Source organism: Salvelinus namaycush, chromosome 10, assembly GCF_016432855.1.
Source record: "Salvelinus namaycush isolate Seneca chromosome 10, SaNama_1.0, whole genome shotgun sequence".
Classification (NCBI taxonomy): Eukaryota; Metazoa; Chordata; class Actinopteri; order Salmoniformes; family Salmonidae; genus Salvelinus; species Salvelinus namaycush.
The window spans coordinates 16,602,185-16,746,363 of NC_052316.1; the positions used below are offsets into that span (position 1 = coordinate 16,602,185).

At 42.7% G+C, this 144,179-nt stretch overlaps 5 protein-coding genes and 1 long non-coding RNA gene across 8 annotated transcripts; 4 read left to right on the forward strand and 2 right to left on the reverse strand.

The window, feature by feature from the left end:
* Positions 1-22,297: 22,297 nt before the first annotated feature.
* On the reverse strand, positions 22,298-49,463 carry LOC120054766. Its single transcript, XR_005477636.1, has 4 exons — positions 49,375-49,463; positions 49,159-49,261; positions 48,938-49,043; positions 22,298-22,420 (listed from the first exon to the last, which is right to left on the reverse strand). It is a non-coding gene; the product is annotated as an uncharacterized LOC120054766 (long non-coding RNA).
* LOC120054765 (complement factor D-like) lies at positions 31,339-36,756 on the forward strand. The gene is made up of 4 exons (XM_039002350.1): positions 31,339-31,489; positions 31,681-31,822; positions 32,248-32,514; positions 36,604-36,756. The coding sequence occupies exons 1-4, from the start codon at positions 31,398-31,400 to the stop codon at positions 36,754-36,756; spliced, it is 654 nt and encodes a 217-aa protein (XP_038858278.1). The 5' UTR covers positions 31,339-31,397.
* LOC120054764 (complement factor D-like) lies at positions 44,106-48,720 on the forward strand. Its single transcript, XM_039002348.1, has 5 exons — positions 44,106-44,188; positions 44,460-44,622; positions 46,830-46,962; positions 47,952-48,206; positions 48,391-48,720. The coding sequence occupies exons 1-5, from the start codon at positions 44,137-44,139 to the stop codon at positions 48,544-48,546; spliced, it is 759 nt and encodes a 252-aa protein (XP_038858276.1). The 5' UTR covers positions 44,106-44,136; the 3' UTR covers positions 48,547-48,720.
* Positions 49,464-50,349: 886 nt separating the features above from the next.
* Positions 50,350-54,695, forward strand: LOC120054767 (spindlin-Z-like). Of its 3 annotated transcripts, none has more exons than XM_039002351.1 (5): positions 50,350-50,431; positions 51,134-51,175; positions 51,320-51,573; positions 51,766-51,999; positions 52,332-54,695. In XM_039002351.1, exons 2-5 carry the CDS (start codon positions 51,156-51,158, stop codon positions 52,535-52,537), a joined length of 714 nt encoding a protein of 237 aa, XP_038858279.1. In that variant the 5' UTR covers positions 50,350-50,431; positions 51,134-51,155; the 3' UTR covers positions 52,538-54,695. The 3 variants fall into 3 exon arrangements, with proteins under 3 accessions (XP_038858279.1, XP_038858280.1, XP_038858281.1); XM_039002352.1 differs by having other exon boundaries at positions 50,354-50,431; positions 51,099-51,175; XM_039002353.1 differs by having other exon boundaries at positions 50,355-50,431; positions 51,137-51,175.
* Positions 54,696-55,707: 1,012 nt separating this feature from the next.
* LOC120054457 (MICOS complex subunit MIC13-like) lies at positions 55,708-61,948 on the reverse strand. Its single transcript, XM_039001872.1, has 4 exons — positions 61,791-61,948; positions 56,677-56,833; positions 56,507-56,558; positions 55,708-56,418 (listed from the first exon to the last, which is right to left on the reverse strand). Exons 1-4 carry the CDS (start codon positions 61,817-61,819, stop codon positions 56,321-56,323), a joined length of 336 nt encoding a protein of 111 aa, XP_038857800.1. The 5' UTR covers positions 61,820-61,948; the 3' UTR covers positions 55,708-56,320.
* Positions 61,949-79,229: 17,281 nt separating this feature from the next.
* On the forward strand, positions 79,230-82,386 carry LOC120055190 (hydroxysteroid 11-beta-dehydrogenase 1-like protein). The gene is made up of 6 exons (XM_039003111.1): positions 79,230-79,245; positions 79,557-79,687; positions 80,432-80,635; positions 80,846-80,939; positions 81,369-81,534; positions 81,702-82,386. The coding sequence occupies exons 1-6, from the start codon at positions 79,230-79,232 to the stop codon at positions 81,877-81,879; spliced, it is 789 nt and encodes a 262-aa protein (XP_038859039.1). The 3' UTR covers positions 81,880-82,386.
* Positions 82,387-144,179: the final 61,793 nt, after the last annotated feature.

Genomic DNA, 144,179 nt, shown 5'->3' on the forward strand with positions numbered 1-144,179 from the left:
GAGCGGTCAGCAATGACAGTATCTACCAGAACACCCGTTTCAACTCTCAGTCAGCTATTAAGCAGACAATATTGGTCTGTCAATTGAATACTGTCATCATAACAACATAAGCGAGTGCCTTGATTCATGTTCAGCCTGGTGAACTTCAATAAAATGCACATAAATGACACAATTTTCAAGGAGTCACTTATAGTAACACATCTCCATCAGAGTTACATAATCTGCATTATCATCATAACAACATGAACATTCAATGCTGTAGTGGACCTCCCCTGACTTGTAAAATACTTGTGCTGATGAGCTCTTCAATGGGCTATCATGGGTCTTTAATCACAATGAAGGCCTGGTAGCATGGGAGGCCATTGAATCTTTTCACCCTGCAGATTGGAAAGATGGGGATGAATGGCCTCTATTGGGGGGAGAAAGGCTAACCTTTCAGACTGTCAATGTGACATTTCTTTGAAGGGAAACATGTCTAGTCAAAATAGCTTTATGTCGCTCCGCCATTCGATCTAAAGGCCTGCCAAACAATTGGATGTTGGTGTGAGGGTCTAAGGAGACTTTGAGTGTGTGAGCTCTTTTGTTTCCAATACCCTTACAGTTTTACATCTTTTGAGTTGAAGACTTGGCTAAAGGTTTCCTGTGTCTTAGTGGGGGACGTTTCGGCGGCGACACATATTGAATCTTTAAAGTGCCACATGCCAAATCTGTAGGTTCTTCCCAGCAAACCAAAATTGGTTTTGTTAAAGTTCCCAGAACATTTGTTAGGTTGCAACAAATATTCTCATAACACATAAACTGTCCAGTCGAGGTGAAGATTATGAAATGTTTGTATAAAACATTTGCCTGATGTTGCAAGAACAAATTCTGTCTGTTCTGTAAAAGTTTCCAGAATGTTTCATCAGGTTGTGGGAACAGTCTAGTGAGAAAATTGTGTGAACGTCACAAAAGATATGTTCCCGAAATACAAAATCTGTCTAGTTGTGCGGAAGATTCTACAATGTTTATTTTAGGGTGCAAAAAACATTCCACTGATGTTACAACAATGTCCTCAGAACACATTTCGTCTGTTCTTGAACTGACTCCAGAATGTTTAATTAGGTTGTGGTAATACTGTAGATATGTTCCCAAAACACAACAACTGTCTAGTTGTGCTGACATTCAGATAATATCTGTATTAGGCTGCACAACACGTTCCTTTGATGTTGCAGGAATGTTGACAGAACAACCTTTCTGAGTTCTTTATAAATCTTGAAGAAATAACGATATCCTCTCTTTTAGTAGAGTATACCTGAGCCTCAATTCCACCGTTGTTTTTCAAAAGATGGTATGGGGAGGGTTTTCTCTGGTCGCCGGGAGGCGGGGCAGGAGGGTCTGGGGGGTGACTGACAAGCAACCTTAGTTGCTAGTGGGGTGGAAGGGATGGGAAACATGGTTTCTGGAAGTGGGCGGTGGGGGAATGGGATGGGAGGTTGGGGGTGGAGGCCCACTTTCTTTTTTGTTTTCTTTTCCTGTTTATACTGAATTTATTATTACTTAAACTCTGTATGTATTTCTTACTTTTCTTTTTCTTTTGAGTAGCAGCCCACAGGTACATTTGATATAAACTGAATATATAATTGAAATGGATATTCTACCTGTAACCCCTCCCCAACAAAAACATGCAATCATCAGCTCTGCAGACAGCTCATTAAACCTGTGCACCACCAGGGGACAGCTGCAGCGTCCCCCCCCCCCCCCCCCCCCCCCCCAATCAAATATGGTCAATTAGGACAAAGAACAATTTCTGAGCTATTAAAATGTTCCCATCCTTTTCATAGAGGCAGGTGGCCTAGTCGTTAAAGCATTGGGCCAGTAACTGAAATGTTGCTAATTTGAATCCCTGAGCCGACAAGATTAAAAATCTGTCCTTCTCTTGCACAAGGCAGTTAACCCACATAAAACAACGGTGCCCAATGTGTCAGCCCCCAACACCTTTCTGATTCAGAGAGATTGGGTTAAAAGCGGAAGTCAAGTTTTGGTTGGACCTTATGAGCAATTGACGATAAAAATAAATTGTATACTTTTAATTTAATCCTTTAATATGCTGCATACTTGCAACATTGTATTGGATTATTTTCTTTCTTTATCACGTGTTGAACGTCTTATGAAATGTGATTTTAGTTGGATAGAGCTTCCTTGAAATAACTTGTACTCTTGTGTATTCATATGCTTCTAAAGTACATTTTACATTTACATTAGTCATTTAGCAGACACTCTTATCCAGAACGACTTACAGTAAGTAGTGAGTGCATACATTTTCATACTTTTTCGTACTGAGTCAGAACAGACTCAGAACCTTAAAACTAAATAAGAAAACAATTGTACCTTTTCTCAATTTCAAAATCACATTTCATAAGACGTTCATGATAAAGAAAGAAAATTCTAAAATACAGTGTATGAAGAGGATGGGATTTTTTAAATAATTTGTTCTGTGTCCTTATTGACCATATATAAAAACATTTTAAAAAATAACCACAAGGTCACAGCTATCCCCTGGTTGCGCAGAGGCTTAGTGATCTGAATGCAGATCTGAAAATTGCAGGTTCAACCCCACATATTCTTTAACCATATTTATTTAGGGAGGGAAAAACTATGAAATTGAGGCTCAGATATACTCTACTAAATCCAGTCGAATGCAGAATTTAGACTGTGTAAAATAAAACATTGTGTGAAAATTGACCGTTTAAAAAAAATGCACCCGATAGAATTCCTAACTTGAGACGCTTGATATGGTCCCCCATGGCTTATTTTTCATGATCTGAAAAGCAAACGTGATCCTAGATCAGCACTCATACCCTTGGATACCTTGTAAATATGTGACTCATTTCAGGAAGCTAGGCGTATGTTGCATGTCACTACTTCACAGAAGAGGCATTTTAATGTATTTTTTTTATTATTAAAATGAGTTTTTTTAGCAGAAATTCCTTCTGGAACATGTGAACTTTGATGTACCTTAATAACAAACTTGTATGTCATCTGTAAATATGAATAATATTTTTAAATTACTAGCCTAGCTGGTTTAGCCATGGAAAAATACAGGAACCTTCCCGCTAGCCACGATTGGCTGAGATAACGAATACAACAGGTGTAGACCTTACCGTGAAATGCTTACTTTCAAGCCCTTAACCAACAATGCAGTTTTAAGAAAAAGAAGAGTTTAGAAAATATTTACTAAATAAACAAAAGTTTTTTTTTTTAAGTAACACAATAACAATAACGAGGCTATAGACAGGGGGTACCGGTACCAAGTCAATATGTGGGGATACTGGTTAGTTGAAGTAATTGCGGTAATAAGTACATGTCATGTAGGTAGGGGTAAAATTACAATGCATAGATAATAAACAGCAAGTAGCAGCAGCATAAAAAAAGGTGGGGGTCAAAGCAAATAGTCTGGGTAGCCATTTGATTAACTATTCAGCGTCTTATGGCTTGGGGGTAGAAGCTGTTAAGGAGCCTTTTGGACCTAGACTTGGCACTCCGGGACCGTATGCCGTGCGGTAGCAAAGAGAACAGTCTATGACTAGGATGGCTGGAGTCTTTGACCATTTCTAGGGCCTTCCTCTGACACTGCCTGGTATAGAGGTCCTGGATGGCAGGAAGCTTGTCCGTACTCACTACCCTCTGTAGTGCCTTGTGGTCGGATGCCGAGCAGTTGCCATACCAGGCAGTGATGCAATCAGTCAGGATGCTCTCGATGGTGCAGCTGTATAACTTTTTTAGGACCTAAGGACCCATGCCAAATATTTTCAGTCTCCCGAGGGGGAATATGCGTTGTCTTGCCCTCTTCACGACTGTCTTGGTGTGTTTTGACCATGATAGTTTGTTAGTGATGTGGACACCAAGGAACTTGAAGCTCTCGACCTGCTCCACTACAGCCCTGTCGATGTGAATGGGGCGTGCTCGTGTTGAGGATCAGCGTGGCAGATGTGTTGTTGCCTACCCTTTCCCACATGGGGGCGGCCCTTCAACAAGTCAAGGATCCAGTTGCAGAGGGAGGTGTTTAGTCCCAGCATCCTTAGCTTAGCGATGAGCTTTGAGGGCTCTAGGGTGTTGAATGCTGAGCTGTAGTCAATGAACAGCATTCTCACGTAAGTGTTCCTTTTGTCCAGGTGGCAAAGGGCAGTGTGGAGTGCAATAGAGATTGCATCATCTGTGGATCTGTTGGTGCGGTATGTGAATTGGAGTGGGTCTAGGGTTTCTGAGATGATGGTGTTGATGTGAGCCATGAACAGCCTTTCAAAGCACTTCATGGCTACAGATGTGAGTGTACGGGTCAGTAGTCATTTAGGTAGGTTACCTTGGCGTTCTTGGGCACAGGAACTATGGTGGTCTGCTTGAAACATGTAGGTATTACAGACTCGGTCAGGGACAGCTTGAAAATGTCAGTGAAAACACTTGGCAGTTGGTCAGCACATGCTTGCTGTACACGTCCTGGTAATCCGTCTGTCCCTGCGGCCTTGTGAATGTTGACCTGTTTAAAGGTCTTACTCACATCAGCTATGGAGAGTGTGATCACACACTCGTCCGGAACAGCTGGGGCTCTCATGCATGCTTCAGTTTTGCTTGCCTCGAAGCGCACATAGAAGTCATTTAGCTCGTCTGGTAGGCTCGTGTCACTGGGCAGCTAAGGGCTGTGCTTCCCTTTGTAGTCCGTAATAAGTTTGCAAGCCCTGCAACATCCGACAAGCGTCAGAGCCGGTGTAGTAGGATTCAATCCTAGTCCTATATTGACGCTTTGCCTGTTTGATGGTTCGTCAGAAGGCATAGTGAGATTTTTTATAAGCGTCCGGGTTAGTGTCCTGCTCCTTGAAAGCGGCTGCTCTACCCTTTGTAGATGTTGCCTGTAATCCATGGATTCTGGTTGGGGTATGTACGTACAGTCACTGTGGGGACAACATCATCAACGCACTTATTGATGAAGCCGGTGATTGATGTGGTATACTCCTCAATGCCATCGGATGAATTCCGGAACATATTCCAGTATGTGCTAGAAAAACAGTCCTGTAGCTTATCATCTGTGTCATATGACAACTTCCTTATTGAGCGAATCACTGGTACTTCCTGCTTTAGTTTGTGCTTGTAAGCAGGAATCAGGAGGATAAAATGATGGTCAGATCTGCCAAATAAAGAGCGAGAGAGAGCTTTGTATGCGTCTCTGTGTGTGGAGTAAAGATGATGTAGAGTTTTTTTCCCTCTGGTTGCACATCTGACATGCTGGTAAAAATGAGGTAAAACGGATGTAAGTTTTCCTGCATTAAAGACATGTCTATGTCCTGGGAAATGTTCTTGTTACTTACAACGTCACGCTAATCACATCAGCGCACGTTAGCTCAACCATCCCGCAGGGGGAAACACCGATCCTGTAGAGGTTAAAGTCCCCAGCCACTAGGAGCACCACCTCTGGATGAGCATTTTCTTGTTTGCTTATGACCTTATACAGCTCATTCGTTGTGGTCTCATTGCCATCATCGATTTGTGGTGGTAAATAGACAGCTACGAAAAATATAGATGAAAACTCCCTTGGTAAATAGTGTGGTCTACAGCTAATCATGCGGTACACTACCTAGACACAAACCAACACCCCTCGTCTTATCAGAGGTAGCTGTTCTGTCTTGCCGATGCACGGAAAACCCAATCAACTGTATATTATCCATGATGTCGTTCAGCCACGACTCTGTGAAACATATGATATTACAGTTTTTAATGTCCCATTGGTAGGATAGTCTCGAACGGAGCTCATCCAGTTTATTCTCCAATGATTGCACGTTGGCCAATAGGACAGATGGTATAAGTGGGTTACCAATTCGCCAACTAAATCTCACAAGGCACCTGGATCTGCGTCCCCTGTATCGGCGTCTCCTCTTAATGCGTATGACAGGGATTTGGGCCTTGTCCGGGAGAAGCAGTATATCCTTTGCCTCCGGCTTGTTAAAGAAAAAATCTTTGTCCAGTTCGAGGTGAGTAATCACTGTTCTGATATCCAGAAGCTCTTTCGGTCATAAGACACGGTGGCAGAAACATTATGTACAAAATAAGTTATAAACAACGTGAAAAAACACATAAAATAGCACAATTGGTTAGGAGCCCGTAAAAACGTCAGCCATCCCCTTTGGCGCCATTCTCTCTATGCAGCATATAAAGAGGATGGGTGAAGTGATGGTTAATAACCCAGTTACCAGTATGTCCCTGGGTTAGTTATGTCGAAGAAGGCTAAAAAAGAAGCGTGGAATTCCTGATTGACCATACTTCCATGGCTATATATTGAAGAAAATAGAATGTACGAGAGCTTCCCTGGTGGCACAGACGATAAAATACCTGTCTCAAGGTACCAAACATTGCAGGTTCAAACTCCACATGTGCACATTGTCAATATATGAAGTGTAAAAAATATGGTTGTGTTTGTATGATTTAATGTTGTTCAAATGTCCTATGAAATAAAGAATGTTCAGATACTCAACATGTGTTTGTAAGATTAAATGCTGTTCAAATGATCTATGACTGAAATTAAAATCCTATGTGTCTCTACATCACCTACATTACAGTCCTCAAATGAGATGTGCCATTAAATCTGGAGAGAAACATAAAGGGGAGGTATTTAAATGTTGTGGTAATATTAGGAAAAACTTAAATATAAGATGTCCTTGAAATGTTCTGAGGATGTCCAAGACAAGGTATTTTGTGTGAACATCAATGGAATATTATTGTCACATTCCTGACCTGTTTTCCTTTTTCTTGTATTTATTTAGTTGGTCTGGGCGTGAGTTGGGTGGGTTTGTCTATGTTTGATTTTCTATGTTGGGATGTTTGTGTTCGGCCGGGTATGATTCTCAATCAGAGACAGCTGTCAATCGTTGTCCCTGATTGAGAATCATACTTAGGCAGCCTGGGTTTCACGTGTGTTTGGTGGGTGTTTGTTTCCGTGTCTGTGTTTGTCGCACCACACGGTACTGTATCGGTTTATGCACTTCGTTTATTTGTTTTGTAATTCAGTATTCAGTTTCGTTTTAATAAATCATTATGAACACTAACCACTCTGCGTATTGGTCCGATCCGTCTCGCCTCTCCTCGTCCGAGGAGGAGGAAGAATATGAGGATAGCCGTAACAGAAACACCCACCACCAATGGACCAAGCGGAGTGGAGAAGGGCGGCAACAGCAGCGGAAAAAAACCCAGGACTCCTGGACTTGGGAAGAGATTCTGGACGGCAAAGGACCCTGGGCTCAGCCAGGGGAATATCGACGTCCCAAGGCGGAGTTGGAGGCAGCGAAGGCAGAGAGGCGCTGGTATGAGGAGGCAGCGCGGCGACGCGGTTGGGAGCCCGAGAGTCAGACCCAAAAATTTATTGGGGGGGGGGGTACACGCGGAGTGTGGCAAAGCCGGGTAGGATACCTGAGCCAACTCCCCGTGCTTACCGTGGAGTGAGAGGGCGTCGTACTGGTCAGACACCGTGTTATGCGGTAAAGCGCACGGTGTCCCCAGTACGCATGCTTAGCCCAGTGCGGGCTATTCCACCTCGCCGCACTGGTAGGGCTAGGTTGGGCATCGAGCCGGGTGCCATGAAGCCGGCCCAACATATCTGGCCTCCAGTACGTCTCCTCGGGCCGGCGTACATGGCACCAGCCTTACAGATGGTGTCCCCGGTTCGCCAGCATAGCCCAGTGCGGGCTATTCCACCTCGCCGCACTGGCAGGGCTACGGGGAACATTCAACCTGGCAGGGTTGGGGAGGCTCGGTGCTCAAGAGCGCGTGTCCTCCTTCACGGTCCGGTATACCCGGTGCCACCTCCACGTACCAGTCCTCCGGTGGCAGCCCCCCGCACCAGGCTGTCTCTCCGGGTTCTCTCTCCAGCTGCTCCCACCTGTCCAGCGCTGTCAGAGCCTTCCTCCTCTCCAGCGCAGCCTGAGTTTGAACTGCCTGCCTTCCCAGCGCTGTCTGAACTGCCTGCCTTCCCAGCGCTGTCTGAACTGCCTGCCTTCCCAGCGCTGTCTGAACTGCCTGCCTTCCCAGCGCTGTCTGAACTGCCTGCCTTCCCAGCGCTGTCTGAACTGCCTGCCTTCCCAGCGCTGTCTGAACTGTCTGCCTGCCCAGCGCTGTCCGTCTGTTCCGAGCCGTCAGAGCTGCCCGTCTGTACTGAGCCTTCAGAGCCGTCCAGCCAGGACCAGCCAGAGCCGTCCAGCCAGGACCAGCCTGAGCCGTCCAGCCAGGACCAGCCAGAGCCGTCCAGCCAGGACCAGCCAGAGCCGTCCAGCCAGGAGCCGCCAGAGCCGGCCAGCCAGGAGCCGCCAGAGCCGGCCAGCCAGGAGCCGCCAGAGCCGGCCAGCCAGGAGCCGCCAGAGCCGGCCAGCCAGGATCCGCCAGAGCCGGCCAGCCAGGATCCGCCAGAGCCGGCCAGCCAGGATCCGCCAGAGCCGGCCAGCCAGGATCCGCCCCTCAGTCGGGTGCTGTCCCTCAGTCGGGTGCTGTCCCTCAGTCGGGTGCTGTCCCTCAGTCGGGTGCTGTCCCTCATTCCGGAGCTGCCCCTCAGTCCGGTGCTGCCCTTTGGTATAGTGGGATTGACATGGAGGGTGGCCATTGGGAGGAGGCCACGGAAGCGGGGTTTGACTATGGTGGGGTGGGGACCACGACCAGCGCCAGAGCCGCCACCGTGGACAGACGCCCACCCAGACCCTCCCCTAGAGTTTATGCTGGTGCGCCCGGAGTTCGCACCTTAAGGGGGGGGTTATGTCACGTTCCTGACCTGTTTTCCTTTTTCTTGTATTTATTTAGTTGGTCAGGGCGTGAGTTGGGTGGGTTTGTCTATGTTTGATTTTCTATGTTGGGATGTTTGTGTTCGGCCGGGTATGATTCTCAATCAGAGACAGCTGTCAATCGTTGTCCCTGATTGAGAATCATACTTAGGCAGCCTGGGTTTCACGTGTGTTTGGTGGGTGTTTGTTTCCGTGTCTGTGTTTGTTGCACCACACGGTACTGTATCGGTTTATGCACTTCGTTTATTTGTTTTGTAATTCAGTATTCAGTTTCGTTTTAATAAATCATTATGAACACTAACCACTCTGCGTATTGGTCCGATCCGTCTCGCCTCTCCTCGTCCGAGGAGGAGGAAGAATATGAGGATAGCCGTAACAATTATGTTAAACCTAAAACAAATATGCTATGAACTTCATAAAAACTGACTTATTTAATTCTTACATTAAGGGAATGCCCTGTGCAACCTAACTTAAACATTGTATGAACGTCATCACAACTGAGCATATTTTGTGTTTTGGGAACCTATATTTTGTAATGTACCCAGACTGTTCCCACACCCATGTTCTGGGAACCTTTAAAAAACTTAGATAGGCTGTTCTGTTAACATTCCTGCTACATCTAAGGCATGTTTTGTGCCACCTGATAGAACATTATCTGAATATCAGCAAAACTAGACAGCTTTTGTGTTTTGGGAACATATCTCTTGTCCCCACAATGTTCCCACCAGACTGTTCCGACAACCTAATTAAACATTCTGGGAACCTTTACTGAACAGAATAAATGTGTTCTGGAAATGTTCATCAGGTGAATGTTTTTTGCACCCTAAAATAAACATTGTATAATCACCCACACAACTGGAAAGGTTTTGTATTTTGGGAAAATATATTTTGTGATGTCGCCACAATGTTCTCAACAGACTGTTCCCACAATCTAATGAAACATTCTGGGAACCTCTAAAGAACAGATCAAATGTGTTATAGGAACGTGTAACATCAGGTGAATGTTTTATACATGTTATGAGAAAATGTTCCGCTACCTAAAGAATGTTCTGGGAACTTTCACAGAACCAGTTTTGGTTTGCTGGGAAAATATTACTGGTGCATTGTGTTATCACATTACCTGGAAACTTAACAAGAACTTTTGGGGAATGTACTTTGGTGCTTGTTACAGATGTTGGGGACAACATTTTAGTGAATGTTAGGAGAACATTCCAGGGAAATATATATTTATTTATTATAAAAAAATATATATTTTGTTATATGAATGTTTTTGGGACGTTATCATCCTAATGTCAGATAAAACCCTAACTAGAACTTAATGGGAATTTGAGCTAATGTTCTGGGAATGTTCCTGGAAATAGCAGAAAATACTGAAACTTCACTGAGGTTCTATATTTTATTGACAGTTAAGTTGAGAAATATAGTTTAGTAGACAATAGACAGATATTATTAACTGTAAGCATAGAAGTAAGTGTAGTTTTGCAGGTGTTTCTCAACTAATGAATCCTGGTCTATTCTTCAGCAGGCACAGGAACTCTTTAAAACATGCAAGACTACAAAGTAAAGTAATCCCATTTTCTGCCTGTTCTGTTGAATGGCTCGCCTCATCGTCAAAGTGTCTCCACCTCTCCACTCATATACCAGTCCAAGAATTTCTCCTTTCTTTCTTGGCTTTAAGGTGAGGCTGCCTGTTTATGCCAGACGCAGCTCAGAGCGCAGGGACACTAAATGGGAGTCTGTAATTATCATTGTTCCTCTACTGTCCTGTCAGTGCGCTCGCCAGCAAAACAAGAGGGATCCCTTGGCAGCGCTCATCAAAGCAATGGCCTTTGATCAGCAGAAAAGCCCAAAACGCTGTACAAAATCAAGGTGGAATGCGCCAAACATAGTAAAAGGGAATGGGAATAGATATCCTTCCAAAGACATCTCCCACTCCCCCTCTCCTCTGCCCTGTTCATGCCACATGCACAGGTGCTTGGTCCTAAATATGGGTTGTGTCTGATCAGCTATGTCTGAACAAAAGACTGAAAGAACTTTAATGAGAGGACAGGAGTCATGCAATGTTGTTGTGAAAAAGTCAGGACCACCACATTTCTCTGAGATTGATCAGTGGCGTGCTATGTGTTGATGCACTCATATAGGGTGGTTTAATGGTTTGGCAAAGTGCAAAGAAAATATAAACAAAATCAGTTAGTGGGCCACATCCTACATTTAACTTCATAACCTCAATGTTCTAATGACTTGTCCTGAGTCTTTACAGCAGAGCTCTGTACTGACCTCAAAATGTTAGGGCAGTACTGTGGGAATTATTCCAACCTCCAACAGAGAATTGTATGATACATCTGTCTGCCTATTTTACAGACACATACTGTATGTAGATAACTGAATTCAAAAGTTATTTTTTATTGTATAATTCGTATTTTGTATCTATACATGCTTTGTCATCTGTAAAAGTTTCATAAAAATGGTTTCTTCCATATTAATTGCAATTGGGGGACAAAACAAGCAACAATACATGCTCCAGAAAGCCCATTTTGAAGGCCCTTGGCCAAAATCCATGGGAGCACAAGTCATGCTGCTTTAGCGACAATGACCTAAAGCTCCAGGGACCTTTGAAACCTGTGTGGTCATTTTCTCTCAGAGGAGTAAAAAGAACTGTGGTGGGCGGGAGAAAAAAACCTTGCCACTCATAATACCGATCTATGCATTGTAGGCGAAAAGGGAGGAGGGAAGGCGCACAATTTTAAAGCGCTTATTGAATTGCTATTACAGCCCCTGAGACTAATTGTGGCTGTTGTGTCTTTCGGTGGCCGAGGGGGTTCTGGAGTAGCCCTGCATGCTCTTACCCAGTGAGGTTTTCAGACAGAAAAGCCCAAAGAGAGCCCAGGACCACCGAAGATCTATAGCAAACCCTTCAGTCTTTCACAGGCCTACTCTAATCCTTGTCATTTGTCTGCCATTTTGTTCCGGGCCATTCACAGCTCCCTGAGTTTGGGATTAGGGTCTTGTTTTGTTACAAAAACAGCCCAAGTTATTACGCTGAATGGACCGAGGGACAGATGATAAGTGTGAGTGCACGTGCGCATGTGTGTACCTGTGTGTGTTAGAAGAATATGAGAATATGCCCAATGTCTCAGAAAAAGCTGAACGTTTCTTTTCTTCCTTATAGAACTCAGTAAGAATGAGTTACAATGTCAGTTAGATTGGGTTAAGTTCCATAACTTTCAGAAATTCCTTTACTTTTGTGTTCCTTCTGTGGCTGTCTGGCCAAACTCCCTCTGTCGGAGTCTTGGCAGCAGGCATCAGATCCATCAGACGGGCCATATCGGGCCTTCTCATCACTGAGTGAGTGGATTAGTCTGTGTGTCTGCAGCCACATGAGACAGGGCTGCTGAGTGGCACACGCGCCAGCCACATTACCCCCAAAGCCCTGCCATGCCACTCCACAGGTACGCGGTGCCACAGAGGCCTCCTTCCAGCCTCAGCCCTGTGTGGCATTCCCCAGATGCCTGCGAGCATGTCAGACACCGCAGGATGGGAAGGGAAGGCTAAGAGGATGGGGAGAGGGTGTAGGGGTTGGAGGGGCTGAGGCTAGTCTCCGTCTAGATAGTTTGGCCAACCGAAGCAGGACAGATTTTGGATGAAGTCCCAGTCAACATCATAAGGTTGTCTTTGGCTTTTGGTGACTGGAAAAGGCCTAAGTTGGGACAGGTTCATGCGAAGCCTGAGGCGTGCCAAACCTTATCCACCCTGCCCCTCGAGCTCCAGTGTGTGTGGAGTAATACTCCAAGGGAGAGGGGTTCGAGTGTCTCTGTCTTTTGGCTCCATCTGCGCTGGGATATTTTCTCAGAGCTAAGGCTACAGTAGCACACGCTGGCCTTTTCTGTTCAAAGACTAGCAGGTGGCTGCTCTTCCTTAAAGATGCATTTTTCCACAGCTAATGTTTAAAATTAGGTTTTCATCACAGCTTATTTTTCCTTCTTAGGAGTTTAAAAAATAAACTGGTCTCGCTGCGGTGAGAACGTTTTTATTGGATTACCCTGGCGGCTGTATCAGACGCATAAAATAACCATGGCCAGAAAGTGTCAGTTTCCTCTGTCAAGCCTTGTCATCATCTGATTCTCAAGAACAGAACACAGATAATTTAACACTGTTGGCAAAGGGAGAGGAATACAACGGGAAGTTACAGTTCAGTTTGAGGGGGCTCATTTTTCTTATGGAGAGCTACAGATGAGGAATTGAAATTAAACAGCCTTTGAAATTCAATCGTTTTCTCAGTACCCAAGAGAAATATAGAGACAGGCTGTGGAATCAAAGAGTGGCTATGACATGTAGCCTACACTAAGAGGGTGTAGAGTTTTGACCAGACTGCCGTGAGTCTAGACAGGCTATGAGCTTATACTATAGTCCCCTCTGGAGCCTAATGAATCAATTTCCCCTTCTAGTCCCACATTTGTGTGTGTCCTCCATCTCTGCCTCCACTTCATTCTCCTCCATAAGAACTGTGACATTAGGTGGGGATCCTCTTCCAAAGCTCGCTGAAGTAAAATGAGTAATGTTTCAATTGTGGTCCACACAAAGTTTGAGTAATATCTGGTACTGTGTAACTGCTGTAGGTATGAAGCCTCTTGGTACAATGTACTGTAGGTATGACTCTGGGTAATCATAAAAAGGGTATAGCACATGAGAAGAAGGAACATTTGTAAGATTCAAGAGAAGTGTAACCTCATCATAGAAGCCCTGCTGCTGTACCGAGGTTGAATTTTGGGGGCTCGTCTGAACCCGGGGCCTCTTGCAACACTACAGAAAGATAAGAAGTTAAGATATTACGTTTTAATAATACATAATTGTGTTTGTAGCTTTTTTCCGTGTGTTTTATTCACAGGTGCAAACACTTACATTATATGTATTGCCTCATCCAACCCCATTATATGTATTGCTTCATCCAACCCCATTATATGTATTGCTTCATCCAAGTGTGAATTACTCCATGCATTAGAGGCATGTTCCTCTGATACCCGATGGTCCCACCCACACTGAGCTGAGCTCCACGTTCCCAGTTCACACAGCTGAGCTGCATTCATCAGCCCTCTCAGACCCTCATGTCAAACATGATCCAGGGCTCCCCTAACATGACACAGAAAGAGAGCCCCTCCACATCAATGGGCCAAACCGTTAGAGCATTAGAGGGCTTTGAGCTGGGGGAGGCTTTCTCTCTGGCATTGGGTAAGCACATTGAGTAGCAGTGGCTGATCTCCCCCATGCACTGCTGACTACATGGGCCCCTGTCTGCTGACTGAATGGCGCACTGTCTGCTGACTACATGGGCCCCTGTCTGCTGACTACATGGGCCGCTGTCTGCTGACTGCACGGGCCACTGTCTGCTGACTACATGGACCCCTGTCTGCTGACTACATGGGCCCCTGTCTGCCAGTAACTCCAATGTAAGAGCTGAAGGCAGGCTATTCTGGAGGGGCCGACCTGTTGTCTTGATAATGATGGAAAAGACAGAGGTTGGAGTCACTTCCTCAGTTAGAGTGGCTTCCTCATTCCAAGTGAGCATTGCAATTAACCTCAATTGATGACAAAAACTAGGGGAGCAAGATGAAGGGATGAGAGCAACTGAACAAACATAAAAACCTCTTATTCCTGAACAGGTTCATTACTCTCTACAGAGGACCTTATTTGTTAACTATTTGCCCTAAAAAGCACACCAAAGAAGGTCAAATCAAATCAAATGTTATTTGTCACATGCGACAATACAACAGGTGTAGGTAGACCTTACAGTGAAATGCCTACAAGCCCTTAACCAACAATGCAGTTAAGAAAAATAAGTGTTAAGTAAAATGTTTTAAATAAAATAACAAATAATTAAAGAGCAGTCATGACAAAAAATGTGTGTTTCTATCACAAAAAGAGACACCCACAAACACACATGCGCCATGGCTGGTACAATGGCTGAACCGGTCTGTTATTTTGGGGAAGCTGCTCCATCTCTTGGTTAGAAGACTGCATAACTTTCAGTGGCAGCTCATATTTTTCTGAGTCTCTTGCCCCCTCCACTGGATATGCTGCAGTACCTGATTTACTTTTAAAGGCTCAAATCTATGAGCTGAATCCTACAGTAACTTGAGGTCGCCGTACATCAGAGGAGGCTGGTGGGAGGAGCTATAAGAGGATGTTCTCATTGTAATGGCTGGAATGGAAAGGTATCAAATACATCAACCACACATTTGACTCCGTTCCTTTTCTAACCATTCCAGCCATTACAATGAGCCGGTCCTCCTATAGCTCCTCCCACCTGCCTCCTCTGCCAAACATCACTAGGACTTGGAATCAAATGATGAATCTCTTGAGTCAGATTGTGAGAAACAGAGTGTGGGTTTACATGTGTAATACTTTTGTAAGACCATGTCTGATTGTCAGTCTCCAATGTTGTGACCTACACTGAGTGTACAAAACATTAGGAACACCGGTTCTTTCCATGACATAGACTGACCAGATGAATCCAGGTAAAACCTATGATCCCTTATTGATGCCACTTGTTAATTCCACTTCAATCAGTGTGGATGAAGGGGAGGAGACAGGTTAAAGAAGGATTTTTAAGCCTTGAGGCAATTAAGACATGGATTGTGTATGTGTGCCATTCAGAGGGTGAATGGACAAGACAAAAGATTTAAGTGCTTTTGAACGGGGTATGGCAGTAGGTGCCAGGCGCACCAGTTTGAGTGTGTCAAGAACTGCAATGCTCCAGGGTGTCCAGTGTGTATGAAGAATGGTCCACCACCCAAAGGACATCCAGCCAACTTGACACAACTGTGGGAAGCATTGGAGTCAACATGGGCCAGCATCCCTGTGGAACGCTTTCGACACCTTGTGGAGTGCAAGCCCTGACTAATTGAGGGTGTTCTGAGGGAAAAAAGAGGTGAAATTCAATATTAAGAAGGTGTTCCTAATGTTTTGTGCACTTTGTGCATACAGTGGGGTCTGAAATACATCCTTGATTTAGATTAACAAAAATTACTCTATAAAATAAATAATTCAAAATGCTGAGGTATCTTGTATGCTAAAATAATTGGGAAATTATATAATTATATACTAATATAATTAATCAGAAAAATAGATTTTGTTTAAAACTTCTTATGGCTGCAGGGGCAGTATTGAGTAGCTTGGATGAAAGGTGCCCAGAGGTGCCCAGAGTAAACGGCCTGCTCCTTAGTCCCAGTTTCTAATATATGCATATTATTAGTATTGGATAGAAAACACTCTGAAGTTTCTAAAACTGTTTGAATTATGTCTGTGAGTATAACAGAACTCATATTGTAGGCAAAAACCTGAGAATAAATCCAAACAGGAAGTGGGAAATCTGAGGTTGGTCGATTTTCAACTCATCGCCTATCGAATACACAGTGCGATATGGATCAGTTTGCACTTCCTACGCCTTCCACTAGATGTCAACAGTCTGTAGAACCTTGTCTGATGCCTCTACTGTGAAGTGGGGCCGAAGGAGACAGGAATGAGTCAGGTCTACCATGACCTGCCCATGCTCTGACCATGTGCGTTCACATGAGAGGGAGCTCTGTTCCATCGCACATCTGAAGTCAATGGAATTCTCCGGTTGGAACGTTATTGAAGATTTATGTTAAAAACATCCTAAAGATTGATTCAATACATCGTTTGACATGTTTCTACTGACTGTTACGCGACATTTTGTCTGCTTTTAGTGAACGCGCTTCCTGACTTTGGATTTGTTTACCAAACACGCTAGCAAAAATAGCTATTTGGACATAAATGATGGACATTACCGAACAAAACTAACATTTCTTGTGGAAGTGGGAGTCCTGGGAGTTTATTCCGACGAAGATCAGCAAAGGTAAGTGAAGATTTAGAATGCTTTTTATGAGTTTTGTTGACTGCACAATTTGGCGGGTAACTGTATGGCTTCCTTTTGTTGCCGAACGCTGTTCTCAGATTATTGAATATTGTGCTTTTGCCGTAAAGCTTTTTGAAATCTGACACAGCGGTTGCATTAAGAACAAGTGTATCTTTAATTCTATGTAAAACATGTATCTTTCATCAAAGTTTATGATGAGTATTTATGTTATTTGACGTGGCTCTCTGCAATTTCTCCGGATATTTTGGAGGCATTTCTGAACATGGCGCCAATGTAAACTGAGGTTTTTGGATATAAATATGAACTTTATCGAACAAAACATATATGTATTGTGGAACATGAAGTCCTATGAGTGTCATCTGATGAAGATCATCAAAGATTAGTGATTCATTTTATCTCTATTTCTGCTTTTTGTGACTCCTCTCTTTGGCTGAATTTTTCTGTGACTTGGCGGTGACCTAACATAATCGTTTGTTGTGCTTTCGCTGTAAAGCCTATTTGAAATCGGACACTTTGGTGGGATTAACAACAAGATTACCTTTAAAATGATATAAGACACATGAATGTTTGAGGAATTTTAATTATGAGATTTCTGTTGTTTGTATTTGGCGCCCTGCACTTTCACTGGCTGTTGTCATATCGATCCCGTTAACGGGATTGCAGCCATAAGAAGTTTTAACAATAACTTTTTTTTATTTATTTAGGAGTCAAAATTATTGACACCCATGTTTTCAATATGTTTCAAAACACCACCTTGTGAGGATAATGGCACTGAGCCTTTTTTTGAAATGTTTTATGAGTTGGAGTACACATTGGGAAGGATCTTAGACTGTTCCTCCATACGGAATCCGTCCAGATCCTTGATATCCTTCTTCTGCGCTTATGGACGGCCCTCTTCAATTCAAACCACATGTTTGCAATGGGTTTCAAGTCTGGAGACTGAAATGGCCATTGCAAAATGTTGATTTGCTGAAATTAACCATTTCTTTGTGGATTTTTGTGTGTGCTTGGGGTTACTGTCTTGCTGGAAGATCCACTTGCAGCCAAGTGTCAGCCTCCGGGCAGAGGCAATCAGGTTGTTGGTTAAAATGTCCTGGTACTGGGTAGAGTTCATGATGCGATTGACCTTAACAAGGGCCCCAGGACCAGTGTAAGAAAAATAGCCCCATAACATCAAAGATCCACCACCATATTCTACAGTATGTATGGGATTATTTTCTGCTTATGAATTCTCATTTCGATGCCAAACTCACCACTAGTGCACATGGTCAAAGAGCTCTACTTTCATGTTGAAAAATACAAATCACATTTAAAACCTGTGGTTTGAATTGAAGAGGGCAGTCCATAATCACAGATGAAGGATATCAAGGATCTGGAAGGATTCTGTATGGAGTAATGATCTAAGATTCCTGATGATCTAAGTTCTGCCCACATATTTTCTATAGGGTTGAGGTCCGGGCTTTGTGATGGCCACTCCAATACCTTGACTTTGTTGTCCTTAAGCCATTTTGCAAGTATTCTTGGGGTCATTGTCCATTTGGAAGACCCATTTGCGACCAAGCTTTAACTTCCTGACTGATGTCTTGAGATGTTGCTTCAATATATCCACATCATTTCCCCCCCGCATGATGCCATCTATTTTGTGAAGTGCACTAGTCCCTCCTGCAACAAAGCATCCCCACAACATGATGCTGCCACCCCCGTGCTTCACGGTTGGGATGGTGTTCTTCGGCTTGCAAGCCTCCCCCTTTTTCCTCCAAACATAACGATGGTCATTATGGCCAAGCAGTTCTATTTTGTTTCATCAGACCAGAGGACATTTCTACAAAAAGTACGATATTTGTCCCCATGTGCAGTTGCAAACCGTAGTCTGGCTTTTTTATGGCGGTTTTGGAGCAGTGGCTTCTTCCTTGCTGAGCGGCCTTTCAGGTTATGTCGATATAGTACTCGTTTTACTGTGGATATAGATGCTTTTATACCTGTTTCCTCCAGCATCTTCACAAGGTCCTTTGCTGTTGTTATGGGATTGATTTACACTTTTTGCTCATCTCTAGGAGACAGCGTCTCCTTCCTGAGCGGTATGACGGCTGTGTGGTCCCATGGTGTTTATACTTGCGTACTATTGTTTGTACAGATGAACGTGGTACCTTCAGGCGTTTGGAAATTGCTCCCAAGGATGAACCAGACTCATGGAGGTCTACAAATTGTTTTCTGAGGTCTTTGCTGATTTCTTTTGATTTTCCCATGATGTCAAGCAAGGAGGCACTGAGTTTGAAGGTAGGCCTTGAAATACATCCACAGGTACACCTCCAATTGACTCAAATGATGTCAATTAGCCTATCAGAAGTTTCTAAAGCCATGACATCATTTTCTGGAATTTTCCAAGCTGTTTAAAGGCACAGTCAACTTAGTGTATATAAACTGCTGACCCACTTGAATTGTGATACAGTGAATTATAAGTGAAATAATCTGTCTGTAAACAATTGTTGGAAAAATTACTTGTGTCATGCACAAAGTAGATGACCTAAACGACTAGCCAAAACTATAGTTTGTTAACAAGACATTTGTGGAGTGGTTGAAAAACAAGTTTTAATGACTCCAACCTAAGTATATGTAAACTTCCGACTTCAACTGTACATAAATACTTGTTTTGCAATTTCTCTCCTGTTTCAACTATGCATTTCAGGGGTATTCAGACGATCCTCTGGTGTGTAAGGGGACAGCAGTGGGAGTTGTGTCCTTCAATGATGCAGACTATTGCAACAAGCCAAGAGCACCCAATGTCTACACCAAAATATCAACCTATCTCTGATTTCCAGTAAAAGCCTGAAGGTTGTGGTTAAGAGCGTTGGTTTGAATCCCAGAGTGATAAATCTGTCGATGTGTCGTTGAGCAAGGCAATTAACCCTAGTTGCTCTGGATAAGATTGTCTGCTAAAATGTAAATACAAGCATTTTCCACTGATATGAAGAAGGAAAGGTTATCCTATACACATCTTTAAACAGATAGCTACGTGGCAACGTATGGCTAGAACAACAATGTAACTCTGTTTTCATGAAGGTGACACAATACTCTGAAACAACACCACTGCTTCCTCTGAATGCCAATAGCCTTGGTCACTGTGGTCCATCTACCTGGTTCTGAGTGCTGATAAGCACGGCACTAATGCAGTGCAAAAACTGGTGCACAGCCACTGGAAAACAGACTGAGATGACAATAGCAAGGTCTGATGTATCTAGAGTGTGGTATGGTCACACATAATAAAGCGCTAGTTGTTCATGGTTGGCATGTAGTGGTTACATAGACACACAATGGGGTCACACCCAGGAGGGCATCGACCTCCATGTAAGACACATAGCTTTTGAATGAGGGTGGATTTCCTAGTACAAAACACTCGTGGTTAGTGTTACACATAGTAACAATGCATTGTAATTTTTAAAAATGCAGTACCAGTCAAAAGTTTGGACACACTCCTCATTCAAAGGTTTTTCTTTCTTTTTACTATTTTCTACATTGTAGAATAAAAGTGAAGACATCAAAACTATGAAATAATACATATGGAAACATGTAGTAACCAAAAAGGTCTTAAACAAATTAAAATATATTTTATATTCTTCAAAGTAGCCACCCTTTGCCTTGATGACAGCTTTGCACATTTGGCATTCTCTAAACTACATTCATGAGGTAGTCACCTGGAATGCATTTCAATTAACAGGTGTACCTTGTTAAAATTTAATTTGTGGAATTTCTATCCTTCTTAATGTGTTTGAGCTAATCAGTTGTGTTTACACAAGGTTAGGGGTGGTATACAGAAGATAGCTCTATTTGGTAAAAGAACAAGTCCATATTATGGCAAGAACAGCACAAATTAGCAAAGAGAAATGACAGTCCATCATTACTTTAAGACATGAAGGTCAGTCAATCCAAAAAATTTCAAGAACTTATAAAGTTTCAACAGGACAATGACCCAACACACCTCCAGGCTGTGTAAGGGCTATTTGACCAAGAAGGAGAGTGATGGAGTGCTGCATCAGATGACCTGGCCTCCACAATCACCCGACCTCAACCCAATTGAGATTGTTTGGGATGAGTTGGGCCGCAGAGTGAAGGAAAATCAGCCAACAAGTGCTCAGCATATGTGGGAACTCTTTCAAGACTGTTGGAAAAGCATTCCAGGTGAAGCTGGTTGAGAGAATACCAAGAGTGTGCAAAACTGGCATCATGGCAAATGGTGGCTACTTTGAAGAATCTAAAATATAAAATATATTTTGATTTGTTTAACATTTTTTGGTTAGTAAGGTACATGATTCCATGTGTGTTATTTAATAGTTTTGATTTCTTCACTATTATTCTACAATGAAGAAAATGGTTTTAAAAAATGGTACTGTATATATAATAGATAAATAAAAATTCAACAAAAAATCATTGAATGTGGGAAACCAGTACCATGTCTATACTTTCAACTGGGGACGCTGCACCATCTCTTGGTTGTAAGACTAAATAACTTTCAGAAATATTTCTGACTTTCTTGTCCCCTCTGCTGGATATACCACAGTACCTGAGACACATGGCTGACAAAATGAGTCTACAAGCTTTTCTAAACTACACTGAACAAAAATAGAAAGGCAACATGTAAAGTGTTGGTCTCATGTTTTCATGAGCTGAAATAAAAGATCCCAGAAATGTTCCATATGCACAAAAAGCTTATTTCTCTCAAATGTTTAAATCCCTGTTTGTGAGCGTTTCTCATTTGCCAAGACAATACATCCACCTGACAGGTGTGGCATATCAAGAAGCTGATTAAACAGCGTTATTGTTACACAGGTGCACCTTGTGCTGGGCACAATAAAAGGCCACTCTAAAATGTGCAGTTTTGTCACACAACCCAATGCCACAGATGTCTCAAGTTTGAGAGAGCATGCAATTGACATGCTGACTGCAGGAATGTCCATCAGAGCTTTTGCCAGAGAATTTAATGCTAATTTCTTTACCAATGTCATTTTAGATAATTTGGCAGTATGTCCAACTGGCCTCACAATCAGACCACGTGTAACCACGCCAGGCCAGGACATCCACATATGGCTTCTTCACATGGGGGATCATCTGAGACCAGCCACCCAAACAGCTGATAAAACTGAGGAGAATGTTTGTAAAAAAGACCTTTTGTTGGGGAAAAGTATTTCTGATTGGCTGGGCCTGGCCTATGCCCTCACAGGTGAAACTCATAGATTAGGGCCTAATTTTATTTCAGTTGACTCAGTAAAATCATTGAAATTGTTGCATGTTGCGTTTATATTTTTGTTCAGTATAAATACAAACATTACAGTAATATTGCTGTAAATGAGAATGTGTTCTCAGTCAACTTACCTGGTAAAATAAATCAATAAAAAGCATGAATCCTATCTGGAATTACAATTACTTTAAGCCATTTTTCAAGTGAAAATTTGTTTGATCAAAGAAAGTCAACTAAAATCTATATTATATCAGGGCTGTTATCCCAGCAAATATTAACAGTCACAATGTGGTGGATGATCTAGGGCAATAAGTATCAGGAATCAAAGTAAGACCCAGATGCAGACTGTCAAAGTAACAATATTTAATGTTCCAACAGGGACAAGCAGAAGACAGGTCAAGGCAGGCAGAGGTCGGTAATCCAGAGGAAGGCAGAGGTACAGGTCGGCGGTCAGGCAGGCGGGCACAGAGTCCAGAATACAGGCAAGGGTCAAAACCGGGAGGACTAGCAAAGAGAAATAGAAAACAGGCGCAAGGAAAACCACTGGTAAACTTGAAACATACAAGACGAACTGGCCCAGAGAGCCAGGAAACACAGGGATAAACACATAGGAGAAAACAAGCAACACCTGGAGGGGGTGGCGACAATAACAAGACAGGTGAAACAGATCAGGGTGTGACAATAAGAGGTGTCAATTGATAGTACGTAAGGAAAGTTCACACTCTGATAGGTGAGATCCTGTGAAGCTAGCAGGTGGTACATCCTGTGAAGAAGTTCATAGAGACACTCAACACTTCTAAACCCACCAGTCTGAGAAGACAAAGACCCCATCACACTCTCTCTTACACTCTCTCAAACACGTTCTCAGACACGCTCTTTGAAAACATGGCTGCCACATCTCTCCTGCTCCTGTTCATCACACTCTGACCTGCTCCAGGGCTCACAGGTAAGACCAAACTTCACCTTTGACGTCTACACACTCTTGGGTGAGAGGGAAGCAGAGAGAGAAACTTTTTACCTTCTCACCTTTGTCTATTCTCTAGAACAGCAAATGGATGTAAGGGATATAGACACACAGAAGGTCTTCTTTCTGGTTTTACAAGGTAACCTGACAATTATGGTACACCGAATCAATTCGTTGTATGGTAAAGAGTAGAACAATTGATGTGATGAAAAATAAATGAACATCTTGTATCAATGTGATAGCCAACCACTGCTTACATTTCATTAGGGCAAATCTCTCTGTCCCAGCCTACCAAGACTCGGACATAGTGAATGTGAATGGAGCAGAAGCCAGATGCCACTCCAAACCCTACATCAGTGTTACTCACTATATTTTTGTAAGTGGGCCACTTTTGGTTGAGACAATCATTCAGAGGACCGCACAGATCTTCAAAAAATTGTCACTTTTAGCACACACTGCTTCAGAAGTGTGACACAAGGCTCCAGAAATGGGTAACACCTGATCTTAGTTCACCTTGCAATGTGTCATTTGCCTGCAGCTCCACTATCTCACTCTCTATTCCAGCACGGTCAGGACAGAGGGCTGTGATAACTGGGGTCAGAGATGGCACATGAAAGGGGTTCTCAATGAAGTTGGAATAACTCCTTGTACTCCATGATATCCTTGAATCTTGACTCAAACTCCAACTTCAACTCTTCCCACACACACACACACACACACAAATTCATCATAGCTGTTGCAGTATGTCTGGGTTGGATGTGGTGACTGCTCTTAGTTTTGGGAAATGAACAAACTGTCTGTCAGGTATGAACAGTGTGGTGATTTCCTTTTGAAATTCTGTGACCACACACAGCATTTTGCCCGGAGGTTTATCTTTCCCTGGGAGCTGGAGCTGTGTTCAGGTGGCAGGTGACGTCAGTTAAAAAGCCAGCTTTAATATCCACTGCGGATCAACCAGCTTTGGCTCCTCTCTCCCCTTGCTTGCAACAAATTCACAGATTTGAGGGAGGAGAGAAATCATTCCAAAACTAGTTGAGTATCTGCAGCATCAGCATTTGTGGGTTCGATTACAGGCTCAAAACGGCCAGAAAAAGTAATTTCTTCTGAAACTCGTCCGTCTATTCTTGTTCTGAGAAATGAAGGCTAATCCATGCGAGAAACTGATGATCTCGTACAATGAGGTGTACCACTCCCTTCACAGAACAGCGCAAACTGGCTCTAACCAGAATAGAAAGAGTGGGAGGCCCCGGTGCACAACTGAGCAAGAGGACAAGTACATTAATGTCCAGTTTGAGAAAAAGACGCTTAATGTCCTCAACTGGCAGCTTCATTAAATAGTACCCGCAAAACACCAGTCTCAACGTCAACAGTGAAGAGGCGACTCCGGGATGCTGGCCTTCTAGGCAGAGTTGCAAAGAAAAAGGCATATCTCAGACTGGCCAAGAAAAAGAACACAGACACTGGACAGAGGAACTCTGCCTAGAAGGCCAGCATCCCGGAGTCACTGTTGACATTGAGACTGGTGTTAAGTAAAAAGCAGCAGTAAAATAACAATATGTAGGTAGAGTTAGTGACTATGCATATGTAACCCTCTCACCAGGCTCGAATTTGACTCTCACGATATTAACTTACGTAGAGTATCTCAACAGCATGGTATGTTAGGTGAGAAGGACATCTCCAATAAGAATCCCTATTGTAAACTATCTAGGGTGAAGACAAATAGGGTATTAATTTCAGATGGAATGAGTATAGATTTTTGTTATTGTACAAGGATATACTTTCCCATGCATTAAATTGAAACAGTAAATGACTCCACCAAGGCAACATACATAAGGTTCCAAATGTGTATTACATTTTCAAAGCACCACGTCAAAATAAAAAAAATATTATTTTATTTCAAGCTTGTTTAACCTGTTAGAGCGCGTTGGAGCTAAAAAAAATGACGACACACATAAAGTCCCGAAGCACCTCACGTAGTGGGAACATGAACTCGTTAATCTTTCCCAAGCAATTCTCTCTCGGTGTCACACGATGCTAGGCTAACCTCAAGGCTGTCAAATACCTCCATGATGAGACGGTAGAGTCAGTCTTTACTAAGTCTTTCTTAACAAAATTATAACAGCTCTTATAAAATCTGTATTTCCCTTAAACTCGATAGGTATGGGTTTTGTTCTATTTTAAGTCTTTTATCATTTTTCTTCAACAGTCGTAATGTCCATCCTTTTCTCAACTTCTCTCCCTCCCTTTTTTCCCCAGGCCTCCTGTCAACCAGGTCAATTCCCATTGGCCACAATTTAACAAGCGACCTTATTGGTCAAAACTTAATCTTAAAAGTAAACCAACCTATTCACTTATACATAAAATAAATGCATTAACATTACAATTCGGGAGCAATTCAATCACCTTTTAAATATAATACCAATTAATTATAACAAATAAACTCAATACTTGGTTCTAACAAGGGTATTACACATAGATAATAAACAGACTAGCTGCAGTGTAAAAGAGGGGTTTGGGTAGCCCTTTGATTAGCTGTTCAGGAGTCTTATGGCTTGGGGGTAGAAGCTGTTAAGAAGCCTTTTGGACCTAGACTTGGCACTCCGGTACCACTTGTCGTGCGGTAGCAGAGAGAACAGTCTATGACTAGGGTGGCTGGAGTCTGACAATTTTGACCATTGTTAGGGCCTTCCTCTGACACCGCCTGGCATAGAGGTCCTGGATAGAAGGACGCCTGGCTCCAGTGATGTACTGGGCCGTACGCACTACCCTCTGTAGTGCCTTGCGTTGGAAGCTGAGCAGTTGCCATACCAGGCAGCAACGCAACCAGTCAAGATGCTCTCGATGGTGCAGCTGTAAAACCATTTGAGGATCTGAGGACACATGCCAAATCTTTTCAGTCTCCTGAGGAGGAATATGTTTTGTCGTGCCCTCTTCACGACTGTCTTTGTGTGCTTGGACCATGTTAGTTTGTTGGTGATGTGGACCCCAAGGAACTTGAAGCTCCCAACCTGCTCCACTACAGCCCTGTCGATAAGAATGGGGGCATGCTCGGTCCTCCTCTTCCTGTAGTCCACAATCATCTCCTTTGTCTTGATCACGTTGAGGGAGAGGTTGTTGTCCTGGCACCACACGCCCAGGTCTCTGACCTCCTCTCTATAGGCTGTCTCATCGTTGTCGGTGATCACTGTTGTGTCATGGGCAAACTTGATGATGGTGTTGGAGTCGTGCCTGGCCATGCAGTCATGAGTGAACAGGGTGTACAGGAGGTGACTGAGCACGCACCCCTGAGGGGCCCCTGTGTTGAGGATCAGTATGGCGGATGTGTTGATACCTACCCTTACCCACATGGGGTGGCCCGTCAGGAAGTCCAGGATCCAGTTGCAGAGGGAGGTGTTTAGTCCCAGGGTCCTTAGCTTAGTGATGAGCTGTGAGGGCACTATGGTGTTGAACTCTGAGCTGTAGTCAATGAATAGCATTCTCTCACAGGTGTTCCTTTTGTCCAGGTGGGAAAGGGCAGTGTTGAGTGCAATAGACTGCATCTGTGGATCTGTTGGTGCGGTATGCGAATTGGAGTGGGTCTAGGGTTTCTGGGATAATGGTGTTGATGTGAGCCATTACCAGCCTTTCAAAGTCTTCATAGCTACAGATGTGAGTGCTATGGGTCAGTAGTCATTTAGGCAGGTTACCTTATTGTTCTTGGGCACAGGGACTATGGTGGTCTGCTAGAAACATGTTGGTATTACAGACTCAGTCAGGGGCATGTTAAAAATGTCAGCAAGACACTTGCCAGTTGTTCAGCGCATGCTCGCTGTACACGTCCTGGTAATACGTTTGTTAGAGACATCCTGTACCTCATCGCCGACTTCCACCTCATCGCCGACTTCAACCAGGTATGCTCCCAGGTAGGATGCCAGGTGGCGCTCCTACGGGGGGGGGGGTACTGTCACACCCTGATCTGTTTCACCTGTCTTTGGGATTGTCTCCACCCCTCTCCAGGGGTCACCCATCTCCATTATTCCCTGTGTATTTATACCTGTGTTCTGTTTGTCTGTTGCCAGTTCGTCTTGTTTGTCAAGCCAACCAGCATTTTTGTGTCAGCTCCTGCTTTTCCCTAGTCTTTCTTCTCTCTTTTCTCCTCCTAGTTTTTGATCCTTACCTGTCTTAACCTTGTACCCACCCACCTGACCACTCTGCCTGTCCTTGACCCTGAGCCTGCCTGCCGTCCTGTACCATTGCCCCTGTTGCTGAAATAAACATTGTTACTTCGACACTGTCTGCATCTGGGTCTTACCTTGATACGAGATAGTACGAACTGGCCATGACAGACCCGGGCCAGCTGCGCGACGCCATCTCCACCCAAGGAGCCACCATCAGTATGCATGAGGAATTGCTTCGTGGCCTTGTGGAGGTCGTCCAAACGTTGGCTGAACGCCATGCCCGGGCGTTGGACAGTTGCTGGAGCAATTCCAAGGGTTGTCTAGGAGTCCGCCTACCACGGTAGTAACCCCACAGCTCCTCAGCTGCTAGCAGCGCCTCTCACCTGACACTGACAGATTCTTTTGATTTAGATAGATTGGTTCCTATTTTGCCCATTTCTCTTCCCTGCCGGGAAAAGACATAGATGATGGACAATCTATTCCTAGTATTAACTAAATGTCTGTCTCTTACCAACTGAATCCTGTTGTGAATGGAGTTTGGCCGTTTTAAATTGTGTACATTGTGAAATAAAATAAGCATATTTTTGTAGGTATCTAGAGTGGTGTGGCCACACAATGTTAACGTCTAGTTGTTCATGGTTGGCATGTAGGCACACAATGGGGTCAAAGAAAGGAGGGCATCGACCATGTAAGACAAATAGCTCTTGTCTTGAATGAGGGAGAAAGCATAGACTTTATAAATAGGTAATAACAGGGGATAAGCTGGTGGAATTCTCTGATGTTATGTAAAATACGCTCGGTTAATGTTGCACAATGCATAGTAGGAGGGGAGAATCACTGAATGTGGGACACCAGCACCATGTTGATTCTTTCCACTGGGGACGCTGCATAATCTCTTGGATGTAAGACTGGATAACTTTCAGAAATATTTCTGACTCTCTTGTCCCCTCTGCTGGATATACTACAGTAGCTGAGACACATGGCTGACAAAATGAGTCTACAAGCATTTCTAAACTAAATGCAAGCATTACAGTGATATTAAACCATGAATACTATCTGGAATTACAATTACTTTAAGACATTTTTTCAAGTGAAAAAGTAGTGATTAAAACAGTCCATCTGTTTGATCAAAGAAAGTTAACTAATAGTACAATTAGGTAGGAAAAGATATTATAATCCTCTGGCTGTTTTCCAGCAAATATTAAGTCACAATGTGGTAGATGATCTAGGCCTATAAGAGGTGTCAATTGATAGTACGTAAGGAAAGTTCACACTCTGATAGGTGAGATCCTGTGAAGCTAGCAGGTGGTACATCCTGTGAAGAAGTTCATAGAGACACTCAACACTTCTAAACCCACCAGTCTGAGAAGACAAAGACCCCATCATAATCTCTCTTACACTCTCTCAAACACGTTCTCAGACACGCTCTTTGACAACATGGCTGCCACATCTCTCCTGCTCCTGTTCATCACTCTCCTGCCTGCTCCAGGGCTCACAGGTAAGACCAAACTTCACCTTTGAAGTCTACACACTCTTGGGTCAGAGGGCAGCAGAGTGGGACATTTGACCTTCTATTCTCTAGAACAGCAAAAGGACTCTAGTGACATAGACACACAGAAGGTCTTCTTTCTGGTTTTACAATGTAACCTGACAATTATGGTACAATTAATAATTTAGTTGTATTGTAAAGTATAGTAAACGCACAAATATGGAAAACCTTGTGCCGAAATACATTTGAAAATATTTTGGTTTCCAGCGAGACAGTCTTTAAACAAATATGAATTGAACTGAAAAGGAGAAGAACCAAAGAAACTAAACGTGAAGGGGGTGAACGATGGGAAGTTCTTGACTTTTGATTCCCTTAAAATCATTCTCAATTTTTCTTTATTATGAAATGTAAATGTGATGTAATGTATGGTATTGATGTTGAATGAGAAAAAAAATTTAAGCAAGAAAAATACAAATAACACTTTTTAAAAGTAAAGCGCAGAATCCAGGCTGTATCACAACAGGCCGTGATTGAGTCCCATAGGGCGGCGCACAATTGGCCCAGCATCGTCCGGGTTTGGCCAGTGTTGGCCGTCATTGTAAATACGAATTTGTTCTTAACTGACTTGCCTAGTTAAATAAAGCTTAAATTTAAAAAGGATATACTCTACCGTTCAAAAGTTTGGGGTCACTTAGAAATATCCTTGTTTTTGAAAGAAAAGCGATTAAAAAAAAATATATATATATATACATTTTAAATCATTTAAAATAACATCAAATTGATCAGAAATACAGTGTAGACATTTAATGTTGTAAATTACTTTTAATTTCCTTAAAATCATTCTCAATCTCTTTATCAAATGTAAATGTGATAATCTATTGTATTGATGTTGAATGAGAAATATTTTTAAAGCAATAAAAATGAAAAAATAATAAAGTAATAAAAACACAATTTTAAAAAGTAAAGCGCAGAATCCAGGCTGTATCACAACCGGCCATGATTGGGAGTCCCATAGGGCGGCGCACAATTGGCCCAGCGTCGTCCAGGTTTGGCCGTTCTAGGCCGTCATTGTAAATAAGAATTTGTTCTTAACTGACTTGCCTAGTTAAATAAAGCTTAAATTTAAAAAAATATATACTCTACCGTTCAAAAGATTGGGGCCACTTAGAACTGTCCTTGTTTTTGAAAGAAAAGCGTTTTTTTTTGTCCTTTTAAAATAACATAAAATTGATCAGAAATACAGTGTAGACATTGTTAATGTTGTAAATGACTATTTTCGCTGGAAACGGCCTATCTACATAGGCGTACAGAGGCCCATTATCAGCAACCATCACTCCTGTGTTCCAAAGGCACGTTGTGTTAGCTAATCCAAGTTTATCATTTTAAAAGGCTAATTGCTCATTAGAAAACCCTTTTGCAATTATGTTAGCACAGCTGAAAACTGTTGTCCTGATTTAAAGAAGCAATAAAACTGGCCTTCTTTAGACTAGTATCTAGAGTATCTAGAGCATCAGCATTTGTGGGTTCGATTACAGGCTAAAATGGCCAGAAACAAAGCACTTTCTTATGAAACTCGTCAGTCTATTCTTGTTCTGCAAAATGAAGGCTATTCCATGCAAGAAATTGCCAAGAAACTGAAGATCTCGTACAATGCTGTGTACTACTCCCTTCACAGAACAGCGCAAACTGTCTCTAACCAGAATAGAAAGAGGAGTGGGAGGCCCTGGTGCACAAATGAGCAAGAGGACAAGTACATTACTGTCCAGTTTGAGAAAGAGACGCCTCAAGTCCTCAACTGGCAGCTTCATTAAATAGTACCTGCAAAACACCAGTCTCAATGTCAACAGAGAAGAGGCGACTCCGGGATGCTGGCTTTCTAGGCAGAGTTGCAAAGAAAAAGCCATATCTCAGACTGGCCAATAAAAAGAAAATATTAAGATGGGCAAAAGAACACAGACACTGTACAGAGGAAGATTGGGAAAAAAGTGTTATGGACATACGAATCTAAGTTTGAGGTGTTTGGATCACAAAGAAGAACATTCGTTAGACGCAGAAAAAATGAAAAGATGCTGGAGGAGTGCATGACTCCATCTGTCAAGCATGGTGGAGGCAATGTGATGGTCTGGGGGTGCTTTGGTGGTGGTAAAGTGTGATATTTGTACAGGGTAAAAGGGATCTTAAAGAAGGAGGGCTGTCACTCCATTTTTCAACGCTTAATTGGAGCCAATTTCCTCCTACAACAGGACAATGACCCAAAGCACAGCTCCAAACTATGCAAGAACTATTTAGGGAACAAGCAGTCAGCTGGTATTCTGTCTATAATGGAGTGGCCGGCACAGTCACCGGATCTCAACCCTATTGAGCTGTTGTGGGAGCAGCTTGACCGTATGGTACGCAAGAAGTGCCCATCAAGCCAATCCAACTTGTGGGAGGTGCTTCAGGAAGCATGGGGTGAAATCTCTTCAGATTACCTCAACAAATTGACAACTAGAATGCCAAAGGTCTGCAAGGCTGTAATTGCTGCAAATGGAGGATTCTTTGACGAAAGCAAAGTTTGAAAGACACAATTATTATTTCAATTAAAAATCATTATTTATAACCTTGTCAACGTCTTGACTATATTTCCTATTCATTTTGCAACTAATTTCATGGATGCTTAAATGTAAAACAAGGACATTTCTAAGTGTCCCAAACTTTTGAATGGTAGTGTAAATATATTTTTTAAATGTCATGAAAAATAATTAAATATCTTGTATCGAAGTGATAGCCTACCACTACCTACGTTTCATTTAGACAAATCTCTCTGTCCCAGCCCACCAGGACTCTGGGATAGTGAATGGAGCAGAAGCCAGACGCCACTCCAAACCCTACATGGTCTCTGTACAAGCAAAGAAGTCACACATCTGTGGAGGGTTCCTCGTGTCTGAGAGCTTTGTCATGACAGCCGCCCACTGCTACAAATGGTAATTGTGTTTTACTCTTATCCTATTGAACTATTTATGTAAGAAAATGAAATCTACAACTTCAACTACTCACACCTAAAAGTCATAAATAATTCTGTGGTATCTGTTAAAAATTGCAGATTTGTTTTATGCTGTAGAATGTTCTGTTTGCTTAGCTGCTCAGTAAGTATACTGTGGTTTCCTCTTCGTAGGGCTGTGAATCTGACGGTTGTGGTTGGTGCTCATGACATTACAAGACAGGAAAGTTCTTCTTACAGGATTGATGTGAAATATTACCACATACATCCTGGTTACAATGCTAGGAGATTGGAGAACGACATCATGCTGTTGCAGGTACATGACAGAGGAAGTATGCACAATGTGAGAATGTCTCTTAGCTTAGCACCCCATTCCCCAAATAATAAATGCCAAATGTACTGTTATAAATAAGATATCTACATGTATTAACATTTCATTTTTTTTCAAACGAGGTGTGATTTACATCTACATTTTAGTCATTTAGCAGATGCTCTTATGCAGACTAACTTACAATATTGAGTGCAAACATCTTCATTTTTTTTGTACTGGTCCTCCCTGGCAATCGAACCCACAACTTTGGCAACTTACAAGCGCCATGCTCAACCAACTGAGCCACACAAGACCCATAGTCATGTATGAAAACCTTTGACCATGTGCGTACATAGTGGCCTATTGATGTTGCATAATATATCCTCTAGCTTATTAGAAAACCTAACTACAGTCATGTGCTCTAACTGTAGCTTGTCAAAACGACCCCGAAGAGCAAAGCTGTGCAGCAGATCCCTCTCCCTAAGAAAGACCAGGACATCAAGGCCAAATCTTTCTGTACCGTGGCAGGGTGGGGTGCCACAGAAACAGGGGGCACTGCAAACCCACGCCTTCTGGAGGTGAATGTCACCGTTGTAGACAGACGTTCCTGCCAGAGATCTTGGGGGAACACTGCCACCATAACCCCGTCTCTGATATGTGCCGGTGGTACCGCTGCTGATTATAAGGGTTTTTGCCAGGTATGGTCATAGAATGTAGTTAAAGGGCAACCTCACCACTTTTAAACCTCATTTTCATTATCACCAGCACAATACCAGTTTGAACATGGCGCATTTCAACACTTTGTAGAAAAAGTTTAAAAGTTCTACCCAATGACAACATCAAAAATTAAAACATTTTCAGTCACTATGTGATTTGTGGCGACATGGGGAGGAAGGAAATACCCTCCCTTGGCCTAGAAACTCGTTGCAGGTCTTGAAAATAATTTTAACCACAGATCCTACAAATGCGTTTTCACAGATGAACAGATTATTTCCAAAACGCTACATCCACAAATGTTTTTCACATTTGTGTTTTTTTCCATCAGAAATGATTGCTTATGGGTACCTTCATGTGTGTGTAAAATATTTATATTCACGTTCACAGAGTCCACCTGTGGTAAATTCAATTGATTGGACATGATTTAGAAAGGCACACACCTGTCTATATAAGGTCCCACACTTGACAGTGCATGTCAGGGCAAAAACCAAGCCATGAGGATGAGTTAATTGTCCGTAGAGCTGCGAGACAGGATTATGTCAAGGCACAGATCTGGGGAAAGGTGCCAAAAAATGTATGCATTACAGTGGCCTCTATCATTCTTAAATGGAAGAAGTTTGAAACCCCCAAGACTCTTCCTAAAGCTGGCCGCCGAGCCAAACTGAGCAATCGGGGGAGTAGGGCCTTGGTCTTGGAGGAGACCAAGAACCCGATGGTCACTCTGACAGAGCTCTAGAGTTCCGCTGTTGAGATGGGAGAACCTTCCAGAAAGCCAACCATCTCTGCAGCACTTCACCAATCAGGCTTTTATAGAAGAGTGGCCACTCCTCAGCAAAAGGCGCATGACAGCCTGCTTGGAGTTTGTCAAAAGGCACCTAAAGGACTCTCAGATTATGAGAAACAAGATTATATTGTCTGATGAAACCAAAATTGAACTCTTTGGCCTGAATGCCAAGAGTCACTTTTAGAGGAGACCTGGCACCATCCCTACGATGAAGCATGGTGTTGGCAGCATAATGCTGTGGGGATGTTTTTCAGCGACAGGGACTGGGAGACTAGTCAGGATCGAGGCAAAGATGAACGGAGCAAAGTACAGAGAGATCCTTGATGAAAACCTGCTCCAGAATGCTCAGGAACTCAGACTGGGGGTGAAGGTTCATGATCGAACATCTCTGGAGACCTGAAAATAGCTGTGCAAATCAAATCAAAAACTTTATTTGCCACATGCTCCGAATACAACAAGTGTAGACTTTAACGTGAAATGCTTACTAACAAGCCCTTAACCAACAGTGCAGTTCAAGAAGAAGAAAATATTTACCAAGTAGGCTAAAAGAAAAAGTAGTAATAAAAAGTAACACAATAACGAGGTTATATACAGGGGGCACCGGTACCGAGTCAGTGTGCAGGGGTACAGGCTAGTTGAGGTAATCTGTACATGTAGGTGGGGGCGAAGTAACTACCGTAATTGCTGGACTATTAAGCGCACCTGAATATAAGCCGTACCCACTGAATTTTTTAAAAATATGTATTTTGTACATAAATAAACCGCACATGTCTATAAGCCGCAAGTGCCTACCGGTACATTGAAACAAATGAACTTTACACAGCCTTTAAACGAAACACGGCTTGTAACAAAAATAAATAGGCTTTTAAACAAAACACGGCTTGTAACAAAAATAAATAGGCTTTAACGAAACACGGCTTGTAACAAAAATAAAAAAAATAGCAGTAAACAGTAGCCTACCAAGAAAGTCAAACTTCATTGCGGTGGCGATTGTTTTGGCTTTCAGTCGGATCTGCACAGTTGAAACACCTCGGCCGTCTGCTCTCTGTGTCCCAGTCTTCAAGCTCATTTTCTAGTTCGGGCCATCTGCTTTTCTTCTCTGAAAGTTTTTGTTGTCTTTTTGCACTGAATCAGTTCCTCACGCTGCTGTTTCCAACGTCTTATCATCGACTCATTAAGGCCAAGCTCCCGTGCAGCAGCTCTATTTCCTTTTCCAACAGCCAGATCGATCGCCTTCAACTTGAAAGCTGCATCATATGCATTTCTCCGTGTCTTTGCCATGATGAGGGTGACAAAATGACTACCGTAATCAGAATGATGGGAAGTTTGAGCGCGCTCGATTTACGTCACATTATGTGACGGTGCTCAGTTTTTTGGCGGCGTGAATCTTGTGGGAAAAAAATAAATAAAAAAAATTAGCTGCGTCGTATAAACCGCGAGGTTCATAGCGTGGGAAAAAAGTAGCGGCTTATAGTCCGGAAATTATGGTATGCATAGGTAACAAACAAACAGGGAGTAGCAGCAGTGTACAAGAGAGGGGGGGTTCATTTGTATTAATTGTTCAGCAGTCTAATGGCTTAGGGTAGAAGCTGTTGATGAGCCTTTTGGTCCTAGACTTAAGGTAGCAAAGAAAACAGTCTATAACTTTGGTGACAGGAGTCTGACAATTTTATGGGCTTTCCTCTGACACCGCCGAGTATAGAGGTCCTGTATGGCAGGAAGCTTGGCCCCAGTGATGTATTGGGCCGTTTGCACTACCCTCTGTAGTGCCTTGCGGTCGGAGGCCGAGCAGTTGCCATACCAGGCAGTGATGCAACCAGTCAGGATGATCTCGATGGTGCAGCTGTAGAACCATTTGAGGATCTGAGGACCCATGCCAAATATTTTCAGTCTCCTGAGGGGGAATAGGTTTTGTCGTGTCCTCTTCACGACTGTCTTGGTGTGCTTGGACCATGATAGATCGTTGGTGATGTGGACACAAAGAAACTTGAAACTCTCGACCCGCTCCACTACAGCCCCATCGATGTTAATGGGGGCCTGTACGGCCTGCCTTTTCATGTATTCCAAGATCAGCTCCTTTGTCTTGCTCACATTGAGGGAGAGGTTGTTGTCCTAGCACCACACTGTCAGTTCTCTGACCTCCTCTCTATAGGCTGTCTCATCGTTGTCGGTGATCAGGCCTACCACTGGTGTGTCGTCAGCAAACTTAATGATGGTGTTGTAGTTGTTTTTGGCCATGCAGTCGTGGGTGAACAGGGAGTACAGGAGGGGACTAAGTACACACCCCTGAGGGGCCCCAGTGTTGAGGATCAGCGTGGCAGACGTATTGTTGCCTACTCTTACCAGCTGGGGGCGGCCTGTCATGAAGTCCAGGATCCAGTTGCAGAGGGAGGTGTTTAGTCCCGGAGTCCTTAGCTTAGTGATGAGCTTTGTGGGCACTATGGTGTTGAACGCTGAGCTGTAGTCGATGAACAGCATTGTCAGATACAGTTGAAGTCGGAAGTTTACATACACCTTAGCCAAATACATTTAAACTCAGTTTTTCACAATTCCTGACGTTTAATCCTGGGTTTCTGTAATAGTTTAAGCTATGATAGCTAATTTACTCTTAAAATATTTACAGCAACGCTCCCCATCCAACCTGACAGAGCTTGAGAGGATTTGCCAAGAAGAATGAGAGAAACTCCCGAAATAGAGGTGTGCCAAGCTTGTAGTGTTATACCCAAGAAGAATCGATGCGGTAATCGCTGCCAAAGGTGCTTCAAGAAAGTACTGAGTAAAGGGTCTGAATACTTATGTAAATGTGATATTTAATTTTATATAAATTATTAAAAATGTCCAAAAAACTGTTTTTGCTTTGTCATTATGGAATATTGTATGTGGATTGATGAGGGAAAAAACTATTTTAAATCAGTTTTACAATAAGGTTGTAACGTAACAAAATGTGTAAAAAGTCAAGGGGTCTGAATACTTTCCGAAGGCACTGTATGTCTGTTATTGAACAACCCCATGCATTGATTAGATAGTGAAACAACACAACAATCTCTTTGATAATTTCTTTAAACAATAAAAGCTAATTTACCAACATTTCTGAAATTGGATATGCAGCGTTTTGGAATGAAACTCTTCATATTTAAACACTGGTTTGGTGCTGGAGATAATGAGGTTGAAAAGTGTTGGAATTGCCCTTTAATTCTGATAATGCATTAATAATAAAGATGTGATTTGCTTTGCAAATGTAGAGTAAGTTTGTTTTTTCCCTCCATTGTTTCAACTATCATTGCAGGGAGATTCCGGAGGTCCTCTGGTGTGTAAGGGGACAGCAGTAGGAGTTGTGTCATTCAACCAGCAAGGAAACTGCAATGAGCCACAGAAGCCCAACGTCTACACCAAAATATCCAAGTATCTTTCCTGGATCAAGTCTATCATTAAGTATTAAGGAATGAGACATTAACTGAGTGACAAATATATATCATTGTATCAAACAATAAAGGCTGTCCATTCTTCAATGAGCTCTGTACCGTGTGTGTGTGTATGCTCGAGTAGGATAGAGTGTATATGCATGCACGTGTATGTTTGTATTTTAGTTCATTTCCAGTAACAGCCTCAAGTCATTTGCATTTGGATTACTGTTACAATGCTATTTGGGGTGTTAATTGGATTAATTCCGACATTTATTGATTTGTTGTGTTTTTATTTTATTCAATTTGTGTACTTGTTTGACATTTTATTGCATTGTTAGGAGCTAGTAACATAAGCTTTTTGCTGCATGCGCTATAACATCTGCTAAACTGCGTACATAACCAATAAACGTTTGATTTGAGTATACATCTTCAGACAGCTAGCTCTTCTCGCCTCTTCAGCGGTCATCACCAAACACCACCCCCCCCCCCACATGGAAACGTGTGGTCAAGACAACAGAGTAGCTCGTTTCATAAAGCTGTCACAATGCTTTGAAACCACAACACAGCTTCTGTTTTCAGACCAGAGGACGTGGTGATCACTGTGGTGTCTGTCTGTCTCTGTCTTCAGAAAGTATTCATACCCCTTGATTTATTTCACATTTTGTTGTTGCAGCCTGAATTCAAAAGGGATTGAATATATTTTTTTGCCTCACCCATCTACACACAATATCCCATAATCCCAAAGGGAAAACATGTTTTAGAAATGTGTACAAATGTATTGAAAATGATATACAGAAATATCTAATTTACATAAGTATTCACACCCCTGAGTCAATACTTTGTAGAAGCACCTTTGGCAACGATTACAGCTGAGAGTTTTTCTGGGTCTCTAAGAGTTTTCCACACTTGGATTGTGCAACATTTGCCCATAATATTTTTCAAAATTCTTCAAGCTCTGTCAAATTGGTTGTTGAACATTGTTAGACAACCATTTTCAGGTCTTGCTAAGATTTTAAAGTAGATTTAAGTCAAAACTGTAACTCGGCCACATTCACTGTCTTCTTGGTAACTCCAGTGTAGATTTGGCCTTGTGTTTTAGGTTATATTCCTCCTGAAGGGTGAATTAATTTCCCAGTGTCTGATGGAAAGCTGACTGAACCAGGTTTTCGTCTAGGATTTAGTAGTCAGGACAAAAAGTGAATTGCTTTGCCACATTTTTTGCAGTATTACTTTAGTGCCAAACGAAGCATTGTGTTTAGTGCCAGATCAGAGGCAGTAGGGAAGACCAGGGATGTTCTCTTGATACGTGTGTGAATTGGACCATTTTCCTGTCCTGCTAAGCATTCGAAATGTTACAAGTACTTGGGGGAGTCAGGGAAAATGTATGGAGTAAAAAGTACATTCTTTTCTTTAGGAATGTAGTGAAGTAAAACTTGTCAAAAATATAAATAGTAAAGTACAGATACACCCAAAAAAAGGTTCAATTTCAATGAGCACAACACAACTTCCTCTTACACTAACATTACATTTTAAAATGTGATTTACTGTTGTTTCTACAGTGACTAGAAAGGTATGGCCCTTTCGTAGTTTACATGTCGTTCTGAATAGGTGCACTGTGTAGGCCTATCTCAACTAGTTTTACATTGTAAGAAGATATGCCCCCCCCCCCCTATTCCTCTAGTGCAGGACCACTGAGAGTGGCAAGGTCTTATGACCGTCACTGTGTCTTTCAAAGCATCAAGAATGTCGTCAGCCTTTGTAAACCACCGGTTGTTCATAGTTGGCATGGTAACACAGGAGAGCATCAACCAAGAGAAGACAAGGCTCTTGCATGAGAGGGAGTTGACCTATATGAGGTAAATGCAGCACTGCATGCAACTATGAGTATTCATACACTCTAAATTACCACCAGCCAATCATATACAAACAGTATAAGGTCATCAACACGACAACAAGGAGGATTGGCAACATTAAAGTGACACTAATAATCAGTGTGTCACATATATGGTCCCCATAATAACCCTCCACCTATTCATATGCAGAAGGGCCGACAGAGTTATGGTAAATGCAGAAAACACATACCTTGGCTTTACAGGAAAACCATACAAGGATCGATAGAAACATCATAGATAGTCATCATAGAAGTGAAACCACAGCTGTCCTCAGATCGACCATCTTGTGTATACAAGGGGCCTAGGGTGAATCAGGTATTCCTGACAAGCCCTCCAAGCAAGATGCACACCACAAACAAACTACTTACTGTTCCCCTGACCTATCTGGGTAATTCTCTCTCCTGAACTTGATGGGAACACATCAATGAGATCTGAACAAATGCCTATTACCTTACCGTTTAATTCATTGTGGCCACTTTTACTATCTCATCAATGGGAAAAAAGCACAGAAGAATACCCTGCAGTACCATCTCTGTCAGATACAATGTGGAACACAAATGCAACCAACTATGAAGATGTTGACACTGGTAATGACATCATGATTCTGAAGGTAGGCCTATAGTGACATATTTGTATCAATAGAATTTGTCTTTATATTATTATTTACACTATTACTAAGTGTACATCCTAACAGGTCATACGCATTCATCAGTAATTGCTAATACTACAGATTCCCACGTTTTGGCCTACACATGTGTTTCAAGCTGTCTAAGAAGGCTAAATCAAGCAAAGCTGTGAAAACAGGGAAAATTCTAGGACCAAGTCATCAAACCCAACACCAAGTGCCTTGTTGATGACCTTCAAGTGGTGGACATGACTACCATTGTCCTGAATGTCTGCCAGAAGGAGTGGCGTAAACTTCCTCTCAAGGTCATCTGTACAGGTGAATACCTGACCAAGAACGGCTTTCGTCAGTTTTGTTTAACTCCTAAAAAATATAATATTGACTTAGAAAATTGTAGGGAGACAATGTGATGTTCATACATGTGTAGCCTACATCATACATGCACCTAAATGGGACAATTTTGACTGGTATGTAACCTGTAAGGTGATCATCCTCTCTCCCACAGGGGGATTCTAGTGGTCCTTTGGTGTTCAATGGAAAGGCTGTGGGTGTCATCTCCTTCAACTCGGATGGAAACTGTGACTATCTGTACATGCCCAATGTCTATAGTCAGATTTCCAAGTTCTTACTCTGGATAAAGAAGGTAATCAACAAGAAAACATGGTAGGATTTATCCTGCAAAATGAATGTGCTAATATGCTAGTTTTGATTGCAGTCCAATGATTTTTATATTAATACCTACTGGTACTCCTGATGTTTTTCTTACATTGGGTGTCTATCTTTATTGTCTATGTTTAATGCATAACAATTACCATGTATGTACTGTCGTGTAAGGGAAATAAATGCCTAACAGATCAGAGTGAAATGGCTCTTGTGATCAATATAAAGAATTGCACACACATCAGATAGAATGTAATGTTTGTTATACCTAAACCGTTTTGCAGGCTATTCAAACCAGCGAATGCTGGGAAAGGTTTACATGAGAAAATCCTGGTAAACACCACAATGTCCCAACAATGCCAACAACGGCAAGTGGTAGCTTCTCATTGCACAAGTGCCCGCAGCAATACCACAACATGGAGCCTTTGCAATTTGCTTTCTAACATAATGCTTCTGCATGTTTGAGTATCATTTCAAATATATATATATATATGTTTCACCTTTATTTAAACAGGTAGGCCAGTTGAGAACAAGTACTCATTTACAACTGCGACCTGGCCAAGATAAAGCAAAGCAGTGGGACAAAAACAACAACACAGAGTTACACATGGGATAAACAAACGTACAGTCAATAACACAAAATAAAAATCTATGTACAGTGTGTGCAAATGTAGTATGATTAGGGACGTAAGGCAATAAATAGGTCATAGTGGCGAAATAATTACAATTTACAATAATTACAATTTTGATGTGCAAGTAGAGATACTGGGGTGCAAAAGAGCAAAAAAATCAAATAACAATATGGGGATGAGGTAGTTGGGTGTGCTATTTACAGATTGGCTCTGTACAGGTACAGTGATCGGTAAGATACTCTGACAGCTGAAAAAAAGTCTCCAGCTTCAGTGATTTTTGCAATTCGTTCCAGTCATTGGCAGCAGAGAACTGGAAGGAAAGGCGGCCAAAGGAGGGTTTGGCTTTGGGGATGACCAGTGAAATATACCTGCTGGAAAGTGTGTTACGGGGGGTGTTGCTATGGTGACCAGTGAGCTGAGCTAAGGCGGGGCTTTACCTAGCAGAAACTTATAGATGACCTGGAGCCAGTGGGTTTGGTGACGAATATGTAGCGAGGGACAGCCAACGAGAGCATACAGGTCGCAGTGGTGGGTAGTATATGGGGCTTTGGTGACAAAACGGATGGCACTGTGATAGCAAATTGGTAGTCTGAGTAGAGTGTTGGAGGCTATTTTGTAAATGACATCGCCGAAGTCAAGGATCGGTAGGATAGTCAGTTTTACGACGGTATGTTTGGCAGCATGAGTGAAGGAGGCTTTGTTGAGAAATAGGAAGCCGATTCTAGATGTAATTTTGGATTGGAGATGCTTAATGTGAGTCTGGAAGGAGAGGTTACAGTCTAACCAGACACCTAGGTATTTGTTGTTGTACACATATTCTAAGTCAGAACCGTCCAGAGTAGTGATGCTAGTCGGGCGGGCGGGTGCGGGCAGCAATTGGTTGAAGAGCATGCATTTAGTTTTACTAGCATTTAAGAGCAGTTGGAGGCCACAGAAGGAGTGTAGTATGGCATTGAAGCTCGTTTGGAGGTTTGTTAACACATTGTCCAAAGAAGGGCCAAATGTATACAGAATGGTGTCGTCTGCGTAGAGGTGGATCAGAGAATCACCAGCAGCAAGAGCGACATCATTGATATATACAGATAAAAGAGTCAGCCCGAGAATTGAACCCTGTGGCACCCCCATAGAGACTGCCAGAGGTCTGGACAAGAGGCCCTCCGATTTGACACAATGAACTCTATCTGAGAAGTAGTTGGTGAACAGTATGTTTTTGTGCTGGTCAAGGGCATTCAAGTCTGGGGTGAACCAAGGGCTATATCTGTTCTTAGTTCTACATTTTTTGAATGGGGCATGCTTATTTAAGATGGTGAGGAAAGCACTTTTAAAGAGCAACCAGGCATCCTCTACTGACGGGATGAGGTCAATATCCTTCCAGGATACCTGGGCCAGGTTGATTAGAAAGGCCTGCTCGCTGAAGTGTTTTAGGGAGCATTTGACAGTGATGAGGGGTGGTCGTTTGACCGCGGACCCATTATGGACGCAGGCAATGAGGCAATGATCGCTGAGATCCTGGTTGAAGACAGCAGAGGTGTATTTAGAGGGAAAGTTGGTCAGGATGATATCTATGAGGGTGCCCATGCTTACGGATTTAGGGTTGTACCTGGTAGGTTCCTTGATAATTTGTGTGAGATTGAGGGCATCTAGCTTAGATTGTAGGGTGGCCAGGGTGTTAAGCATATCCCAGTTTAGGTCACCTAACAGTACAAACTCTTAAGATAGATGGTGGGCAATCAATTCACATATGGTGTCCAGGGCACAGCTGGGGGCTGAGGGGGGTCTATAACAAGCAGCAACGGTGAGAGACTTATTTCTGGAAAGGTGGATTTTTAAAAGTAGAAGCTTGAACTGTTTGGGCACAGACCTGGATAGTATGACAGAACTCTGCAGTAGATTGCAAATCCGCCCCCCTTAGCAGTTCTATCTTGTCGGAAAATGTTGTAGTTGTGGATGGAAATATCAGAATTTTTGGTGGCCTTCCTAAGCCAGGATACAGACACGACTAGGACATCAGGGTTGGTGGAGTGTGCTAAAGCAGTGAATAAAACAAACTTAGGGAGGAGGCTTCTGATGTTAACATGCATGAAACCAAGGCTTTTACGGTTACAGAAGTCAACAAATGAGAGCGCCTGGGGAATAGGTGTAGTGCTGGGGGCTACATGGCCTGGGTTAACCTCTACATCACCAGAGGAACAGAGGAGGAGTAGGATAAGGCTACGGCTAAAGGCTATAAGAACTGGCCATCTAGTGCGTTGGGAACAGAGAATAAAAGGAACAGATTTCTGGTCATGGTAGAATAGATTCAGGACATAATATACAGACAAGGGTATGCTAGGATGTGAGTACAGTGGAGGTAAACCTAGGCATTGAGTGACGATGAGAGAAGTTGTGTCTCTGGAGGCACCCGTTAAGCCAAGTGAGGTCTCCGCATGTGTGGGGGTGGGACAAAAGAGCTAAGGTATGTTGAGTGGGGTTGGGGGCTCTACAGTGAAATAAAACAATAATAACTAACCAAAACAGCAGTAGACAAGGCATATTGACATTAGGGAGAGGCATGTGTAGCCAAGTGATCATAGGGTCCAATGAGCAGCAATAGGTGAGTCAGGAAGCCGTTCGGTAGTCGCTACTATGCTAGGCGAGTGGGAGACACGGCGATTCAGAAAGCTAGCGGACGGGGGCTAGCAGATGAGTCTTCGGCAACATCACAACTGAAAAGCCTGTTGAAACCACCTCGGACGATTACGTCGGCAGACCAGTCGTGATGGATCGACGGGGCTCCGTGTCGGAAATAAAGGGTCCAGGCCAATTGGCAAAAGGGGTATTGTAGCCCAAGATTTAGCTGGTATACCTATTTGGCGAGCCGGGAGATGGCCTAGCTCGAGGCTAGCTCAAGGCTAACTGGTGCTTGCTTCGGGACAGAGGCGTTAGCCAGCAATAGCCACTCGGTTGCAGCTAGCTAGCTGCAATGATCAGATGTAATGGTCCAGAGCTTGTGGCAGGAATCCGGTGATGTGGTGGAGAAAAGCAATCCGATATTCTCTGGGTTGATATCGCGCTGTGCAGACTGGCAGGTATTGACCAAGCTGAAGCTGGCTGGTGTCCGAGCTCAAGGTGAAGACTGCTAGCAGTGGCTAACTGACTACTAGCTAGTTAGCTGGCTATCTTCTGATGGGGGTTCCAGTTCTAAAGTATAAAAATAGCAGATCCATACCACATTGGGTGAGGCGGGTTGCAGGAAAGTATATTCAGTTCATAGATGAGATTAAAATATATAAGAAAAAACGAAGAAACCAACTATTTACACGGGACAAGACAAACACATGCCCAACTGCTACGCCATCTTGAAAGCATAAATAAATTACATCAACTTTAACTGACATGATTTCATAATATCACAGCCATCTTTCCTCAGAATACACCATCAAGAAACCCTTGAAACCAGCCACAACAAAATATTGGTAAACAGTCGGTGTGTGGCAATGGGGAACAAAGACCCCGTACTGTCCGGAATTTGGAAAACAGCAATAGATTGAGAAATAACACCCCCCCACCACCACACACACATTTATATATCCGAGAGGTGGACCATGCCATTTGTCCATATGCACTATGGCAATCCGCTCAGTGGTTCTTCACATAGTGCTGATCATCGCCTTGAATGGTAAGGCATGTTTAAATTCTATAACACACTAACTTCCATTAGCACCGAACTGACTACACCATGCAGACTAATATTGAAGTATAGTACTAGTTACGAAAAGTATATTTGACAAATGTTAATGCTTCTGCATACAGCTCTAAAGGCAGTTCATATTCTATTTGTCAGTAATGAATACTGACAAACCATTTGTTGTAAGCTGTGCAGATACAGTAGCAATGCAAAGTTATAGACAAAAGCTATTCAAAAAGTATTCTCTACTTTCTGTTCAAAGGCATTGAAGGGCGCAAGGTGCCAAAGGTGAGTATTGTTGGTGGAAGAGAGGCAGCTCGCAACTCTCGTCCATACATGGCTTCCTTACAGTCCCGAGGTCAACATTCCTGTGGAGGAGTTCTGGTGAGAGAAGATTTTGTCCTCACTGCTGCTCACTGTGATGGGTGAGAAGTCTCTCAGAATCTCTCAAACTCATTTATTTCAATGTTTCTTTTTTTTAAATATTTGACTTTTTTTGACAATAACCAAAAAGCATACATAGACAAAAACAATAGACAACTTAACAATGACATACATTTCAACAAACGTGAATGACATCACACTTGCTCAGACCCACATTGTCCCACTGTATCCACACCCAATGTTGTTTCCAACGGTTGCAAGACTCTGCCTCATATGACTTCAGATTATGTTATGTTGTTTCTGTCTGTAGCCAGATTTTATTCATATTTAAATAAAGCAAGTGATTCTTCCATTCTCTTAACGTTGGAGTATCATTTGACTTCCAGTATTTAAGTAATAGCTTATTCAATATAAGTGACAAAAATAATACTGTCCAACCCATTGGGTATCTCATCGCACCCTCGAGGATATACTATGTCTTGAAATATGCCAATAGACGGATTAAAAGTACATTTACATTGTAAAACTTCTGACAGACAGCTTTCTAACTCCGCCCATAACTTTTGGACTTTATAGCACTCCCAGAAGGCAATAATGATTGAGTCATTGTTAAGACATGACTCTGCCATTGTGCTGTAATTTGTTAATTTTGTCTCTTGTATAATAAATTCTCTACATGAGTTTATACTGGATTAAGAGTACATTTTTGTTCACTGTAATTTTCGTTCGTTATCTTCCAACACTCCCTCCACCTGGTGCCAATATCAGTTATTTTTAAGTCTTGGTTCCAATAGTTAATATTTTTTCTAAGCGATTGCCAGTTAGATAGGCTCTCTGCAAGGTTTTGTACATCTTATCTATCATACAAGTATCTTTTTCTGACTCAAATAGGATTCCCTCAACATTGCTCTGATGTCCAAAAGCTTTCAAGTGGACATTTTGTGATATAAAACTTTTAAGTTGCATATATTTGAAAATGCTTTTAATTCTGTCATAGAAATAATTGTATTTCCTATTACCACATAATTTACGGTTTCTATGCCTTTAGTTTTCCATGTGGGCCAATTTAATCGGTGAATTCTGAAAAGCTATCCAAGGTTATCCATTGTTTTTAGGAAGTGATATTGGTTCTTGTAGAATCCGTTTCATGTTCTTCCATGTTGTTAAAGTGTTCTTAACTAGGAAGTTGTTAATGTTCTTAGCTTTATCCTTTGAAAATAGACCCGTGAAAACATTCTGGGGATGAGGATGCACATCTTCAATATGTACCCACTGTTACTCTTTAGTGCATTTAACTATATTTCGCCAGTCAAAACCTTGTGTGCCGAGTTGATGGAAGGTTAAAACCACCCTCAGACTCAGGAAGATGTAAAACTTTCCTTTTTAGTTTGAGTTTTATTTTCCCATGAAGTGAATTATGACGAAGTACACTTAAAAAAATAAATATATATGTCTTTGGGGGGGTAATTGGTATTACTGAAAATAAATATAAAAACTTTGGGAACCATCCCTGTCTTGTGCCCCTTTCTAAAGCAAAATCATCAGATAATGTATAATTTCTGTATATTTTAGCTTTAGGATATTTATATAATATTTTTATGACATTTATTATTTCAACTGGAAAGTTGAAGGCTTCCAAAGTTTTTCATAGAAAAGGCCATTCAAGACAGTCGAAAGCCTTTTCGGTATCAACAGCCATTATTGATAAATCTACATCTTGTTTTTTAGCGTATTGTATACCGAAACATGTTTGTGTTTATTTTTTCAAACCTTGTTTGATTAATATGTATCAAGTCTGGTAAGACTTTTGCCATTCTGTTGCTTATGACTTTTTTTTATTATTGTCACATTTTATTAAATGTATGGGTCTGTAATCAATCTGCAAGGGACACTCCAGATTTTCCTGGTTTTAATATAACTGAGATAATTATTAGATACATGGAACTAGAAAGCACTGAATTGAGTGACACGTGTTTAATTTGATTATATAGGGGCGCTACATTGTCTCAGAGTGTTATGAACAATTCTAATAGAAAACCATCCATACCTGGTGCTTTTCTCTGAGCAAATGCTTTAACATTGTCTAATATTTAATTTGTGCCGATTTCAAATTTTTGTCTGCTGATAGTTGCTTCAGGGTTGTTGAGTCTAACAATGCTGTAGGATCAATCCAAATGTATTTCAATGTTATTACACCAGTCTGTCAAGGTAAATACACAAGTAAATTCTTTCATGTACTGATTTCCAGGCGTTACAGGGTGGTTCTTGGGGCTCACGACTTGTCAGAGGATGAAAATTCACAACAAAAATTCGATGTGGTTAAATACATTCCACACCCCAGGTTTGGGGACAATCTGGAGTATGACATCATGCTTCTCAAGGTGAGTGATAACCAGGACATAGCCTACAATAATCTCCATAGTGATACTAACTTCATTGTAGGTTTAAAATTCATGAAAAATACATACAAAATAATGTATATAATCATAGCCTATATACACTCAGTGGCCAGTTCATTAGGTACACCCATCAGGTTGCCTCCATAACAGCCTAAATTATTCGGGGCATGGCATTCAATCGTTGCTCAGTTGGTATCAAGGGACCTAACGTGTACCAGGAAAACATTCCCCAAACCAGTACACCACAGCCACCAGCCTGTACTATTGACACCAAGCAGGATGGGTCCATGGACTCATGGTGCTTATGCCAAATCCTGACTCTGCCATCAACATGATGCAACAGGAACCAGGACTCGTCGGACCAGTCAATGTTTTTCCACTCCTCAATCGTAAACTGTTGGTGATCGCATGCCCACTTGTTATTATCTGATAGGAGTGAAACCTGGTGTGGTCGTCTGCTGCAATAGCAGTGACAAGGATCTACGAGTTGTGCACTCTGAGATGCCGTTCTGCACACCACTGTTGACTTGCAGGATTCTTGCCTGTCTCCTTCGACCTCTCTCATCAAGGAGCTGTTTTCGCCCACAGGACTGCTGCTGACTGGATGTTTTTTGTCACACCATTCTCTGTAAACCTTAGACACTGTTGTGTGTGAAAAGCCCAGGAGGCCGGACATTTCTGAGACACTGGATCCGACATGCCTGGCACCGACAATCATACCACGCTCAGTCGCTTAGGTCGCGCGTTTTGCCCATTCTAACATTCAATTGAACAGTAACTGAATTCCTCCCCACATTTCTGCCTGCTTTATATAGCAAGCCATGGCCACGTGACTCACTGTCTGTAGGAGCGATCCATTTTCGTGAACGGTGTGGTGTACCTAATATACTGGCCTCTGAGTGAATATTTACAACATAGCTGAATACATACAGATTATGTATAGAGTGTGCTATCTCTGTGATCTTTCTTAGTTGAGAGGGAGGGCCATCCTGAACAGAGCAGTGCAGCTGATCCCGCTGATGAATGGTTCGATGGCTGAGGGAAGCCTGTGCACCACGGCTGGCTGGGGGGACATAGATGATAACAGCACCCCACCAGACAAGCTGCAGGAGGTCAACGCCACCATCATATCACCCAGAGAGTGTGGCCGCCGGTGGAGTGGCGTCAACATCTCCAGGCGCACGGTGTGCGCAACAGGCCCCAGAGCTTTCCAAGGCTTCTGCTCGGTATGACTGCACTGTTACAGGCTATAATTCTCTGCAATTAGTTTTTCCTGGTCAGGACAGGCTATTATTGGCTATAACTAGATTAGAGTTTCTCTTGGTCAAGGCACAAACTATGATACATGACTCCTCCGTTTTTCTGTATCACAAAGGAGAATGAATTAAAATGCATTGTTTGCTATTGCAGGGGGATTCAGGAGGTCCGTTGGTGTGTAACGGGATGTCAGCGGGCATCGTCTCTTTCTCAGGGCAGAGGTGTGCCAACCCTAGTACCCCTGATGTGTACACACGAGTGACTTCGTACTGCCGATGGATTCAGAGGGAGTTAGCTAGAAACCCTTAAAGTTTTTGGCATGTAAGCCGCCAGTGTGTGCTTACACAAAATCTCACTATATGACTTATTAGGATTTCATTTAGAGCAGGGTTGCCCAAAGTCTTTGTTGAAGTGCTAAAGATAACACCTTTCTATGATTGCGTGTTCCCTTGTTGCTATTCTTATTAAACGTCACTAATTTCAGCTTGTGTGTCTCACTTTGGAGAACTTGAGTTCCCTAAACAATTCAGTAAAAAACATTGGTCCATATACTTATCATTTCTTTCCTTGGTGTTCAAAGACTAAAAACAACCTCCACTGATTTTGTTAATTTGGTAAGTTTTGATGTAAGGTAAAAACAACACAATGTGACAATAGGATACACAGACTCTCTACTTAATTTAGGTCCTTGGTCACTCACCTGGTCTGGCTGGTCAAGCAGTAGCCTCTGGATAAGCTGACCAATGTTACTGAAGTTTAGACACACTATTGGCTCCAGGTTCTAGCACATCTCCATTATAGTGTACCTGAGGAGAAGTCAGTGTCAGATACTGCAGGTTACCAGATTATGTAATTGATTGCTGTAATTGATTAATTCATCATTCCTGCTTAATTTCCTGTCTCAAAGCATAATGTACTTACATCTCTGGAAGGGCAAAGTCTGGTCATGAGACATGTGGCATCCCATCTTTGATAATCTTGTAGAACCGGGTGTCCACCACAACATTAGGGTATGGGCTCTTACCTACAAAAGACAACATCAAGATATGCATTTCAAAATGTGTCTTTGCTCACTCACATATGTTGCTTCATCCAACAAAAGACAGCATTTTGCCATATTTTGATAGTTTAACCCACCCAGAGAGATTTCCCTACAGCAGTATGTCATCGGAGCAGACTTCACTTCAATGGAAGACAGGCCTGTGAACACAATAAATATCAGTACCCTACACACCATAGAGATCAGTGCCCTACACACCACAGAGATCAGTACCCTACACACACCACAGAGATCAGTAACCTACACACCACAGAGATCAGTGCCCTACACACCACAGAGATCAGTAACCTACACACCACAGAGATCAGTACCCTACACACCACAGAGATCAGTAACCTACACACCACAGAGATCAGTAACCTACACACCACAGAGATCAGTAACCTACACACCACAGAGATCAGTACCCTACACACCACAGAGATCAGTAACCTACACACCACAGAGATCAGTACCCTACACACCACAGAGATCAGTAACCTACACACCACAGAGATCAGTACCCTACACACCACAGAGATCAGTAACCTACACACCACAGAGATCAGTACCCTACACACCACAGAGATCAGTAACCTACACACCACAGAGATCAGTACCCTACACACCACAGAGATCAGTACCCTACACACCACAGAGATCAGTAACCTACACACCACAGTATAAGCATTCAAGGACCTGAACCTTTCTTTTATTTATTTATTTATACAGCGTCCTACAGCATAGGTCTACCTGCAACATACTTCTACAACTTTCAGGTGTCATCTGTCACTCTTAATAATTGATGTGCAACTGTTTCACCCAGAGGTTTCACCCAAGTAGCCTACAATTTGTTAAACCACACATTTTATGTTAAACCAACAGGGTCTTACCTTTGATCAATATCGGTGGACTGTTCACTAAAACGAAACCTGAGGTCACCACCACAATGACAACAATTCCCATTGTTCATTGCTCTCACGTTCACCTCCCTCTCTACTTTCATCGCTCCTCAAGGTTCTATGGGGGCTGTAGTTTTTTCTCCCATGGAAGTATCCTCCCATTTTCCATAGGTTTCGCGAGGTTTGCATGGGCGGCAGTGTGCATTTCTCTGCAGGAAGAATTGAATATTTTTGGGATGAAATTCGTGTACAGGTAATTTTATATTTTTGATAGAGAATATAGGCCATCGGTGTATAGCTTATTTATCGGGGACATGGACCCACATTTACATTTGTGCCGAACAACAGTATTGTAGAGTTGGCATAAAGACAATGATTTTTGATAACATATTACGATCAAACAGTGCCTGTGGCGCGTATTATCCATGTCTCATCAGCAGTGTATGCGATATGTTAGATCTTGAAACATTGACGATTCATTTTTGATACAATCGTTGCGACGAATTCAAATAGGCTGCAATCATTTCTGCATGTTTGTCTGATACAGTGGAGGCTGACGTATTTTCTTGAAGTTGAATAGCACATTTCTTGATCTCTCATAGCCAACTTGCAATCTATGAGTTTGTTGTTCATGAATAACGATTGTGTTAGTTCAAATAGTGACATAATGAATTACTATAGATTTACATTTTGAGTAAAGATATATAACTGCGGCAGTTTTGTTCCTTTAAAAAATAAGTGCATTCTGCATTGATTGCAGTGACCTCCATCGATGCAATGCATACAAGGAAATGACCAGGAAGTTATTCAGACATGCTAAGCTATTGGCTGCTCTCTTTGTCTGTCTCAACCACTACTTTACAGCTCAGTCTCTTTCCAGACTAGTATTATTTTTCTGAAAATGGCTGTTTCTCTCACAGAATTTCTGAGCATCGTTGTCTGTTTGTTCCTTCAGCAGTATTTGAATTTTCGGAGGGATGTCCAAGAAAAGGGGCAGGTATGTGTAAATATGTAGTTTTCTATAATTATGTTATCATAACATTAACACTTGGAGATTTTCCTCTTTCCAGACGGTCAGAGAAAGCTGCACATAGGTAGGCTACACTTACAAACAAATATGATTTGCTTAACTATCCCCCAGAAAGAGGAGTAGCGGGGAGCTGAGTGATTCCACAGTGATGACCCCTGACCCCAACAGTCTCCTGGGAGTAAGAATACAGCACAACTGGAGGGAGAAGGGCAACCAGAGCAAATGGAAAGGCACCGTCCTGGACCGTCTCAGTGTCAACCCCTCACTATTTATGGTCAAGTACGATGGGTTTGACTGTGTCTACGGCATCGAGCTATTCAAGGACGAAAGGGTGTCTAATCTACAGGTCCTGACAGAGAAAGTTGGTGAGTGATGTGATGGGTTCCTTTTTTAGTTCAGGCGTCACATCTTCTCAGAGTAATGCAAAAACGTGATTTGGTTTGCACAAGTTATAACATGTTTTTATTGTATATCTGATACTGCATGATCAGACAGTAGGGACACAGTGGCTATGTGATGTTGGTCTCTGCCTTGATGACATTTATCTGCTTCCACAGTCAACAACAAGATCAAGGTTCCTCACGGGGCGGAGGAGTTGGTAGGCAAAGCGGTGGAACACCTATTTGAGAAGGAGGATGGAGAGAAGAACGAGTGGCGAGGCATGGTCCTCTCCAGGGCTCCCATCATGACTAACTGGTATTACATCACCTATGAGAAGGACCCCGTGCTCTACATGTACCAGCTGTGGGACGACTACGCCGATGGAGATCTCAGGATCTTACCTGAAGCAGGTACCGACCATTTCTCAGCATCAGCATCATCTCCACCTGCAGCAGAGTGTTCAGATACTTCTCCCTAAAGAAAACAGGAGGGTGATTATAGAGTAGAAATTGTTTGGTCTTTACACACTAATTAAAAGATGATGGTGGCTTTTGGAGTGTTGCGGACAATATTTCCTGTGTTTGTTCTTACTCGTCCTACGTGACTTGTCGAAATGACAAATATCTCTATATTTGAATACATATAAGCATGTTGGTTAAGATAGCATCTTTTGATAATGCCCCAAAGTAGATTTGAAGAACAGACCCCTAGCATTGATGTTATTCATTGTTTTTCTCTCTAGAAAATAAGCACTTGCTTCCGGCCGACCGAAAGCCCGGCGAGGAGACTGAGAGCTTAGTGGGGAAGCAGGTGGAGTATGTTACTGACAAAGGTGTGAAGCGAACAGGCCTGGTGATCTATCAAGTCCCTGCCAAGCCTTCCGTATACTACATCAAATACGACGATGACTTTCACATCCATGTCTACGACCTGGTCAAGACCACCTAGAAAGACACTTGATTGCTCACTCCATTGCTTACTTTTCACGTATCCTCCTCACTCTCTCTCCATGTCTCTTAAGTCCCTGGACGGTATAACAGTTACGCTTTATTATTCAGGAAGTGCAATCTTTTAATCCACATTTAAAACTAGTTCTATGTTATGCACAGCAGAACTGTAGCAATGCTATTGTAGGCCACTAGGAGGAGAGTGGGAACGTGTACACTTGGAAGGACCTATTTAAACCTCCTCACTTCTTCAGTTACCCCATTTGGTTGTTGTGTTGCACATTAGATTCACATCTCGGACAGTCCAGGAGTGCACCTTGCCCTACAATGACAGACTTACTGTAAAGTGCAATAACGACCGCGTTTGAATTGTCTCCCACATGCTGATGCTCAATTATCTTTATTCAAAGCTGAACTGAATTATATATTATAAAACAAATAGTAAAATCTGGCCCCGATAGCCATTCATATGTGGTCCTTGAATGACCAAACAGCAAGCATGATGTATAGGTGAATACTTGTAGAGACTAGTTTGAGCTGTAGTGTTCAGTGAAGCCTTTGAAGGAGAAATGCAATAAGCTGTGATGCCCCTGAAAGTATAATTTTTGTTTTTTGTTTTTAAATACTGTCTTTATTAATAGGCAACTATGTTTAATTTATGTGTCAGTCAGTTCATAGACAATCATTCCTTGATGAACCCACAGTGCTATCATTGGATTCATAGTACTGGGTTGCACTGGCCTACTGATGGTTCAATCACTAGTTTGAACATCCAAAAATTATTCATAATGCTGAATCAAGACTTGTTAGAAACAAGGAATACAGGTCTTCATAAAGTTCGGGCAAGTTTTTCCTGACCAGACAAACCTGATTAATTTGTAGAGATTGGGAAAAGGCCTTAACAATACCTGACCAGGTTCAGAATCCCAACATCATCAGACTATGATTAGCTCGAGTGGAATAGAGACAGTGCTTCTACATTCTGATCTTGAATAGAAAACAAACATAAAGTGCCTTCAGGCTGATCATGTCGCCATACTGTATATATTTGCTAACCGCTCACAATTTTATTCCATTTACTGTTAAGGCCACTATTTGGTCAGTATTAGTCAAAGTAAAAAAGGCTTTAATGAAACAGTGTCAAATGCTGCGTACCAGGTTTTTGCTATTGTCTGTTTGTATAAGAGGATATGTGCAATGTTTGGCAGTTAATGCAGTATAAGACTATTTCCTCCAATCGAACATCCATGACCGTTGATTAGTCTCATTCAAATGTTGATATTGTAGGGTGCACTTTAAATTACTCACATAAATATGCTAAAGATTTGGCACATTGTCTTTTTCTGTCAAGATACTTTTTTTGTGCAAGAACAAGTGGCATATTGCAGCATCGGTATATCATAATGGTAAAAACGCATGTAGAAAAGGAAAGTTATAACACGCATACAGTATTTAATCTAACTTTTGTGTAGTGTATTGTAAATGTATGCTGTTGTGATTACTCCTGTTATATTGTAAATATCCCATTGAAATACCAGCTTTAAAGTCCATCTAGAAATCTCACCTAGAGAAATGCAGCAAAGACTGCATTCAAAAAGCCTGCACCTGGCTTGCTTCCCTTTTTAATCTTATTTTAAAGACTTGGGAGCTACAGTACATAATGTAATCCAAGGAAGTCCAAAACACCAATGTTTTGGTTAGAAGTATTTAAATTTAGTCTCCTGTCCTTAATCTCACTCCAGGGCATACAGTGCATTCATTTACACAGTGCATTGGTCCATGGTGTACATAAGGTTCATTCTACCGATTGTCAGATTTGCATGCATCACTTGAATGCAGCCTTGAGTGCATTCAAGCATATTGGTTATTTTGACAGTTGCAGAGGTAAAAAATCTTGTGGGAGTCTTTGCAGCCCGATTTTACTAAAATGTTTGTAGAAAATGTGACTGTAAAAAAACATTGTCAGTGCTTCTTTGCTACTTGTATCACCACCAGTTGTGCTGTGGTGTTTCTATGTACAGTAAAATGAAACTCCAAAAGATTGTGCACTCTTCTGTTATCCTCCATCTTTCATTCCTCCCAGGTCTGGAATTGTAGCAATTACCAACCCATTTGTGTAATTATTTTCATCATGAGTAATAAAGTTAGTTTTTTTTGCACATCCCTTTCCTCTGCCATTTTTCACCTATTCAATATAGGAGGTACTGTATGATTTACAGTTCTTTCATTTAATTATTATTATTATTTTTTTATTTAATTTTGCCCCGTTTTCTCCCCAATTTTCTTGGTATCCAATCGCTAGTAATTACTGTCTTGTCTCATTGCTACAACTCCTGTACGGGCTCGGGAGAGACGGAGGTCGAAAGCCATGCGTCCTCCGAAGCACAACCCAACCAAGCCGCACTGCTTCTTAACACAGCGCGCCTCCAACCCGGAAGCCAGCCGCACCAATGTGTCGGAGGAAACACCGTGCACCTGGCCCCCTTGGTTAGCGCGCACTGCGCCCGGCCCGCCACAGGAGTCGCTGGAGCGCGATGAGACAAGGATATCCCTACCGGCCAAACCCTCCCTAGCCCGGACAACGCTAGGCCAATTGTGCGTCGCCCCACGGACCTCCCGGTCGCGGCCGGCTGCGACAGAGCCTGGGCGCGAACCCGCTGCGCCACCCGGGAGGCCTCTTTCATTTAAATTTGACTGAACTTTTACCAACACACCCTTTAAGTTCTAGGACTTCATGTACAAATTGTAGCATGTAATACAGACATAACCTTACACCCAAGTACCCCCAAAAGTACATCTTTTGGTTGTGGCACCAGACAAGCACACCTGATTCTACTTGTCAACTAATCACCAAGCCCGTGACAATTTGAATCAGGTGTTTTCATCCGGGGCTACAACAAAAATGTGTGCTGTTGGGGGGTACTCGAGGACCGGAGTTTGGAAACGCTGTCATACAGTATACCTAAAACAGGGTTCCCCAACCTTGTTCTTGGAGAGCTACTGTCCTGTAGGTTTTAAAGCCAACTCTAATATAGAGCACCTGATTCTAATAATTAGCTGGTTGATCAGCTGCATCAGGTTAGTTACAACTGGGGTAGCGTTCCAGGAACAGGTTTGGAGAACCCTAAACTAAACATATTCAGTTCAACAGACAACGTATCACACCAAATGTCTCACAACTGACATGTTTAGGTTTATTATACACTCAGAAAATGGTTAAATATCTATACACACACACAATACATTCTTTCTGTATAAAATAAGTGTTGGATCATGATGGGATAGGTTGGGAATTGGGTCAAAGCCAGAACAATATATAATCAGTCTTAAATAAAAATCGCAAAATGAACAATGTATACACACACAAGACATGATAGCACTAAACATGTCCATCAGGATATACTTAGATTTCTCTCTTGGGTGCAGGTCTTTCTGTGGTACCAAAGTTCTGTCATAATTTGACTCAAAAAGTAGGGTAAAGAAGATTGTTATCTGCTCGTGTTGACAAATTGCTGTCAACACAACAAAATGCAAATATTGAGTCCTGGCATTATCAGCAACTAGACTAAACAAAAAAATTATAAATTGGCCTAAACCTAATTCCAAAAATGTTACTGTACCACTGCATTTTTTTGTAGTTGATGTGCTATGCATTCAAAGCAAGCAAGTGACTTTTACAGGAGGGCTGTATGCATTTGCACCAGTCGCATTACTCCAGAGGATTTGGTTGTGATTCCAAAACAGAAATTTGGTTCTTAAATGTCTGCTAGTTGCATGATGTCACTCATTTGGCGAGGTCTTTCAGGTACTGCAAGCCTTGGTTGGTGTAGTCACCCACTGCTGTAGGGCCCGATGAGAGAGCAGATATGGAGGACTGCACCCCTGGAACGCAATAAGACAAAAGCTCTTTAAAATAGCTCCATTTTAGACTTGGAAGTCCTTTATGAATTAGCGGTCAACCATTTCTTACCCGAGTTCCACGCTTCAACAGGGACGAATCCGATTTTAGGGAAAGCTGGAAGCTAAAAGAAACAGTGTACATTTTAGTTCCCTCACATATTCTCACTTACCTCATACGCCATAGCACAATTGTTATGTCGGTCAGAACCAGCTAAATCAGTACAATAATGGCATATTTACCTCAAAGCCAAAGTACTTCCCCCACTCATCCACTGCAGGGGGAATGGCAGCTTTAGCTTTTCCTAGGACCTCGGAGCCCTGCTCACTTCCCCCTAATAGTCCAGAATCATAGGCAACATACAAAGCACCTCCTGCAATGGTCACCTTAGTCGCCAACCTGTAAGAGAAAAAGATAGGAACACTGGGATGAAACAACTTTGTGGATGGTAAGAAGTGCCTCGTTTTAGATGACAGAAATACAGTGTTAAGCTACACCTGACTACCCATATGCACATAGTCAATTCATAGCAACATCATGGAGAATAAGTTATCATGATGCATTAACGTTAGGTTTATCTGGCGGTCAATCAGGTGTAGCTTATCAAGCTAGCTAGCAAACAAGCTGCAGTTAGTGTTGTTAGGTAACATTACATCTAAACCCAGAGGCGCAACATCGCAAGACTTCTGTGAATGCTTATGAAACAGACCAAGCAGATGCACATTTTACAGTGGCCTTTATTGTCCCCAGCACAAGGTGCACCTGTATAATGATCATGCAGTTTAATCAGCTTCTTGATATGCCACCCATGTCAGGTGGATGGACTATCTTGACAAAAGGTTAAATTGCTCACTAAGAGGGATGTAAACAAATTTGTGCACAAAATTTGAGAGAATTTCTGGGATCTTTTATTTCAGTTCATGAAACATGGGAACAACACTTTACATATTGCGTTTATATTTTTGTCCAGTGTACAGTACCAGCCAAAAGTTTGGACAGACCTACTCATTTAAGGGGATTTCTTTATTTTTACTATTTTCTACATTGTAGAATAATAGTGAAGACATCAACACATATGGAATCATGCAGTGAACAAAAAAAAGTGTTAAACAAATCTAAATATATTTTATATTCTTCAAAGTAGCCACGCTTTGCCTTCCCTTTTTGATTACTATTTTTTCTTAGCTTTAGTTAAGTTTGTAAATATTTTCTGAACTCCATTTCTTGAACTGCATTGTTGGTTAAAGGCTTGCAAGTAAGCATTTCACGGTAAGGTCTACACCTGCTGTATTCGGCGCATGTGATTTGATGGCATGAACAGACGACCCATTAGACCTGATGACGTGTTCACCTTGATAGGATTAGGGTTCGTGTTCCCACACGGCCATACAGTGCATTCGGAAAGTATTCAGACCCCTTGACTTTTTCCGCATTTTGCTACATTACAGCCTTATTCTAAAATGGATTACATACATTTTTTTCCTTATCAAATCTACACACAATACCCCATAATGACAATGCAAAAACAGGTTTTTAGAAACATAAGTATTCAGACCCTTACCTCAGTACTTTGTTGAAGCACATTTGTCAGCGATTACAGCCTCAAGTCTTATTGGGTATGACGCTACAAGCTTGGCACACCTGTATTTGGGGAGTTTCTCCCATTCTTCTCTGCAGATCCTCTCAAGCTCTGTCAGTTTGGATGGGGAGCGTCGCTGCACAGCTATTTTCAGGTCTCTCCAGAGATGTTCGAACGGATTCAAGTCCGGGCTCTGGCTGGGCCACTCAAGGACATTCAGAGACCTGTCCCGAAGCCACTCCTGTGTTGTCTTGGCTGTGTGCTTAGGGTTGTTGTCCTGTTGGAAGGTGAACCTTCACCCCGGTCTGAGGTCCTGAGTGCTCTGGAGCAGGTTTTCATCAAGGATCTCTGTACTTTGCTCCGTTCATCCTTACCTCGATCCTGACTAGTCTCCCAGTTTCTGCCGCTGAAAAACATCCCCACAGCATGATGCTGCCACCACCATGCTTTACCATAGGGATGGTGGTAGGGTTCCTCCAGACGTGACGCTTGGCATTCAGGCCAAAGAGTTCAATCTAGGTTTCATCTGACCAGAGAATCTTGTTTCACATGGTCTGAGAGTCCTTTAGGTGTCTTTTGGCAATCTCCAAGCGGGCTGTCATGTGCCTTTTACTGAGGAGTGGCTTCCGTCGGGCCACTCTGCCATAAAGCCTGATTGGTGGAGTGCTGCAGAGATGGTTGTCCTTCTGGAAGGTTCTCTAATCTCCACAGAGGAGCTCTGTCAGTGACCATCGGGTTCTTGGTCACCTCCCTGACCAAGGCCCTTCTCCCCCCATTGCTCATTTTGGCTGGGCAGCCAGCTCTAGGAAGAGTCTTGGTGGTTCCTGACATGCAATGTCAACTGTGGTACCTTATATAGACAGGTGTGTGCCTTTCCAAATCATGTCCAATCAATTGAATTTACCACAGGTGGACCCCAATCAAGATGTAGAACCATCTCAAGGATGATCAATGGAGACAAGATGCACCGGAGCTCAATTTCGAGTCGCATAGCAAAGGATCTGAATAGGGATCATTTTTGTATTTTTTTAAAATAAATGTACAAACATTTCTAAAATTCCTGTTTTGTCATTATGCGGTATTTTGTGTAGATTGATGAGGGGGGAAAATAATTTCATCAATTTTAAAATAAGGCTGTAACGTAACACAATATGGAAAATGGAAAGGGGTCTGAATATTTTCCGAATGCACTGTATCTCCATGTTAGGGCTTGTTTATGGAAAACAGACCGAAGACAAGAGGCGACCACCTGTGCTAATTAGCTGTCTAGCATGCTCCGAACATCTGTGTGTATGCGTAACTCTGGAAGTGTAGTTTCGTCAGATGGATGGGTTGGTTGTTTAGCAACAAAAGCGATGTGTACACAACTATGGGGCAAAACAGATGGGGTTGGCTTAGATTGTTGACAACATGTAAACTATATGTTTATTGAAAACAAATACATTTGCACAATGAGCACTTGTCTCAAATACATTGTTACAGTTGTTGGTTAGCTAGTTAGCAAATTTTTGCATCGACATAAAATCAGTCAACACCTCAAAACAAGACATGGTATCAAAAACAAGACGAAACTAGCTCAAAACCAGTCACTTACGATTCCCCACATGGCAGTTTCTTGTAATTGTTCCTAGCTATCTGGCCATCCAGTATCACAACACACGGACTTCTGCCCCATTGAAGCAAGCGCATCATTCCCCCCTATGTATAGCTTTATGGATCAGTGCAAAACTAATTTTTGTATTTGAAGGATTCTCGCTGATGAAAGATAAGGGTCACATGTTGTTTTTTCGAAAGCCTTATCGCAAGCGATGATTGATGTTTCTAAACGGTAAAACACAGTGTCGCAGAACTAAACGCAAAACACAGAACTACAGTGTTTGTAGTTCACGAGGCATAGGCGAAGCTAATGGCTGAGAATTGTAGGGAGAAGGCATACAAAGCTCTCCCTCGCCCTCCATTTGGCAAATCTGACCATAACTTTATCCTCTTTATTACTGCTTACAAGCAAATACTCAAAAAGGAAGTACCAGTGACGCGCTCAATACGGAAGTGGACGCTAAACTACAGGATTGTTTCGCTAGCACAGACTGGAATATGTTCCAGTATTTATCCGTTGGCATTGAGGAGTTTACCACATCAGTAACCGGCTTCATTAATAAGTACATCAACAACATTGTACGTACGGTCACTGTTGGAACATATCCCAACCAGAAGCCATGGATTACAGGCAACATTCGTACTAAGCTAAAGGCTTGAACTGCCGCTTTCAATGAGCGGGACACTAATCCAGTCGCTTTTAAGAAATCTCGCTACGCCCTCTGACAAACAAGTAAAGTGTCACTACAGGACCAAGATAGAATCCTACTAAACTGGCTCTGATGCTCGTCAGATGTGACAGGTCTTGCAAACTATCACAGATTACAAAGGGAAACCCAGCCACGAGCTGTCCAGCTAAATACATTCTATGCACACTTCGAGGCTAGCAACACTCAACTATGCATGAGAGCACTAGCTGTTCCAGACGACTGTGTGATCACGCTAGCCATAGCAGATGTGAGCAAGACCTTTAAACAGGTTAATGGCCAGACGGATTACCAAGATGCATACTCAGAGCATGCGCTGACCAGTTGGCATGTGTCTTCACTGACATTTTCAAGTAGTTATCAGAAATATCTGCATTGACCCTTTTTGTACTAATCTCTTTTGACTCATCACATATGCTGCTGTTACTGTTTATTATCGATCCCCTATCCCTACCTAATGGTAACTAACTCACTTTTGTAGATCATGCTGGTCTGTACAATTGACCTTATTTTAGCTCCCCAAAAAGTAATACTTCCAGATCAACTGTAATATCAATACCATTGTAAAGCACAATTTCTCCCCTTTCCAACAAAAATCAATGAGGAGGCCTTTATGAGGCCCATCTCTGCATGATTCAAGAAGGCAATGCAAGGCAATGCGCTCCGTCTGGTCTTTTTAAAAATGGCGGGTGGGGAAGCAAAACCTATTGCATGATAGTGAAAGGGAGAGATATGTCGTGTGTGGAAACAGCTTTTTTCACCTGATCTGTCCAATTTATCATCTCTAAAATGTAAATAAAACACTATAAAGAGTTCATATAATGTGTCATTCCATACCTATTGAAGGTTTGTGTCGAATTTGAATCGGTTATTAGGGCAGCGCTAAAGTTATCTTCAGAAGTAAACAGCAGCTTTTGATAGTCATGCAGTGATGACGCAAAAACTGACTAGGTAACGTTATCCCCCTTACCCTGTCCCTTTCTTATTTTTAAACGGTGAGAGAAGCGCTACACCTGGTGGAGAGAGGCTGTACAGACAGAGAATTAGATGCTTTGCGCGTGCTGTACGTTACGTTATGACACGTCACAATTTAACGTACAGCGTCGTAGGGGTCAGTTTTTCAACTATTCTCCAATACTATTGAACCATTACCATGTCAATCAACGATTGACAAGAAACGGAGTTCACACCCCAGATTTTGATGTCAACACAGTCCCATTAGTTTTCATTGCAGCCTCGTTTGCGCAAATTTGTACGGAATGGGGTTAGTCGCCGTTAGTAGGTTGTGTGTTGTTTCGCTAGCTAGTTCACGACAACAGTGTGACTATAACTAGCTAGCCAAGTTCAAGGTAAATCTCTAACTAGCTACTACTGTAGCTAGCTAAATTTCAACCAGCTTCAAATTTGCCAGATTACTTGCTATCTAACGTTAGCTATACTAATGTTTCTCGTGAGTATGAAATGGAAAACTTACTTTAGAACAGGTAAAATCTTGCCAGCCATAGTGTCACGGGTAAATCAAGGTATTTTTTTAAATTAACGTTTATTTAGTTGTAACAGCAAGCATGAAATGAATGAGCTCGACCACGAATAGCAACCGGCTACATTGAAGGGCAAACGCTGTGACACAGATGTGTGTCAATAAAGTTTTTTTTGTTTTTTTTACATTCCGAGAGTAGCTGATTCGTAAAGATATGAAAGACATCAAAATAAATATATTTAGAGACCGTCATTTTCCAAGCGATTTATATTTACCCTACAAATAAAATATTTTTTCTGGATTTTGAATGGATACAATAAACGAATAATGGATTGAATAGGTTCGTGCTATTTGATGCTGCTGCGGACCGGCTGCTGCTGATCATGAGGAGGGGAGGGGAGGGAAGGGGGATGAGGAATTTTTTGTTTGTTTTGTTTTGTCCATTTCAGAACACAAGAAAACAAATGCATAGTGCATGCATAAAAATAATCCAGGCACAATAAAATCAGAAACATATTTATGACAGTGATAATGAAAGTGATAACAATAGGCCCATCTGCATAGCTTGCTGTTTGGGTTTTTAGGCTGGGTTTCTGTATAGGACTTTGTGACATCTGCTGATGTAAAAAGGGCTTTACATTTTATTGATTGATAGTAAATAATAATAACAATAATAATCATAATGTTATAATTTTATTGCACTTTATGATGGAAATGACAGATTGTGTCGTTGGTGAAACCAACTTGATTTATCTTATCATTTAGCTGGCTGCATGAATCCAAATCCAATAATGATACCTCGCCCTAAAAAAAAGGATACAGTATGAGGATCGGTTTTATGATACTTGGATTTGGGGCACAATGGTAGGCTGTCTCAAGTACAAAAGACTCCGCCTGCTTCAAGTTGAATGAGATAAGCCTCTTATAAAGGACGTTTTTTCACCAACGAAAATGTGTCTATGAATTGTTATTGCTTTCCCCGTGAAGTTTCTGAAGTGCAGAGAAGCCTGAGAGTATAAATCTAAATATCTAACGAGGGGATTTAAAAATATATATTGTTAAGTTGTTTGGCTCACAACAAATAGTAGTTGCATGAAACCATTGAGTTGGTTATAGCAGTCGCAAGATGAAGGCTTTTACTAAACTCTTAATAGCTGGTGTTATAGGTGCAGCTTTTGTTGCTTTCCAATGGAGTGGACCCACTTTTGATCCAGGTAAGATATGTATTTAGCTTCACAATCCTTGACTGGTCTGTGCAACCTTTTGTTGGCTACAGGCTATTTTATGATCACATAATTCGTAGGTAGGCCGTCATTGTAAAATAAGAATTTGTTCTTAACTGACTTGCCTAGTTAAATAAAGGTTAAATTAAAATTAAAATGACAGCCCCTGAACCAGTATAACCTCAGGGGGTAGTTGTCAGCACTTCAGACAGTTGTGACACATGATATGCTATTGATTTATAAAACCTCAAATCCTCGTAATAATTCAGTTTCACAGAAATTGCACATAAAGGCAGTATACTGTTTTATTAATTTGTCACATGAGTACAGATGGAACCAGGCTTGTGTCTTTGAGACAAAAAAATACCAGCACATTAATTATAGAAAACAAATCCCAAAACATTATGGTAGATGAAGGCTACTAGAGAAGTGTTAATTGGCAACAAAACTAAACAATCAAACTGATATAGTTGGGTTCGGGGCTAAACCTCGAACAGAGAAAGGTTCAAATGGAAATAACATCTAACATGTGTGTAAGCCACACATCACCACAAGTACAGTATTGTATTTGTCAAAACTGAATGAAATCACACTTTGGTTTGTAAAAAAGTTACTGTGATAGCCCTTGATTGTGTGTCTAATTGTTTATCAATTGCCTGATGGTGAGTCTCTTGTGATAGTGACCTTATAAGAGGACCTTCTGTTTTTAGATCATATGATATCCTCACATGATCAAATTGGATTGAATGATGATCCAGTTCATGAAGTACCACTGTTTCAAAGTGAATCTAATACATTTTAGGTAATATGATTTTGGTTTTGAAATGCCTTGCTGCAAAGTTTTGTTTAAATTGTATATCATTTGCGAGAAGCTTTTTTATAAGTACATTGGAAATTCCCCTCATTACCAGTGGTGTGTATTCATGTGTGCCAAGGGAAGCCCTTTCATAATTGTCCTTCAATTCACAAGAGGGTGAATGTATCGCACAGGGGAAATCATCAGAGCGAGCGAAACAGCGCCCTCTGTCTCTCTACGTGTTGGTCATCTATCTGATGCTGTCTGGTCCAAACGAGTATGCCATTGTTGCCGCCCTTAGCATTGAAAGCAAGGGAAGTCAGCGAGCATTTGGTTTCCCTTGACAAAAAAAATATAAAAAAGATGTACCAATCTGCGTTGATCTAATCTGAGCGAGCTCAACTGTGAATGGTCCTGGCGCACCAAAAAAAGGTGGATTTGGCATCACTCCTATCAAATCCCGTTGAGAGCATAGGTCATTGACAGAAAAACTTGAATTGTTGCATCTCCTTGTGTTGTTGTCCTCAGGTAGCTAAAATTGTCCCTTTCCTAAATTAGCCATGGATGGAGATAGGGATTTGGACTTTTTTAAAGTCTGGTTTTGTTTAATTCTCCGTACTAGCCAATGATTAAAACTTATTCTAATCCATCCATTAATTCCTACATTGTTGTGCCCCTGGCCTGAGAGGATGGAAGTTCAATATGTAGCTAGATGTAGAAGGCTGATGTTAAACTAGCTAACGTTGTCCATGAATGGAAGTTAGTTTAGCGAGCAAGCATTTTAGCCAGGTAGCCTAGGACAACAAAAAATAAAAGAGTGTACTGCATGACAAAGTGATAGACCATTTCGTCAACATGAAAGAGAGCAGCATGGCATTGGCTAGTAGGGTGAGTCAACATGTTTTTCTACTTGCACGAACGCGCACACAAACACACACACACACACAGAAATCAGAACCATGGACAGCCACGTCATATTTAGCTTACGTTGATTGGACTAAATCGTTTTTGGTATATTTTAGTTGTCACTGTACTATACTAAGCAGAGGGGATTTGATGATGTTGAAATGGTGCTGGAATAGTGGAGGCAGCGCCTGTTTTGTGAAAAAACAAATGTGGGGTTGAATTTATTCTGCCACTGTCTTCTTACTGTCTCTGTCTTAAGACCTATATATCACGGTAAAAACGTGTATAAATTAAGCTTTTAGAGCAAACAACGCAATTATCACAACACATACAGTGCATTCGAAAAGTATTCATATCCCTAAACTTTTTCCACATTTTGTTACCTTGCTGCCTTATTCTAAAATTGATTAAATTGTTTTCCCTCATCAATCTACACACAATACCCCATAATGACAAAGCAAAAACAGGTTTTTAGAAGTTTGCAAATGTATAAAATAAAATTAACAGAAATATGACATTTACATAAGTATTCAGACCCTTTATTCAGTACTTTGTTGAATCACCTTTGGCACCGATTACATCCTCGAGTCTTCTTTGGTATGACGCTACAAGCTTGGCACACCTGTATTTGGGGAGTTTCTTCCATTCTTCTGTGCAGATCCTCTCAAATTCATTCAGGTTGAATGGGGAGCGTCGCTGCACATTATTTAATCTATTTTAGAATAAGGCTGTAACGTAACAAAATGTGGTAAAAGTCAAGGGGTGTGAAAACTTTCTGAATGCTCTGTAGGTTGTAATTGGCTTGGCTTCCGCAGTGATTTGACCCGCACCGCTACTGCTCATTACTTACATGTTTAAATCCAAACCAATACTGGTGTAATGTAAAGAATGTGAAACCAGGTTGAACAGTTTTGGTTATCTTCCCTGTCAAGACAGATTATAAGTGATGAGTAATGCATGCAGTCATTGATAACCAACCTTATGTGAATGAATTCCCAAACACTTTTCCAATGCAACTTTCAGGGTTATTGAGTGCAATAGAGTACAATAAAATACACATACAGTAATATGGTGACCATATGCCTGAATATGATTTAGAAGAGGCAACTGTGTGAAATTGGAATGATACAGAACTACAGCCTACTACGTCGTTCCACTCATAACTGGGTTAGGGTGGATCCCGTAGTAGTGATCATCAGGCTAGATAGAGTAAGCTATCACTATAGTCAAATATTATGGATATAGTGACAAGATACTTGTCACTTCATCCTAACAATGGGAGTTGTCCACAAAGCAGCACGGTGGGCTCTCTAGCTCCCGCCTCTCCTTTCTTTGGATTGATGGAGACATCTTAGTATTTTAATATATTTTTGAATATTCGATGAGGGTTGTTGACATCAACCGCCTGTATTCAATGGAGAGATGCTATGCCACTAGCGTCATGCCGTGAATATGTATAGCCATCTTGAGACAACTCCAACATAAAGGGTTTTTTCTCAAAGTTGCGGGGATGTCACGTGTCCTACTTATATCAGTCGTTACAACCTATGCATTATGACACTTCTATTCAATTAAATAAACCTCACGTAGCAAATAAGCAATACATTTTTTGTTGTTGACCAAGTTCGACACTCTCATTGAACCTCCATACAAAAACTCATTTTTTGGTGGGCGGAACAACGTCATCTGCTGGAAGGAGACAGATTTTCCGCTGAGTTGGACCTCTCTTCTTCCTCTCTGGTGGTGTGACCCGAATCAGCGCCAAGCAAGCAGCGTGACGTTCTTTTCATGTGCAGTAAAATTGTTTCTCACCACAAATTAGCCTTGGGCTTGTTTCATAACCAGAAAGCAGCAAAATCTGACACAATCTAACAATTAACTTGATTCATACATTTTTAAAGTACTAATTCTCTGTGGCCCATAATGAATGTTCCCACTGTTTCTACTCATGTAGATCCAGGGTCGTGCACATACCTTTCAGGGGGAAAGTGCTCAAACTGAAAAAAGTTAATAAAAAATTACTTTATTATATGAATTATCTTCTAACTCAATATATAGTGCATTTGGAAAGTATTCAGACCCCTTGACTTTTTCAACATTTTGTTACTTTACAGCCTAATTCTAAAATGTATTAAGCTTGTTTTTTCCCTCATCATTCTACACACAGTACCCTATAATGACAAAGCAACAACAGGTTTTTCCCATTCTTCTCTGCGGATACTCTCAAACTCTGTCAGGTTGGATGGGGAGCGTTGATGCACAGCTATTTTCAGGTCTCTCTAGAGATGTTCGATCGGGTTCAAGTCCAGGCTCTGGCTGGGCCATTCAAGGACATTCAGAGTCTTGTCCCGAAGCCACTCCTGCGTTGTCTTGGCTGTGTGCTTTGGGTCGTTGTCCTGTTGGAAGTTGAACCTTTGCCCCAGTCTGAGGTCATGAGAGCTCTGGAGCAGGTTTTCATCAAGGATCTCTCTGTACTTTGCTCCGTTCATCTGTCCCTTGATCCTGACTGGTCTCCCAGTCCCTGCCGCTGCAAAACAGGTGGTGCCAGGTTTCCTCCAGACGTGACGCTTGGCATTCAGGCCAAAGAGTTCAATCTTGGTTTCATCTGACCAGAGAATCTTGTTTCTCATGGTCTGAGAGTTCTTTAGGTGCCTTTTGGCAAACTCCAAGTGGGCTGTCATGTGCCTTTTACTGAGGAGTAGCTTCCACCTGGCCACTCTACAATAAAGGCCTGATTGGTGGAGTGCTGCAGAGATGGTTGTCCAGAGCAACTCTGGAGCTCTGTCAGAGTGACTTGGTCACCTCCCTGACCAAGGCCCTTCTCCCCCGATTGCTCAGTTTGGCCAGGCGGACAGCTCTAGAAAGGGTCTTGGTGCTTCCAAACTTCTTCCATTTAAGAATGATGAAGGCCACTGTGTTCTTGGGGACCTTCAATGATGCAGACATTTTTTGGTACCCTTCCCCAGATCTGTGCCTCGACACAATCCTGTCTCGAGCTCTACGGACAATTTCTTCGACCTCATGGCTTGGTTTTTGCTCTGACCTGCACTATCAACTGTGGGACCTTATATAGACAGGTGTGTGCCTTTCCAAATAATGTCCAATCAATTGAATTTACCACAAGTGGACTCCAATCAAGTTGTAGAACCATCTCAAGGATGATCAATGAAAACTGGATGCACCTGAGCTCAATTTCAAGTCTCATAGCAAAAGGTCTGAGTACTTATGTAAATAAGGTGTTTATGCTTTTTATTCTTATTACATTTGCAAAAATGTCTAAAAACCTGTTTTGGCTTTGTCATTATGGGGTATTGTGTGTACATTGATGAGGGGAAAAACATATTTAATCCATTTTAGAATAAGCCTGTAATGCAACAAAATAGTGGGGGAAAATCTAATTAGCATGATATGTTACATTTGCTGTACATAAGACAGGTTACTTAAGGCAAAAAATAGACTCTTATGGGACTCCCAATCACAGACGGATGTGATGCCGCCTTGGTCCAGAACTCTTTAAGCACTAAGCATGAATAGACATGTTTTCCACCCAATCAAAGAATCAGAGAATGAATCTAGTACTGAAAGAATAAGCTACAGCTAGCTATAACTGCAGTGCATACAATGTGGAGAGTAGTTGACTGAAAGAGACAGAAAGACAATAGTTGAAGAGTTTTTTTTACCTGGTCACAGACAGCTGATTAATCAATCAATCAATCAAATGTATTTATGAAGCCCTTTTTACATCAGCCAATGTCACAAAGTGCTATACAGAAACCCAGCCTATAACCCCAAATAGCAAGCAATGCAGATGTAGAAGCAGTACATGGCCAAGATGTTCAAACATTCATAGATAACCAGCAGAGTCAAATAATAATAATCACAGAGGTTGTAGAGGGTGCAACAGGTCAGCACCTCAGGAGTAAATGTCAGTTGGCTTTTCATAGCCGATCATTCAGAGTTAGAGACAGCAGCTGCGGTAGAGAGAGAGAGTTGAAAACAGCAGGTCCGGGACAAGGTAGCGGGTTCCATAGCCGCAGGCAGAACAATTGAAACTGAAGCAGCAGCATGACCAGGTGGACTGGGGACAGCAAGGAGTCATCAGGCCAGGTAGTCCTGCGGCATGGTCCTAGGGCTCAGGTCCTCCGAGAGAAGAGAGAAAGAGAGAATTAGAGAGAGAGAGAATTAGAGGGAGCATACTTAAATTCACACAGGACACCGGATAAGACAGGATAAATACTCCAGGTATAACAGACTGACCCTAGCCCCCCGACACATAAACTATTGCAGCATAAATACTGGTGGCTGAGACAGGAGGGGTCGGGAGACACTGTGGCCCCATCCGACGATAACCCCGGACAGGGCCAACCAGGCAGAATATAACCCCACCCACTTTGCCAAAGCACAGCCCCCACACCACTAGAGGGATATCTTCAAACCACCAACTACCCTGAGACAAGGCCGAGTATAGCCCACAAAGATCTCCCCCACGGCACGAACCCGAGTGGGGCAAAACCCGGACAAAGATCACGTAAGTGACTCAACCCACTCAAGTAACGCACCCCTCCTAGGGACAGCATGGAAGAGCACCAGTAAGCCAGTGACTCAGCCCCCGAAATAGGGTTAGAGGCAGAGAATGCCAGTGGAGAGAGGGGAACTGGCCAGGCAGAGACAGCAAGGGCGGTTCGTTGCTCTGTCGTGGCTGAATCAGCCTTTCCGTTCACCTTCACACCCCTGGGCCATACTACACTCAATCATAGGACCTACTGAAGAGATGAGTCTTCAATAAAGACTTAAAGGTTGAGACCGAGTCTGCGTCTCTCACTTGGATAGGCAGACCATTCCATAAAAATGGAGCTCTATAGGAGAAAGCCCTGCTTCCAGCTGTTTGCTTAGAAATTCTATGGACAATAAGGAGGCCTGCGTCTTGTGACCGTAGCGTACGTGTAGGTATGTACGGCAGGACCAAATCGGAAAGATAGGGAGGAGCAAGTCCATGTAATACTTTGTAGGTTAGCAGTAAAACCTTGAAATCAGCCCTAGCCTTAACAAGAAGCCAGTGTAGAGAAGCTAGTACTGGAGTATTATGATCACATTTTTTGGTTCTAGTCAAGATTCTAGCAGCTGTGTTTAGCACTAACTGAAGTTTACTTAGTGCTTTATCCTGGTAGCCGGAAAGTAGACCATTGCAATAGTCTAATCTAGAAGTGACAAATGCATGGATTAATTTTTCCGCATCATTTTTCGACAGAAAGTTTCAGATTTTTGCAATTTTACGTAGATGGAAAAAAGCTGTCCTTGAAACAGTCTTGATATGTTCGTCAAAAGAGAGATCAGGGTCCAGAGTAACGCCGAGGTCCTTCACAGTTTTATTTGAGACGACTGTAGATCAAGATTATTTGTCAGATCCAACAGAAGATCTCTTTGTTTCTTGGGACCTAGAACTAGCATCTCTGTTTTGTCTGAGTTTAAAAGTAAAACATTTGCCGCCATCCACTTCCTTATGTCTGAAATACAGGTATCCAGGGAGGGCAATTTTGGGGCTTCACCATGTTTCATCAAAATGTACAGCTGTGTATCGTCCGCATAGCAGTGAAAGTTAGCATTATGTTTCCGAATGACATCACCAAGAGGTAAAATATATAGTGAAAACAATAGTGGTCCTGAAACGGAACCTTGAGGAACACCGACATTTACAGTTGATTTCTCAGAGGACAAAACATCCACAGAGAGAAACTAATATCTTTCCGACAGGTAAGACCTAAACCAGGCCAGAACTTGTCCGTGTAGACCAGTTTGGGTTTCCAATCTCTCCAAAAGAATGTGGTGATTGATGGTATCAAAAGCATCACCAAGGTCTAGGAGCACAAGGACAGATGCAGAGCCTTGATCTGACGCCATTAAAAGGTAATTTACCACCTTCATGAGTGCAGTCTCAGGGCTATGATGAGGTCTAAAACCAGACTGAAGCGTTTCGAATACATTGTTTGTCTTCAGGAAGGCAGCAACTGCTTTTTCACACATTTTTGAGAGGAATGGGAGATTCGATATAGGTCGATTAGTTTAAAAAATATTTTCTGGGTCAAGGTTTGGCTTTTTCAAGAGAGGCTTTATTACTGCCACTTTTAGTGAATTTGGTACACAGCCGGTGGATAGGGAGCCATTTATTATGTTCAACATAGGAGGGCCAAGCACAGGAAGCAGCTCTTTAAGTAGTTTAGTTGGAATAGGGTCCAGTATGCAGCTTGAAGGTGTCAAGAGATATAGTATTACAAAACTTGAGTGTCTCCCTTGATCCTAGGTCCTGGCAGTGTTGTGCAGACTCAGGACAACTGATCTTTGGAGAAATATGCAGATTTAAAGAGGAGTCCATAATTTGCTTTCTAATGATCATAATCTTTTCGTCAATGAAGTTCATGAATGTATCACTGCTGAAGTGAAAGCCATCCTCTCTTGGAGAATGCTGCTTTTTAGTTAGCTTTGCAACAGTATCAAAAATAAATGTTGTATCGCTCTTATTCTCCTCAATTAAGTTGGAAAAATAGGATGATCGAGCAATGAGAGCTCTTCGATACCGCACGGTACTGTCTTTCCAAGCTAATCGGAAGACTTCCAGTTTGGTGTACCGCCATTTACATTCCAATTTTGTGGAAGCTTGCTTCAGGGCTCGGGTATCTGTATACCAGGGAGCTAATTTCTTATGACAAATGTTTTTAGTTTTTAGGGTTGCGACTGCATCTAGAGTATTACGCAAGGTTAAATTTAGTTCCTCAGTTAGATCCACAATATTTATTCCATGGGACAAAACTAGGTCCAGAGTATGACTGTGGCAGTGAGTAGGTCCGGAGACATGTTGGACAAAACCCACTGAGTCGATGAAAGCCTTTTGGAGTGTGTCTGTGGACTTTTCCATTTGAATATTAAAGTCACCAAAAATGTGAATATTATCGCCCATAACTACAAGGTCCGATAAGAATTCAGGGAACTCAGTGAGCAACGCTGTATACGTCCCAGGAGGCCTGTAAACAGTAGCTCTAAAAAGTGATTGAGTAGGCTGCATAGATTTCATGACTAGAAGCTCAAAAGACAAAAACGCAGTCATTTTTGGGGGGGTAAATGGAAATTTGGTATCGTAAATGTTAACAACACCTCCACCTTTGCGGGATGTGCGGGGGATATGGTCACTAGTGTAACCAGGAGGAGAGGCCTCGTTTAACACAGTAAATTCATCAGGCTTAAGCCATGTTTCAGTCAGGCCAATCACATCAAGATTATGATCAGTGATTAGTTAATTGACTATAACTGCCTTGGAAGTGAGGGATCTAACGTTAAGTAGACCTATTTTGAGACGTGAGATATCACAATCTCTTTGGATAATGACAGGAATGGAGGAGGTCTTTATTCCAGTGAGATTGCTAAAGCGAGCACCGCCATGTTTAGTTTTGCCAAACCTAGATCGAGGCACAGACACGGTCTCAATAGGGTTAGCTGAGCTGACTACGCTGACTGTGCTAATGTCAGACCCCACTATTCTGGCAGGCTTGCTAACAGCCTGCTGCCTGGCCCACACCCTATTTCATTGTGGAGCTAGAGGAGTTAGAGCCCTGTCTATACTCATAGATAAGATGAGAGCACCCCTCCAGCCAGGATGGAGTCCGTCACTCCTCAGCAGGCCAGGCTTGGTCCTATTTGTGGGTGAGTCCCAGAAAGAGGGCCAATTATCTACAAATTCTATCTTTTGGGAGGGGCAGAAAACAGTTTTCAACCAGTGATTGAGTTGTGAGACTGCTGTAGAGCTCATCACTCCCCCTAACTGGGAGGGTGCCAGAGACAATTACTCGATGCCGACACATCTTTCTAGCTGATTTACATGCTGAAGCAATGTTGCGCTTGGTGACCTCTGACTGTTTCATCCTAACATCGCTGGTGCCGACGTGGATAACAATATTCCTATACTCTCTACACTCGCCAGTTTTAGCCTTAGCCAGCACCATCCTCAGATTAGCCTTAACGTCAGTAGCCCTGCCCCCTGGTAAACAGCGTATGATCGCTGGATGATTCGCCAATGACTAGGGTTTTCAATTTGTCAGAGCCAATGGTGGGAGGCTTCGGCATCTCAGACCCCGTAACGGGTGGAGGAGAGACCAGAGAAGGTTTGGCCTCTGACTCCGACTCGTTGCTTAATGTTGGTTTCTGTTGGCTGAATGAGCGACACCGGTTGAGTATTCCTACAGCATTTCCTTACAGAAGTGTGAGGGGATTTATACTACTATCTGTGCTTGTTGGTGGCAAAGACGCTGTTTCATCCTTTCCTACACTTAAATTACCCTTGCCTAACGATTGCGTCTGAAGCTGGGCTTGCAGCACGGCTATCCTCACTATGCGATCGTTCTCCTGTATAATATGAGTGCAGCGACTGCAATTAGAAGGCACAATGTTAATGTTACTACTTAGCTTCGGCTGGTGGAGGTCCTGTAGAGCCATGTCCAGATAAAGCGTCCAAGTAATTAAAAAGTAAAAACTGTAAAGTTGGCAGGTAGCAAAGTAACGTTGGCAACACATAAACAAGTCCACAAGTTGTGACAGGAAATGACAATGCTGTTGTGCACTGAAGTCCACAAGCGAAGGGAAGCACAGACTAGCACTGACTGGAATATGTTCCGGGATTCCTCCGATGGAATTAAGGAGTAAACCACATCAGTCATTGGCTTCATCAATAACTGCATCGATGACGTCATCCCCACGGTGATCGTACGTACATACCCCAAACAGAAGCCATGGATCACAGGCAACATCCGCACTGAGCTAAAGGCTAGAGCTGACAATTTAAAGTAGCAGAATTGTAACCCGGAAGCTTATAAGACATCCCGCTATGCCCTCCGACGAACCATCAAACAGGCAAAGCGTCAATAAAGGACTAAGATCGAATCATACTCAACCGGTTCTGATGCTCGTCGGATGTGGCAGGGCTTGCAAACCATTACAGACTACAAAGTGAAGCACAGCCGAGAGCTGCCCATTGACACGAGCCTACCAGATGAGCTAAACTAATTCTATGCTCGCTTCGATGCAAATAACACTGAAACATGCATGAGAGCACCAGCTGTTCTGGAAGACCGCGTGATCACGCTCTCCGCAGCCGATGTGAGTAAGACCTGAAAACAGGTCAACATTCACAAGGCCGCAGGGCCAGACAGATTACCAGGACATGTACTGCGAGCACGCGCTGACAACTGGCAAGCGTCTTCACTGACATTTTCAACCTCTCCCTGTCCGAGTAAACATGTTTTATGCAGACCACCATAGTGCCTGTGCCCAAGAACACTAAGGTAACCTGCCTAAACGACTACCGACCCGTGACACTCACGTCTGTAGCCTTGTGCTTCGAAAGGCTGGTCATGGCTTACATCAACACCATTATCCCAGAAGCCCTGAAACCCACCCCAACAGATCCACAGATGATGCAATCTCTATTGCACTCCACACTGCCCTTTCCCACCTGGACAAAAGGAACACCTATGTGAGAATGCTGTTCATTGATTACAGCTCAGTGTTCAACACCATAGTGCCCTCAAAGCTCATCAATAAGCTAAGGATCCTGGGACTAAACACCTCCCTCTGCAACTGGATCCTGGACTTCCTGACGGGCCGCCCCCAGGTGGTAAGGGTACGTAACAACACATCCGCCACGCTGATCCTCAACACAGGGGCCCCTCAGGGGTGCGTGCTCAGTCCCCTCCTGTACTCCCTGTTCACTCATGACTGCATGGCCAGGCACGACTCCAACACCATCATTAAGTTTGCCGATGACACAACAGTGGTAGGCCTAGTCACCGACAACGACGAGACAGCCTATAGGGAGGTCAGAGACCTGGCCGTGTGGTGCCAAGACAACAACCTTTCCCTCAACATGATCAAGACAAAGGAGATGATTATGGACTACAGGAAAAAGAGGACCGAGCATGCCACTATTCTCATCGACGGGGCTGCTGTGGAGCAGGTTGAGAGCTTCAAGTTCCTTGGTGTTCACATCACCAACAAACTAACATAGTCCAAGCACATCAAGACAGTCGTGAAGAGGGCATGACAAAACCTATTCCCCCTCAGGAGACTGAAAAGATTTGGCATGGGTCCTCAGATCCTCAAAAGGTTCTACAGCTGCACCACCGAGAGCATCCTGACTGGTTGCATTGCTGCCTGGTATGGCAACTGCTCGGCCTACGACCGCAAGGCACTTACAGAGGGTAGTGCAAACGGCCCAGTACATCACTGGGGCCAAGCTTCCTGCCATCCAGGACCTCTATACTCGGCGGTGTCAGAGGAAGGACCTAAAAATTGACTCCATCCACCCTAGTCATAGACTGTTCTCTCTGCTACCGCACGGCAAGTGGCACCGGAGCACCAAGTCTAGGTCCAAGAGGCTTCTAAAAAGCTTCTACCCCCAAGCCATAAGACTCCTGCACACCTAATCAAAGGGCTACCTAGACTATTTGCATTGCCCCCCCCCGTCTTTTACACCGCTGCTACTCTCTGTTGTTATCATCTATGCATAGCACTTTAAGAACTCTACCTACATGTACATATTACCTCAACTAACCAGTGCCCCCTCACATTGACTCTGTACTGGTAACCCCCGTATATAGTCTCGCTATTGTTATTTTACTGCTGCTCTTTAATTACTTGTTACTTTTATTTCTTAATCTTTTTTTAACTGCATTGTTGGTTAGGGGCTCGTAAGTAAGCATTTCACTGTTGTATTTGGAGCATTTGACTAATACCATTTGATTTCATTTTGACTTGATTTGCTCAATCTACACACAATACCCCATAATACCAAATCGAAAACAGGGTTTTAGACATTTTTGCGAAGTTCTAAAATAAAATAAAACAGGAATACCTTATTTACATACGTTTTCAGACCCTTTGCTATGAGACTCGAAATTGAGCTCAGGTGCTTCCTGTTTTCATTGATCATCCTGGAGATGTTTCTACAACTTGATTGGAGTCCACATGTGGTGAATTCAATTGATTGGACATGATTTGGAAAGGCACACACCTGTCTATATAAGGTCCCACAGTTGACATTGCATGTCAGAGCAAAAACCAAGCCCTGAGGCTCCGAGACAGGATTGTGTCGAGGCACAGATCAGGGGAAGGGTACCAAGAAATGTCTGCAGCATTGAAGGTTGCCAAGAACACAGTGGCCTCCATCATTCTTAAATGGAAGATGTTTGGAACCACCTAGACTCTTCCTAGAGCTGGCCGCCCGGCAAAACTGAGCAATCAGGGGGGAAGGGCCTTGGTCGGAGAAGTGACCAAGAAACCGATGGTCACTCTGACAGAGCTCCAGAGTACCTCTGTGGAGATGGGAGAACCTTCCAGAAGGACAACCATCTCTGCAGCACTCCACCAATCAGGCCTTTATGGTAGCCAGACGGAAGCCACTCCTCAGTAAAAGGCACATGACAGCCAGCTTGGAGTTTGCCAAAAGGCACCTAAAGGACTCTCAGACCATGAGAAACAAGATTCTCTGGTCTGATGAAACCAAGAAACTCTTTGACCTGAATGCCAAGCGCCACGTCTGGAGGAAACCTGTCACCATCACTACGGTGTTGCATGGTGGCAGTGTCATGCTGTGGGGATGTTTTTCAGTGGCAGGGACTGGGAGACTAGTCAGGATCGAGGAAAATATGAACGGAGCAAAGTACAGAGATCCTTGAATAAAATCTTCTCCAGAGTGCTCAGGATCTCAGACTGGCGAAGGTTCACCTTCCAGCAGGAAAATTACCATAGGCACATAGCCAAGACAACGCAGGAGTGACTTCGGGACAAGTTTCTGAATGTCCTTGAGCGGCCTAGCCAGAGCCCGGACTTGAACCCGATCGAACATCTCTGGAGAAACTTGAAAATGCTACCAAAGTTCTAAAACAATCGACCACTGCTACTCCAACTTCCGGGATGCCTTCAAGGCCCTCCTCCATCCTCCCTTTGGCAAACCTGATAATGACTCCATTTTGCTCCTCCCTTCCTATAGGCAGAAACTCAAACAGGAGGTACCCGTGCTAAGGACTATTCATCGCTGGTCTGACCAATTGGAATCCACGCTTCAAGATTGTTTTGATCACGCGGACCATTTAACCACTGTAAGGTGACTGGGAATATGGCCGAATGCAAACAGTGTAGTTATTCCCTCCATAAGGCAATCAAACATTCAAAACTGGAGTCACAACTGGAGTCACTGCTCAGACATGAGACGTACTGTATGTGGCAGGGTCTACAGACAATCACGGACTACAAAGGGAAAAGCAGCCACGTCGTAGACACCGACTTCTTAATTCCAGACAATCTAAACACCTTCTTTACCCGTTTGAGGATAACACAGTGCCACCAACGTGGGACTGTGGACTCTCCTTCTCCATGGCAGATGTGAGTAAGACATTTAAGCATGTTAACCCTCGCATGGCTCCCTAGCCGCGTCGTCAGAGCATGCGCAGACCAGCTGGCTGAAGTGTTTACGGACATATTCAATCTCTCCCTATCCCAGTCTGCTGACCCACATGCTTCAAGATGGCCACCATTGTTCCTGTTCCCAAGAAAGCAAAAGTAACTGTACTAAATGACTATTGCCCCGTAGCACTCACTTCTGTCATCATGAGGTGCTTTGAGAGACTAGTCAAGGATAATATCACTTCCACCTTATCTGACACCCTAGACCCACTTCAATTTGCTTACCGGCCCAATAGATCAACAGACGATGCAATCGCCATCGCACTGCACACTGCCCTATCCCATCTGGACAAGAGAAATACCTATGCAAGAATGCTGTTCATTGACCGGTAGCTGAGCATTCAACACCATAGTACCCTCCAAGCTCATCATTAACCTTGAGGCCCTGTGCAACTGGGTCCTGGACTTCCTGAGGGGCCGCCCCCCAGTTGGTGAAGGTAGGAAACAACACCTCCACAAAGTTGCGTGCTCAGCCCCCTCCTGTGCTCCCTGTTCACCCATGCCTGCATGGCCACACACGCCTCCAGATCAATCATCACGTTTGCAGACGACACAACAGTAGTAGACTTGATTACCAACAATGACGAGACTCTGGGAGTGTGGTGCAAGGAAAATAACCTCTCACTCAACGTGAACAAAACAAAGGAGATGATTGTGGACTTCAGGAAACAGCAAAGGGAGCACCCCCCTATCCACATCGACGGGACCAATGTGGAGAAGGTGGAAAGCTTCAAGTTCCTTGGCGTACACATCACTGACAAACTGAAATGATCCACCCACACAGACAGTGTGGTGATGAAGGCGCAACAGCACCTCGTCAACCTCAGGAGGCTGAAAAAATGTGGCATACCACCTAAAACCCTCACAAACTTTTACAGATGCACAATTGAGAGCATCCTGTCGGGCTGTATCACCACCTGGTACGGCAACTGCACCGGCCGCAAACCGCAGGGCTCTCCAGAGGGTGGTGCAGTCAGCCCAACGGGAGCAAACTACCTACCCTTCAGGACACCTACAGCACCCGATGTCACAGGAAGGCCAAAAAGTTCATAAAGGACAACAACCACCCGAACCACTGCCTGTTTACCCCGCTATCATCCAGAAGGCGAGGTCAGCACAGGTGCATCAAAGCTGGGACCAAGAGACTGAAAAAGGGCTTCTATCTCAAGGCCATCAGACTGTTAAATAGCCATCACTAGCACATTAGAGGCTGCTTTCCTATATACATAGACTTGAAATCTCTGGTAACTTTAATAATGGGACACTAGTCACTTTAATAATGTTTACATATTTTGCATTACTCATCTCATATGTATATACTGTATTCTATTCTATTCTACTGTATCTTAGTCTATGCCGCTCTGACATTGCTCGTCCAAATATTTATTTGTTCATAATTCAATTATTTTACTTATATTTGTGTGTATTGTGTGTATTGTTGTGAAGTTGTTAGATATTACTGCACTGTTTGAGCTACAGTAGAAACACAAGCATTGCGCTACACCCGCAATAACATCTGCTAAACTCGTGTATGTGCCCAATAAAATTGTATTTGATTTGAAAAAAAGCTGTGCAGCGACGCTCCCCATCCAACCTGACAGAGCTTGATAGGATCTGCAGAGAAGAATGGGAGAAACTCCCCAAATACAGGTGTGCCAAGCTTGTAGCATCATACCCCAAGAAAACTTGAGGCTGTAATAGCTGCCAAAGGTGCTTCAACAAAGTACTGAGTAAAGGGTCTGAATACTTATGTAAATAATGTAAATGTAATATTTAATGTATTTTTATAATTTTTTGCAAAAAAATCTATAACCTGTTTTTGCTTTGTCTTAATGGGGTATTGTGTGTAGATTGATGAGGGGGAAACTATTTAATCCATTATAGAATTAGGCTGTAACGTAACATAATGTGGAAAAAGTGAAGGGTCTGAATTATTTCCGAATGCACTGTATATATTATACCCCCAACCAAAACGGCACTTGGCAAGTGGGAGGGCAAAGAGGCATGGGCTGGGCACAGGGTGACTCCTATCTGTGCACGTGCCTGTAAAGATTCCACATTGTACATTATTACACACTAAGTCCTAGACAGACATAAAGATCCATATCGTCATGATAGTTAGATGCCAGGAATGTGTCCATCAGGTCTAGGATTCAGCACATACTTTACACCACATCAGTTGCACGTTTTCTTGATCGGCCTTACGTCGACATTAAACAGTCCCCATTCTATCCCCTTGTCTTGGTTTTTCCCTTTTGAATTGCATTTAGGCAAACTATAATGTAAGAAGTAATGACTACTGTAATGACTTTCAATATGGCTGGTTTTCAGAGTCGTTAAAGGGTGCCCGGGTCCTGGTGACTGGTGCCAGTGCGGGAATAGGTGAACAAATGGCATATCACCTCGCCGGCTTTGGTGCCCAGGTGGTTATTACAGCCAGGAGGGAAAAGGTTCTACAGCAGGTCAGTAACACTTCAATTAGGTGTTTTCATCAATGTCTATGTCTCTAGCCATTAGTTCTCCCACTTAACTCTATGACAATGCCCTCCAGTGGGTGGTGAAGACGGCCCAGTACATATACTCGAAACGGTGCCTGAGGAAGTCTTGCACCCTCATCATGGACCCCACACACCCCAGCCACGAGCTGCTCACTCTGGTACCGTCGGGTAGACGGTATCAGAGCATGAGGTCTGTTACCACTAGGCTCAGAGACAGTTTGTATCTACAAGCCATCAGTAGGCTGAACACTTGAACTGGACTGACCACCTGCACTGACTCTCCACTCCTTAGCACACATGCACTCACTCACGCACACATCCACACAGACATACACACACTATCATACACGTTCATGCTATGCACACATCACAACTGCTGCTACCAGACTCTTATTTACTATTGCTAATGCTACACAATTGAAACACTTGCCCCCAATTCCCCCCTTCCCTGATACGTGTAAATATTGGACTATAAATGTTGCCTTCCTATATTATACTTCTGCTAAACTGTTTATTCTATTCTCCTGAGCCATTTACTTTGTTTGTATTCTTATCTTTTATTATTTATTATTGCATTGTCGAGAACGAACCTGCAAGTAAGCATTTCATTGGACGGTATACCATGTGTATCCTGTACATACAGTACGTTAATAAAACGTGTTTTTCATGATTATGTTACCCTTATGCAAACATTCACTTGTATTGCAGGTAGCAGAGAAATGCCAGGTGTTGGGGGCCCCGAAAGCTCTATACATAGCAGCAGACATGGCCAATCCGTCTGACCCAGAGAGAGTGGTGAAGTTTGCTGTGGACAAGCTGGGAGGACTGGACTACCTGGTGCTGAATCACTTAGGATCCAGCCCATTCACTATGTGGGATGGAGATGTGGAACACACTAGATGGTTAATGCAGGTGGGGTAACTTAATCACAAGTACTGCTATATCACATATACCACTATGCTCTTATCCAGAGCACCTTACAGTGGTGAGCGCATACGTTTTCATACTGCCCCCCCCCCCCCCTTGGGAATCAACCCCCCAACCCTGGTGTTGCATGCGCCATGCTCTACCAATGGAGCCACACAGGACTAACTTTCTTCCTGCTTCATTTCTTTTTCACAGGTGAATTTCCTCAGCTATCTGCAGATGGCAAAGACAGCTCTGCCTACCCTTGAGCAGAGTAAGGGTTCCATTGTGGTCGTCTCCTCCTTGTTAGGTAAATGAGAGCTCTTCTCTCTACACAAAGTGTTCTAATGCTGCTTTTCGACTGTAACACCAGTGTTACACTAGTGTATACACCCTTATGTTATGCTAGTGAAATTGTGTTTCCATAGCCAGGGCTGAGTGAGGAGCAGAATCAACCATCTCTGCATCATCGAAACATTTACTTTATGAGAAGGTGTTGATGTCCACAGTTAGCCATTGTTATGTAAATGCCAGCTAAAAAGTACCGGTGGCCTGGCTTTGGCACCAAGTGAGAGCAGATCCACCGGAGACATGACCCAGTGAGACACGGGTGCCGGCCCGTGTAGATGGAAACAGAAAAGTCTGATGCTTTTGGGTAAAACACTGGAGTAAATCCTATATGGAAATGCACCATTAAGTGACCCTTAACCTATGATTGGCTAGTGTTTTGGTCCTTCAGGAAAAATGAGCAGTCCGTTTGTGGCTCCCTACACGTCCACCAAGTTTGCCCTGAACGGCTTCTTTGGGACGTTGCAGCATGAGCTTGCCATGCAGAGGAGCAACGTGTCCATCACCATCTGCATCCTGGGCCTGATAGATACAGACTCAGCTATGGAGAAAGTCAGGTGAGCTATTTTTGATACCAAGTTCAGTCAAGTTTAATATTACATTATGTAAACTTAAACCTGGAATACAGTCAATGATTTAATGATTGACCTGATTGATGGTTGTTACATGCAAATACAATTATCCTTGGACACGTTTCAAATAGTCACCTTTGTTTGTATTACAGGGGCATCACCAACATCCAAGCCTGGCCGGCCAGTGAGGCGGCTCTGCACATCATCACTTCTGGAGCCACGCAACAGACAGAGTCTTACTATCCCTGGTTCTGGTACTATGGCTGTCTCATCAGAGACTGGTCCCCCTACTTCAGGGACATGTCTTTACGTAACTTGTATAAATATTAACCATTTGCTTGAAATATACATTATGATAGAATCGCTTTTACATTTTTCCCTTTTTGTTTACACTTATTTGTTGATTTAAAAAAATGCTGTTACAGCCAACTTCTCTGACATTGATAATTTAAACACAGTTCTTTAAATGATAAACATTTCAGTATATATTAAGATTTTCATGTAAAACTGTGTTACTTGTTGGTCTTCTTCTTTGTATAATTGGTTGCTTTTCTGTGGTACATTTCTGCATGTTTCTGTCACAATTTGAACTTTGTCCAACACCTCTCTCATTGCTTTTGAATGATATCCACATGTAATCAACAGTACTGGGGAGTAGTGAACTACATACATGTAGGTCAACTAGTTATTTAATTACATTTTGCAGTAGCTTGGTGGGAGTTGAACGAAATTCAAATATTGGTAGTGTTTGTAGTAGTAAATAACTTTTTTTTGCCATGTAGCGATGTTGCTAACTACACACTACTGTTTTTGCAAAAATAAATAAAATATGGGTGAATTAGGCAAGAATTCTTTCTCAGCATCATACCTGCCCAATTCTCACTTGAAACCCTTTTTGTGTGCCTAATTCTCACTTTTTGTGTTTAATAGGCTATATTATCAATTCTTAACATCTGACTCTAGAGTGATCTGTTCTTGAAATTTGTAGTCTAGGACATTTCAGATTTACATATGATAATTTATCGCAAAGTAGTTTGGATGTAGTGATCTACTTTTTCAAAGTTCAGTAAACTATATTTTCTTAAGCTTAGCTTTAGTGTACCTTAACTTCTTCTAGTGTGAAGGAATTGGTAGCTTGGTAAACTATATTTTCAGAGTAGCTTCCCCAACACTGGTAATCAATAAGGGTAGGTTAAGGTTAATGTCAGGTAGTGTGTAGTACCTTTTTATAGCCTGATCAAGCAGACTGACTGCTGCACCCACGTTTAGTTTCTATGCGTCATAGCATGATCAGACTCCACCAGGATACCTTTTTTATTGCCTCAATGAACAATCCCCATGCCAACCACTCGAGGGCAGTGGCTGCTAAGAAATTAAGCAGAATTTAGACATGAGGCATTTTAGATTCAAACATGCTCATAGTAAATCTGGCATGATTTTTTTTAACCTCAAATCAAAGTTTATTGGTTTAGCAGATGTTATAGTGGGTGCAAATGCTTGTGTTACTAGGTCCTAACAATGCAGTAAAATGTCAAACAAGTACACAAATAATTAAAATGTAAAATTACAAAAACAAGAAATCAAGAACTTCGGGACGAATCCAATTAACAACCCAAATAGCACTGTAAGAGTAACCAAAATACATATATACACTGGAAGAATTTACACAAGAAATACTAAGAATGATATGTACAGCAGTAGATATATTAGAGTGAGCTACTGTATGTCGGTAATAGAGCATTTAAATACTCTGTGTGAAACGGGAAGTGTCCAGTGGTTTAATGTCTGTATGACATGGAACAGCAGCGTTGGCTTAGAGAGAGAGAGCGTGTGTGTGTGTGTGTGTGTGTGTGTGTGTGTGTGTGTGTGTGTGTGTGTGTGTGTGTGTGTGTGTGGTGTGTGTGTGTGTGTGTGTGTGTGTGTGTGTGTGTGTGTGTGTGTGTGTGTGTGTGTGTGTGTGTGTGTGTGTGTGTGTGTGTGTGTGTGTGTTTTGTGTGAGTGAGTGTGCATCACATGGTAGACAGCTAGTGATGGCTGTTCAACAGTCTGATGGCCTGGTAATAGAAGCTGTTTTTTACTCTCTTGGTCTTGACACTGATGCACCTGCACTATATCCGCTCGAGTGGCCTTCCCCAAATCCCCCTACCATGATATACCCTCAATGGAATACAAGTACTGTAGTGTACTGTAATGTGCATAAATCCATACTTCAGTAGTACGGTATTGTTTAATCCTTATTTTAATGCTCGCTTTCCCAGAGATGTATGATTGGGCTGGACTCTGGTGTACTCAATGAGCCTAGTGTTCTCTAGGGTGTATTTTCACTTACTTTTTTCGTCTTTAGTATATTTTAATTGTAAATCATAGCGGACACCCCCCACCACTACCACCCACCTTCCAACTACTACCCCACCACTCCATGTCCTAGCTTGTCACAGTAGGCTGTGTGGCATTCTGCCGGGAGGGGGAGGTCCCTGTTGTGTCCTGATGTCATTGTTCATCAGCCCAGCGGCCCTTCAGGCCTTTTACCAGCTCAGTGTAATCCATCTTGGTGGTCCACTGTATTTAAATACTGCACCTCAGGCGCCATCCCTACAAGAGACTAGGGAGCTCCATGTAACCTTGGGGTGTTGAAGTGAAGGTTAAAACATGGTGGGGCCGGTAGATTACATAATCATGATGTACTATTTCCCTGTGTAATGGAGGTGGTTCAGTGAACCTTGCTTGCATGCGAAGTAACCTTGCATGAGACCTGTAGTCTTGCGTTAGCTCCTCGGGCTAATGCTTGGGCTTTAGGTCAGCTCAGCTCAGCTAACACAGTATTGTGGCGTGCAGCAGCCCTAGGATTCGAACCCATTCTGTCCAACCTGTCTATGATATTCCTTTGAGTTGGCTGATTGATTAGAAGTGACCACCTCTGTCTTGACATGTTCGATCACATCTTAAATCAATATTGTATTGAAACAGATTGGTCCACTTAGAAATCAAGTCATTCTCCGAGGTTCCATTTGATATTGTGAGAAGATAGCATGGTCCTTTTAAAGAATGTTCAACTAAACAGAATCACACACACACATGTTGGGGCCTCTTGGGGAAGGGAGCAGGCACCGCCTGGGATAGCAGCCAGTAACACCTGCAACAGATTAGTGCTCCTAATGTTTGGTAATAAATCCCCTCACCCTCGTCTAGCATCTCCACCAAGCATGGAGCCCACGCATGGACACACACACACACACACACACACACACACACACACACACACACACACACACACACACACACACACACACACACACACACACACACACACACACACACACACACACACACACAAACACACACACACACACACACACACACACACACACACACACATGCACAGACACTCAACTTAAAACACACCAAAGAGACATGCACTGAAGACACACCCAGTCCAGCCAGGTTCTCAGACGGGATCCTACCATGATGTGTTGTTAGAGACTACAGTAGGGCATTGTTATTGACTGTGTACCTTGGATACTTCATTTTTGCATCATAGCAGCTGTATTTTGGTATTTGGACAGTTATATATCTTGACAACTTTATTGTTGACATGCAAAACATTTTGGAACTATATCAACAATGGATTAATGAAACAAATACCAAAATATAGATTTGGGTGGAATTTTCCTTCAAGTCACTCTAGTAATCTGATGAAATAAATGCCAATGGATACTATCATCGCGCTCGCTTTAATCAACCTATTATTCACCGAATATGTTTCTCATGGAGAGGAACTGCATAATACATTCCAATTTCATGCATACATTACTATCATCCACAATATGTGTATGAGACCAACAAAATGTGATTTGATTTTTGATTTGATGTAGGGTCTTTGTGCTGTCTCGTGATTTGCACCCTGCTGTAATGTCATGGAAATTAGATATTTGTGGAGAATGTGTGGCCCAGCAAGGCAAATGACAGAAAACATAATTAAGGAAATGTTTCTACTCTGTAGTTAAAAGCAACACGTCAGAGAACATGTGTTTGAATTTGGGGATTTGTGCCACCAGGCTGTCGAGATAGCAGAAATGTCATGCCATAATCATCCATCCATTAAAACAGTGTGGCGCACCACAACCATCAGCTGCTGATCTCAATTTATGGTATTGCCTGGCCCTGGGTGTTTGAGCACAAAGGACACCAGTCCACAAATCTTCATCCAATCGCCATCACTAGCTCCTGTGAGCAACATGGGAAGAATGGCTTTGGATGGTTAGTCAATGCTCTGAAGTGTGTGTGTGTGTGTGTGTGTGTGTGTGTGTGTGTGTGTGTGTGTGTGTGTGTGTGTGTGTGTGTGTGTGTGTGTGTGTGTGTGTGTGTGTGTGTGTGGCATTTATCATCCGTAGCCTGGAGAATGGGTGGCCCACTGGTGAGAATAGGACTCATGAATCTCCTCTCTGTTGGGGAAGGAAGGGAGGATGATGATGTGTAAATCACTAGCAAATGGTGATGTACAGCGAAGCATCTCCTCTATCTCTGGTGGAGGTCCTATTTTCTCCCACATATCTAACCTCTCTGCACGTGGGTCTAACATGCTTATGGTGAGGTACTGTAGCTGTTGTATGTTGGGGGTGGTCTCTGCTTGCAGCGTCAGCCTTAGACACATTTGATAGGTTTTATATGTTGCCTTCAGTGTTGATTCAGTCAGTTCATACTGTGAGAATGTACTTTCCCCTCAGGAAGCATGTGTTTGGTCTAGGTTTGGGAAATAACTCAGCTTTGCAGGTGTAATGAGAAAACATTTGACTATGGTATGTACACTGTAAAAATACAGACTACATGAAATGTTAGTTGATGTTGTATAAATTAGTGAAAAAATGACATTTACATTTTATTTTCTTGTCTTCTATGTTAAGATATGATCAAAGAAAACAAAAAGATTAATCAAATTTAAAAGCATGTTAGAGACCACACCAAACCAAGCCTTTGTGTTGTGGTGAACCAGTCATGTTCAAGAATGTTAAGCCTTTCCAACATGAAGCCTGTGCAAACAGCTAAAAGTATTTGGCGAACAGTTTGCCTTAGTAATAACAAAGGGAGGATGAGAGAAAGGAGACAATATGAAAGAGAGAGACGATGGTGAATAAAAACAGTGTGGCTGAGCCGGCAATGTGCCCCCCTGACCTCCCTCCCCCAGCCCCATTCAGAGCAGCACAATGGTTGACACCTGTGTCCTTTCAGTCCTGGCACTATTATTGTTTACATCACTCACTGGGAGAAAGAGGGGCCAGAGGTGCTGTGAAGCAGGCCAACCCTTGTCCCGCTGTCTCTCGACCAAAGACAGGTCCCTTCCTTTCTCTCCAGCTCCCTCTCTAATTGTATGAGCTAGCCCCAAACACAAGGGCGGATGCAGTGAGAAGGGAGAAAGGGAGGAAAGGAGGAGAGAGTTGCTTTGGCCCATTCTTCTCTATCGGCTCCATTAACAGGGTTTAAGATGAGGTCAAATAAACTCCTGATTGGGGATGGTTGTTTAACACCTGCTTGGAACTGTTGGGGGGGAAGTCTATTTTTTCTATCTTTCCCCCATCATTCTTATCTTAATTTCCACCCTGTACTCCGTCATGCTTTACACTTCACTCTGTGTGAAAAATACATTGATCGATTTTTTTCTGACTGGCCTCCCAATTAAAATGGTGTGGTTGGATGTCATGTGTTCCAATTTAGACAACTTTGGAATGTTTCCAGGCTCCCCAACAAAGGCATCGTTCCAATGACGTGTTATAATAGAATGTGCAATCAAACAGTTTTGGTCCTATATTGGAGCTTAATTATGTTCTGCGAACAATCATGTTGATGTACTCTCATTGGTCATTTCTCCTTCTTTAACTGATCTGCATGGCTGCTGTAGAGGGAGAGCGCGATAGAGAGAGGCTGACGGAGCATGGGTGGTTGGGTGGGGGTCAGATGAATTCTTATTTTTTCATAGGGGGAGAGAAAGACCAATTAACAAAGGATAAGAAGTGAACCGTAAACACCCACAGCATGGCCCAACAAACTTACAACAACAAGAGCTCTCACTCTCTCTCTCTCTCTCTCTCTCTCTCTCTCTCTCTCTCTCTCTCTCTCTCTCTCTCTCTCTCTCTCTCTCTCTCTCTCTCTCTCTCTCTCTCTCTCTCTCTCTCTCTCTCTCTCTCTCTCTCTCTCTCTCTCTCTCTCTCTCTCATCCACTTCCCCCACAAAAGGAAGGCTCAGAGCTTACAAAGTGCCAATTAATACTGAATGTTTGCCCCTCGCACCTCCCTCTCTGAGCAACTGACAGCTATGGTGTTTGGGTTAATACCAAAGGCCTGCAAAGAATTATAATTCTCCTCCTTGCCCCATCCCCCCTCTCCCTCCCTCTCCTATCCTTTTATTTTGTTTCCAATGGGGTGCTGTTACAGTTCAATGCACGTTCAAAGGGTGATATAAAATGACTTTCCAAAGAATTTCATTTGGGGAGAGAAGAGGGGCAGGGGTTGGGTGAGGGAGGGGAGAGAAACAACGAGAAGAGAGGGGGAAAAGTCTTCCTCTGGCCCGTCTGCCTGTGTTGCAGCATTGGTTATTATTAATGTGCCAGGGCTTTCTCACCATGCTTTAAACACACAAACAGGCATCAGGCACATATTCATGCACGTGCACTGCATGTGTACACATGTATACACACAGGCACGCACACATACACTGAACAACCTGTGGATTAAGTTTTAAACATGCAATTAAATGTTCCTCTCTATTACCATTTGAAAATACCATTGTACATTCTATGATATCTATAACCGCAGCAGAATTGTTTAAAATGTTGTATTAATAACTGGGTCATGAATTTAGACTCTGCTTCTGAGTTTACAAGTGTCATCAATTTACGTGCAAGCGTAATTATAGGCCTATTGGCCCAAGAAATGCAGACTCACATTTTCTCTCTCTCTCTTTCTCCATCAATCACACTTACACATATTGTATGCAAAACAACAACACGCACAAGAGCCCAATTTACACACAGTAGCCAACACAAAGGCTACAATAGGCCACTAACACACTCCCAAATGCACACTCTCCCGCAGTCACCACATACCTTCCTCCCCGGTGGAACCTGGGGTCTCTTCTGAGATGAAGATAGATGCTTGGGTCATTTATTAAAGGGATGGCCGTGGCACCAGTGTTTTTCTTCCCCCGTACAGCCATAAATCAGCCAATAAAAGTGGCGAATGAGGAGGGGTCAGAGGGGTTAAACCCAGGGAGAAATGGAGACCCTCAGACTCTATAAGGAGAGAGAGCTTCTGCCTGTCCCTCCTCACTCGCTCCATTCCCCAGCTCTGCACTGGCTTGCCTGCCTCAACACAATTTATAGCTGCTAGAGACTTAGGTTTCCCGAACCCCCTCAGAAAAGACGACTCCAGTCTTTAACGTGCTTGGTTATGGAATATGGATGACATGGCATGGATGGTCGTGGATTTTTTGGGGAGATGGTCATGGATTTTAATCCTTTACCTTAGAAAGTAAAATGGTATATCGTTAGCATACAGTAAAAATACATTTAAGCTTGTTTTAAGATGGAGGAAACCCTACCATACTGACATTGTGTCCACTTTGTGGAAAACATAATGAGATGATGGTAGAGAACCAGTCTTGGTTCCCTTTATTTACCTTTAAATAAGAGGTGGAGGGTAGACGTGACATGCTCTGACATGATTCTACTGGTTTCATCACACAGGCCCAGGCTCAGGCCACATCCCTTCCCAGGGGTCTCAATGCTCTGCAGACTCACTGGAATGAGGGATCAGGGATGGTGGGAGACATGTGACTCTGTGTGGACTCCATTTTAGAAAATGAGCACTGCAAAAGAAGAGGGAAAATACTATATAGGACAATTCCATACCTGAATGTCAAACAAAACACACACTTTCTGATTTCAAGGTATAGCAAAGCATTCCATATCTAAAGATGTATTTGCAAACAGGTGCTGCTCTTCCCATTGTGTTGCTATGCTTTCAAGGAGCACTCAGGCCCATTGCTGCAACATCTGAATCACAGAAACTATAATTTATGCTCAGGACAAGAAAAAAGTGCACTACAAGGTCAGTGATGTGGCTTTGTCAACTTGGGGTCGTGAGAAAGCGGGGAGGTGCACGTGCCTGGAATAAGATGAACGTCAAAAATCCCCCAAATGGACCCTAGTGAGATGAATCACTCCAGCCAAACTGCACAGGTCTCTCTCTCTTTCTCTTCTCTCTCTTTCTCTCTCTCTCCCACCAGGCCGATAGGAATTTCCCCAGGCTTCGGAGCGGTGCAGAGGGTAGGGTGATGTGATCGGTGCGTGTCTGGAGCCGGGGTGACCTCGGCAGAGCAGCCATAGGGCCCGGGCCTGGCCCTTATTAAAGGGAGACTCGGCGGCTCACAGGATCCCTGAGCTGTAACTCACCGCCGGTTTGGGACGGTGTGGAGGTACGGGTGAAACAGAGGTCAGCCAGAGAAGGCTTGTCCTGTCTCTGTCCATAGCAGGAAGGGGTGGGGGATGGAGGGAGGGTCTCTCAGAATCCCTGATTGCTTAGAATAACCTCCTCCCCTTCTCGCCCTCTCCTTCCTCTCTCTTTCTCCTCCTCCTCCTCCCAGGGGTTATCTCCACAAATCCTCCCATGAGAGACGGGTTCACCAATAGGCCTACACGTTCTTACCATTCTTACCATTTAGCTGGGCTATTGGCGGCTACTGGAGGATTGCAGTGGACAATCAGAACCAGTCATATTGAATCAACATCATAAAAGTTGTGCAGCTGGAAGATACAGAGCTAGATTAAATCCTGTCAGTTTTGTTTAGATTGGATGTACTGTACCGTTGGTAATATCAACAGGTCAAAGGTCAGACAATTCTCAAGTCAATGAATGTGAGAACTGTATATTGGGGATTTTGATAGTCTTTTCCTCACTGCAAGGGCGTGTAATGCAAATGACCAGAAAAGGCTAAATACTGTAACCTGATCTGTCCGGCCTTTGAGTTTGTCAAATGTGATGATTTCTCACAAGTTGTCGAGTAAGAGTGGAGAAGTAGAGCGTTGTGTAGTTTGATGATTGATGAGGTTAAGATAATTGGCTATGGTGAAGAGCTGTCAGATGGAGACACCATGTCACCTCGCAGCCCAAGGTAGACAGCAGGGAAATGGAAGTGATTACATCTAATATTGAACATCTGGGAGCGATTGCCTCAGAAGACGAGTTTCAAAGAGAATAGAAAAAAGAACGAAGCAACAGTAATTTGCACAGGATTTACAAATCCCTGAATCGAATTTTGGGAATCTCTTTCACATCTTGTTCCATTCCCTCAAGAGCCTTGCTCATAACATGCACGCACACACGCATAAACAAGCCTCACCACATGTATACAGTACATATATGCATGCACACACACACACACACACACACACACACACACACACACACACACACACACACACACACACACACACACACACACACACACACACACACACACACACACACACACGCGCGCGCGCGCGCGCGCAGTTACGCATGCATGCACACACAAACAAACACACAGACACACTTTTAACTCTGTTAGGTTGAGAGGGGGAAAAGTACATTAAAGCCTATATTAAAGTTGAAATAACCACAAACAAATCGAAGGCTGACAGTCCATTTAATGTTTCAACTCAACTTTCAACTCCATGGCGGTGCAGCTCCCTGTCTTCTCTGTGCAAGTGTAACCGATGTGAAATGGCTAGCTAGTTAGCGGTGGTGCGCGCTAATAGCGTTTCAACCGGTGACGTCACTCGCTCTGAGACCTGAAGTAGTTGTTCCCCTTGCTCTGCAAGGGCCGAGGCTTTTGTGGAGCGATGGGTAACGATGCTTCGTGGGTGTCAGTTGTTGATGTGTGAAGAGGGTCCCTGGTTCGAGCCCGGGTCGGGGCGAGGGACGGACGAAAGTTAAACTGTTACACAATCACAAGCCACCCAAGAAACGATTCACTGTCAATGTTGAACCTAAGCCAGGTCAAAAGTGATCAAAGGCGGTGGAGGAGAGCGGGTTATCTGGTCCCAATTACATTCAATCATGGGAAATTGGCAAATTGCACAGAGAGATCTGCATGAGGAGAACATGAGCCCAGATAGCAGTGGAGGTCCATGGGGATTTTACAGACTTCAGAGGACAAATTGTAATCCCCTCCTTCTTTTCATTTGGTATTTGTTTGTCTGTCTGTCGGTGTAATGCATCACAGTATCTTTATAGATGTTGATCCTTTGATAATTGTGGACACATATATTGACAGCTAAGAAAATCTTAAAAGTCTATTATAATGTAACAAAAGGTATACAGACTATTCATTTAGTTAGCAATTTTATCAGATTACATTTTCCACTACATTAGTGCAGATAAATAAAGGAGACAACCAAACAGACATAACAAAGGGTATTTTTCTCTCTGGGTTTCCACTGTGCTTTGTGAAATGGCCTCAGTGGTTTGTCTTCTCTTCTGATTGGATGAGAGAGCTCACCAATGAGTGCCAACAAAGTGACTCTCTGCTGTGCCCGACTTTCCCCTCATCCCCAACCTCCCCAACCTCCCCAACCCTATCCTCCCCTCTCTCTGCCTGCCTCACCCACCCCCCCTCTCCCTGCTACCCCACGGCTTGCTGTGACCCATCTTGCACCTCCCTGAGCCCACAACAGACGCTTCATGTGTGAAGAAGGTCAGGAGTTCAGGGCTGGCTCCATCCCTCTCTCTGCTGTGAAGAGGCCTGCGGGTTTATAATTATCTGGCCGTTGGCATTCAGTGCAGGTTCAAGTGCAGTGCAAGCACTGGCACTGGCGAGGGGGGATGCGCTTGGCTAAACACTAGTGATTAGTTGTCCCTAATTGTCAGCCCATTTTTCCTTTTTACCAATCCTCTCCCCCAGTTTGAAGAATCACACAAACCCAGGAGCCGGGTGAATTGTGCCGTCCATGCTCTCTGCCCTGATTTTTGCTATGTCAGTTATCTGCTGCTACATGACCATCTTCCAGCACCTCTCCTGGCCCCCCTAGGCAGAACAAAGAGAAAGACCAACATCATCTGGACAGACACATAGCGGACTCAACCATCAGCTGGCTCACATGTCCTGTACTGTAGACACGTCCTGTACTGTAGACACGTCCTGTACTTGTAGACACGTCATGTAATGTAGACACGTCCTGTACTTGTAGATACGTCCTGTACTTGTAGATACGTCATGTACTTGTAGACACGTCCTGTACTGTAGACACGTCCTGTACTGTAGACACGTCCTGTACTTGTAGACACGTCCTGTACTTGTAGACACGTCATGTACTGTAGATACGTTCTGTACTTGTAGACACGTCCTGTACTGTAGACACGTCCTGTACTTGTAGACACGTCCTGTAATGTAGACACGTCCTGTACTTGTAGACACGTCCTGTACTGTAGACACGTCCTGTACTTGTAGACACATCCTGTAATGTAGACACGTCCTGTACTGTAGACACGTCCTGTACTGTAGACACCAGTGGAGGCTACTCAGAGGAGGAAGGGGAGGACCATCCTCCTCAGTGAAATGTCATAAAAAAGTGAAACATAAAAAAAAGTTATCCTTCTTAGATTAAACTGTACTAAATATATTCATATGTCATTAAGTAATTGATTAAAACACACTGTTTTGCAATGATGGTCTATAGTAACTCACTCTCTGGGGTAGTACCATGGTATAGCCAGAGGACAGCTAGCTTACGTTTTCGTCTGGCTACATTGACTTCAATACAAAACCTAGGAGGCCCGTAGGCCTCACCCCCTTCCATAGACCTAAACGGTAATTATGACCACTTCCGGAGGACGACCTCCAACCAATCAAAGCTTTTGCATTATGAACTGACATGTTGTCCATACAATCATAGGATTAGGATGAGAGAATGAACCTAGTGTGTTGTATTGGGGTTGTGCTGCAGAGCATTATGGGAGGTTCTATGTGTTGAGAAGCTTGGTGAGTTGGTGACATTATTGTATAGAGATTGACAATGAAAAGTGATAGTTGAGCATTTTTAGGATATTATTCAATTCAAATTCGTTTCTTCAAATTACAGGAGATGGAGGAGGTAGATTATACATTTTTTACTTGGTTTAATAACTTTATTTTTGTGTCCAGTTAGTGCAATTTATTTAAATTTAGTAGCAAGTAGCAGTAGCTAGCTACCAGCTCAAGCATGCAGTTTTCACCTCCAGAATGGCAGACTGGCCAACGCTACCAAAAATGTTGTGGACTTTTTGTTGAAGAACCCCTTTATTCACTGGGGCAAACAGAACAGGTGTGAATTAAAAGTGAGGGTTGATCTCTGCCTGAGATCAGTTTCATGAAGAAGGATGAAAAGGTGAGGGGGTTCAATACCAACTGGTATCAAAAGTATAGCTGGTTAACAGAGAGTCTTTCATCAAGCTGCCTGTATTGCTGGCCTTGCCTGCTTTTTGGAAAGTCTGAGCCTTGGGCGAAAGGGGGGTACAGTGACTTGAAGAACATTGATCGTTCAGCTAAACAGCATAATATAAATGGGATCATATAAATGCCCACATCAGATTCAAGCTTCTGGGAAAAAGCCGCATCGATCATTTAATGGATGAAGGTCTGCGTATTCAAACTGTGCAACATGAGAAAGTAGGAAGAAACATGGATGTTCTCAAGCTGCTTATCAACACCACTGCATTTCCCGACATGCAAGAATTGGCTTTTAGAGGACACGACGAGAGGGGAAGTTCCACTAACAAGGGCAACTACAAGGAGCTTGCAGAGGTAATTGCACATTACGATGCTTTAGTTGTTGAACATATGGAACTTTGACTGCCTTTTCTGGGATGTCGAAATTAATTCAGAAGGATTTGATGGCTTCCATCACATCATCCGTTAAAAGTGAGATTAAAGGCAATTTTTTTCGCGTGCGCTCAAGTAGGCTTTCCACTTTCCTTCTGTATTTATTTAGCAAAGGTGATAACAAAAAAATCACTCCAGACAGACACAAGCAAAAACTCATTACATAAATAAGCATTTCACTGTAAGGTCCACACCTGTTGTATTCGGCGCATGTGACAAATAAAATGTGAATTTGATTTGAAATGTTGCCGCAGCCTAGGCTACACCGAAACATTAGAGATTGGACATGCTGTATGGGATGAAAACGAGACGATTTTTTCAGTCTGATCAACTGTAGTCTACTAATAAGAGCATCTGCATGCAGCCTATGCGCCCTGTCCATCTGGTCAGTGTAAACTAATCGGTAGCAATGTACAGTTGAAGTCGGAAGTTTACATACACCTTAGCCAAATTCATTTAAACAAACATTTTCACAATTCCTGATTTTTAATCCTGGTAAAAATTCCCTGTTTTAGGTCAGTTAGGATCACCACTTTATTTTAAGAATGTGAAATGTCAGAATACTAGTAGAGAGAATGATTTATTTCAGCTTTTATTTCTTTCATCACATTCCCAGTGGGTCAGAAGTTTACATACACTCAATTAGTATTTGGTAGCATTGCCTTTAAATTGTTTAACTTGGGTCAAACGTATTGGGTAGCCTTCCACAAGCTTCCCACAATAAGTTGGGTGATTTTTGGCCCATTCCTCCTGACAGAGCTGGTGTAACGGAGTCAGGTTTGTAGGCCTCCTTGCTCGCACACGCTTTTTCAGTTCTGCCCACAAATTTTCAATAGGATTGAGGTCAGGGCTTTGTGATGGCCACTCCAATACCTTGACTTTGTTCTTCGGCTTGCAAGCCTCCCCCTTTTTCCTCCAAACATAATGATGGTTATTATGGCCAAACAGTTCTATTTTTGTTTCATCAGACCAGAGGACATTTCTCCAAAAAGTACAATCTTTGTCCCCATGTGCAGTTGCAAACCGTAGTCTGGCTTTTTTATGGCGGTTTGAAGCAGTGGCATCTTCCTTGCTGAGCAGCCTTTCAGGTTATGTCGATATAGGACTCGTTTTACTGTGGATATAGATAGTTTTGTTACTGTTTCCTCCAGCATCTTCACAAGGTCCTTTGCTGTTGTTCTGGGATTTATTTGCACTTTTTGCACCAAAGTACGTTCATCTCTAGGAGACAGAACGCGTCTCCTTCCTGAGCGGTATGACGGCTGCGTGGTCCCATGGTGTTTATTCTTGCGTACTATTGTTTGTACAGATGAACGTGGTACCTTCAGGCATTTGGAAATTGCTCCCAAGGATGAACCAGACTTGTGGAGGTCCGCAATTTATTTTCTGAGGTCTTGGCTGATTTATTTTGATTTTCCCATGATGTCAAGCAAGGAGGCACTGAGTTTGAAGGTAGACCTTGAAACACATCCACAGGTACACCTCCAATTGACTCAAATGATGTCAATTAGCCTATCAGAAACTTCTAAAGCCATGACATCATTTCCTGGAATTTCCAAGCTGTTTAAAGGCACAGTCAACTTAGTGTTTGAAAAACTTCTGACCCACTGGAATTGTGATACAGTGAATTATAAGTGAAATAATCTGTCTGTAAACAATTGTTGGAAAAACTACTTGCGTCATGCACAAAGTAGATGTCCTAACCGACTTGCCAAAACTATAGTTTGTTAACAAGAAACTTGTGGAGTGGTTGAAAAAACAGTTTTAATGACTCCAACCTAAGTGCTTGTAAACTTCTGACTTCATCTGTATTTATAGTCCATTTGTTTGTCAGGAGAAAATGTGAATGTGATCATATTGGGTTAATATTTGAACTTGGGCTGGCTAGGCTGCCTTTATTTTCTCTATCCAAAATGAATAACTGGAATTAATCAATCAACATAATAGTTCTGAAGATGTGAGTTAATGTTTTGTTAGGCCTACAGTTGCATGGGCCTGCATGATACAAACATGCATAAAGCAAGCTCAGCCCTGTGAGTGCTTTTTTCTATCAGTTGTTGTCTCTGTGTCTGGGTAGAGGAAATCCCACTCCTAATCTAGTCTAAATATAATTCATATGAACAAGTATAAGGTAGCTGCAGTTTGACAGGGTCTTCATCCCCCCAGGGCCAGGAGTTTTTTAAACAATGTGACCTAATAAACTGGTCCCATCATAGCCCATAACAAATATTTTTACAACTGATTAATCACTGTTATACCTTACAGGGTCCAGAGTTTTCCTGGTTAGGTTAACAGATAAGGAAAAACCAAAAATTGCCCCACCTCTCTGGGACCTATGGTGGCACCAGTCTGCTTGCAGTTGTCAGTTATCGTCAACTATGTGGATGATCAGGGCTTTACTCAGGAACTTTTCTTGGGCTACTTTTTTATGGCAAGTGGGCGAGATGCACAGTCTGTGTTTGACTTTGTGAATTCTGAGATGTCTGAGTTTAACTTCATGGAGAAAATCGTTGCCCAGACATATGATGGCTGTGCTGTAATGGAATGTATCTGCTCTCATTCCCATTAAAATATGATGATTTTTTAAACACACTTTGTGGTCTCCGCGCGTTCTGCGCCTATACTGTGGGTCTCCCATCCTCCTCAATTTCTCAAGTCACCAGCCTCCACTGGTAGACACGTGCATGTTCTGTACTGTAGGCATCATCTCACTGTTAGGTAACTAAGGCGTGTAAAGACATGCTTTGCTCAACACGGGCAATGCTTCATCCCATGTGCCACAGTCATGCAGCATTTTATTTGTGGTCAAATGCAGGTATGCAGCCTTTCCATGTTTCTGCATCATGGCAAAAGAGTGGAATTGTTTTGACAAGAATGTATGGAGTGAGTTTCAGCCCGATTCACATGCCAGACAGCTTTGAGTTTAGGGGTAATCATAATAAGGTGTGATAACTTTACAATGTCTTTGTACTGTAAACATACCAGTGTCTGTGTGGGTGAAGAGTTTTGACTGAGATTCTCTCTGGAAATGCATCAGGGTTCATTCCTCAAAGGAAGTACTTCTATCAAAGACCAAAGGGACAAGGGCCACAATATGGCCCTCAAAAATAGTCTACTGGGTCAAAGTCACTGACATTTGGAGAGCATGTGGCCATGACATTGTTGCTTGTGTTTATGTATATATCATTAAATAATCATTCAATTAATGATTATGAAATAGGGGAAGCTGTCAGAAATCTAAATGATTGAAAAGCTATTAGGGATAGAAGATACTACTAAGAAGAACGATTACTGAAGTGTTAAGAACTATTCCAGGACTGATGATCTACCACAGATATGCACCATAATCTTGAGCAGCAACTTAATTCGATCCATCCCATCCAAAGGTGAATGGGTACACCTTCCATTTACATTGGCCCTGATAGACCTTTGATGAATGATGCTTGATTAATCTATTGCTCAATGTGATAGATTAATGTCTTCATGTCTTCATATTACTCACCCATAAACCAGATCTCTGCAAGATCCATCACCATCACTGCTCTGAGAAATGAGAACCAGAGAAGGACCAGCCACTGAACAAATACTGTAGGGGACAGAGAGAGCATCAGAACAACAGCAGTGGGGCAGATGTGGAGGCTGGACAGTAGCCAATACAAGCTCACTATACTGCCCTATTCATCCCTTCATCTCCACACAGCCAAACAGGGAGAGAGGGAGAGAGCTGGGGAGAGACCAAAATGGAAAGAGGGATCAGATAGATGGGGTAGAGAGAGAGAGAGAGTGAGGATGAGGAAGAGAAAAGAGGGGAAGGATAAAGGGATCAGAGATGGTAGAGAGAGAGAGAGAGGAAGAGAAAAGAGGGGAGAGATAGAGGGATCAGAGGGTAGAGAGAGAGAGGAAGAGGAAGAGAAAGGAGGGGGGGATAGAGGGATCAGAGACGGTAGAGGGAGAGAGATACATTGAGAGAGGGGTTACTAAAGATTCCCTGTTTCTTCATCCCAGAACATCCTCCTAAGCTCTTAGCTTCATGCAGTTGTGACTGCTTATTCACAGATCAGTCCATAATACTACAGCCAATGGTGAAAAAGTGAAGCTCATGAAATGAGGAATGATTCTATTATACAAACATCGTTCTTCCAGAATGTACCACCTTGAATAGACTATTATCTTTTGACATTTTAGTGGAAACAAGAACTTGCTCTTCAAACCTTCCATAACAATCTATATTTAACAAACTCGCAGATGGTTGGAATAAGATCCAGCTTGAGGATCCTTTTTTTCTGTGTGAGGAAGAAGTCGAGATGTGCCATTTTCCAAGAGTTCCATGTGAGATGAGACGTTGACTTTTGACAGGTGTTTGTTTGAATATCAAACAGACCGATGGAGGCCTACAGATGGCCAACAGATTGCATTCCAAACAGGGCCTTCATTCTAGGACTGGCCAGTGGGGGAGCAGAGAGAGTAGTCTCGCCTCGATGGCTCTCTGGGGCTCTGGACGTAAAAACCTCTCATCATCATTATCATCATCCTCAGACAGAGGCTGTGTCAGGCACCAGAGACCTTGTTTTTCCATCAGCGCTGAGCAGGGATCAGGTCAGTGTCCATCATACGGTACCTACTGTACCTCCACCTCTAGCACTGCTCTGCTGGACATCTAGCTGCAAAGGGTTGCCTGGAAACCTGGAGACTGTTGATGACCGCTGATTGTTTTCAAATGGAAACAAGGCATTGCGAAAATATGTAGTTGATTTCCTTAGGAAAGAGACAGATTGTGTCATAAACTTGGACTGTGTCCTAAAATTAGAATCAAGAAAGAGTGTATGTGAGGTTGGAGTATAACTGACTACCATCATGACAGCAGACAATACATAATAAACCAGACTTCAGAAATAATTCAGTCCGACAATGACTTGTCCTATAATGCCACATAACAGAGATAAGATGTATTAAGTACTGTTGTTATTTCTTTAATGGAGGGACTATCATAAAGAGTATAGCTTTCCTTTGAACAATGCTAACCTAACTCCGACCCAGCTTGACCTCTGACCTGTGGCTTTGAGCTTTATCTGACCAAATTATCTGACCAGTTGGTCCAGAGAAAGTGCCCTCAGCTCGAGATGCTTATCTGTTTTATCTCTGTTGTTGTGTGGTATTAGGTAACCAAACACTAAATCACCAGCTTGTTAGCATTTGATAACAACAAAGCTAAAGAAGGGGTTTTGTTTCAGGTGTTTGGTATTGCAGTTTATTTTAAGTGGGACTGTTATGGGTAAACAAAGACTTACAGTCAAGTAAATGCATCTGTGCATTATTTCTAGGATGTTAAAATAAAGAAACAAAACATTCTAGGGGACCATGATCTAGGTATCATTAGTGAGGAAAGTGTTAAAGGGAAATTTCAGTCAAAAACGCATCATCATGATTATGTGGCAAGTGTCACTTTGGTTTTTGAAAATCCAATATCTTGAAAACTTCACTGCTGACATGCAAAACATTTTTGGACTAATCAACAGTGGACTAATGAAAAAAATACCAAAATATAGTTTGAGTGAAATATACCTTTAACACCTGGGCAGAGGAGAGATATAGTGCTCCTATATGTGTCTAAATGTTCCACAGCCCAGGCTCTGGCCAGCTGGCTGGTTGGCTGGTTGGCTGGCTGGCTGGCTGTCCAGAGAGGTGCAGCCCAGTCCGAGTCATTGGGTAGTGGACGCAGGCTGCCAGCAGGTCCATGTGGCGTGATAGTGTGGCAGGCAGTGGACCTAGGGAGTGGGTGAGGCCTGAACACACATCCAGACACTGGCCAGCACAGCAGACGGCCCATGAGAGAGCACAGCCAATGTCAACAGGCCCAGGCCACAACCTCAAGCCCCTGGGCCCTAGCCCACGCTCCCCTCACCTCAGCCCAAGACAGATACAGCCAACACGGGGAGTGAGCTCTGCACAGTGGGGTCTGTATCGAGGATACAGCAGAGGCAAGGTGCATGCTGCTTCTGTGGGGAGGCAGAGAAAACACTGGGCAGGACACTAACTCTCATGGGTCTCTGGGTAAGAGTAGTCTTGAAAGCCAGACTCTTTCAAATAGAAAAGCTTTAAGAGAAGTTGAATCTGAATTTGCATGCATAGCTTAAGCTAAGCATAGTACATGTCCTCTGTGTCAGAAACTCTTTGAGGAACTGAACAAGCAGAATAAATGCGAGAAGGGAAAATAAATCCCCCCTCGGTTCCATTTTTCGTAAGATGGAGAGAAGTTTTTGAAAGGCAATCCAAAAGCATCTGCACTCTTAAAAGTCGACACAACTTACACCAGATGTGCGTTTGGCTCCAGGGCCAAGTCTTCACCGGCAGCCAGGCTTCTCTCTTTCCCTGGGGGTGGCAGCATACATAATGGCATAACTGTTTCATGCAACAGGTAGCCTCATAGCCTTTTCCCATCGCTCCACTGGGAGGGCCAGAGGGAGGTAAGAGCTAGTCAGTCTGAGGAAATACTCTCCCTGTGAAGAACAAACCCAGAGAGAAAGACAGAGAGGAGAAAGAGAGGAGCTTCAACCCTGCAAGCTCCATTGTGACTGTCCCCTCATGCTGTTTTACAGTAACAATGACTTGCAAATTCAACTATGGACTACACCTCTCCTCCCCCGCCCCCGCCCCGTGCTCGACCCCAACTCCAGCTGAGGTAGAATGGAAGGTTATTTTTCTTAACCCCATTACAAGACAAATATAACTCCCAGGGAAAGGATAGGGGGCCAAATGTGTATTTTAATTCAGAAAAGATTGCCAAAGGGGATAGCCGGGCTAGGAATGCTTGACTCCCATCCCTCAAAGACCAAGGGGGGTCTTGAGGTAGTCAAGCAGAACTGTAAGGATTACTGGATTTTTACAAGGAGGCTTTTCCTTTTATTCAGGAGAAGCTAAAGAAGCTTCCATGAGGTTTCCAGACTTTTTACCAGCCATGAATTGTTGTGAACTCTCACTTTACAAGGAATTATCTTTCGACATGCTGAAATGACTGAAATCTGAGAAACTGTTTAAATGCAACATGGAGGAGAATGTTGTTCCCCTGATGCTTCAATCTAGGGTCATGTCAGACATTGGCAAAAGTACTATCAAAATACTTGGGCCAGCTACTTTCCTAGTTGCAAGTAAACCACAATATCCAGAATTCATAGTGATTTCAGGATGTAGTACCGCCCCAAGGAGGTGTATCCAATTGATGAAATATAAAAATGTATGTGTTTGTAGCTAGCACTTTCAGCTAGAGCAGGTATTCCCAAACTGTGGTACGCGCAATGCCGTCAGGGATACGCCAAATAAAAATGTGATTCACATTTTCAAACAGTCCATTTATATTTTCCAACAGGGCTATACATTTGGGTGAGTTTTTTCTCTCGCCTGAGTAGCCTAGTTTCACAGCCAAAAATAAAATTAAACCATCTAGTGTTCAGCGAAAATAACAACACAATGTCAAATACAGGTACCCTAGTCAAATAATTAACATCCAATCACATTAACCGTTGCTCTCTTGCAGGAATTCCACTAACGGTCCGTATATAACCAAACGTACCTGCTGCTCATGTTGGTATCTGTACTGATGGCGCAAAAGCCATGACAGGGAGACATAGTGGAGTGGTAACGCGCGTGCAAGCAGTTGCTCCCGACGCCACTTGGGTACACTGCAGCATCCACCGAGAGGCTCTTGCTGCCAAAGGAATGCCGGACAGCTTGAAAGACGTTTTGAACACTACAGTGTAAATGGTTAACTTTGTTAAAGCAAGGCCCCTGAACTCTCGTGTATTTCCTGCACTATGCAAGGATATGGGCAGCGACCATGTAACGCTTTTACAACATACAGAAGTGCACTGGTTATCAAGGGGCAAAGTATTGACACGTTTTTTAAAATTGAGAGACGAGCTTAAAGTTTTTATTGACCATAATTTTCACTTGTCTGACCGCTTGCATGATGACGAGTTTCTCACATGACTGGCCTATCTGGGTGATGTTTTTTCTTGCCTGAATGATCTGAATCTAGGATTACAGGGACTCTCCACAACTATATTCTATGTTCAGGACAAAATTGAGGCTATAATTAAGAAGTTGGAGCTCTTCTCTGTCTGCATTAACAAGGACAACACACAGGTCTTTCCATCATTGTATGATTTTTTGTGTGCAAATGAACTCAAGCTTACGGACAATGTCAAATGTGATATAGTGAAGCACCTGAGTGAGTTGGGTGCGCAATTACGCAGGTACTTTCCTGAAACGGATGACACAAACAACTGGATTCATTATCCCTTTCATGCCCTGCCTTCAGTCCACTTACCGATATCTGAACAAGAGAGCCTTTTCACAGAGAAATTCTGTGAAAATTGAATTTAATCAGAAGCCACTGTCAGATTTCTGGATTGGGCTGCGCTCAGATTATCCTGCATTGGCATATCACGCTATTAAGACACTGATGCCCTTTGCAACCACGTACCTATGTGAGAGTGGATTCTCGGCCCTCACTAGCATGAAAACTAAATACAGGCACAGACTGTGTGTGGAAAATGATTTAAGACTGAGACTCTCTCCAATACAACCCAACATTACAGAGTTATGGGCATCCTTTCAAGCACACCCTTCTCATTAACCTGTGGTGAGTTATTCACCATTTTCAATGAACAAATATGGTTTTATATATAAGATGGTTAAATAAAGAGCAAAATTATTGATTATTATTATATTATTATTTGTGTGCTGGTCCTATAAGAGCTCTTTGTCACTTCCCACGAGTCGGGTTGTGACAAAAACTCACTCATTCTTATGTTTAATAAATCTATAGTTTGTGTGTGGCAGGCTTATAATGATTACAAAAAACAACATTTGAGAGTGCGCTGACCCTGGTGCTAGAGGGGGTATGCAGCTGGAGGTTGAATGTTTAAAGGGGTACGGGACTATAAAAAGTTTGGGAACCACTGAGCTAGAGGATTTCGAAACGGAACTGAAGTCTCAACTTTTGGGGTTGCCATGTAGTTGAACATTGAAAAGTGATTTTTTCCGTCACTTCAAAGAGGAAGCCAACATCAGCGCAGCAGAAAATAAGTCAAGCTGAGGTAAAGTAGCTAATGTTACCTAGCTAACTAGAGAGCTACATTTGTTTAACTAAACCAAAATCTATCTAGCTAGCTTTCATAATAGGCTGGCTAGACATTCCAAAGAATATCAATGTAATTAGCCAGCTGCTATCTGGCGATGTGATTTGTAACTTTGCAAGCTAAAGTTAGCTAACTAACGGATGACGATGACCTTGACACCAGCTTTAGTAGTACAGAACCTGTAGACCCATTGAATGAAAGCTTTCAGCATGAAATAAGCCCAAGCTCAACATCACCTGACGTTGATACAAGCCATGACAGCCAAAGGTATTTATGAAAGCACAGTACTCTCTTGAGAAAACAAAATCACCAATACACTAAACTGTCTACAAGACAAGTGCTCCTCAAACCTTTCACAACCTTGCGGTCTTGCACCCTTGGCATGGGGAGAGTATGGGGTTAGTATACTATTATAGGGGTGAATATATTTTATTTGACATACATGATTTGTTGATAACTAGTAAATAGTAGCCTACAGCAAAGTGTGTTTAAATAATTTCTAACTTAACAATTTCTGCTAGTTAGTTTTTGCTACCATGTGGGTTGTAGCTTGCTTGAGCCTGCTAACTGAGGAGTGTTAATTCACCTGTTTCCATACATGTTGCATTTTAAAACATTTCTTACAAAGGAGTTGTTTAATCTAACTGCTTAACTATTCATCTGTACATGGAATTACTTTTTTAAAACTCATTTCTTCTAATCTTTACAGGAAAATGCCATGGGCACTATCTGATGTGTGGAGACATTTCACTGCAGCTAATGTAGAAGGAAAAGCTGTGTACATTTGCAAATACTGTGCCAAATCATGTGTGAAGAATGCAACAAAGATGCAGAATCATCTGGCCAAGTGCATAAAGTTCCTTCAGCGTTCACAACAAGCAACCTCAGACAAAAGTCCCTCTACTTCTAGTCGATGTGAAAATGATGAATCAGACACCTTATCGGTAGCAACAGCTGGAATCAGAAGTTTTTTGACTCAATGGAGGAACGTAGTCAGAGAAATGCTGATGAATGTCTTGCTCGAGCTGGGTATGCAACTGGTTCACCTCTGATGCTCACAGGCAATGTGTATTGGAAGACATTTCTGAATGTTCTTTGCCCAGCATACACCACTCCAACCAGACATGCTTTATCTACTAATTTGCTGGATGCAGAGTTCAACAGAAGAGTCAACTCATTTAATTAAAGTTCAATTCGTAACTAAATTGTTTTTATTTATTTCTATTGTAAGGATTTAATCATTTGCAATTATGTCTACTTATCAAGGCACAAGGCGAGACCCAGATGCAGACACAGGAGGCAGATGGTTGGAGTCTTACAATGTTTATTAATCCAAAGGGGTAGGCAAAAGAATGGTTGTGGACAGGCAAAAAGGTCATAACCAGATCAGAGTCCAGGAGGCACAGAGTGGCAGACAGGCTCGTGGTCAAGGCAGGCAGAATGGTCAGGCAGGTGGGTAGAAAGTCCAGAAACAGGCAAGGGTCAAAAGCGGGAGGACTAGAAAAAGGAGAATGCAAAAAGCGGGAAAAACGCTGGTTGACTTGGAAACATACAAGATGAACTGGCACAGAGAGACAGGAAACACAGGGATAAATACACCTGGGAAAATAAGCGACACCTGGCGGGGGTGGAGACAATAACAAGGACAGGTGAAACAGATCAGGGTGTGACACTACTTATGATAAGGTAAAAGGTTTATGTTCCTATGGTAAATATATCCAATGCAAAAAACATCTACATTTAAATGGTGTTAATATTAATTTGCATGTATTTCTGTTAATTCCCATATATTCCTGTTAATTCCCACAAAGTTTCCACCTCTGAATATTCCCCAAAATGTGTGGGGGGGGGGGGGGGGGGGGGGGGACATCCCGTAGAGGTTATGGCAAAGTATGACATACAGTGCATACGGAAAATATTCAGACCCGTTGACTTATACACACACTACAGCATTGTACCAGATCTTCAGTTTCTTGGCAATTTCTTGCATGAAATAGGCTTCATTTTGCAGAACAAGAGTAGACTGATGAGTTTCAGAAGAAAGTTCTTTGTTTCTGGAAATGTTGAGCCTGTAATCGAACCCACAAATGCTGATACTCCAGATACACAACTAGTCTAAAGAAGGCCAGTTGTATTGCTTCTTTAATCAGTACAACAGTCTTCAGCTGTGCTAACATAATTGCAAAAGGGTTTTCTAATGATCAATTAGCCTTTTAAAATTATAAACTTGGATTAGCTAACACAACGTGCCATTGGAACACAGGAGTGATGGTTGCTGATAATGGGCCTCTGTATGCCTATGTAGATATTCCATAAAAAAATCTGCAGTTTCCAGCTACAATAGTCATTTACAACATTAACAATGTCTACACTGTATTTCTGATCAATGTGATGTTATTTTAATCAACAAACATGTGCTTTTCCTTCAAAAACAAGGACATTTCTAAGTGACCCCAAACTTTTGAACGGTAGTGCATTTTACAGCCTTATTCTAAAATATATTTAATAATTTTTTCCCCCTCATTAATCTCCTCTCAATACCCCATAATGACAAAGCAAAAACAGGTTTTTATTTTAAAAAATCAAAGAAATACTGAAATATCACATTAACATAAGTATTCAGACCCTTTACTGAGAACTTTGTTGAAGCACTTTTGGCAGTGATTGCAGCCTCGAGTCTTCTTGGGTATGACGCTACAAGCTTGGCACACCTGTATTTGGGGGGTTTCTCCCATTCTTCTCTGCAGATCCTCTCAAGCTCTGTCAGGTTGGATGGGGAGCATCGCTGCACAGCTATTTTCAGGTCTCTCCAGATATGTTCGATCGGGTTCAAGGCCGGGCTCTGGCTGGGCCACTCAAGGACATTCAAAGGCTTGTCCCGAAGCCATTCCTGCATTGTCTTGGCTGTGTGCTTAGGGTCGTTGTCATGTTGGAAGGTGAACCTTCACCCTAGTCTGAGGTCCTGAGCGCTCTGGAGCAGGTTTTCATCAAGGATCTCTCTGTACTTTGCTCAGTTCATCTTTCCCTCGATCCTGACTAGTCTCCCAATCACTGAAAAACATCCCCAACAGCATGATGCTGCCACCACTATTATTCACTATATGGATGGTGCCAGCTTTCCTCCAGACGTGCCTCTTGGCATTCAGGCCAAAGAGTTCAATCTTGATTTCATCAGACCAGAGAATCTTGTTTTCATTGTCTGAGAGTCCTTTATGTGCCTTTTGGCATTCTCCAGGCAGGCTGTCATGTGCCTTTTACTGAGGAGTTGCTTCCATCTGGCCACTCTACCATAAAGGCCTGATTGGTGGAGTGCTGCATAGATGGTTGTCCTTCTGGAAGGTTCTCCCTTCTCCACAGAGGAACTCTGGAGCTCTGTCAGAGTGACCATTGGGGTCTTGGTCACCTCCCTGACCAAGGCCCTTTCCCTCGATTGCTCAGTTTGGCCGGGCGGCCAGCTCTAGGAAGAGTCTTGGTGGTTCCAAACTTCTTCCATATTAAGAATGTTGGAGGCCACTTTGTTCTTGGGGACCTTCAATGCTGCAGACATTTTTTGGTACCCTTCCCCAGATCTGTGCCTTGACAGAATCCTGTTTCGAAACTATGGACAGTTCCATCGACCTCATGGCTTGGTTATTGCTCTGACATGCATTGTCTACTATGGGACTTATATAGACAGGTGTGTGCCTTTCTAAATCATATCCAATCAAACTAATTTACCACAGGTGGACTCCAATCAAGTTGTTGAAACAACTCAAGGGGAATCAATGGGAACAGGATCCACCTGAGCTCAGTTTCAAGTCTCATAATAAAGGGTCTCAATACTTGTGTAAATACATTTTTTTAAATATTTTTTAAAATATAAATTTGCCAACATTTCTAAAAACCTGTTTTCGCTTAATCATTATGGGGTATTGTGTGTAGATTGATGAGGGAACACAATTTTTTAATACATTTTAGAATAAGGCTGTAACATTTGGAAAATTTCAAAGGGTCTGAATACTTTACCGAATGCACTATATATACACAATAGAATTAAAATATACTAATAATGCTTATAATAAATACTACAGTTTTTTAAAGGGAATACTTGAATATGGTGTGGTGGGATTGTAGTTATGGGACCTTTCCCATCTCCTCTTGAGAGTCTTCAACTTCCTTGTATCCAAGCGGTATTGTCTGTGAGAGAAAGACGAAAACGCTATTAGATGGGAAATTGTTGTGGACTACCTGTATTCTTACTTAATGGTGCGGAATATGAGACATCACACAGACACATGTTAGCTAGCAAGCTACAACACACAGGTATAGTTACTAGAGCAATATGAGGCATGAAGCCAATGTAATTCCTTTACTGTCCACCATCATCATCAAACCAGTTTTGCTCCTCATGAGAGGTACTGAGTCTAGCTAGGTTAGTTAGCTACCTACAGTAGCTATAACATTAGACTACAGTACATTTTAGGTCTATGAAACACAGCTAGCTAGCTAAACTTGGATAGTAATGGTACTAGCAGGCCTCGTTATGGTGGAATTGATCGCCAAATTGTACTGTACTGAAGAACACTGCCTTGCGTAAAAAGAGAGGTTATATTTCTAGCTAGCTACCAACAGCAAAACAACTTACTCGTTTGTCATTTGCCCTTCTGAGTCCTGGTCCAGCTAGTATAAGCTGACACCGCTGCTTGCTGGTCTCGCAATTATTTTTCTTGGTGTCTCAACTCCTCTTCAGTCTATTCCGGCTCAAATAAATAGGGATGTATGTTCCTAAGTAAAATAAATATCATAAAATGTTGTCGTTGTCCAGCTCTTCTTGGAAAGAGGAATCATCAGAAGCAGCTACTGCAGCTAATTATTTAGCAGTCTCGGATAGACAGTGCAATATAGCTCCATGCTATTGGGATCTTGCAATCTGTGAAACACAAAGGCCACAATAATTGCTACAAAACATGACTCCATTAATTTTTAAATCAGACAGCAGGCTCAATCAACCAATGGTGTCATTGGTTGAACTCTCCCGGCGCGAAAATTCCAAAATGCAGCTATAGTGCATAATTATGTCTGAAACACCCTCTCATCAATCAGAATTATGTAGGGAGACAGGAAAAACACCCCAAATACTCTCTAGAGGTGAAGTTTCCATTTAAGTCACAGGTTTGTATGGGGAATTCATTTTGTTGTCTTTTAACAGGAATTCAAGGTGAGGAAAGATCCTTAAACAAACATAAACGTGGTACAAAGGAGTGAAGGTGGAAACTGTGCTGAAAGAATGTGTGGCTCTTCTTTCTACTGCTAGCGTGCTCACGGCACCTCCTGTCAGGGAAGAAAAAACCCAGGAAGAAAGAAACTGGGGAAATGCAAAACAAAGCCATCCTCCCCTAGTCTCCCCTGGTCTGGTGAGTGATTGATTATGACCTGTCTGCTTCTCTGCTCTTTACTATTTACTGACTGTCTTTTAGCAAAGTCTACTAAGATTGACTTTATATGTGCTATTGGAGTTGAAGGAGTTTTGCACAAGTGGATACATTTTTTTTTTCCTATATTGCCTAATTGTAGACTAAGAAATGAAGAGTTTCATTCCAAATCTCTATATATCCATTTTCTGAAATGTTGGTAAATTATTAAAGAGATTGGTGTGTTTTTTCACTATCTAATCATGGCATGGGGTTGTTCAATGACAGACGTATTATTTGTTTAAAATCAATCACTTAATGGTTTTATTTAGCAAAATGCTATGTATACGCCTCACTCTTAGAGAAACAAGTAGTACTGCTAGGTATTACACAGTCAAATGTAACAAATAACTCAATTTTTTATAAAGAAATTTATAAATTATGCATTTGTGACATCAAAATATATACAGTTGAAGTTGGAAGTTTACATACACTTAGGTTGGAGTAATTAAAAGTTGTTTTTCAACCACTCCACAAATTTCTTGTGAACAAACTATAGTTTTGACAAGTCGGTCAGGACATCTACTTTGTGCATGACACAAGTCATTTTTCCAACAATTGTTTACAGACAGATTATTTTACTTATAATTCACTGTATCACAATTCCAGTGGGTCAGACGTTCACATACACTAGGTTGACTGTGCCTTTAAACAGCTTGGAAAATTCCAGAAAATTATGTCATGGCTTTAGAAGCTTCTGATAGGCTAATTGACATAATTTGAGTCAATTGGAGGTGTACCTGTGGATGTATTTCAAGGTCTACCTTCAAAGTCAATGCCTCTTTGCTTGACATCATGGGAAAATCAAAAGAAATCAGCCAAGACCTCAGAAAACAAATTGTAGACCTCCACAAGTCTGGTTCATCCTTGGGAGCAATTTCCAAACACCCTGAAGGTACCACGTTTATCTGTACAAACAATAGTACGCAAGTATTAACACCATGGGACCACACAATCGTCATACCGCTCAGGAAGAAGACGCGTTTTGTCTCCTAGAGATGAACGTACTTTGGTGCGAAAAGTGTAAATCAATCCCAGAACAACAACAAAGGACCTTGTGAAGATGCTGGAGGAAACAAGTACAAAAATATATATATACACAGTAAAACGAGTCCTATATCGACATAACCTGAAAGGCTGCTCAGCAAGGAAGATGCCACTGCTCCAAAACCGCCATAAAAAGCCAGACTACGGTTTGCAACTGCACATGGGGACAAAGATCGTACTTTCTGGAAAAATGTCCTCTGGTCTGATGAAACAAAAATAGAACTGTTTGGCCATAATGACCATCGTTATGTTTGGAGGAAAAAGGGGGAGGCTTGCAAGCCGAAGAACACCATCCCAACCGGGAAGCACGAATGTGGCAGCATTATGTTGTGGGGGTGCTTTGCTGCAGGAGGGACTGGTGCACATGGCATCATGAGGAGGGAAAATTAGGTGGATATATTGAAGCAACATCTCAAGACATCAGTCAGGAAGTTAAAGCATGGTCGCAAATGGGTCGGTTGGACAATGACCCCAAGCATACTTCCAAAGTTGTGGCAAAATGGCTTAAGGACAAAGTCAAGGTATTGGAGTGGCCATCACAAAGCCCTGACCTCAATCCTATAGACAATTTGTGGGCAGAACTGAAAAAGCGTGTGCGATCAAGGAGGCCTACAAACCTGACTCATTTACACCAGCTCTGTCAGGAGGAATGGGCCAAAATTCACCCAACTTATTGTGGGAAGCTTGTGGAAGGCTACCAGAAATGTTTGACCCAAGTTAAACAATTTAAGGCAATGCTACCAAATAGTAATTGAGTGTATGTACTTTTCTGACCCACTGGGAATTTGATGAAAGAAATCATTCTCTCCACTACTTTTCTGACATTTCACATTCTTAAAATGAAGTGGTGATCCTAACTGACCTAAGACAGGGAATTTTTACCAGGATTAAACGTCAGGAATTGTGAAAAACTGAGTTTAAATGTATTTTGCTAAGGTGTATGTAAACTTCCGACTTCAGGTGTATATATATATATATATACAGTATATAAAGAGAGATCTGTACGTAAAGCACTTACATTTGACATTTTAGTCATTTAGCATATGCTCATATCCAGAGCGACTTACATACAGTAAATATATTCAAGATAGCTAGGTGAGACAACCACATATCACAGTCAAATACAGGATATGAACATTCCATTCCAGCTGAACAATGGATACATAGTGTGCTTTGCCCCCACCCCTAAAAAAAACATTTTCATACACATCTAAAATCTATTAATTAAAAATATGAGAACAGTAATATTGTACTCACACGTGAAGGTACCCATAAGCAATCATTTCTGATGAAAAAACACAAATGTGAAACATTTGTGGAAATAGCATTTTGGAAATAAACTTTCAAATGCACAGTGTCGATGATGTAGAGAAGATCATTTCCAAAGTTTCCAGAGAGAGCCCTCCCTCAGCTGTGTTGTTGTTCATTCATATATATATATATATTTGATTTATGGGTAATTTTCAATCCTCCACGAACCCCATTGTTTAATTGGCGGTATTCATAAAGAAAATAAAAAAATACTTTCTTCTTTTCGGCCACACAGTGAGCGGTTTGTAAGCTCTTTGTTTGTTCTTTTCCTTTTTTTGTTTTGCTTTCCTCTCCTCAAGCTGCAAGTCTTTAGTCAGAGCTTTGCTTTGACAGGTGAAGATCAACTAGAGCCATCGCTATTGGCAACCATGTGGGATTGGAAGGAAAGGTGGCACTGGGGTCAGCGGCAGCGGAGTTATTCTATACCTATGCAATAACACACCCAGCCCCTACGGGGTTAAAGTTCAACTACAACATACAGTACCTTCACCAAATTTCTACTAACAGAGCGCTACTATCTCAGAATAAGTCTAAATGCACTCAATTGGGTTTATCTGCAGGGGATGAATTTCATCAACAGAAAATACTGAAGTAAAGTAAATCCTCACAGGATAGAGTCAACTGTTTCAGCAGGCTCCCGAGTGGCGCAACGGTCTAAGGCACTGCATCTCAGCGGTCTAAGGCACTGCATCTCAGTGCAAGAGGCATCACTACAGTCCCTGGTTCGAATCCAGGAGGTATCACATCCGGTCGTGATTGGGAGTCCCAAGGGGCGGCGAACAATTGGTCCAGGGTCGCCAGGGTAGGCTGTCATTGTAAATAAGAATTTGTTCTTAACTGACTTGCCTAGTTAAATAAAGGTTCAATGAAAAAAATGAAATTCCAGGCGTTCTTACCCTCAAAAGGTCCGGTGTCCTGATGGATGGTCTATGAACAGTGAAACTCTGTTAACTTCTGTTGAAGTACTTAAAAACATGAAATAGTGGGAGGCTATTAAGCAATCATATTTTTAATTATGATAACGTCAATTGAGCTTGTCAAGGATGAATCATTTCAGTGGAGACAGTAAAATATACCTAACAAGGCCTTTCTCAGTGGTAAACACACAGCTCTTAAAACTGTAATTAGCATGTAATGCCTAACACATGGCTTACAAGCCATCTCCTAGCCCATACTCCCTCCTCTCTTCCACTTTCTCCTCTCTCTGTAGGACACACTTCTCAACCAGTCTGAAATCTAACCACGCTAATAGGAAGTCAAATCTGTGTGGGCGATTTGGAGGCCCACAAGTAGTTAAGTACTGTTCGGTCTGTGTTTGAACACTTTTAAAGACCCAATCTGTCGTTTCAACAGCCTGACTCAAATAAAATGATAAAATAGGGTGATTATCCAATTCTGTGCTAAAACAAATCCATAATTTAGTCATTTGGTTGTAGACACTGAAGTAGGTGTTTCTACTGATTTTGAGTCTCTTACTGGCGCCACATGATGATCATTTCCCTCTTCTGGAGTTCACAAAAAGTAAATCCACTCCACCAAGGACGCAGTGTGTCATATTCTCACCGTAATGTGGCTTCCTCTGGTATTTGTGGGCCATAGAAGAGGACAGGGGTTAAAAACCAACAAATCCCATCTTACTGTACATGTCCCTGCCTCCGTACCCTGCAACAATTGCCCCCCTTCCCCACCCAGCCCAACCACCCACACAAAGTGTTCAAGAATTCCCCTTGAGAAACAGACACAGATAATTGGTCACAGATTTTTGTTGGCAGCATACAAAGGGACCTCCTATTCACCCCTGTGCAGCTGTCCCATTCACATTCTCCCATCCCTGCTCCCTACGACCAGCGTCCCACCACCACCACCACCACCACCACCACCACCGCTTCCCCCTGCAGGCCCTCCTTGCCAGCCCGGCAGGGCTGCCCCCATCCCAAACACAGCCCCTTTCACTGGCACAATAGAGCCATCGGGACACATCCCTCTCATGACCCTGACCCAAACTCCCTTCCTACCCCCCGAGGCTCTATTGTCTTCAATGGGACACTTGAAGCTGTTATTAGATCCCTTTGATATGGGTAGCACTACCAATTAGGGATCCATTTGCCTTGAGAATTGCACCTGTAGGATGTATAGGAACTCAATCCGTTGTCAGTGCTATCAGCACCCATCTATGATGGCCAACAGCAGTCCCACATAGATATGGTGTTATCTGGCTGCTGTTCGTAACAAGTCACTGTAGAGAGTAATAAGTGAGAGAGATAGGTTCAGATAGGGTTGAGTTCCATGCAATTCAAATCTTCAATAGAATGTGGCCCTCATACACTGTTAATGTTAATCAAGGCAACATGGGACAAGGAATATCTATTTATTTATTTCAGCATGATTTGCTCTCGCTGTTTGCCATTCAGGGGTTTGTTAGTCAAATAACAAATCAGCCATGAAATGCATGGATAAACATTTCAGAATTTGTTTTCAGGTAGGGTTACGGTACTTTTATTGTAACTTTTTCACTTCTTGTTCTGAAATTTCTGCTTGTGATTATTTTTTGTATGCCATTTTCCAGTTACAAATTGATGCACCTCCACAGTAGCTTCCTTAGAATGATCAGAAATCATCTAGAATGGCGATATCACATTTTGGAAAACCACAGACTCAAGATCTCTGGCCACAGGAAACAAAAGTACGTAGAGCAACACATTTCAGTGAGGTCCTGTACTTTCTCGCTGCTCTACCTCATTTAATGCATCACATGTGTGCCGAGATGGTGTGTCTTACCAGACGAAGGAATAGACTAAAACAGAGACAAGATAATAAGAAAAAAAAGTAAGAGAGAGAGAGAGAGAGAAGAAGGAATTCTACAACAGTGGGGGGATAAAGAAATAAAAAAGGAAGAAAATAAAGTGTAGAGAGAGAGAGAGAGAGAAAGACTCAGGTTTTAGGGGAAAAGAGGGAGAGAGTGATTACAATTCCAGTCACAACTTCCATCCATAGCTGTGTGCAGTGATCCTAGATTTCTTGAACAGCCAAGCTCAGCTGTCCCGAGAGACTCCTAAGAAGCCAGAGGTCAACCAGCTCTTTCCTGACGCACCATATGTTAAAGGAATTCTGCACTGCATTGTGGGATACGACACCACCATCCCCCACAACTTGGTTTCCAAATTACTAACACATACATCCTAAAACCTTCCCTGCCGTTTCTGCTGTGGAGAAGTTTCCACCATCAGGACTTCATGTTTTTAGAGTGATATGAAAAGGGTGGATTCTCCCTACAAAGATATGCTATGGTTTAATCACAGAAAATGGTAAAACTTTCCATAATAATCTTACATGCTGACTAGACCTGGCACGCGCGTGTGTCTGTGTGCAACACTGGGCGCATGTTGCTTTTATCCATCCACACCAAACTTGATCAGGACACGCGGGTTGAAATATCAAAACGAACTCTGAACCAACTATATTCATTTGGGGACATGTCGAAACACATGAAACATTCATGGATATTTAACTAGCTAGCTTTCTGTTGCTTACTAATTTGTTCTGGGATATGAACATTTGGTTGTTATTTTACCTGAAATGCACAAGGTCCTTTTTTTCTGGATCTTTGTAGAATTTTGACCCCTTTTGAGTCACACAAAATTGTGTGTTCTCTACCCCTACAATTAATCAACAGATAAAAAGGGAAACCTAGTTTGTTTCTAGTAATCGCTCCTCCTTCAGTCTTCTTCTTCTACTGACTTTATATGGCAGTTGGCGAACAACTCTAACGTGCATTACCGCTTCCAGCTGGACTGGAGTGTGGACCTCAGTTCATCTTTCAATCACCCAGGTGGGTATATGCTCCTAAAAACCAATGAGGAGATGGGAGATGTGGGACTTGCAACGTGTCACACGTCCAAAATAGAACCAAGTTCATGGATACAGCTGGATGTTGTGGGCATGTCGTTGTTCCTACACTTATTGAGCCACTTGTTGTTATATCAACACCTGTTATACCAACTGTACTTGCTGTGTTTCTTCATCTCGTTTCAATATTAAATGTCACAAGGCTTTGAACCTGTAAACAAAAAAAGTGCTTTACAACAAGGAAAATAACACAGATTGTACTGCAGCAGAAGTAAATGTATTAGTTGGACACTGGTCTGTGGAGAGGGAAGATTCCTTCCCATTGTAAACGTTTTGTATTGCTACATGTCCTCTTCCTACTTTCCTGTTTTCAGAGAAACTCTCATTAGGAAGGCTAATTAAATGTTATTAGTAATCATACTAGAGGTCTTTGCCGGTTCGGGTGGACCCGATAGACCCGAGACCCGACCCGGGCCCGATCGGGTTTGGGTCTGAAATTCTAACTGTGGATCCGGTCAGGTCGTGTTCGATTGTCATCTGGTCTCATGTCTATGTAACTACAGCTGATAGACCTAAGTGTACCCGAATGGACCCGACCACGGCTCTGCATAGCCTATAGCATATTTATTTTACGCTAATAAGGTGAATTTATTGATTTATAGAAGGCCTATCCAACATATAAAGACCTATTTGTTAACCTGAACAACAACTTTTTTTGTCACTCGGTCCAATCGAGCCTGGTCTAGACCTAGACCTGTCAGAGAACGGGTCAGGTCTAGGTCGAATGCTTCTCGGGTCCATTCGTGTCCGGGTCTCCATTATTATTATTTTTAATGATCGGTCCATTTGGGTCCGGGTCTGATTGTCCTCGGGTCCGGGTCTAACTTTTTGGACCGGTGAAGACCTCTAAATCATACACACCCATTACAGGCCCTAACTATCTGCATGGTTCTGCCAGAAATTGAGTAAAGAGAGAATTAATGAACAGGAGTCTCTGAAACATTTAATAAAAACCAAATTATGACTCATCTCATTATAGATATAGTATTATTCCATTTCACAAATGCGATGTCAAAGTTTTTGTGTTGTTGAGGGAATTGTTGGAACTTTATATGATAATTTGAGGGAGAAAGTGAATAGAAAAGAATTATGTGCATGTTCAATCATCTATTACAATACACAATTATCTAATTGCTGACAACGTGACTATCCATTTTTATAGTAACAAAACTCAAATAATTATTTTCTTCTTTCTCCTTCACCGTAACTTTTCCTTAGGAAAAGATGAGCTTCTGACTTTTGTGTTTGAACTGACTAATGAAAGTCAACCAAAATGTAGTTCAGCAAAAAACATTGCAGATACGTCAAATCTATTTTTTCAGATATTTTGCCATTCTTAGCTCAAACAAAACAAACCTTTAAAATTCAGCGCAAACAACATCTGCAACAGACTGAATGCCCATCCGTTTATCTATGGTGTTGAGATGCTAGTCTTTGCTGTGGCTGTGGCTTACTACTTGGTGTGGGGGAGAGGGAGCTAGATCAGCGCCGGTTGTGGTTGATGGATGTCTGTCGACCAGCTTGTGGGAAGTGAACCAAAGGGAAACAAGCCTGAGGTGGAGGGAGGGACACGGGGCAGGTCCGGGACACGTGGTTCGGAACACGGGGCAGGAAATACCAACAAAGAGAGTCATCACGGCATATTAATATGGAAATTGTTTCACATTAAAATTGTTTCACATTAAAGCAGTGAAAACAGGGTTGTGATGAGGCAGACATAAGAAGAGATGGGTGGGTAAAGGCTAGCGGGTATGGGCGCACCAGGCGGGCTGCAGTCACAGCCCAGGCCCAGTGGGACTATTAAGGCTGGACAGACTGAGGGTTACAGACAGACTGAGGGTCCAGACAGACTGAGGGTCCAGGCAGACTGAGGGTCCAGGCAGACTGAGGGTCCAGACAGACTGAGGGTCCAGGCAGACTGAGGGTCCAGACAGACTGAGGGTCCAGGCAGACTGAGGGTCCAGGCAGACTGAGGGTCCAGACAGACTGAGGGTCCAGACAGACTGAGGGTCCAGACAGACTGAGGGTACAGACAGACTGAGGGTCCAGGCAGACTGAGGGTCCAGACAGACTGAAGGTCCAGGCAGACTGAGGGTCCAGACAGACTGAGGGTCCAGGCAGACTGAGGGTCCAGGCAGACTGAGGTTCCAGGCAGACTGAGGGTCCAGACAGACTGAGGGTCCAGACAGACTGAGGGTCCAGGCAGACTGAGGGTTCAGGCAGACTGAGGGTCCAGGCAGACTGAGGGTCCAGGCAGACTGAGGGTCCAGACAGACTGAGGGTGCAGGCAGACTGAGGGTCCAGACAGACTGAGGGTCCAGACAGACTGAGGGTCCAGGCAGACTGAGGGTCCAGACAGACTGAGGGTCCAGACAGACTGAGGGTCCAGGCAGACTGAGGGTCCAGACAGACTGAAGGTCCAGGCAGACTGAGGGTCCAGACAGACTGAGGGTCCAGGCAGACTGAGGTCCACAGATGGTGCCAGCTGCTGTAGGACTTCACTTCATGGACAAACATACAGAGGGACATTCTCTAAACATACTCCCCCCACACACATGAAGACATGCATTTACTGCAGTACATGCAGACATGCACACGCATACACTGAGTGTACAAAACATTATGAACACCTGCTCTTTCCATGACATAGACTGACCAGGTGAATCCAGCTGAAAGATATGATCCCTTATTGATGTTACTTGTTAAATCCATTTCCATTGGTGTAGATGAAGGGGAGGACACAGGTTAAAGAAGAGGGTGTTAGGCCTTGAGACAATTGAAACATGAATTGTGTATGTGTGCCATTCAGAGGGTGAATGGGCAAAACAATAGATTGAAGTGCCTTTGAACTGGGTATGGCGCACCGGTTTGTGTCAAGAACTGCAATTTTTCGCGATCAACAGTTTCCCATGTGTATCAAGAATGGTCCACCACCCAAAGGACATCCAGCCAACATGACACAACCGTGTGAAACATTGGAGTCAACATTGGAGTCATTAGAGTCCATGCCCCGAAGAATTGAGACTGTTCTGAGGGCAAAAGGGGAGTTCAAGGAGTTCTTAATCTTTTGTACACTCAGTATATATGTATACACAGATACAGACACACTCACACCAACACACACACACCAGTGGAGGCTGGTGAATACAAACATTGAGGAGGATGGGAGACCCTCTGCAGAACGCACGGAGACGACAGACCTTCGTCCATTGCATGATCGATGCGGCTTTTTCCCAGAAGCTTGAATCTGATGTGGGCATTTATATGATCCCATTTATATTATGCTGTTTAGCTGAACGATCAATGTTCTTCAAGTCACTGTACCCCCCTTTCGCCCAAGGCTCAGACTTTCCAAAAAGCAGGCAATGCCAGCAATACAGGCAGCTTAATGAAAGACTCTCTGTTAACCAGCTATACTTTTGATACCAGTTGGTATTGAACCCCCTCACCTTTTCATCCTTCTTCATGAAACTGATCTCAGGCAGAGATCAACCCTCACTTTTAATTCACACCTGTTCTGTTTGCCCCAGTGAATAAAGGGGTTCTTCAACAAAAAGTACACAACATTTTTGGTAGCGTTGGCCAGTCTGCCATTCTGGAGGTGAAAACTGAATGCTTGAGCTGGTAGCTAGCTAGCTACTGCTACTTACCAAGGCACATTTAAATAAATGACACTCACTGGACACAAAAATAAAGTTCTAATACCAGATACCCTTGGACTCAAGTCACAAATATGGTGACTTGCAAATCAACTTTGACTTTAACACCAATGACTTGTGACTTGTGCAGCGCATCATCTCTTCATTTAACGGATTACAGTTTGAATCGGACAGCAGCCAATCAAATTGTTGCCAGCTGAGAAAAAGTTGCGTGTGGCAGTGCAGAGGAATGTCGGTGGGTGAATTCAGTCTGAGCCACTGGAAAGATGTTATTATTAACATTAGCCATCCTCGATAGTCGATCGCTATGGGGGGGGGCTTTCTCATGGCTACCCATGTATTTCCATGGAAATAAAATGTTTATTTGGAAAGTTAATATTTTTTTTTTTAAAGCATTCATTATTTGCGTAAATGTAATATACTAACTATTACTCTTGTTAAAAATATGAAATGGTATTACATTTGGTGAAAAGCACATTATGACTTGTTTATGACTCAAAACTCAAAGTTTAGGACTTGAGACTTGACTCGGACTTACCTGTCTTGACTTGGGACTTGACTTGGGACTTGAGTGCTAAGGCTTGAGACTTACTTGTTACTTGTAAAACAATGACTTGGTCCTACCTCTGTCTAAAACCAAGTAAACAATTTATAATCTACCTCCTCTGTCTCCTGTAATTTGAAGAAACGAATTTGAATTGAATAATATCCTAAAAATGCTCAACTATCACTTTTCATTGTCAATCTCTATACAATAATGTCACCAACTCACCAAGCTTCTCAACACATAGAACCTCCCATAATACTCTGCAGCACAACCCCAATACAACACACTAGGTTAATTATCTGATCCTAATCCTATGATTGTATGGACAACATGTCAGTTCATAATGCAAAAGCTTTGATTGGTTGGAGGTCATCCTCCGGAAGTGGTCATCATTTTTTTTAAATAATATGTTTATTATTTTCCAATAACAAATAAATAAAAAAAGACAGCGATACAAACATTGACATTCATTGTACTGTTGAATGGGATAGCCAATTTAGAGGACAAAACAAAAGTTAACTCACACATACACAAAATATAACTAAATCCTATTAGGTGGTACATGTATAAGAAGACAGCATATAGTCATTACAAGCAGTGTACTTAAGCCAAAAATAAATATTGAGTGGAGTACAGCACAGAGTAGCAGCAGATCATCAACCAGTTATGAAGCAGGACTAGACCATTTATCCAGTATAGGCTGCCATATTTTGTAAAACATTGGACTTCTATTGGAGGTATTGTATCGAATCTTTTCCATATGTATTACATTCCCTAAATCCCGTAACCACATTTCAAAGGTAGGTACAGTCTCCAATTTCCAAAATTGCAATATGAGCATTTTGGCTAATAGAGTACAAAGAGAGACAGCCTTCTCTTCCTGGTTAATCCCATCAACTGTACCAAACAGACAGATCAATGGGTCTGGGGCTAAAACTCTATCGAAGGCTTTAGATAAGTAATCAAAAATTAGAACCCAGTAAGCATGTAACTTAGGACAGGTCCAAAACAAGTGGGTCAACGTCCCCCTCATCCTGCTTGCACCTCTCACACAGTGGTGAGGTGTCCGGGAATATTTTATGCAGTTTCACTTTTGAGTAATGTAACCTGTGTCGGAAGTGGTCATAATTACCATGAAGGTCAATGGAAGGGGGTGAGGCCTACGAGCCTCCTAGGTTTTGTATTGAAGTCAATGTAGCCAGAGGAAAACGTAAGCAAGCTGTCCTCCTGTTACACCATGGTGCTACCCCAGAGAGTGCCGTTTAAGTTACTATAGACCTTCATTGCAAAACAGTGTGTTTTATAACATATGAATATTAGTATGATATGTTACATTTGGTATAGTTACATAAGACAGCTGGTTACTAAAGGTAAAAACTGGTCGGGGTGGATGGGTGGGTGTATAATGTAAACTTCTAGCAACCCAAAGGTTGCAAGTTCAAATCTCATCATTGACAACTTTAGCATTTTAGCTAATTAGCAATTTTTCAACTACTTGCTACTTTTTAGGTACTTTGCGACTACTTAGCATGTTATCTAAACCTTCCCCTAACCCTAATCCTAACTCCTAGCCTAGCTAACATTAGCAGGCTAGCTAATGTTCACCACCTACCTACAGTTGAAGTCGGAAGTGTACATACACTTAGGTTGGAGTCATTAAAACTTGTTTTTCAACCACTCCACAAATTTCTTGTTAACAACTATAGTTTTGGCAAGTCGGTTAAGACATCTACTTTGTGCATGACACAGGTCATTTTCCCAACAATTGTTTACAGACAGATTATTTCACTTATAATTAATCGTATCACAATTCCAGTGGGTCAGAAGTTCACATACACTAAGTTGACTGTGCCTTTAAACAGCTTGGAAAATTCCAGAAAATGATGTAATGGCTTTAGAAGCTTCTGATAGGCTAATTGACATCATTTGAGTCAATTGGAGGTGTACCTGTGGATGTATTTCAAGGTCTACCTTCAAACTCAGTGCCTCTTTGCTTGACATCATGGGAAAATCAAAAGAAATCAGCCAAGACCTCAGAAAACAAATTTTAGACCTCCACAAGTCTGGTTCATCCTTGGGAGCAATTTCCAAACACCCTGAAGGTACCACGTTTATCTGTACAAACAATAGTATGCAAGTATAAGCACCATGGAACCACACAATCGTCATACTGCTCAGGAAAGAGACGTGTTCTGTCTCCTAGAGATGAACGTACTTTGGTGCGAAAAGTGCAAATCAATCCCAGAACAACAGCAAAGGACCTTGTGAAGATGCTGGAGGAAACAGGTACAAAAACATCTATATCCACAGTAAAACGAGTCCTATATGGACATAACCTGAAAGGCCGCTCAGCAAGGAAGAAGCCACTGCTCCAAAACCGCCATAAAAAAGCCAGACTACGGTTTGCAACTGCACATGGGGACAAAGATTGTACTTTTTGGAGAAATGTCCTCTGGTCTGATGAAACAAAAATAGAACTGTTTGGCCATAATGACCATCATTATGTATGGAGGAAAAAGGGGGAGGATTGAACACCATCCCAACCGTGAAGCACGGGGGTGGCAGCATCATGTTGTGGGGGTGCTTTGCTGCAGGAGGGACTGGTGCACTTCACAAAATAGATGGCATCATGAGGGAGGGAAATTCTGTGGATATATTGAAGCAACATCTCAAGACATCAGTCAGGAAGTTAAAGCTTGGTCGCAAATGGGTCTTCCAAATGGACAATGACCCCAAGCATACTTCCAAAGTTGTGGCAAAATGGCTTAAGGACAACAAAGTCAAGGTATTGGAGTGGCCATCACAAAGCCCTGACCTCAATCCTATAGAAAATATATGGGCAGAACTGAAAAAGCGTACGCGAGCAAGGAGGCCTACAGACCTGACTCAGTTACACCAGCTCTGTCAGGAGGAATGGGTCAAAATTCACCCAACTTATTGTGGGAAGCTTGTGGAAGGCTACCAGAAATGTTTGACCCAAGTTAAACAATTTAAGGCAATGCTACCAAATAGTAATTGAGTGAATGTAAACTTCTGGCCCACTGGGAATATGATGAAAGAAATAAAAGCTGAAATAAATCTTTCTCTCTACTATTATTCTGACATTTCACATTCTTAAAATAAAGTGGTGATCCTAACTGACCTAAGACAGGGAAGTTTTACTAGGATTAAATGTCAGGAATTGTGAAAACTGAGTTTAAATGTATAAAATGTATGTATTTTATATGTAAGGTGTATGTAAACTTCCGACTTCAACTGTACCTAGCTAGAATTCATAACATATCATATGTTTAGCAAAATTGGGACTAATGATACGAATTGTAATTCATAACATATCAAATGAAATGGGTGATGGACATCCACAAATTAATGCATACCAGTGGATGCTCCTCAGAGGATGAAGGCGAGGACCATCTCCTCAGTGAATTTCAGCAAGTAACATATCATACTAAATGAAGTATCTCAGATTTACATACAGAATAATACGAAATTCTCTGAGACCAGGTTGACACACACACAAACACATGCACACACGCACGCACGCACGCACGCACGCACGCACGCACGCACGCACGCACGCACGCACGCACGCACGCACGCACGCACACACACACACACACACACACACAGCCATAAAATCCCAGTTTTTTCCCTCCTACTTTTCAAAAATACATACCTAAGTGCATCCATTCTCACACCCACACAGATTCCTCGGAGGAAACTCCATCTCCTTGGCTTATTTCAACTGCAATGCTATCCACATAGGCAAGGAAGAAGAAATCCTGCAGCTCTGGTCAACGTTGAATCACAAACGGCATTGTTAGTTTATAACCACTTTCTTAATTTAAATTTGAGGGGATAAGTTATGCGACAACATCTCCAATATCCAACAGCAATATGTATATTTATTTATTTATTTATTTAACCTTTATTTAACCAGGTAGGCAGGTTGAGAACAAGTTCTCATTTACAATTGCGACCTGGCCAAGATAAAGCAAAGCAGTTCGACACATACAACAACACAGAGGTACACATGGAGTAAAACAAACATACAGTCAATAATACAGTAGAAAAATAAATCTATATACAATGTGAGTAAATGAGGTGAGATAAGGGAGGTAAAGGCAAAAAAGGCCATGGTGGCGAGGTAAATACAATATAGCAAGTAAAACACTGGAATGGTAAATTTGCAGTGGAAGAATATGTAAAGTAGAAATAGAAATAATGGGGTGCAAAGGAGCAAAATAAATAAATAAATAAATACAGAAGGGGAAGCGGTAGTTGTTTGGGCTAATTTATAGATGGGCTATGTACAGGTGCAGTAATCTGTCAGCTGCTCTGACAGCTGGTGCTTATAGCTAGTGAGAGATAAGTGTTTCTAGTTTCAGAGATTTTTGTAGTTCGTTCCAGTCATTGGCAGCAGAGAACTGGAAGAAGAAGCGGCCAAAGGAGGAATTGGCTTTGGGGGTGACCAGAGAGATATACCTGCTGGAGCGCGTGCTACAGGTGGGTGCTGCTATGGTGACCAGCGATCTGAGATAAGGAGGGACTTTACCTAGCAGGGTCTTGTAGATGACCTGGAGCCAGTGGGTTTGGCGACTAGTATGAAGCGAGGGCCAGCCAACGAGAGCGTACAGGTCGCAGTGGTGGGTAGTATATGGGGCTTTGGTGACAAAACGGATGGCACTGTGATAGACTGCATCCAATTTATTGAGTAGGGTTTTGGAGGCTATTTTGTAAATGACATCGCCGAAGTCGAGGATTGGTAGGATGGTCAGTTTTACGAGGGTATGTTTGGCAGCATGAGTGAAGGATGCTTTGTTGTGAAATAGGAAGCCAATTCTAAATTTAACTTTGGATTGGAGATGTTTGATGTGAGTCTGGAAGGAGAGTTTACAGTCTAACCAGACACCTAGGTATTTGTAGTTGTCCACATATTCTAAGTCAGAACCATCCAGAGTAGTGATGCTGGACGGGCGGGCAGGTGCAGGCAGCGATCGGTTGAAGAGCATGCATTTAGTTTTACTTGTATTTAAGAGCAGTTGGAGGCCACGGAAGGAGAGTTGTATGGCATTGAAGCTCGTCTGGAAGGTTGTTAACACAGTGTCCAAAGAAGGGCCAGAAGTATACAGAATGGTGTCGTCTGCGTAGAGGTGGATCAGAGAATCACCAGCAGCAAGAGCGACATCATTGATGTATACAGAATATATATATATATATAAAGAATACCATTGGATAAAGTAAATGGCCATTTGCTGAAAGAGCGTAACTTACAATTAGGTCCGACAATGGCGTTCTAATTCAAAGGAATTCCAGTGTGAGCTGACAATTAGAAACGGGAATTACTAATGAAATTTTGCTTTCTCAGAAAATACACGATCAGTCATGAAAACTCTACAATTGTCCTTTTCACACACGAGCAGTTGCCTGTCAAAACGTCATCACTATTGAACGGTAATGTGATTGAAACACAGGACGAAGTTGCACAAGAGAAGGTGGACGTGCTCATTTAGGATTTTGCCAACGTGATTACACAAAACAGCAACAAAGATGTCACAATTGACACTACAGTGAGACACTGTACAAGCTGCAATGTCCTTCGCAAGTTTGACGGTTAGCATGGGGGTCAAGTGCTCTGGTCTATTACGTACTTAGAGAGCAGAATCAGTGCCTAGCTGCCTGACCCTCTTGATTGTACTACGGGATAATTTTAGATCCAAAACGCTGGGGCTGGGGGCTGGGGGCTGGGGCTGGGGCTGGGGCTGGGGCTGGGGCTGGGCTAGGGCTTGGCTGGGGGCTGGGGCTGGGGCTGGGCTAGGGCTTGGCTGGGGGATGGGGCTGGGGCTGGGGGCTGGGGCTGGGGCTGGGCTAGGGCTTGGCTGGGGGATGGGGCTGGGGGCTGGGGGCTGGGGCTGGGGCTGGGGCTGGGGCTGGGGCTGGGGCTGGGGCTGGGGCTGGGGCTGGGGCTGGGGCTGGGGCTGGGCTAGGGCTTGGCTGGGGGCTGGGGTTGGGGCTGGGCTAGGGCTTGACTGGGGGATGGGGCTGGGGCTGGGCTAGGGCTTGGCTGGGGGATGGGGCTGGGGATGGGGCTGGGGCTGGGGGCTGGGGCTGGGCTAGGGCTTGGCTGGGGGATGGGCCTGGGGCTGGGGGCTGGGGCTAGTGCTGGAGGCTGGGCTGGGCTGGGGCTGGGGCTGGGGCTGGGGATGGGGCTGGGGCTGGGGCTGGGGCTGGGGCTGGGGCTGGGGCTGGGGCTGGGGCTGGGGCTGGGGCTGGCTTCTGGTACTGTACTTCTGCCTGTACTTTAGCAATTTACATGCACTGTGAGTATCACAGAGAAACAGAGAAAGCCCAAAGCTCACATCTGTGTTCTGCCAAGTAACCACTACCAGAGGGAGAAAACAACAGAGTTGGCCTCTCCAAATCCTGGAGCTCAGAGCAAGAGAGAGGGAATCTCTCAGGTGTACATTCTGAATTGAGACTCCCTTCCTTGGGCTAGTTCCTCCCAGACACAAGGAGCTGGGGTGGGTTAGAAGATGGTTCTGTGTTGTTTTTGCGTGACAGAGCAACAGCAAGTTCAGGTTAGGAGGGCAAAAAGTTGTGGAATGTTTTTCAGCAGGGCTAGGAGAGTGGTATATGTAGCTCATATATGTGTGTATGGAGGGGGTTAGCATTCCCACCTCTCCCCCACTTTCTCACCCGCCTCCCCCTGTCTCCCCCACGTCTCCCCAGAGCTGACACGTTTCATGGCTGCTATAAAGAGGAGACACTGCCCTCAATTTCCTATGAAAGAGGCCTAAACAGGGTACAGGCAACAAAGGATACTTTCTTCCCCCCCACCTCTCTCGGCTTGGAAAATGTGATTATTATTAGGAGAGTCCAGCTCTTTTATATTTCTTGAAAATATTTATGTAGAAGAAAAAGAGAAGGTGGAAAGGTGAGAGAACATGTCTGAAACGGTCTTGTGGCCAGAGACTTCCAGGGAGTTGGGGTTTTAATTTACGAGGTGTTTGGGGAGAGATTAACTGGCTGCTTTTTCTTGTTTATCTGTCTGTGTTTGCTTGTGTGTTTTTCTCTCAATATGTGTTACGTGATGGATTTAGTGTGTGTAAATGTTGTCAGAGCCTTTATTTTATCTAAGTATTTTTGTCAGGGCCTTTTGAATCCATTAAAAAACACCTAAACTTAAGTCCGGGGGTGAAATACATGATGGCCGTGTTGCGTCTGTTTCAGTTGATGCATTAATGCTGTGTGAGCCGGGAGGTTATTTGTCAATACAGCAGGCCTTGGCTTGCTTGTCTCTGTATAGACATACTGTATCTATCTCTCGTCACCACTTTGCCTGGGGGGGAGTCAACTCTCTTTGGGGTGCCTATGTGTTTCAATTTATTGTTTTGGCTCTGAAGTTTGTATTTGTCTATCAGGAGGTATAGGGGTGAACCCTAAAATCGGACAAATTGCTGAAAATTGCCTACACGCAGTCATTCCTGTTTGGACACACTTGGCACATCTGGTTGTGATCTGGCTACAAAAGGGCCGCTGCGCAGAGCTTAGCCCTCAGACTGGTGCCACATTTTATCCCTGGCTGGGCTCGGTGCGAACGGAGATGTTCCTCTCTCCTCACCGTGAGGGGGCAACGGGCAGGACGGGGGTTCGGGGGGGGGGGGGGGGGGGGGGGGGGTCGTGATGCTTGGCAGATGTCTCTCAGTTTAAGAGCAGCAGTAGGTTTTAATTGAGGGGAGCTGCAGAGATGAATGCAGCACCATGACAGTGCAGCCCTTTCAAAGGGCTCACAATCTGGCAACTTTAAACACAGCAGATAAAAAGATGTGGAGATACATTTCCTGTGTTTGGCATCACACACACACACAGTCACATTAAAATGATTAGTACTTCAAAAGGCAGAGCAGCACTTTTGGGAATGAGCTCCTGCATGAGGTCCTACATGGCTCATCAAGCTTCTGACGCTGCAGTGGAAGATAGGTCTGGTCAATCGGCAACTCTCTGTTTAGGCAATAGATCATTTTCTGTTGACTGGAGTCCAGACATACACTACCGTTCAAAAGTTTGGGGTCACTTAGAAATGTCCTAGTTTTTGAAAGAAAAACACATTTTTTGTCCATTAAAATAACATCACATTGATCAGAAATACAGTGTAGACATTGTTAATGTTGTAAATGACTATTGTAGCTGGAAACGGCTGATTTTTAATGGAATATCTACATAGGCATACAGAGGCCCATTATCAGCAACCATCACTCCTGTGTTCCAATGGCATGTTGTGTTAGCTAATCCAAGTTTATCATTTTAAAATGCTAATTGATCATGAGAAAACCCTTTTGCAGTTATGTTAGCACAGCTGAAACTGTTGTACTGATTAAAGAAGCAATAAAACTGACCTTCTTTAGACTAGTTGAGTATCTGGAGCATCAGAATTTGTGGGTTCGATTACAGGCTCAAAATGGCCAGAAACAAAGACCTTTCTTCTGAAACTCATCAGTATATTCTTGTTCTGAGAAATGAAGGCTATTCCATGCAAGAAATTGCCAAGATACTGAAGATCTGGTACAACGCTGTGTACTACTCCCTTCACAGAACAGCGCAAACTGGCTCTAACCAGAATAGAAAGAGGAGTGGTAGTTTGAGAAACAGACACCTCACAAGTCCTCAACTGGCAGCTTCATCAAATAGTACCCGCAAAACACCAGTCTCAACTTCAACAGTTAAGAGGCGACTCCGGGATGCTGGCCTTCTAGGCAGAGTTGCAAAGAAAAAGCCATATCTCAGACTGGCCAATAAAAATAAAAGATTAAGATGGTTAAGTTTGCTGTGTTTGGATCACAAAGAAGAACATTCGTGAAACACAGAAAAAATGAAAAGATGCTGGAGTAGTGCTTGACACCATCTGTCAAGCATGGTGGAGGCAATGTGGTGTCTGGGGGTGCTTTGGTGGTGGTAAAGTGTGAGATTTGTACAGGGTTAAAGGGATCTTAAAGAAGGAAGGCTGTCACTCCATTTTGCAATGCTTAATTGGAGCCAATTTCCTCCTACAACAGGACAATGACCCAAAGCACAGCTCCAAACTATGCAATAACTATTTAGAGAAGAAGCAGTCAGCTGATATTCTGTCTATAATGGAGTGGCCGGCACAGTCACCGGATCTCAACCCTATTGAGCTGTTGTGGGAGCAGCTTGACCGTATGGTACGCAAGAAGTGCCCATCAAGCCAATCCAACTTGTGGGAGGTGCTTCAGGAAGCATGGGGTGAAATCTCTTCAGATTACCTCAACAAATTGACAACTAGAATGCCAAAGGTCTGCAAGGCTGTAATTGCTGCAAATGGAGGATTCTTTGACGAAAGCAAAGTTTGAAAGACACAATTATTATTTCAATTAAAAATCATTATTTATAACCTTGTCAACGACTTGACTTTATTTCTCATTTCTTGTATGTTTTCATGGAAAACAAGGACATTTCTAAATGACACCAAACTTTTGAATGGTAGTGTATACTGTATGGTTTCTCAGCTTTCGTTACTGGTATTCCCCAAAGTCTAATTACGTCTTTGGAAAACAAATCAGAAAACGTCAGAGTAAACTAATACAACAATTCAAGAAGTTCTCAAACCCATTGACCCATTTTGTAAAAGTGCTGGATGGATTTTCAGTCTTCAGCTACACAGCACGTGACTGATGGAGTAAAGGCATTGAGCAGATGTTGTTGTCCAGCTTTCCTTTTCCATCTTCTTTCACTTCTTTTCTCTGTAGGTGTATGGGGAGAGAGGTCATAGGTGAATAGTTGGGAGCGTCACATGTAGCTGAGCTGTTGGAGGCAGGAAAACTGAAAGCACAGCTGCAGACGCTGAGGTCTCAGCTTCTCAAATTGCCTCTGCCACAGTTTCCTGCCCTGCTTACTGCCAGGCCAGGGCTTACTGCTGGCCTCTTAATAGCCCCACCCCCATCTTAATAATCCATGATGTCACCGCAACATTACTTTTTGTTTTTGTTCATTTTTTTCAACCCAACCATTGGTTCTTTCCCATTGTTTTTAAATATTAACAGGTGGAGCCAGGGATAGGGAATCCATTTGGCCAGTCTTGTCCATCCTCTACTATCACATCTGCTTCAGTTTTCACTTCCTCTTGTGTGTTTGTCCACGTGTATTTGTTTCTTCCCCCCGGTTCCCCTTTGGAGGAGAGAGGCAGAGGAGTGATCAGTGGGTCTTTGATCCCGCTGGCCCCTGCCCTGGCTTTCCAGAGCACATGAGCCCAGGCAATTACGCAGTGCTTCTAGCAGACTGCTATTAGTGTGTAATGTACCAGTCTGGAAGAGGATTTGGTGGAGCTGGAAAAGGTTTGCAATTGTACATAATCTCACTCCCCAGATTGTAAACATGTGTTATCATACAGAGTGGTACCAGGGGGTGGTGTTTGAAACGACTCTCAAAAACACAAATAAATAGTAGACATTTACTTATTGATGAAATAGTTTATTCATGTTGTTATTCTCAGTGGTAGCCACTCTCCACTCTAAACATTCACAATAAATGAAATACGTTGCATATATGAGGAGAAACATTTTGGAGAAATAATCGTGAATTTTTCACTGCTTTCAACTATGTGGACAGTTGTTGTATGGCAGAGTAGGCAACCTCTGAGTGCCCAGGGAGAGATGGAGGAGAGGGGAGAGGCCAAGACCAAAGTCATCAGAGCAAACCTGGAGCTCATTTATCTTGGTGATTTGCAGCTCCTCTCTGTATTCCCCGTCTGAGAAATGAGCACAGAGCACATGTGGTGGACAGGAAGAGCCAGGGTCGAGGGGGGCCAGAGAGATGATGGTCCCTTTATCCCTGCAATCACCGCCATTAAGTAGAGGAGTCCAGGAAAAGAAGAAGAAAAATACACCGGTCCATCTGTCATACTCTTCCTGTCTATTAACCCCGGCCCAGACTGGGAGCTGCAATAACAGAATGTCACGTGTGCTCCCTCTCCGGTCTCTAGGTCACCAGGCTGCTCGTTATGGCGCACACCTGTCACCATCGTTACACGCACCTGCGTGTCATCAGACTCACCTGGACTCCATCACCTCTGTGATTACCTGCCCTATATATGTCACTCCCTTTGGTTCCTTCCCGAGGTGTCATTGACTCTGTTTCATGTCGGTGCGTTGTTTGTGTGTCGTGTTTATTGTTTTGTTTATTTATTAAAAACACTCACTCCCTGTACTTGCTTCCCGACTCTCAGCGCACTCGTTACACAGAAATACTCCACAGACTTTAAGAGTGAGTTTGCAGCTGGAGAAAAATCTGTCCATTAAAATATATAGGCTGTACCAGATCCATATAAATAGGTCATCAACGTGGCCCATCTTTTAGGTTAGGGACAATTTATGCTTAACACTGACAAAGTGCCCTGGGCTGCCAAAAAGAAGACGCCAGGAGACAGAGGGCAGAAGAAAAATAAATCACAGAGGGCCCAGTGCTATATTAAAATACAATTTTCAAAGCAGTATGGAAAACAGACAGACAGAGATGTCCTTAATTCTTCATTGAGAATGACTGTTACTGTATCTCCCAGATGTACATGCACCGTGTTGCACAATCCACTCCTCCCGACTAACGGCTTGGGACTGTTGTGGCAGTGTGCACTAAACCAGAGCATGCAGGAATGGGGACTGGAAAACGGTGGTGCACTTAAAACAGACTTTATCCAAAGTGCCTGGATGTACAGCCATCTCCTCTGTTGTTGTCTGGTCAAAAAATAAACATGACAACAGAGCAGCGTGGGCTAAAACTTGAAAACTTTTAATACTTGAGAGCAACAGCCTTGTCCTGACAGAAACAGCTCAGTCCCAGGTCTTTGATTCTCCCAGGGTGTGAGTGAGTGGCACCAGGAATACTCTCTCCTCTCTCCTCTCACTGCTCCCCTGGCTCTCATTTACATTACCTAGAATATGTCCTGACAGCCAGGGGATGTTTTTGATTTGTTGAAGCCCCTGCTGAAAGAGGATGATGTTTAGAACCAAGGCCGCTGCTCTTTCCTTCTCCACACGGCGTCTGACGCACATGCCAATTTGGACACCACGTTGGGTGATGACAAGGAATTACAGAGAGCAGGACTGGGAGGTTTATGAAAGGAAGATTTATGTGTTTTTGTCTAGGAATGTCTGAAATGTATAATGAATACAAGGGCAATCCTTTACCATGGTCTATAAAGGGCTACAAGCAGCAAACTGCAATTCAAACCAAATAAAAATGTGATGTACATTGCCACTTCATATGAGTGAAATTGCATGGCCCATATAATCCATTCAATTTTCCGATCCCATTCCAGGACTCCCCATACGTTAGAGACAATAGCAATGGTGTTCTTAAGGCTGAGCTAGCTGACCCCCACCCCCATTCTATCAGAGCCCGCCTGCCACCTGCTATGTTTAATGAGAGCAAGGGACAACTGGAGGCATGGTGTGTGTTTGTGTTCCTGTATAGATGTGTGTATGTGTGTAAGTATGTACAACAATGTGTGAGTGCATGTGACAGGAGGGCGGCACACACACATTGGCATGGTCCCTGCTCATTTTAACCCTCTCGCATGCCGCTCTGTCGCCAGCGGGGCTTTGTGTGGTCACATACCTCCACCATGGCAGACATGGAAAACATTCATAGACCAGTAAGGCCAAGAGATTAGATGGCTCCTCATAGGCTCTGGCTCTAATAGTGCTTCAAATTCAATGGTGCCATGTTGCCGCAATTTAGCCTCTTCGTCTTTGGAAAAAATGCATGCCATGTATCACCATACTATCACACTATCATTGGTCTCTTGCACTATTTCGTTGAGGGCGCCGTTTACGAGTGGGTGCATGTCTTAATGTGTGTGTGTGTGTGTGTGTGTGTGTGTGTGTGTGTGTGTGTGTGTGTGTGTGTGTGTGTGTGTGTGTGTGTGTGTGTGTGTGTGTGTGTGTGTGTGTGTGTGTGTGTGTGTGTGTGTGTGTGTGTGTGTGTGTGTGTGTGTGTGTGTGTGTGTGTGTGTGTGTTTGTGTGCATGCTAGTACCAGAATGGGTGTGTGTGAAAAGAGAAAAGAGGCATGACAGGGGATTACTTGTAGAACTAGCAATGGATCAACTGAAACACAACATTGACTGAATGGCCAAAGCAGCTGTCTTTGAACAGCTGCCCAACTGAAAAGATTTGCTAGAAACAGGAAGGAAAAAAACTATGAGGATGAAATAAACGAGGCCTGTGAGGCCTTTCACAATTTCCCAAGTTTGAAAAATGCATGCTGGATTAGGTACCCTTTTACTGGACATTCATATCGGCTTCAAGGGAGTTTCACAGGATGTTTGAATAGATGCATGTTCTGTGCTACACTGTGAGTACAGAACGTACTGTAAGCATGCTACCAAACTAAAAAGCACAAATCCAAAATCTACACACATGTCCAACAACCCAAACTAATTCAGAGCGATGCAACAAACTGAATGGAACACATTCGTTTTTTCAGATATTCCGTAGTGTTTGGTTGCTTGGCTTCATGGAATTTACAGGCTGGGGCGACTGCCTTGGTGGCACAGTCAGCATGGATTTCCTGTAGAATGTTAGTCAGATTGAGGCCTCTCTCTCTCCCATTCACTCTCTCTCTCTCTCTCTGTCCCCCTTTCCCTCTGCCTGAGGCTTTCTGTCTGCTCTAGATCTCATAAATCAGCCGTAGCGCAGCCCTATCCTGGAGCTACCACGCACAGACATCCTGGCAAGGTTGATCACACTCACATCACCTCGGCCTATTTGCAAGAACCAACTGATAACCTAACACATTTTATGGGGCCCCAGCACATGATCAATCTTGTCGGGGAACGCCGTTCATGTGCTTGCAGTCTGAGTCTGAACCACATAAAAGAATTGGATGAGGGTAAACGCATAAGAAGGCTTTTTCTTTGAAGGTGTTTTGATGCTGAAGTTTCAGCAAACTATGTCTGCAGGGTAAAAATGACAGAAATTAAGCTGTGGAGCTCACTTTACCCTTCATATTTGTCAAGAAAGATAATTTCCTTAATTTAATATATCAATTGTTTGACATGATAGTATGGATCTAAGACTAGGTGCTTGCAAATCAGTGTGTGATTGTAGAAGTTGGAGGTTGGAGGTGTGAGAGAGAGAGAGAGAGAGAGAGAGAGAGAGAGAGAGAGAGAGAGAGAGAGAGAGAGAGAGAGAGAGAGAGACAGTGGGAAAGAGGGAAAGAGAGAGAAAGAGATGAGGATAGAACATGACAACACATAGAGCTCTCATTCACTTTGCACAGTGGTCCACATGCTCTGTTAACACTAGTGCATGGCCGTCTACACCATTGCGTCTGTCTGTCTGTCTGCCTCGCAGGCCTTTGGAGAATATGGGATGCCGTCCAAAGGCGACACATGTTGTCAAGCCAATGAATGTCTATGAGTGTGAGTGTGTGTGTGGGTGTGTACAGTATGTGTGTGTGTGTGTGTGTGTGCATGTTTGTGTGCATGCATGTGAATGTGTTTGAATCTTTTTTCCATTCTATTCTATTCTTCTTTTTTTTTCTTTTGGAAATGCCCTACCCAGATATGTAGGAATTAAAGAACATTGATCACTACTAATCAAAGTGCCGATTCTTTTAACGGACAGCTGTTGTCATATGCTTTAATTCCCAGCTATCTCCCCCTGTATAGCAGAACAGCACTTAGTCCACCAGTTGAGGTTGCAGGGGAACGAGGGTTAACTGTCTCTGCCTGGTCCAACTGCCCATACAGCATACAACATCACACACATAGAAATCCAAGGTAAGTTACATTTTTTCCCTCTGACATTGCTTTCCAACCAATCAATCACTGTCAGATGCTGTACTGAAAAGAAAATACTAAACGCAAACTGTTGTTCATGACATACACTGTGAAAATGTAATTCTGGTCAGGGTCAATATTTGGCAATTGTGTATCTTAATTCATTCCTGCCAGTACTGAACAGTAAAATATAACTAAAAGGATCAATCCTCCTATGTCCATTCGAGTCCTTCTGCCCCTCTGGCTATACCAGTAGCTGATGACAATATGTGTTGACAAAATACATGTACTACCTCTCTGCGAGAAAGGAACGCGACTGCTTAGGGGTGACTATGATGTCTCTTTATAGCGAATATAAGCAACATCTGTTAGAAGCCGAGAAAACGACAGTAATATCCATTTCCAAGCAGTGAACACTGAATTCTTTACACGATACCCGGATCCTGTATCCCCAGTATTGTATTCAGTCAAGCAGCCCTGATTGGTGTGAATGTTTCCCCAAGTCTCCCAGTTTTGGGTTCCTTGCCACACACAGAAGCATTCTTTACATGCCTCCAGAGGTAAACCTTGGAGAATAGGGATTAGTAAACTAAATTTACACAGTCTCACAGTCTCATGAGTTACCGTCTGCCTCTCCATCTATTCCTGGTCCTGAACTGTTGTTTGTGTGAGCTAAGGGTTGGAGAATAGCCTTTACTCATGTCAGATAGACCAGTTCTGAAAGACTATCAGATTGATAGGCTGGGCAGAGTCATACAGTGAAGCATTTTGAGTTCATGCCAAGTCACTTCAGGCATAGAATAGAGCACATTGCAATGCGACTGAAGGGTAGAAAAATAAATAAATATGTAGGATTTGCCCCACATGGTTTGTAGATTATGGAGCAACTTACTTGAACTGTCACAAATGTCAGCTGAATTGTTAGACACTGAGGTCAAAAACTATTGTGGTTGCAAATACAAAATAAATATGTTTTATTGCCAAAGTTGCAGTGAAATGTGGTTTTAAATGTACGCAAATGTTAAATGTAGGCCTATGCATACCTTGTTGTTAGGAGTTTGGCAAAAAAGGAAAATATATATGGAGAAATTTTTTTCCCTAATGTCTTAACCTTCATGTTTGCTTAACGCTTACCCATATGTGGATAGGTCATGGATAAGTATCATTGCACTCAGTCAAATGTTTACAGTTTCTGCAGGAGAAGAAAAAAGAGAGCGGTAGTAAAAAGGAAACCAGCGGAGGAAACCTTAGGTCTTTGGTGACAGCATGGGGCAGATGCGGGAGGCTATAACTCTCTCCCTCCGGCTGAGGGAGAACTTGCCTTCTTAGACAAATGTACTAGCACACACAACCCACATCCCTCTTTCCACCTCCCTTACCTGTTAATGTAGGAAACACTCAACTCCGTAGTTGGAGAGGTCTGTGGTTACAAGGTTCAATGATAGAACACAATCATACGCTAGAGTCGATTCTTGGAAATATTCAACAATGTGTATATATTTTTGATCAAATGTACCTTTACTAGTTCAGGTAACCCATAAACAAGGCAACATACTGTATATCCAATCCGAAAGAATGTATGTAAATTGGGAAGTCTTTTTTTCGTTATATGTCGGACCCCAGTAAGACTACCTGTCGCCATTGGCATCGTCTAAAGAGGATCCTAATAAATCAAGTCAAAGTTCTTAACATCGAAAAATGTGTGGTATGGATCACGGTCATTATCGTTTTATTCACTGGTGAAGCCTTTTAGAGCGGATTGTCCATCATTTCCTGGCGGAAAGAGTGTCATTACAAAGCAAAGCAATTGGCTATCTGTCTCTACTATTCAGCCTGTCCTAGGAGTCCAGAGGAGGGGGAGGGGTGTCAGGAGAGGTGGGAAGTGGAAAGCCCAAGCATGTTCTAGCAAGGCAATGGAAATCAAATCAGCTTGCGACATGCATATGGCATAATGGCATTATCAATAAAGTACTGAAAGTGCTATTTGTGGTTGTGTTATAAAATCAGTTTTTCAACCCAGGACAAATGTTTATTGCTTCATCACTATCTATTTCACAGCCCTTGCAAATATATATTTTTTGCAATACCTAATGAAAGGGAGTGCAGGGCAGGAAAGGTACTTTGTGGTTAGATGACAGTTGAAAGATTAGGGAAGCTTCAGTGCTGATCTGTCTGCATGTTACACACACCTTTGCTAATCCTCCCACACATACCTCCCACCTCAGGGGCCCGAAGCTTACTGGCTCCTGACTCACCTGCACTGCAGATACACAGGTAGTGTCAGGGTCAAAGGTGAGATCCCCTTTACTGTGGTCGGCCAGGCCATGCTGCACTCTCTCCCTTCGGGGAAGGATCAGAGGTCCCTCTGTATTCTGCTCTGCATGTATTTGCTCCATCATCCCTCATCACCCCCTGACCTAAAATCTATGGTTTACCTGTCAGTTGACTATCTATTGAAAGGCACTGAGCTTGACGCTATGTCAACTACATTTGTTCTGTTGAAAAGGAGGAAAGGGGGAGAGAATTATTGCAAGGGTGTGAGAGAATAACAGAGAATTGAGAACAGGGACACTTCAGTGAAATGATTGACATTTTAGTTTAGGATTAGATTTAGGGCTCATAGACAACTGTATTTCATTATATACAACGTTTTCATTGTAGTCCCTTTGTCAAGATAATATCAATATGTTTTATCTACTGTCTGGATCAACAGTTAGTCAATGCAAAGTGCAAACTTCATTTTTTCAGATATGCAATAGTGCCTTCTCTCATGACATAACCAAATAAATGAATATGAATATTCTGGGGACAAAATCTTCAAGCAATCCTATAACTAAATAATTTTCTGTTGAAAACCAGTGACCACACAACGTGTTCAAAAAGCATAGCCTCTGAAAGTAGATATACAGCTCCTTGATAACAGCTTATGTTGACTCAGGCACACACATTGCCAAAACACTGTAAACAGATGCACGCATGGCCTGCTATGGAAAGGGCTGCAAGCAGCTAGAAAAACACTGTGAGGATCCCCCTCTGTGCTCTGTCAGGTATCAATCATGGCCCGTAAGTGGGATCCTCGAGAGGAGATGCTATCAGGACAGCCCTGTACACACTCACACTGCTGGATGTCTTATCTACCTACAGATAACAGTCCCCTCGCAGTGAGTGCCCTGCCCTGCATCATGAAGCCATGCTCTCCCTACTGCTGCTCACTCAGAGACTCACACTCACAAGGTACTAACTAGGCCTCTTACCTTATACAAGAGCCCTTTAAAAGAACATTTGAGCACTTTCCACTTTAGACTTATGGAGTGGCTGCAGATCCAACTTTTCTAGACCCCTTATCCCATGGGCTAAAGGTCCCAAAGCTTCTGCGCATGTGCGGTATTCTCTACTTACGCAAGTCTCTAATCTACTCATAGAGAACAGGCTACTCTGGTGAATGGTGCTTGTTTAATAAAGTTCAATCCAAGCTGATAAAAATGTCTGCAAGATCACGTTATGATAGTATTGTACATAACGTAACCAAATATAATAGCATAATATCATGTTACTGTAAGACAGAAAACACCACCTAATTTCTTATGAGATTTTAGGACGATTGTGCAAATCGTCACATTTTTCCTTCATGCGGCCACACTCAACAGCTCGTGCCACTAGGCAAAATATGTGATTTGATAGAAATATACAGTGCGGTTACCTGCGTATCCTACGGCCTAAATCTTACCCCTCATATTACAGGTGTATCAGAGAGTAAGCATTTCTCTAGATTTTGTTATCAGATTCTATCCCAAAAAATCTGGGGACAATTTCAGTGGACAAAGTTAGTGTGAAACAAACCCATGTTGTTATTAATCATAAAGTTTTAGATAAGGATTGCTCTAAACAAGAGGTGTGTACTAGTTTGTAAAGGTTTTCAGGAGAGCACTGGCCCAGTTTTCTGGTTTCATCCAGACCACAGCGCAATGGACCTAGTAACAAAAACAAGCACCACGGTGTGGAGTTGGTCCCGCAGTGTGAGGACCTTAATGAGGAACATGTGGCGCTGCCCAGACACACAGTCAGAGGAAACCCAATCCCCTCTCCTTTTCTTTCCCCTCTCTCCTGCTCCTTCACACTCCTCCTCCCTACCTTCTCGTTTCACTCTCTTCTTCTCTTTTACGCTACAATTGCCAGATTCCTGGGGATCTTTCTCTCTGTCTGACTCTCAAAACCCTTTCCCTCTTCTTTAATTCCAGTTTCCTTACTCATACTACTCATTCTCATCAAACCCCATGTTTTCGTCAGTTACTCTCTCCTTACTCCTTTTTTTACTACATTTTTACTATATATTATCACTCTTCCAATCCCTATCTTTGCTTCTTGCCAAAATGCCTCTGATCCCTTTCTCTTTATTTCTCTTGTTTCTCCAACTCACAAATGGAGCCCAGCTGTTCCTTCTCACTGGCCTGGCATTCAGGCCTGCCGTGAGGCGGATGGCTAATTTTACCAGACTGACCTCATTTTTCTATTGTATTAGAACAAGTGATCCAGTGTCGGGAGAAATGTACTGGCTTTAAGAGGCAGAATATGCATATTTGCTGGGTCATGCAATGCAATATGCTCAGAAGGAAATGGGGAAGAAAGAGCTCTTTCTCCGCCTATCAAGCTCTACGGACCATCTATAGGGGGTCTCTTTCATGTGAAGAATTCATCTGGCCCATCCATCTGGATGGATTAGCTATTTGCTTCACTGAGCTATGTTTGAATGATTCACAAATTAGGGCTGTGACGGTCATGGAATTTTAGATGACGGTTATTGGTCAGCCAAATGACCGCGGTCACTGTTAAAACTGTTCAAATAGCAAAAATACGTTTTTTTTTTAATTCTCTTCTGCTCCTGACTGCATGTGCTGCCATAGAATGAAATAGAATGAATAGAAATAGAATGAATAGAACGGGCATCGCCGTTCAAGTTAATGATGGCATAATGGGTGGACTGGTAGCCATTGTGAGTGTACCCATAGGAGCAAAGCAGGAAGTAAAAGCAGGAAGTGTACCCATCAATATGGGTTTTGACTAGGTGGTATACAGCTACGACCGGAAGTTACTTTTTCATAGCAGGTCAGGAGAACCTACGCAGCAAGTTAGGAGAATTAACGTACAGTAGCAGGTTAGGATAATTTAGGGTTAAGGTTAGCTAAAATGCTCTCCCAACCTGCTACGAAAATTCACTTCGGGGCGTAGCTGTATTTCATCTAGTCACAACCATCAATATGTGCTGTGATTTGTTGAATCAACTCAACTGACATTACAAAAAATACATTCCATTGCATAAGCAACACATATAATTAAGAATTAGAATACTAGAATGGACATCAATCAATCAATAAAATGTATTTATAAAGCCCTTTTTACGTCAACAGCTGTCACAAAGTGCTTAAACAGAAACCTAGCCTAAAACCCCAAAGAGCAAGCGATGCAGATGTAGAAGCACGGTGGCTAGGAAAAACTCCCTAAAAAGGCAGGAACCTAAGAAGAAACCTGATGAGGTACCAGGTTCTGGGGGGGGGGGGCAGGCCCCCTCAGGCTGTGCCTGTATAAACGATATTTATAATTATATGATCATTTTTTACGTTGACAATAATTCTATTTGTCACGCCCTGACCTGGGTATTCTTTGTTTTCTTTAAATATTTTGGTTAGGTCAGGGTGTGACGAGGGTGGTTTGTGTGTTTTTGTCTCATCTAGGGTGTTTGTACTGTCTAGATTTTTTTTGTAGATTTATGGGGTTGTGTTCATTCTAGGTGTTTATGTAAGTCTATGGTTGCCTAGATTGGTTCTCAATTAGAGGCAGGTGTTTATCGTTGTCTCTGATTGGGAACCATATTTAGGCAGCCATGTTCTTTGGGTATTTGGTGGGTGATTGTTTCCAGTGTCAGTGTTTGTGTCACACGGAACTGTTTCGGTTTGTTCACGTTTTTGTGTTCATGTTCAGTTTTCCCTATTAACTTTGGGCTGCAGGGGCAGTATTGAGTAGCCTGGATAAAAGGTGCCCATTTCAAACGGCCTCGTACTCAATTCTTGCTCGTACAATATGCATATTATTATTACTATTGGATAGAAAACACTCTAGTTTCTAAAACCGTTTGAATTATATCTGTGAGTAAAACGGAACTCATTTTGCAGCAAACTTCCTGACAGGAAGTGGAAAATCTGAAATCGATGCTCTGTTCTAGGGCCTGCCTATAAATGTCCTTGATATTTATTAGTATACATGCACTTCATACGTCTTCCACTAGATGTCGACAGGCAGTGAGAGAAGAAATGGAGTGTATAACTTGATCTGGGGTCGAATAAAAGCTCTTGGCATGACGTGTCACCAGTTTCCTGGAGCGCGCGAGAAGGGACCTGGTATTGCCTTCTGAAAAGCTGTCGTTATAGACGACTAATATCTCCGGCTTTGATTTTATTTGATACATGTGACAATATCATCGTAAAGTATGTTTTTTCAATATAGTTTAATTAGATTATTGAAATTTTTTCGGGACGTTAGGCGTGTTGCTTTGTCTGCGTATGTTCAGGAAGGAGAGCTTCGCGCCACTTTGCTAGCTTTCCGTGCTAATTGACTGGAGAAGAGGACATTCTAAATCCAAACAACGATTGTTCTGGACAAAGGACCCCTTGTACAACATTCTGATGGAAGATCATCAAAGTAGGACCCATTTTATGATGCTATTTCATATATCTGTCGAACATGTGAACTAGTAGTTTGCGCCCAGATTTTGGGCACGCTCTCGCCATAACGTAAACTGCATATCGTAATGAAGTTATTTTTTAGAATTCTAACACGGCGATTGCATTAAGAACTAGTGTATCTATCATTTCCTATACAACATGTATTTTTTAGTAATGTTTATGAATAGTTATTTGGTCAGAATATGTGAGTGTCAGAAAAATATCCGGACGTTGTGGGAAAAAGATGCTACATTAGCACAATGTATAACCACTGATTTCAGCTCTAAATATGCACATTTCCGAACAAAACATAAGTGTATGTATAACCTGATGTTATAGGACTGTCATCTGATGAAGCTTATCAAGGTTAGTCAAAAATTATATATCTTTTGCTGGTTTGTTACGATCGCTAACTTTTGCTGCTGGTAAATGGCTTGTGTTTCTGGCTATTGTGGTAAGCTAATATAATGCTATATTGTGTTTTCGCTGTAAAACACTTAAGAAATCGGAAATATTGGCTGGAATCACAAGATGCCTGTCTTTCATTTGCCGTACACCATGTATTTTTCAGAAATGTTTTATGATGAGTATTTAGGTATTTGACGTTGGTGTCTGTAATTACTCTGGCTGCTTCGGTGCTATTTCTGACGGTAGCTGGGATGGTAGCTGCAATGTAAAACTGATTTATAGCTCAAATATGCACATTTTTCGAACAAAACATAGATTTATTGAATAACATGTTATAAGACTGTCATCTGATGAAGTTGTTTCTTGGTTAGTTTGGTTGGTTCTTGGTTAGTTAGGTTGGTTTTGTGCATGCTACCTGTGCTGTGAAAAATGTCTGTCCTTTTTTGTATTTGGTGGTGAGCTAACATAAATATACGTGGTGTTTTCGCTGTAAAACATTTTAAAAATCGGACATGTTGGCTGGATTCACAAGATGTTTATCTTTCAAATGCTGTATTGGACTTGTTAATGTGTGAAAGTTAAATATTTCTAAAAAATATATTTTGAATTTCGCGCCCTGCACTTGAAGTGGCTGTTGTCATATTGTGCCCGGCTTCGGGCTTGCAGCCCAAATAAGTTAAAACATGGACACCTACCACGCTGCGTATTGGTCCGATCCTTGCTACACCTCTTCAGAGGAAGAAGAGGACGACAGCCGTTACACTATTACACAATTTATGATATATCACAACTTCATTTTATTTTCCTGCATAAATTAAATCAGGATTATGCCTCTACTGCCATTCATTCCAATTAGACTGGTTTGGATTTATCCCTGACCAATATGGCTGACATTTTCCACCCATTCTGGAACTTTGAGGGTTTATAACATAGTGCCTCCAGTAATATAATAGGATCTCTATGGAGCCACATCAGTTAACATCATTTGAATGAACATTCTACACATGTCACAATACTAGGCAGCCATTGCGAGTATACACATGAGTTTACCAGTCAAATTGCCATGGTTATAGGTTCCAAGTCTGTTCTATTCATTCTATTTCTATGTGTGCTGCTGCAGGGAGGGGGGCATTGTCTAGGGCAACCGAAGACTCGTTTGCTACAACACCCTGCTTGTTTCAGCCATGAGTAAAGAGTCCATGATACCGCAGAAACGGACTTAACCATGCGAATGGCCGGCAGTCCCGTCTTCAGTCAGCTGTTCGTTCTACAAAAAAAATCATAACGGTCATGACGGTTATTTTATTTTCATGACGGTCTTCATTCATAACATCGGTTACATGGTTATACGGTAATTGTGCTATCCCTAGTGAAAGTCATATCAATTCTTCAATGGACAAAGAGTCTACATTTATTTAGAGAGGATCAGTTCACAATTCAGTACAAACCTGGAGAAGTGTTCTCATTTACAACTGACATCTTGGAGTTATTGTTTGGATTCAGTTACTGAAGTAGGCTATAGAGAAAATATAAACAAGTGAAAAAGGTAGCACTAAGCATGTCGTATTGGTTTCTGTTTAAAGACGCAAATCACAAATTGCCCCAATTCACTTTTTCATAAATACATATTCAAAAATAATTGTATTCATGCACATGCTTTGCCTTCAATCACAATAACTAATTTCTGTTTTTTTCTTGCAGAAAATGTTGTCTACAGATCCTGAAGATGAGCATTTTGAGAGGTGAGAGACATCCTGAAACTTTGTTAGGAATACATGCACATTCCTTGCTACAGTCTCATGTCTAAGAGTCCTAATGACTATCTGCAAACCTGTGCAGCAGGGAGTTTGAAATGTGTCCGTAGTAGAGAACAGCCATGAAACAGATCAAGCCCAAAATTAGCTGAACAAACACAGTACGTTGACCCTTGCGGGACAGACTTGGCACAGTGTATCAACTGTGGTGGAGGAGGCCCTTCTGACAGAACAATCCAAACGTTCCACTTGGGTTGAGCTGTCTTCATTTCCCCCTCCAATATATATATCAACCCCACATCAACAAGGACTGTGAGGACCTTTCACAAGACTGACAGAGCACCTGAATCACACCATTTTGTGGGCCAGAGGAGCCAGCATGTGTATAGAGAAACCAGTGATCCAATACCTGTCTGGGTTCAAGTTTCAAGTTACAAGTTTTTGGGACACGCATGGTATACATCGTCCAATGAAATACTTACTTGCAGGTTCCTTTTTGTCTGTGCAACAACAATAAGAAATAGTGAAACATAAATGGCAGTAGAATAGAATAAACATTTTAGCATAAGTATAATACAGGCACAATTTATAGTCCAATATTTACACGTGTATTGGGGAATGGGGGGCAAGTGTATAAATTGAGCACAGGAGGTTGGTGGCATCTTAATTGGGGAGGACGGGCTCGTGGAAATGGCTGGAGCAGAGCTAGTGAAATGGTATCAAATACATCAAACACATGGTTTCCATGTCTTTGATGCCATTTCATTCGCTCCGTTCCAGCCATTATTATGAGCAGTCCTCCCCTCAGCAGCCTCCACTCAAATTGAGCAGTATAATAATTCAGTTGCTTCTAATAAAGTAAAAAGAGGTATGCAGCCTGACGCACAGAATGTTAAATTTGTCTGAGTAAATTCAATTTTAAATCCAATTACAGAATTATGCCGAGTATGATTGTTGATCTTCTTTACACCGATATTTGATTGGCTAATTAGTTGTCCATTAAAAACCCTACAT

Excerpts from the sequence above, each read along its gene's own strand:
- LOC120054765 (XM_039002350.1), top strand. The coding sequence starts at position 31,398 with ATGGTCTCTGTACAAGCAAAGAAGTCACACATCTGTGGAGGGTTCCTC. Across the intron at positions 31,490-31,680 it reads GCCGCCCACTGCTACAAATG|GGCTGTGAATCTGACGGTTG; the intron begins GTAATTGTGTTT and ends TCCTCTTCGTAG. Across the intron at positions 32,515-36,603 it reads ATTATAAGGGTTTTTGCCAG|GGAGATTCCGGAGGTCCTCT; the intron begins GTATGGTCATAG and ends CTATCATTGCAG.
- LOC120054764 (XM_039002348.1), top strand. The coding sequence starts at position 44,137 with ATGGCAATCCGCTCAGTGGTTCTTCACATAGTGCTGATCATCGCCTTG. Across the intron at positions 44,623-46,829 it reads ACTGCTGCTCACTGTGATGG|GCGTTACAGGGTGGTTCTTG; the intron begins GTGAGAAGTCTC and ends ACTGATTTCCAG. Across the intron at positions 48,207-48,390 it reads CTTTCCAAGGCTTCTGCTCG|GGGGATTCAGGAGGTCCGTT; the intron begins GTATGACTGCAC and ends TTGCTATTGCAG.
- LOC120054767 (XM_039002351.1), top strand. The coding sequence starts at position 51,156 with ATGTCCAAGAAAAGGGGCAG. Across the intron at positions 51,176-51,319 it reads ATGTCCAAGAAAAGGGGCAG|AAAGAGGAGTAGCGGGGAGC; the intron begins GTATGTGTAAAT and ends ACTATCCCCCAG. Across the intron at positions 51,574-51,765 it reads GGTCCTGACAGAGAAAGTTG|TCAACAACAAGATCAAGGTT; the intron begins GTGAGTGATGTG and ends CTGCTTCCACAG.
- LOC120054457 (XM_039001872.1), bottom strand. The coding sequence starts at position 61,819 with ATGGCTGGCAAGATTTTACCTGTTCTAAA. Across the intron at positions 56,834-61,790 it reads AAGATTTTACCTGTTCTAAA|GTTGGCGACTAAGGTGACCA; the intron begins GTAAGTTTTCCA and ends TTTCTCTTACAG. Across the intron at positions 56,419-56,506 it reads TGTTGAAGCGTGGAACTCGG|GGGTGCAGTCCTCCATATCT; the intron begins GTAAGAAATGGT and ends ATTGCGTTCCAG.
- LOC120055190 (XM_039003111.1), top strand. Across the intron at positions 79,688-80,431 it reads GGGAAAAGGTTCTACAGCAG|GTAGCAGAGAAATGCCAGGT; the intron begins GTCAGTAACACT and ends CTTGTATTGCAG. Across the intron at positions 81,535-81,701 it reads TCAGCTATGGAGAAAGTCAG|GGGCATCACCAACATCCAAG; the intron begins GTGAGCTATTTT and ends TTTGTATTACAG.